This window comes from Euleptes europaea, chromosome 18 (genome assembly GCF_029931775.1).
Source record: "Euleptes europaea isolate rEulEur1 chromosome 18, rEulEur1.hap1, whole genome shotgun sequence".
Taxonomy (NCBI): domain Eukaryota; kingdom Metazoa; phylum Chordata; class Lepidosauria; order Squamata; family Sphaerodactylidae; genus Euleptes; species Euleptes europaea.
Window position 1 is genome coordinate 32640473 of NC_079329.1, and position 136609 is coordinate 32777081.

The following is a 136609-nucleotide window of genomic DNA, read 5'->3' on the forward strand; positions in this document are numbered from 1 at the left end:
TCGTTTTTGGGATGAATCTGTATCAATAATGAATCAAGTACAATCAGGATTCAGAAAGGGTAGATCAACTATTGATAATTGTTACATCCTAAGTTTCTTGTACATAAATATGTTATAGGCCATGGTGGTGTTCTACATGACTTCAACACATGGCCTTTATTGATTTCAAGGCATATGAAAAACAGTACTCCAAAAGGTTCTTAGTCATGTGTTAGGTGAATATAAATTTGAACAAGAACATCCATATAAATATCTGGGGTTATTTGTGACAATAAATTATGTTGGAAATTGCATATTCAATCTATCCTAGTCAAGGCCAAAAGGGAGATTGGAGCAATCATAAAATTCATTAAAAAGGAAGACTTATGAAGCAGGGATGACAGCAGGCAGGGATCATCATGGTAGATCTAATCCACCATGAAGAACTGAAAAGTGATTCGAAGCTTCTAACACATTCCTGAAACTATGTATCACTGCTGAGTCATTTTTTGTGTGAGGGCATGCATGTGTGAACATCCTCTGCATGTGTAGAACTGTACATGGATCCTGGTGGACCTTTCGAAGCTCTTGTACTCCCATTTCTGGGCTTCAGCAGAAACAAGTCTTCCAAGGGGGATCAGAGACAAAAGAGGCATATAGTTTCCCAGGTAAATAAATATATTGTACATCATAGTAAAGAGAAGTAGAATGGTAGCTATAACAGACAGAAAAGTGAGTGTAAGCTCCAGTCCTGGGAGCACAGATGGCCTTTCAAGGCTCTGAAATGTGTAACGTCTGTTTTGTCTACTCCAGCGCGATAACTATAATCATCCATGAGAAGCAGGCCTAGCCTGGCAACAAAGTTACTTTCTGTTTGACTGTTTGATAAAGTTATTTTCTGTTTGACTATATATTGCTCCAGCTTGCCCGCTTTCCCTCAGTAGACGCCATGAACCTTCCCTGTCAGTATTTGCTCTTCAACCTGTGTTTTTCTAAATAAACCTTTTGCTTAGGACATTTGCCTGGACTTCTGGTTTTTGGAATTTTACTGATGAACTCATACCTGACAGTGAGACGATTTCAGTTATCAATACAAAAGCAATTAGCTCTTGAAGTGTGAATAAATCATTCACTTGGATACTCCTAGTGTCCAATAGTATTGATTTCAAATGGACGATACCTTCTCAACGCTGCGCTTTTCTATTAGCTAGGGTTAACGCATTCCCATCTAGGATGCTCTTAGGCCGATACCTCCAGATCCCTAGACATGAACGCTTATGCACATGCGGTTTAAACTTGTTAGATACAATTGACCACATCCTTTTAGATTGCCCCTTCTGTGTGATTCTGCGGGATAAACTGCTATTTACTTTGCTCCAGTACAAGAGATACAGGAGTAATGAAGTGAAATGCACATTTCTTTTGAGTGACCATGATCCTAAAATTACGGCTACCGTGGCTGAATTTCTTACAGGAGTTCTTAAAAAAGTTTTATTAACCCGACTTGTAACTTATATGTATTGCCCTTTGGAGGTATATTGTTGTTGTTTTCTATTTCTGTCTTTTGGTATGCCAATGAAGGTTAATGAAATGAAAAAAGAAATGATTTCAAATGGATGCACCAAAAGATTGTATTCCTTCCATAGGGCAGCGGTCCAAATAGATGGGGGTAGGCTGAGCTCCTCAGAGCTTGGGAGCTAAGCTAGGTCGGCCATAGTAAAGATATTCTTCATGTCTGTTTCTAAATTATATCCTTTCATCATTAATAACTTTACTGGCTACCTTATATTGTATTTGTTTTTTACAAGAGAATTTGCAACATCATTGGGAAGATTTTACATTTAATTATTAGAGACTAGAATTTGTTTTCTTATCAAATGCTCTCTGTTGTTCATCTCAGGCCTTACTATTAAAATGTAGCATTTGGGCCAAAAGATGCAGCCCAATAACCCAGCACTGGAGGCCAAGATGGAGAAGATCTCCACGACCACCATGTCTTTCCCTTTTGTGCTCAAGTAAGTTGGCAGGAAGGAAAGCCAAACACTGCAGAAGACCAACATGCTGAAAGTGATGAACTTGGCTTCATTAAAACTGTCAGGCAACTTTCTCGCCAGGAAAGCCACAGTAAAGCAGACAATGGCCAGGAAGCCCATATAGCCCAAGACACAATAAAACAGGCTGACCGACCCTTCATTACACTGCATTATAATTTCTGCATTCAGTGAGTGCATGTCCAAATCTGGGAAAGGAGGAGAAACACATAACCAAAGAGCACAAAGGACCATTTGAACAGAGGAGCAGGAAATAACAATAGAATATGCCAGTCTTTTCCCCACCCACTTCCGGAAAAGGTTGCCTGGCTTGGAGGCCATGAAGGCCACCACAACTATTATGGTTTTGGCCAACACAGAAGATACAGCAGTGGTGAAGACAATGCCAAAAATTGTTTGTCGGAGGAGGCAGGTCACTGGGTTAGGCTGTCCGATGAACAGCAAAGAGCAGAGGAAGCAGAGGAAGAGAGAGACAAGAAGGACATATGTGAGGCTCCGGTTGTTGGCTTTGACTATGGGAGTGTCTTTGTACTTGATGAAGATGGCAAGCACCACAGCTGTGGTCAGAGAAAAGAACACAGCCATAAAAACTAAAATTATGCTCAATGTGTCCGCAAAAGAAAGGAAGCTTAGAATCTTGGGAATGCATTCGTCTTGGACCTTGTTTGGGTAGTGACCCTCTTGGCAAATGATGCAATAATCCATGTCTGAAAGAAGAAGATGAAACTATTTAGCAGCTTTCCTCACTCTATAAGAAAAAGCTGTCCTAATCTGAAAACACAGTTGAAAACCGAGGCTCATGAGTTCATCTCCAGGTCCAAAACCGTATTTGGTTGTTCACCACACTTGTGTTATTCATCAAATGGACTTTGCTTTAAAGCTATTAAAATGTCTCCAACGTTTTCATGAACTCACAGAAAAATAAGTACTGAAATGGATAATAAGGAAGCACCACTTTTAACCTCTTTCTTACATCTCCCAAAAGCACAGAGGTTAAAACACCCTCTTGGATACCACTCATGGTTTCTGTCACACAGCATTTCTGGATATATGATTGAATTAATCTCTCTCAACAGGACACCTCTTACCTTCTTGGTTAGACATCTTCCCTTGTGGACAAGGAGCACAATCATAACAGCAGAATTTCTCTCCCTCCTTCATTTCCTTGCTGTAACCAGGGTAGCATTTGTCATTGCACAGAGAGAAGGGAGGCTTCTGTCCTTGAACAATGGAAGAATTTGGACTTAAGAAAATACTGGTGTGCGTATGTGTGTGTTCATATATAAACATGCACTGAAATGCTTTCAGAGAAGCTTACAGCAAGAACAATTTAAAAACACTAATAACAGAAACAATTAAAATATTACTGTGCTGAGTATTGTCTCTGTGTACCATTTGGGAAGTGGAAAGACTTGCATGTTCTTAAAAAAAAATTACAGAGGGAACTTTCCAAACCTCCTCCTAATGATCACACAACAGGGTGCAATAACATGAGGGCCATCTGGCGGCAACATATGTTACACCATTCATCGCCAGGGTTGACGTGTTCCTCCCTCACAGCTCTATTTGCATCCCTCCCAAAGACATGCACTTGGTGGAAGAGGACCACCATCGCCCATTCTAAAAGCATAAGACAGAGCTACAACAGAACAGACCTGCTAAATCAAAGGAGCACTGAAACAGCCTGCTAGGCTGACCTAAGTGGCCTCATGGGTTCATATCATGACAGGCTGGAAATAAATCTGGGGGCTCCCCTCTGAAGAATCAGGATCGGGGCAGGTTGAGACAGAAGCCATACAAGTTAACCTTGCAACCCAATACGATTTGCTTACAGATCTACAGATACAGAGGAGTTACTCCCACTTGGAAGTCGCCTTCCCTCATCCAGGAGCACTTAAGAGAGCTCTTTGGTCAGCACATCAGACAGACATCAGATAGGCTGTCCTGAATGTAGATCTCAAGTCAGGAATGGTAAGAAGTAGAGCATTCAGATGTGTGCAAGGGTACCCTATATTTCTTCATTTATTTACATTTTTTATACTCCAGCTTTCTCACTGCGACTCAGTGTATTATACTGTGTGAGTCGATAACTGTTTATTGAAAGAGATCTCATAAGCACAGTGTAGGTCAATTTTATGGGTCACCAACCACAGAACAAAGAAGGGGTACTATTTCTTTCCCTTAAATCTACTATCAATGCATCACCATTTGAGAGTCAATGCACCTTCCCCTACCTGACTGAGTTCCCTGTGCCACTCGATTCTGTCCTCGTGAATGGTGAGCTCCTTCCCTGGAGGAGTCTGAGCATCCAGCTTTCCAACTTTGACTCGGATGTAAGAATAATTTGGGAAAGTGACCAAGTTGGTAACGTCGAACCCAGCGACTAATTCTCCACGATCATTGAACATAATTTCATCTCCAGCACTGTTGTTGAATGAGATTCTCTGAAGAAATGGGTGGAGCTAGATACAAAGGAACAAAGGATGATATTTTGTTGGAATATTCCTCATGGGATTTTTTAAAAATATAGAAGGATTAAGATACAGAGAATTGAAGCATTTTATGAATGAAATTATTTTGCAGTTGAAGAAAGATGGCGGTGTAGCCGACACTCTTTTAAACACCACTTATAAGAAGAGAGTATAAAGTCCCCAATTCCGGCATCTGCTTAGAGCAATACCACTAACAAACATACTGTAGGAGCAATGAGGCTTAGAAAGCTGTAGTTTTGTTGTATTCATATCTGGCAAGGAACAAAGGGAGATGCCCACTAAAAGGCAAGTGCCTATGTGCCATTGGTGATTTGAACATGTTGCAATGTATTATGGAGGTTTTTAGGAGAGGGGAGAGATTACCTGCCAGGGCTTAACAGTTAGAAAAGCCTGACTGTCCTCTTCCTCCACAGCTGTGTGCTTGGCTCTGTGTAAGAACATGGTATGCAAGGAATGTGCTATAGCATAGACAGCATTATAGATACTGTAGCTGTGGCCAGTCATGCTCATTTCAAAGATGGTAGCTGGAAGACTGTCCAGTTTCTCCTCTCCAGTACATGTTTCCTTAGAATTTGTTGGATTCATAGAATCTGGAACTTCACAGTCAAAGACTTGTTCCCAGAAGTCCTTGACAAAACCATTCTCATTGTTCCAGGAAGGTTTCTGCATCTGAAGAAATCTTTGGAATGCGATGATTGTATTTGAGTGAATTGAGAAGGAAAGAGCACCATGGAATATGCGTATATCAAAAAATAGTTGAAAATTAATTACTGCAAAATCAATCTGGGAAGTTGTAACCCACACTTTCCCTTCAGTGGTTTTCTCCATATGTTCAGCATCTGCTATGGAGATCAATTGTACTGGTGACCAGATATTTGTTGCCAACCACATAAAGGTTGTTGTTCCTCCATGTACAATAATTGCAGTTGCTTTGCTCTCCAGAATAGCTGCTGTATTACTTTCAGCATTCATCATGTCATCTATGGTATCCACATGAATCTTTCTTGGAGCCCTTTTTGTGAACGCTACACAGATGCCATTCCTAGAAACCATTGGCTCTAATCTCTGTAAGAAATGTTCTCCAGCTTCACCGTCATGAATGATAAACCCAACCCATTTCCATTTGAAATGCACAAGTAACTGAACAATTCCCACATACTGGAGGGCTCCATTGGGGACCATGCGATAAAATGAAGGAAACTCGGCTGAATCATTCATGGTTGATTGAAATGAACCATCATATGAAATCTAGAAAAAGAAAAAAAAATAGTGATTAAACTACTTTATTTTTACCAAGGGATGCTTGTTCAACCATGGGTTTCACTCACATCCTAATTGCAAGTAGCAACATTTACAGCTGAACATTTACAACACTGTACAGCTGAGTCCAAACATCTTGAATACAGTTTTAAAAAAATTAAATGTCTGTGCAGGGAGAGTTACATTCTAGCTTCATTGTCTGTCAGCCAGACCAAGGAATGGAAAGACACTTTTCTTTCTGGGTATTCACCTAGCCTTGTGCAGGATACAGCAATGACTCAAGTATATACTGAAGTCCTTCACAGAAGTTTTCCTCGCCAACTCCTACAAAACATGAAACGAACTCCTAAATATCTTGTCTTCTTGTTCTTTCATTTCTGCAAGAGTCAGCATCGTATTCTCAACAATCAATCTGGGGACCAATTGTGGCTCAGTGGAAGAGCCTCTGATTTGCCCGCAGAAGGTCCCAGTCAGATTCAGTCTTCATCATCTCCTTTTATAGCATTTATCACATGGTGTTGTGAAAGACTTCTTTCTGAGACCTTAGAGAACTGCTGCCAGTCTGAGTAGACAATACTGATAATGTTGGACCAATGGTCAATTTCAGAATAACGCACCTTCAAGTTGGATAAAACTTCTTGTCTGCAATTCCCACTCCTTTTTCACTCAGTTCTGCATTTATTCATCCCCTTCAACCAACAGGACATTGATTATTTCATTAATTAATTTCATCCACACCCTCAATCCCTGGTATTAGCCAGGCTTAGGGCAGCTAACAGCACTAAAACATAACAATTTGTTAAATAATAAAACCATACATAATAAAGTGACATTATTAAGACTTCAATAAATAGTCAATTCTAAAATTAATTACATTAAAACAAGTGGTGCCCTATAAGAAGCAGTAGCCAAGAAGTTCAGAACCACAGTCAGCATCCCCCAATAAGACCATGGCGCGATGGGAGAGGGGTAGGGAAGCCAGATCTGATAGAACTGTTGCTGCCCTCAAATTTAGACCTGGTGGAATATCTCTGTTTTGCAGGCCCTGCAGAACTCTTTAAGCTCCCACAGGGCCCTGGTCTCATTGGAAAGAGAATTCCACCAGGCCCGAGCCAGGGCTGAAAAGGTCCTGGCTCCAGCTGAGGACAGCCAGACAGTCTTAGAGCCGGGGACCACCAGTAAGTTACTGTTTTCAGATCGAAGTGCTCTCTGAGGGGCCAGTACAGGTGTTGGAGCACTGGCTGAATATGGGCCCATAGCAGAGTCCCAGTAGGGAAACTTGCTGCGGCGATTTGTACCAGTTGGAGTTTCCACATCTGTTTCAAAGGTAGCCCTCTGTAGAGTGAGTTATAGTAATCTAGTCTAGAACTGACAGTCACATGGATCACCTTGGCTTGGTCAGGATGGGAGAGGTAGGGCACCAGCTGCCAGGCCTAGTGGACATGGAAAAAGGCCGCCCTGGCCATGGCTCTGACCTGAGCCTCCATTGATAAGAAGGCATCAAGGATCACAGCAGGCTCCTGAAGGCTGGCATAGGTGTTAATTGCACGCCATCAAGAGCCAGGAGCCAGTAACCCATCCCAGGACCGCCCCAGCTGAGCCACAGGACCTCTGTCTTCAATGGATTCAGTTTCAGTCAGCTCTGTCTCAACCACCCAGTCATGGCATCCAAAAACCTGGCCAGTGTGTCCGGGGTGGAATCTGCCATCCATCAGCAGATAAAGCTGGGTGTCATTTCCATACTGGTGACAACCTAGCCCGAAATTGCAGACAAGCTGGGCAAGGGGGCATGTGTAGATGTTAAATAACAGTGGGGAGACAATCGCTCCCTGTGGAGCCCCACATACCAAAGGGTGCCACTGCAATACCTCATCCCCAAACACCACCCTCAGTTCCCAACCCTAGAGAAAGGAGCGAAGCCATCGAAGGGATAAGCCCCAAATAACAATGTCAGTGAGGCGACGGTCTAAAAAGGAAACTATGCATCGATAGCGGCCCAGTTACAAGAGCTGGCCAGTCTTTTGTCGAATGCAAAAAGGTAAGAATCCTTGGAATGGATTATTCTCCTAATGGGAAAATAAAGAGGAATCAAAGCAATGTGTACTTTTAAGATTTTATTTAAAATTAAGCAAAACAAAAAATTGCAGGATATGGAACATGGATGTTTAAGTCAGAGCAGCCTCTTTGACAACATGTCAAGCTCACAGTCTCCCTCCAGAATATAATCCATTTCCTGAGCAAGAACAAAAAGTTGCTCTGACTTCAAGCTGGCAAAACAATTTCAATCAAGAAGGTCAGTCCTCACAAAAGGGCATCCTGACCCTTCACTTTACACTGATATCTGCTCCTCCAAAAAGCAGTCATACTTCAACAGGCTGAATCAAGCTGAAAGCTGAAATGAGTCTGTCAAAGGACAATCTGGAAATATGTTGTGTCCTCAGAAGACTTGATATAACAATACAATTGGACATATTTCACCTCGGCTTTTAGTTGTTATCCTTGTCTCTTTTTCTGACCAGGAACTGGTCCCAGAAAGACAAGCAAAGATGGAATTAGGTTGGTGATGGGAAAACCATCTCATACTCCCATGCATTCAGCCTACCTGTGGGATCCTGTAAAGACTTAAGACGTCTGCCATGTATGAGGATGTTTCAGAGTTCAGTCCTCCAATGATTCCTACCACATTTTTCTGAATGCCACAGTTGAAGTTGGGGAAAAACACACCATAATGGAAGAGCAGGTCAAGAATGGTCTGGTAACTCCATCTTCTATCAGAGTAGTTGTCATAGATGTGGAATCCAAGGGTGACATTGGGCAAGATGTTAGGATTCTGATTGATCTCCTCAATTGCAAACACAAAGGCCAGGATGTGCTGGTAAAACTTTGTATTCAGGCTGCAAATAAAAACACTCTCTTTTCACTGCATAATACAACACTGCTTGCAGTCCAACAATGCACAGCCTCTTTCTTTCATAATATTTCCCCTAGTTGCTTTGCCCTCTCTTTAATGCAAGTACAATGTTGCAAATAATGAAGTGTACCCCTAATGTCTCATATAGCACAATTTGTAATGAAATACATGTCATCCAGATATTTCACTTCCCCATCACATTAACCTTTCCCACAACTATTATTTCCTCCTTCTCTTGTTTTCTTGCCAGCCCTTTGCTAACGGCGAACTTAACAACAGTAGCTCATGACAGGTAGGTTTCCCGTTAAACTGGGATGGCTCAGTAGATACATATTAGAACATTGAGAGAGCAAAAGGTTTACGATGCATTAACCTTTTTTCAGTTATGGGTGGGACACAGTCCATAGGGTTGCCATCTCTGAGTTGGGAAGTACGTGGAGATTTGGGGGGTGGAGACTGAGGGGAATGGGATTTGGGGAGGGGAGGGAATTCAGTGGGTTATAATATAATAGAAATCACCTTCCAAAGTGGCCATTTTCTCCAGGTGAACTGATCTCTGCCACCTGGAGAACAGTTGCAATAGTGGGAGATCTCCAGCCACCACCTGGAAGTTATCAACTCTAACCCTACTGGTTTTTCAACAGTTCATTTCTGTAACTACAATTCTGAGTATCCATTCATTTGGCATACTCTTTCAATTTTACCCTTCCACAAAGCAGATCAAAGCAGTTTGTATCATACAAATATAAGCAGTCCTCAAAATAAAATCAGTCATCATTCATTGTTATACAAGATCATTTCCTTACACTGGAAAGTGAAAAAAGTCCTCAGATGGGTGCTCGTGAAGGAAACTTGGTAGGACATGTAACCAATAAGATTTACAATTTCACCAATAAGGATTTCACCTGGCTGGTACCACTCATGTGGAATCTGAAGGGGATTATCCCCAGCGCACTTCAGACTACGCACTTTGCCTGCCATGTGAAGAAGCAGCATAAGCAGCAATACAGACTTCACCATCCTGATAGGAAGGCAGCTCTCTGCAAATAGACTCTTCCAGGTCACTCTACAGCATCATTACTGGTATCCAAGCGGGTAGATCTCTTGGGTTTGCTGAAAGTGTGTGGATGTGTCTTATGGTGTAATGTTATAAAACCATGATGTGAGTGCTAGCCAAGGGACATTAAACATACACAAACCACTTGCCTCTGTTTCTTTTGACATTGTTTTCATATACCTTCTGGGCACTGGTGGCACTGGATTAAAAAATTACAGTTATTTTGGTAATTACAGGGAAGACAATCATTTCTGCAGAACTTTTGAGAACCTTCCAGCATAATTCTCAGCAGAACTTTTGAGGTAAACATGTTTGCCACCATGTCACTCTGGGAAAACACAGTGCCCCTCCCCCAGAAATCCCTAGGCTAGAATCCAACAGTAGCAGATATGCTTGGAATACAGAAGGCAATGTTACAATTGTAAAATTCCTCTCTCAGGAAAAAAGCAGCAACTGCCAAAAATAAAAGTAATGATGATAAGATCATCTACCATCCAATGCCTGAATGCTCATATTTTTAAAAAGGAATGGGAGATTGATTGGGTATCCACATATTAATTTTATTCATTTTGGCAACCATCAATCTATACTTGACTCATCGATCCATGGTCATATTTTCTGTCATTTTTAAAAAATGACATAGATGGGATCATGGAGTCAGGATACCATACATGGTCATTTCCCTCATTCCCTCAGGGTCATTTCCCTCATTGATAGTGCTACCAGGAGGTGCTGTATCCACATAAGGGGACCCACGTGGTATCAGTATGGTTCTCCATGGGGAAAATTGCATTTCTGGGGAATGTGACTTCCAATACCTCTGTAAAAGGTGTGAACGTGCTGCAAAGGAGTTTCAAAGGACTGTAGTGTCATCTTTTGTGGTTTAATTGATCCCTAGTATTAGACAGCATGGGTGGAAAGGTGTGAGAGTTTAGTTTCCCTGAACCCACATGCTTGCCACCATTGTTATGTGAGGAGAACGTTTCCCTTGGCTGCTCTCAGATATAATTAAGAGGCTTAAGGGCTGTAGTTGATATTATAATAATGAAGATAATCGAAGATTATTATGTACAGAGAGGTAGATAGATTGACAGCTTTACTTCAAGAGAGGCACAAAGCTCCATTGGTTGGAACAGTTCAGATCTTTAATGGTTACAGCTTGATGTACAACGCTACGATGGTTACAAGATACAGCACAGCACCTAGTTACAACACAGACTCTTCAATCTATTCAGTATAGGTTATGCTCAGTGTGGACTTGGTTTACCCTAGCACAGGAAGGAAGACCCTACAGATCTCAATTCCCTGGAGAACAGCAAACAATGGAGGTTTATCCACAACCTCTCCCCTTGTTCCTCCCTCCTCAGATTTTCCCACGCCTTGTGGAAAACAAATATTTCCCCAAAACACTGAATTGGGAATCTTCCTATTTCAGGAGCCACCTCCCACTTTGTGACTGATACAAGACTTTTTCTCTCTACCCCATCACCTATTGTCTGATCATTTGTGGGATGAATATGTATCAATAAGGAATCAAGCACAATCAGGATTCATAAAGGGTAGATCAAGTATTGATAATTGTTACGTCTTTGGCTTTCTTAACATATTTAAGGCCATAGTGGTGTTCTACATGACTTCAACACATGGCCTTTATTGATTTCAAGGCCTCACTTGACAAGTTATCATATGAAAAACTGGGAGGAAGAAGGTAACAGGACAGAGGCAATGGGGAAAAGCCCTGGAGGTGGGGCTCAGGTGCACAGAGGCAGATAGTTTACCAGGTAGATAAATATATTATAAGCCATACTAAAGAGAAGTAAAATGGTAGCTATAACATACAGGAAAGTGGAACAAGTTAAATTATCAATACAATAGCAGTTTGCTCTTGAAGAGTGTCTCAATCATTCACTTGGATACTCCTAGTGTCCAATAGTATTTATTTTAAATGGATGCACAAAATATTGTATTCCTTCCATATGGCAGCAGCCCAGATAGCCTGGGTTAGCCTGAGCCTCTCAAAGCTCGGCAGCCAAGCTGGGCTGGCCATAGTAAAGACATTCTTAATGTCTTTAGCTCTCGAGTGCCCTGCAGAGCTTGTGAATATTGTTTCGCATCTCAGGGCTGGTGGAGTTCTCTGATAATTAATAACTTCACTGGCTTCCTTATGTTGCATTTGTTTTCACAAGAGGGTATGCTGGATCACTGGGACGATTTTACATTTAATTATTACAGACTAGAATTTGTTTTCTTATCAAATACTCCCTGTTGTTCATCTCAGGCCTTACTAGATAGATTGACAGCTTTACTTCAAGAGAGGCACAAAGCTACGTTGGTTAGGAACAGTTCAGATCTTGAATGGTTACAGCTTGATGTACAACGCTACGATGGTTACAAGATACAGCACAGCACCTAGTTACAACACAGACTCTTCAATCTATTCAGTATAGGTTATATTCAGTGTGGACTTGGTTTACCCTAGCACAGGAAGGAAGACCCTACGGATCTCAGTTCCCTGGAGAACAGCAAAGAATGGAGAATCCACAACCTCTCCTCTTGTTCCTCCCTCCTCAGATTTGCCCACACCTTGTGGAAAACAAATATTTCCCCAAAACACTGAATTGGGAGTCTTCCTATTTCAGGAGCCACCTCCCACTTTGTGACTGATACAAGACTTTTTCTCTCTACCCCATCACCTATTGTCTGATCATTTGTGGGATGAATATGTATCAATAATGAATCAAGCACAATCAGGATTCATAAAGGGTAGATCAAGTATTGATAATTGTTACGTCTTTGGCTTTCTTAACATATTTAAGGCCATAGTGGTGTTCTACATGACTTCAACACATGGCCTTTATTGATTTCAAGGCCTCACTTGACAAGTTATCATATGAAAAACTGGGGACTGCTCTCCATAAGGCTCTTAGTCGGATGATTGGTGAATATAAAATTGAATAAACACATCCATATATATATATATCTGGGGTTATTTGTGACAATAAATTATGTTGGAAATTGCATATGCAATCTATCCTAATCAAGGCCAAATGGGAGATTGGAGCAATCATAAAATTCATTAAAAAAAATAAGATTTATGAAGCAGGGATGAAAGCAGCAAAGGGGCATCAGGGTGGAGCCAATCCACCATGAAGAACTGCAAAGTGATTTGAAGGCAGAGGACACCGCCATGGCCCTGGGACAGTTGGAGAGTCTCCATCTGACATCTGACATCTGTCACCCTAACCCCACAGGGACCCCAGGGCCAACAAGGGAGAGCAAGGGAGAAGCTGAAAAAGCCTGGGAGGGGCACATCCTGCCAGAAAGGGCGACAGGGGAACAAACACTGAGGACTCCATTCTCACCTCTCTCTGCCTGGCCACAACGAGCACACACTGACCCCACCCCCACCCGCAGTCAAACCAGCAAGGACACCGGTTGCCTAGCTGGGGAGGAAACCAGAGGAATGCCATCATTCTCCTGGGTGGAATGGCAAAGAGGGAAAGGTGGAGAGACAACACAGGAAAGTAACTCACAAGGAGCATTGGGGTGAGCGGCAGAGCCAGGTCCCGCCCCAGAGGTAACTGGAAAGGAAAGGCAATGGGAAAGGGGGAACACCTGGGAGAAAGAGTGGGGACGGAAGAGGAACGAGGGTGGAGATTAGGGAAATGGGATAAATAGAGCAGGGAAGGGCCAGCCAAGGAGGAGAATGGACAGAGAGCTTGTAGCCCAGAGAGATTGCCAGGCAGATGTCCAGAGCAGAAGAGACAACAGAAGATGTATCCAGTGTTGCTGCCCAGTCTGAGGCTAACCCTGCAGAGGGAGGAAGAAGGTAACAGGACAGAGGCAATGGGGAAAAGCCCTGGAGGTGGGGCTCAGGCGCACAGAGGCAGGTAGTTTACCAGTAGATAAATATATTGTACATCATACAAAAGAGAAGTAGAATGGTAGCTATAACAGACAGGAAAGTGGGACAGCTTAAATTATCAATACAATAGCAGTTTGCTCTTGAAGAGTGTCTCAATCATTCACTTGGATAGTATTTATTTTAAATGGATGCACAAAATATTGTATTCCTTCCATATGGCAGCAGCCCAGATAGCCTGGGTTAGCCTGAGTCTCTCAAAGCTCGGCAGCTAAGCTGGGCTGGCCATAGTAAAGACATTCTTCATGTCAGTCTCTGAAGTATGGCCTTTCATCATTAATAACTTCACTGGCTTCCTTATGTTGCATTTGTTTACACAAGAGGGTATGCTGGATCACTGGGACGATTTTACATTTAATTATTAGAGACTAGAATTTGTTTTCTTATCAAGTGCTCTCTGTTGTTCATCTCAGGCCTTACTATTAAAATGTAGCATTTGGGCAAAAAGATACAGCCTAATAACCCAGCATTGGAGGTCAAGATGGAGAAGATCTCCACGACCACCATGTCTTTCCCTTTTGTGCTCAAGTAAGTTGGCAGGAAGGAAAGCCAAACACTGCAGAAGACCAACATGCTGAAAGTGATGAACTTGGCTTCATTAAAACTGTCAGGCCACTTTCTGGCCAGGAAAGCCACAGTGAAGCAGACAATGGCCAGGAAACCCATATAGCCCAAGACACAATAAAACAGGCGGACCGACCCTTCATTACACTGCATTATAATTTCTGCATTCTGTGAGTGCATGTCCAAATCTGGGAAAGGAGGAGAAACACATAACCAAAGAGCACAAAGGATGATTTGAATCGAGGAGCAGAAAATGACAATCAAATGTGCCAACCTTTTCCCCACCCACTTCCGAAAAAGGTTGCCTGGCTTGGAGGCCATGAAGGCCACCACAACTACTATGGTTTTTGCCAACATGGAAGATACAGCAACAGAGAATATGATGCTGAAAGTTGTTTGTCGGAGGAGGCAGGTCACCGTGTTTGGCTGTCCGATGAAGAGCAAAGAGCAGAGGAAGCAGAGGAAGAGAGAGACAAGAAGGACATATGTGAGGCTCCGGTTGTTGGCTTTGACTATGGGAGTGTCTTTGTACTTGATGAAGATGGCAAGCACCACAGCTGTGGTCAGAGAAAAGAACACAGCCATAAAGGCTAAAAAAACACTCAAAGGATCTGCAAAGGAAAGGAAGGTGCGAATCTTGGGGATGCATTGATCTTGGACCATGTTTGGATATTGACCCTCTTGGCAAGTGATGCAACAATCCATATCTGAAAGAAGATGAAACTATTTATCAGTTTTCCTCACACAATAAAAATAAGCTTTCCTAATCTGAAAATACAGTTGAAAACCAAGGCTCATGAGTTGCTTCATCTCCACTTCCAAAACCAGATTTTGGTTGTTCACCACAGTAGTGTTAGTCATCAAATGGACTTTGCTTTAAAGCTATTAAAATGTCTCCAAAGTTTTAATGAACTCACTGAAAAATAAGTACTGGAACAGATAATAAGGAAGCACCACTTTTAACCTCTTTTTCACATCTCCCAAAAGCACAGAGATTAAAATACCCCCCTGGTTACCACTCATGGTTTCTGTCACACAGCATTTCTGGATATATGATTGAATTAATCTCTCTCAACAGGACATCTCTTACCTTCTTGGTTCGACATCTTCCCTTGTGGACATGGAGCACAGTCATAACAGCAGAATTTCTCTCCCTCCTTCATTTCCCTGCTGTAGCCGGGGTAGCACTTGTCATTGCACAGAGAGAAGGGAGGCTTCTGTCCTTGAACAACAGAAGAATTTAGACTTAAGAAGATACTGGTATGTGCATATGTGTGTTCATACCTAAACATGCACCTCGGAAAGAAAAAATAAAAAACACTACATAATAATAGAAATAATTAAAATATTACTGTGCTGAGTATTGGTCTCTGTGTACCGTTTAGGAAGTGGAAAGACTTGCATGTTCTTCAAAAAGCAATTGCAGAGGTCACTTTCCAAATGTCCTCCTAATGATCATACAACAGGGTACTTGCTACAACATGAGGGCCATCTGGCTGCAACATCTGTCACTTCATTCATCTCCAGGGTTGGCGTGTTCCTCCCTTACAACTCTGTTAGAGCTCTCTCAGCCCCAACTCCCTCACAAGGTGTCTGTTGTGGGAAGGGGAAAAGAAGGATGATTGTAAGCCGATTTGAGTCTCCCTGACGTGGTAGAGAAAGTCGGCATATAAAAACCAACTCCTCTTCTTCTTCTACCACAGAACAGACCTGCTAAATGAAAGAATCACCAAAACAGCCTGCTAGGCTGATCTAAGCGGCACATGACTTCATATCATGACAGGCTATCCTGTATGTAGATCTCAAGTCAGGAATGGTAAGAAGTAGAGAATTCAGATGTGTGCAAGGGTACCCTATGTTAATCAATCAGTCAATCTATATTAAAAAAAAACAGTCATAGACCAGCACAGCACAATTTACCATTAAAACCCTTAGTGTTACACTCTACCCACAGGTTAATACAAATAGTAAAAAAGTTGTTTGGACTCTTTGCAAACTATATAAACTATATAAACTACCCATTAAAATTATTGAAACACCTGTGTTCTCAACAGTGTCTGGCGGATTCTACAGGCTGCTGCACAAAACTTAGCCATTCCTACTGTAACCTGTGGATTTTCGTCTATAATGGGGTGGGGGGGAATCGGTAAAATTCGGATTCGTCAAAATTTGGCCTGTTTTTATTCAGGAAATGCCGAAGTCCGAACTCCCCCGCTTTGGGTCTGTGCAATTCGACATGAGATCCGGAGTTCGTGGAACAATTCGGCTGAATAAAGCCATTAAAAACACAATCGCGCCTTTCCACGGCTCGGGGGGGGGGCATTTTGGGGGGTAGAGGTCTCAAACTTTCAGCGTAGCTTGAGGGGACCCTTCTTGCAAGAACCCCCAAGTTTTGTTAAGATTGGGTCAGGGGGGGCTGAGATATGGGCCCCGAAAGGGGTCCCCTCCTTAATGTGCATCTCTGACAATGGGGGTTTGCAATTAGCAGAGCTTGCCGCCTACTCCCAAAGCTCCCAGCCCCGACAAACAGCTGAGTTGGGGGGGAGCAAGGGCGGGGCAGGTGCGAAGAAGTTTGCAAACCATGCAAAGCAACACGTTTGCAACCATGCAAACCATGCAAACCATGCAAAGCAACATGTTTACAACCATGCAAAGCAACACGTGACGCCTGGGAGTTTCAAACCATGGAAAGGGACAGAGGCAGCTAGCTATGCATAAGGAGCAGGAGGGGGTGGAATTTCCCCTTTTGTATCGGACTCAGGACCAGGAAAATGCATTCTTTAAGTCACAATTTGAAAACCAGTTTTGAGCAAGCATCAAAATAGACCTAACCGATCTTATGAATGAGGGAAAACCTGAGGGCACACAATTGAAGCCCCCCCTCAAAACAGGGAGAGAGAGACTCGAGGGGGCACACACACACCCAGGCAGAATGGGCAAAAGCCCCCTTTGGCTTCCCCCACACCCACAGAAACTGCTCCCTCCCCACACACACAGACTCTGCTTTCCCCACACACACACACACAGGAGAAAAATTATAGAGATAAGCCCCAAAATGGGTCTTACTGTGGATGTCTTCTGTTCCATCTTCTTCGCACCTGCCCTGCCCTTGCTCCCTGCGGCTCAGCTGTTTGTCAGGGCTGGGAGCTTTGGGCGTGGGAGGCAAGCTCTGCTAATTGCAAACCCCCATTGTCAGAGATGCACATTAAGGGTGGGGGACCCCTTCCCGGCCCCATATTTCCCCCCCCGATCCAATCTTTACAAAACTTGGGGGTTCTTGCAAGAAGGGTCCTCTGAAGCTATGCTGAATGTTTGGGGGCTCTACCCCCAAAAATGCGCCCCCTGCAGCCACGGAATGGTGCGAATGTGTGCTGTAAATGGAATAAAAATGCATATTAAGGGGGGGGACTCCTTCCCTGCCCCATATTTCGACCCCCCCCCATCCAATCTTTACAAAACTTGGCAGTTCTTGCAAGAAGGGTCCTCTGAAGCAATGCTGAAAGTTTGGGGGCTCTACTCTCAAAAATGCGCCCCCTGCAGCCACGGAATGGTTCGAATGTGCACATGCACCCCCCGCAAGGGGGATCTCTCTCACACACAGATACTTTCTCTTTCTCTCCCCGGGCCGCGGAGCAGCTGGGCTCATGCACTCAATCGCGACTGATTGGCCAGAAGAAGACCCAGCTTGGCCACCGATTGGCCGCGGGAGAATGCTGCTTACTAACTGACAGTTATGCTTCTGCGCTGAACCCCGAATTTGCCGAATTTATTCACCAAACACCCCGAATTCACTGAATTCGGCTCTCCGTTTTCCTGCCTTTTTTGAGTTTGGTTCCATCCGAACTAAAAACCGCCGAATCAGGGGAAATTCGGCTGTTTTTTTGGTTCAGGATGAACCGAATTGACAGCCCTAGTCTATAAGCAACATTTTAGTTTGCTCCTGACCTGAATGGCTGGAATGCTGACTAAGCCAGGGGAGATAAACTTAGAACTAACCTCTTGGTATAATGGACAGCGTAGTAGGACATGCTCTGTTGTTTCAATTTCCTTTAAAGCACAGGGACATATCCTATTCTCCAGGGGAACCTTTCTGTATCTCCCATCCACAACCACCGAGGGAAGAGCTTGGCATCTGGCAAGGGTGAATGCTTTCCTATATCTAAAGATCTCTAATTGGGAAAGGTAGGCAGCAGGAGAGGCTACATATCTGGACTGTTCTGCTGACAGGAAAGCTGGTGCCTGCTATAGATCTTTTTGGCGCTCCATATCCAATGTCCTTTGTTTTATAGTTTGCCTCACCTGATCATATCCCATTTCCAGGGCCGATTGAGGGGAGAAGCCCATTTTGGCCAACTTGTCTCTGACTGCCATCAGCCATGTAGTCTGATAATTATCTAGAAGAACCAAGGGGATTAGGACTTTTGGTTTTAAGTTTTACTTAAGCCAGAGATAGATCGAAGCAAGACATGCCCTAGCCTCTACTTAGATCTTGCAAGTCTCCAGGCACAAAATAGCATTGGACACAAGGCAAAGGAAGTTGGAGAGCTGCTCTCAAAAACTTTATTTGCACCCATTCCAATGGGGCAAAATGAGAAGAAGGAGGACCTATCATGGTCACATATAGAAGTTCAGCCACTTGATACCTTATGTTTATTTACTATATTTCTTTATTGATTTACATTTGTTAATAGTCCAGCTTTCTCACTGTGACTCAAAGCGGATTATACTGTGGGAGTAGATAACAGTTTATTGAAAGAGAGATCTCATAAGCACAGTGTAGGTCAATTTCATGGGTCACCAACCCTCAGAACAAAGAAGGGGTTTTAATCCTTTCCCTTAAATCTACTATCAATGCATCAACATTTGAGAGTCAATGCACTTTCCCCCACCTGACTGAGTTCCCTGTGCCACTCGATTATGTCCTCATGAATGGTGAGCTCTTTCCCTGGAGGAGTCTGAGCATCCAGCTTTCCAACTTTGACTCGGACATAAGAATAATTTGGGAAAGTGATCAAGTTGGTAACGTCGAGCCCAGCAACTAATTCTCCATGATCATTGAACATAATTTCATCTCCAGCACTGTTGTTGAATGAGATTCGCTGAAGAAATGGGTGGAGCTAGATACAAAGGAACAAAGGATGATATTTTGTTGGAATATTCCTCAGGAATTTTTTAAAAATCTAGAAGGATTAAGATACAGAGAATTGAAGCATTTTATGAATAAAGTGACTTTGCAGTTGAAGAAAGATGGAAGTGTAGCTGATACTCTTTTAAACACCACTTATAAGAAGAGAGTATAAAGTCCCCAGTTCCTACATCTGCTTAGAGCAATACCAGTAAAAAACCCATAAGAGCAATGAGGCTTAGAAAGATGTTTTATTGTATTCATATCTTGCAAGGAACAAAAGGAAATGCCCACTAAAAGGCAAGTGCCTACATGCAATTGGTGATTTGAACATGTTGCAATGTATTATAGAGGTTTTTAGGAGAGATTACCTGCCAGGGCTTAACAGTTAGAAAAGCATGTCTGTCCTCTTCCTCCACGGCTGTGTGCTTGGCTCCATCTGAGAACATGTTATGCAAGGAATGTGCTATAGCATAGACGGCATTATAGATACTGTAGCTGTGGCCAGTCATGCTCATTTCAAAGATGGTAGCTGGAAGACTCTCCAGTTTCTCCTCTCCATTACATGTTTCCTTAAAATTTGTTGGATTCATAGAATCTGGAACTTCACAGTCAAATACTTGTTCCCAGAAGTCCTTGATAAATCCATTCTCATTGTTCCAGGAAGGTTTCTGCATCTGAAGAAATCTTTGGAATGTGATGATTGTATTCGAGTGAATTGAGAAGGAAAGAGCACCATGGAATATGCGTATATCAAATAATAGCTGAAAATTAATTACTGCAAAATCAATCTGGGAAGTTGTAACCCACACTTTCCCTTCAGTTGTTCTCTCCATATGTTCAGCATCTGTTATGGAGATCAATTGTACCGTTGACCAGAGATTTGTTGCCAACCACATAAAGGTTGTTGTTCCTCCATGTACAACAATAACAGTTGCTTTACTCTCCAGAATAGCTGCTGTATTACTCTCAGCATTCATCATGTCATCTATGCTATTCAGATGAAGCTTTCTGGGGGCCCTTTTTGTGAAGGCTATGCAGATGCCATTCCTAGAAAGCATTGGCTCTAATCTCTGTAAGAAATGTTCTCCAACTTCAACATCATGAATGATGAACCCAACCCATTTCCATCTGAAATGCACAAGTAGCTGAACAATTCCCACATACTGGAGGGCTTCATTGGGAACCATGCGATAAAATGAAGGGAACTGGGCTGAATCATTCACTGTTGATTGAAATGAACCATCATATGAAATCTAGAAAAAGAAAAAAATTAGTGATGAACCTACTTTATTTTTACCAAGGAATGCTTGTTCCAGGACCCCAGGACCGCCAAAGCTTAGTCACAGGACCTCCGTCTTTAATGGATTCAGTTTCAGTTGGCTCTGTCTCAACTACCCAGTCATGGCATCCAAAAACCTGTGTCCGGGGTGGAATCTGGATGGCAACCCATCAGCAGATAAAGCTGGGTGTCATCAGATTACTGGTGACAAGCAAGCCCAAACCTCCAGACAAGCTGGGTGAGGTGGTGCATGTATATGTTAAGTAACATTGGAGAGAGAATCGCTCCCTGTGGAACCCCACACACCAAAGGGTGCTGCTGCAATACCTCATCCCCAAACACCACCCTCCATCCCCAACCCTGGAGAAAAGAGCGAAGCCATCAAAGGGCTAAGCCCCGGATAACAATGTTGGTGATGTGATGGTCTAAAAAGGAAAGTATACATCGATATACCTGAATGATATGGCAACCAATTTCTCAGAGTTTTGCCACACCCCAAAGCTTGCAAGTCATCCCACCCCAATTCTACTCTGTGCTGACGATGCAGTTCTCCTGTCCCACACAAGAATTGGTTTGAAAAGGTCTCTGCAAACTTTTTCTGAGTACTGCTGTAGGGAAGGTCTTAAAATAAACCATCATAAATCTAAGATTATGATCTTCACTAAGAGGAGAAAAATGCCTCTTTTTCGCTGGGTATTAGATGGCTTTGAGGTTGACCAAGTCAAGGAGTTTGTTTACCTTGGCATTCTGTTTTCCCATAACCTAAATTGGAATGCCCATCAAAAAGCAGTGTCCACCAAAATTAAACCTGGGGTTGGTGCTATTGTCAACTTTTTTCACACCAAAGGTGGCAAATATATTCCAGGGGCTATTCAGGTTTTTAACCTGAAAATTACCCCAATTATCCTCTTTGGTGTTGCCATCTGGATAACAGTCATCAATGAATCTATAGATCATCCACTGCTTCAGTTCTTACGAAAACTCCTAAATGCCCCTCGATGTGTTGCTGGCCTTACTCTTTGTTCCGAGTTTGGCCAAATGTCACTTGAAGCTAGGGCGTGGTTGGCCGCCTTTAAACTACACCTTAAACTGTGTTTTAGCACTGAAGGGTTCCTAGCTTTTCTGAAGCATGACCCTTTTAAATCCTCATGGAAAAAAATCTTAGATGAAAAACTGTTGTTGTTGGGCTTCTCGCAGGATATGTTATTAGATCTTGGGAAAACTGGAGCTTTTACCAAAATTAAAAAGTGCATTAAAGAGCTCAATTATAACAGCACTACTTTTCGTGCTCGTCGCATCTGTTCATCCCAGTTCTTCGGAATACCCCCTCCACGTGGTCTGCCTGCCTATACATATTATCTGACAACTCCTTGTCTCTGTAGAGCTTTTTGTTTGGCTAGATTGAATGCTAACCTTTCTATGGTAATGCAGGGCAGAATTCTGAATATACCATACTCAGACAGGATCTGTCCTTGCTCTTCTGGCTCTATTGACTCATTAGCCCATGCCCTTTTGGAATGCCGCTTTTACGAGGAACTTCGATCGCACTATATTTCCCTCCTTTTAATATACAAATCCAATGCCTCTGTGACTGACATAATGCCTTTTTTACTAAGCAATAGGGACCCCAAGGCTACATTGTCAGTGGCAAGATTTTTTCAACCCTTATATCCCTCCAACACTAGATATATGCTGCTCAAGATCAATTGATCAAGGAGCTTCTAAGGGATAAAAGGAAAGGAAAGGAAAGGAAAAAAAGGAAAGGACATCGATAGTGGCCCAGTTACAAGAGCTGGCCAGTCTTTTATCAATGCAAAAAGGTAAGAATCCTTAGATTTGATTATTCGCCTAATGGGAAAACAAAGAGGAATCAAAACAATGTGTTCTTTTAAGATTTTATTTAAAATTAAGCAAAACAAAACATTGCAGGTTGTGGAACATGGGTGCTTAAGTCAGAGCAGCCTCTTTGGCAACATGTCAAGCTCACAGTTTCCCTCCAGAATATAATCCATTTCCTGAGCAAGAACAAAACGTTGCTCTGACTTCAAGCTGGCAAAACAATTTCAATCAAGAAGGTCAGTCCTCACAAAAGGGCATCCTGATCCTTCACATTACGCAGATATCTGCTCCTCCAAAATGCAGTCATAGCCCAACAGGCTGAATCAAGCTGAAGACTGAAATGAGACTGTCAAAGGACAATCTGGAAATATGTTGTGTCCTCAGAAGACTTGATATAACAATACAATTGGACATATTTCACCTTGGCTTTTAGTTGTTTTCCTTGTCTCTTTTTCTGGCCCAGGAACTGGTCCCAGAAAGACAAGCAAAGATTGAATAAGGTTGGTGATGGGAAAACCATCTCATACTCCCCATGCACTGAGCCTACCTGTGGAATCTTGTAAAGACTTATAACGTCTGCCATGTATGAGGATGCTTCAGAGTTCAGTCCTCCAATGATTCCTACCACATTTTTCAGGATGCCACAGTTGAAGTTGGGGAAAAACACACCATAATGGAAGAGCAGGTCGAGAATGGTCTGGTAACTCCATCTTCTATTAGAGTAGTTGTCATAGATGTGGAATCCAAGGGTGACATTGGGCAAGATGTTAGGATTCTGATTGATCTCCTCAATTGCAAACACAAAGGCCAGGATGTGCTGGTAAAACTTTGTATTCAGGCTGCAAATAAAAACAGTCTCTTCACTGCAGAATACAACACTGCTAGAAGACGAAACATGCACAGCATCCTTCCTTCGCAATGTTTCCCCAAGTTGCTTTGCCCTCTCTCTAATGCAAGTAAAATGTTGCACATAATGAAGTGTGCCCCATAATGTTCCAAAGGCAGAATTTGTAATGAAATTCACGTCATCCAGATATTTCACTTCCACATCACATTAACGTTTCCCACAACTATTATTTCCTCCTTCTTGTATTTTCTGGCCATCCTTTTGCTAACAGCGAACTTAACAATGGTAGCTCATGACAAGAAGGATTCCTGTTAAACTGGGAAGACTCGTTTGATACATATTAGAATATTGAGAGAACAAACGGTTTACAATTCATTAGCCTTTTTTCAGTTATGGGTGGGGCACAGTCCATAGGGTTCCAAGCTCTGAGTTGGAAAGTGGAGGTTTTGGGGGTGGAGGCTGAGTAAGGTGGGATTTTGGGAGGGGAGGGAATTCAATGGGGTATAATATCTTAGAAGTCCCTTCCAAAGTGGCCATTTTCTCCAGGTAAGCTGATCTCTGTCACTTGGACAACAGCTGTAATAGTGGGAGATCTCCAGCCACCACCTGGAGGTTATCAACTCTAACCCTACTGTTTTTTCAACAGTTCATTTCTGTAACTACAATTCTTAATAACCATTCATTTTATATATATATATATATATATATATATATATATATATATATATATATATATATATATATATATATAAATTTTACCCTTCCACAAAGTAGACATTTGTATCACATAAATATAAGCAGTTCTCAAAATAAAATCAGTCATCATTCATTGTGATGCAAGACAATTCCTTACACTGGAAAGTCAATAAAGTCCTCAGATGGGTGTCTTGTGAAGGAAACTTGGTAGGCCATGTAACCAATAAGATGTGTAATCTCACCAATAAGGATTTCACCTGGCTGGTACCACTGATGGGGAATCTGAAGGGGATTATTCCCAGTGCATTTCGGACTATGCACTTTGCCTGCCATGTGAAGAAGCAGCAGCAGCAGCAATACAGACTTCGCCATCCTGATGGGAAGGCAGTTCTCTGCACATAGACTCTTCCAGGTCATTCTACAGCATCATCACTGGCATCCAAGTGGGCACATCTCTTGGACTTGCTGAAAGTGTGTGGATGAATCTTATGGTTCCATGTTATAAAACCATGATTTGAGTGCTAGCCAAGAGACAGTGATTTACCATACACAAACATCATCCCTCTGGTTCTTTTGAAATGGTTTTCAAATACCTTCTGGGCATTGGTTGCGGCTTTGATTGGATGAACAAATAACAGATATTTTGGTAATTACAGGGGAGACAATCATTTCTGCAGAACTTTGGAGAACCTTCCAGCATAATTCTCATCAGAACTTTTGAGGCAAACATGTTTGCCACCATGTCACTCTAGGAAAACACAGTCTCCCCCCCCCCATGAAATTCCTAGGCTAGATTCCAACAGTAGCAGATATGCTTGGAATAGATAAGGCAATGTTACAATTGTGAAACTCCTCTCTCAGGAAAAAAGCAGCAACTGCCAAAAATAAAACTAATGATGATAAGATCATCTACCATCCAATGCCTGAATGTTCATATTTTTGAAAAGGAAATGGGAGATTGATTGGGCATCCACATATTAATTTTATTCATTTTTGCAACGATCAACCTGTACTTGACTCATCAATCCATGGTCAGATTTCCTGTTATTTTAAAAAATGACATAGATGGGATCATGGAGTCAGGATACCATACATGGTCATTTCCCTCATTCCCTCAGGGTCATTTCCCTCATTGATAGTGCTACCAGGAGTTGCTGTAGCCACATAAGGGGACCCACATGGTATTGCTATGGTTCTCCATAGGGAAAATTGCATTTCTGGGGAACGTGACTTCCAATACCTCTAGAAAAGGTGTGAACGTGCTGCAAAGGAGTTTCAAAGGACTGTAGTGTCATCTTTTGTGGTTGAATTGCTCACTAATATTAGACTAGAGCTGTCGATTCGGTTCCATCCAAGCTGAAAAACAGCCGAATTTCCCCCGATTCGGCGGTTTTCAGTTTGGATAGAGCTGAATTTGTTTCAGTCCTTATATCCCTCCAACACTAGATATATGCTGCTCAAGATCAATTGATCAAGGAGCTTCTAAGGGATAAAAGGAAAGGAAAAGAAAGAGCTGGATTCAAAAAAAGGTGGGAAAACGACGAGCCAAATTCGGCGAGTTCGGGTGGACGCCAAATAAATTTGGGCAAATTCAGCAACTTCTGTGGCCCCTAAACAGCAGCATAACCACCAGTTACTTAGCAGCATTCTCCCACAGCCAATGGTGGCCAAGCTGGGTCTTCTTGTAGCCAATCAGAGCAGGGATTTTCCCTTTTGAATTGGCCACGAGAAGAGTATAAAAACTCCCCCGTCCTCCCATCCCGTCACGAGTCTCTGAATTCTGGAACTCATTTGCTTCCATTTTGGTGGTGCTTCTATTCCTGACTCTCCTGACTCTGAGAGATCCGATTCCTGCTTACTGGAATAGGACTGGATTGGATTTACTTCTCGTCCCTGCTCCTGCTGGAAGACATCCACACAGTTTGATTTTGGGGGTTTTTTCTCTGTACCTTTTCTCCTGTGTGTGTGTGGGGGGGGAAAGCAGATTCTGTGTGTGTTTGGGGGGGAAGCAGTTTCTGTGGGTGGGGGGGAGCCAAAGGGGGGCTTTGCCTGTTCTGCCGGGGCTGTTGTGCCCGCTCACCTCTGCGGGAGATTGAGTTCTGGTTGCACTGGTGCCCATGGGCCTCCCTCGCCTGGAGTTGAGTGGGGCGGTGCAGCAGCGGCACCACTCGCGAGTCTTCCTCTGCTCAGCAACTGCGCCTTCTCCTCCTGCTTGGTTACTTGGTTTGGGGGTGAGCCGAGCCGGACCGGTTTCAGGGGGGACCTTTGCTGGTTCTGCCGGGGGGGGGGGCTGTGCCCGCTCGCCTCTGCATGAGTTTGCATTCTGGTTTTACTGGTGCCCATGGGTCTCTCTCTCTCTCTCCCTCGTTTTGGGCAGGGGGGCTTCAGGTGTGTGTCTAAAGGTTTTCCCACATGAACAAGATCTGTTAGGCAGTGTCTAGCCTAGGGCCCTCACATCTAAACCCTAGCTGTAGGGCCAGTCAGCTTTTCACTAACTAGGCTCAGCTAGGTCTTTAAAAGGGCAAGGGATCTTGATTTTTAAGTAGATTTCAACTAGGTCAAACAGTTTTTGGGTAGCCTCTGGCCTGTCTTGTGGACGGCTGCTGCCAGTAGATTTGCAAGGTGAGATGAGATCCGTGCAGAGAACACTCCTCGTGGTTTCTGAGGGATCCGTGTTGGAGCACAGATTCAGATAGGCTTTAAAATATCAGGCATTACTTCCCCCTTTTAAAAAGGTTTAGAAATCCATCTCCAGGGCAGTGTGAAAGGTTAAACACAAGTCTGTAGACTAGGCTCCCCAGGTAGTTCTTCAAAAGAACCAAACAAACAAACCAGAAGGTGTTCAGGTTAGGTTATGACCTCTTGTGTTGTTTGGGAGAAAATCCCATAGTTGTCTTTGGGGGAGGGTACATAAAAAGTTCTCAGCTCAGGGACTGATCCTACTCCAGAGCAACTAGCTAGCCAGTTAAACTTCCCCACATTCCAGGTAGCCAGAGTTTGGCCCAGGGGAACAATGAGCAGCAGGGGTGCAGGCAAGAGGGGCCCCGGGGGGGGAAGCGAAGCAGAAGACTAGAGGGGGGAGGGGGAGGGCTTTGGCTCACCCCCCACCTGTGCTGGGAGCAGCTCCGGAGGTTCCCTCCAAGATCCAGTGGCGGAGCCTCTTTCCTGAGGGGGCCTCTGGAGCTGCCACCCCTGCACAGGTGACAACAGGTGCTGCTGGCACTGGGCAGGGGACTGCTGCTGCTGTTCTGGCTGTCCCTCCTCCTGCTCCTCCTCCTGTTGCTGTTATTGAACCTTTCCTGCAGGAGCGGGTGGAGGAGGAGGGGGGCAGCCTGAGGAGGAACTGGGGCTGAGCTTCTTTGATGCTGGTCTGTCGGAGCTCACCCCCACTTCAAGGAGGGTGGTGGAGGAGCTAGCATGGTAGCTGGACGACCCCCCCCCCCCCCGTCGACTTTGCCTTCTTCTTCACTCCCCAGGAGCAGTTCTTCCATGGGAGCATTGGAGGAGGGGTGGAGGAGGTTCAAAAGGAAGAGATGGAATAAGTGCACCCAGAGTGTGTCAGCCATCTCAACCCCTTCCCCCACCACCACCTACCCCCACGCTCTCAAGACATGACGTGTCTACCCCGAGCACCTCTAGGCAGGCTGCTCCATGGGAGCCACTTCACAAGCTCGGCCTGGAAGTACTTCCGGGTGTCAGAGGATGATCCCCGACTCGCTGAGTGCCAGCTCTGTATGGCACAAGTCAGTCAAGGGAGAGGTGCCCATCATCTCTTGACCTCCACACTCCAAAACCATCTGCGGAAGCACCACAATGCGGTGCTTCTTCAAGGGGAGAGAGAGGCTGGTTCTTCTTTGGCCAAGGGGCCAGGAGCCAGCACACTGCCATTGCCTGGTGCTCTGCCAGCCAGAAAAGGTACACCAAGTGACTTTTTCAGAGATGTTTGGTGAGGGGCGTGGTGTCCGTAGGGCACCTAGAGGTGGGGTTAGGGCAGCGACGAGAAAGGTGTCTCATCTCCTCAGCGAGGTGATTGCCATGGATGATTTACCCTATCGTCTGGTAGAGGTTTCCTTCTGGAGGCTGATCCACTACCTGGCACCCTGGTACAGGTTCCCAGCTTGCTCCACGATGGCACAGACCATTGTGCCCTTGTTGTACAGGGCTGCCAGGGCATATGTGAAGGCACAGCTGTCCCGCGCTGCCAGGGGAACTGTGCACTTCACATCCGACCTGTGGACAAGCCAGCACACGCAGCACGGGTTCCTCTCCCTCACGGCGCACTGGTGGCAAACCGACAAGCTCGTGGGTGGGGGTGTGGGGAGCAGCGCTAGGCAGGGAGAGTGCTGCCGGCCTGGCTATCACCAGGCTATGCTCCACATACAGTTGTTCGCAGAGGCACACACATTGGCCAACATTGCCGCTTCCCTGAGGGCACAGTTAGAGGCCTGGCTAGGCAGGGATGTAGCCATGGGCTTCATGGTGACAGACGGTGGTGCAAACATCCGGGCAGCAGCAGGATCATTGGGCCTGGAGGCACGGATTTACTGTGCGGCCCACCTTCTCCATCTCGTGGTCAGGGATGCCCTGGGCCTGGGCTCTCAAGAACCCAGGCAGGATGCCGTGACTCATGAGTTCCGGCTTCTCATCATGAAATGCCAGTAGCTTGTAAGTCACTTCTCACGCAGTACGAAGGACAACTATACACTGCGTGAGATGCAGACCCGAGAAGGCATGCCAGAGCACCATGTGAAGGGCGACATCTACATGCGCTGGAACTCCACCCATGCCATGCTCAGGAGTTTGGTGGAGCAGAAGAGGGCCCTCTGGGCATTGTTCCATGAGACCAATGCCTTGGGGACTGAGAGGCAGCTCAGGGATGACAAGTGGCTGGCTGTCTCTCAGACTGTGATGGTGCTTGAGCCCTTCAAGCAGTGAACAGACATGATCTCCTCTGATGGCGACTCTGGCTCTGTTCACCCCCATGACCAACAGGCTTCATGCGAGGTTGGGCGCCTTTCTGGAGCCAGCTGAAGAACGAGCAGAGTTGGTTCCAGCCGTGAGTGCCCTGGTGCAGAGGCTGCAAGACGGTGTGGCAAACCGGCTTGCGCTTGGCACCCAGGAGACGGTCTACATGTTGGTGAGCATGTGCGACCCACGCATCAAGGACAGCATCACCGAGCGGGCCAACCAGCTGCTGCGCTGGCGAGACGAGCTCTCCCAGCATGTGTGGTCAATGCAAGCCGAAAGGGGGAGCTGTCCTGGGGAGGGGGAGGCCCAAGCAGCAGCTCCTCTGCTTCTTGTCCCCCACCTCCACCACCCTGGGCTGCCCCCCCCCCCAGGCAACCACCTCGATGACGATGGAGATGAACGTGATCGGGTGGGCAGTTGGCCCCTCCCAGGGGTCTGGCAAAAAAATAGCATAAGGCTCTATGAACAATTGTAACAAATTCTATTAACATCAAATTTAAGATAAATTAACAAAGTGCTTACCACCCAAGTGACTGCATAAATAAAAATTGACAACAACACAAACAATTATATCACACTATGTACAATGCCAAAAAAATTGTGCTTCTGTTGCACAGGATAATATAATCCAAGGAATGAAAGTTCACTTAATAATAGTATCTTTCAAACTGCCAAGAAGGCTACAGGTGAAGTTGAAATAGCTTCAAACGAAGTCTTCGCAGCCAGAAAGGGAGTTAGGAACGCTTTCTGGATTGTTATATGCGTTTCCGCCACTAGGGGCTTCATCAACATCTCAGTGGCCTGATTAGCTCTCGAGTGCCCTGCAGGGCTTGTGAATATTGTTTCGCCTCTCAGGGCTGGTGGAGTTCTCTGATCATTAATAACTTCACTGGCTTCCTTATGTTGCATTTGTTTTCACAAGAGGGTATGCTGGATCACTGGGACGATTATAAATTTAATTATTACAGACTAGAATTTGTTTTCTTATCAGATACTCCCTGTTGTTCATCTCAGGCCTTACTATTAAAATGTAGCATTTGGGCAAAAAGATGCAGCCCAATAACCATGCACTGGAGGTCAAGATGGAGAAGATCTCCACGATCACCATGTCTTTCCCTTTTGTGCTCAAGTAAGTTGGCAGGAAGGAAAGCCAAACACTGCAAAAGACCAACATGCTGAAAGTGATGAACTTGGCTTTATTAAAACTGTCAGGCAACTTTCTGGCCTGGAAAGCCACAGTGAAGCAGACAATGGCCAGGAAACCCATATATCCCAAGACACAATAAAACAGGCGGACCGACCCTTCATTACACTGCTTTATAATTTCTGCATTCAGTGAGTGCATGTCCAAATCTGGGAATGGAGGAGAATCAGCCAACCAAAGAGCACAAAGGATTATTTGAATCGAAGAGCAGGAAATGACAATCAAATGTGCCAACCTTTTCCCCTCCCACTTCCGGAAAAGGTTGCCTGGCTTGGAGGCCATGAAGGCCACCACAACTATTATGGTTTTTGCCAACACAGAAGATACAGCAATGGAAAAGATTACTCCAAAAGCTGTTTGTCGGAGGAGGCAGGTTCACTTGGTTAGGCTGTCCGATGAAGAGCAAAGAGCAGAGGAAGAAGAGGAAGAGAGAGACAAGAAGGACATATGTGCGGCTCCGATTGTTGGCTTTGACTATGGGAGTGTCTTTGTACTTGATGAAGATGGCAAGCACCACAGCAGTGGTCAGAGAAAAGAACACAGCCATAAAGGCTAAAATTATGCTCTATGTGTCCGCAAAAGAAAGGAAGCTCTGAATCTTGGGGATGCATTGATCTTGGACCATGTTTGGATAGTGACCCTACTGGCAAGTGATGCAGTAATCCATGTCTGAAAGAAGAAGATAAGCCTATTTATCGGTTTTCCTCACACAATAAAAAGAAGCTGTCCTGATCTGAAAATACAGTTGAAAACCGAGGCTCATGAATTGCTTCATCTCCACTTCCAAAACCATATTTGGTTGTTCACCACAGTCATGTTATTCATCAAATGGACTTTAAAACTAATAAAATGTCTCCAAAGTTTTAATGAACTCACTGAAAAAGAAGTACTGAAATGGATAATAAGGAAGCACCACTTTTAACGTCTTTCTTACATCTCCCAAAAGCGCAGTGTTTAAATTCCCTCTTGGATACCACTCATGGTTTCTGTCACACAGCATTTCTGGATATATGATTGAATAAATCTCTCCCAACAGGACATCTCTTACCTTCTTGGTTCGACATCTTCCCTTGTGGACAAGGAGCCCAATCATAACAGCAGAATTTCGCTCCCTCCTTCATTTCCCTGCTGTAACCGGGGTAGCACGTCATTGCACAAAGAGAAGGGAGGCTTCTGTCCTTGAATAACCAAAGTATTTAGACACAAGAAGATACTGGTGTATATGTGTGTTCATATATAAACATGCACCATGGAAAGAAAAAATAAAAAACACTATATCATAATATAAATATTTAAAATATTACTGTGCTGAGTATTGGTGTCTGTGTACCATTTGGGAAGTGGAAAGACTTGCATGTTCTTCAAAAAGCAATTACAGAGGGCACTTTCCAAACCTTCTCTTAATAATCATACAACAGGGTGGGTGCTACAACATGAGGGCCATCTGGCTGCAACATCTGCTACCGCATTCATCACCAGGGTTGGCATGTTCCTCCCTCTCAAAGACATGCACTTGATGGAAGAAGACCACCAATGCCAATTGCAGCAAGGTACCATTCTAAAAGTGTAAGCCAGCGTGACATCGTGGTTAAGAGCGTTGTTTTGGCAAGGTGAACTCTGATCTGGAGAAATGGGTTTGATTCCCCATTCCTCCACATGAGCAGCAGAGGCTGATCTGGTGAACTGGATTTGTTTCCCCACTCCTCCACATGAAGCCAGCTAGGTGACCTTGGGCAAGTTATAGCTCTGTTAGAGCTCTCTCAGCCCCACCTCCCTCACAGGATGTCTGTTGTGGGGAGGGAGAGGGAAGGTGAGTGTAAGCCGGTTTGAGTCTCCCTGAAGTGGTAGAGAAAGTTGGCATATAAAAACCAACTCTTCTTCTTCTTCTACTACTACTACTACCACAGAACAGACCTGCTAAATGAAGGAATCACCAAAACAGCCTGCTAGGCTGACCTAAGTGGCCACATGGCTTCATATCATGACAGGCTGTCCTGAATGTAGATCTCAAGTCAGGAATGTTAAGAAGTAGAGCATTAATTGTCAAAGAGCTCCAACCAGCCTCCACCAGTTGGGCTGCTTTGGTTTGGTCAAACGTTTCCCAAAACATTAAACTCCAGGCTTTAACCCCAAGTTCAATGAGTAGCTGCCACCAACTCTGGATCAAAAGGCAAGCCTCCAGGCAAGGGGTCCAGAGTAAACCCCAGCCAAGCTTCAAATTCAGTGTGACACCTTTCTTGCCAGGGTGAGACCTAGCCAGGACTGTTCACACTTCCCAAAATTGTCTTAGGTTTTTGGTAGGTGGTTTCACACTCACACACACAAGCACTTGATTTAGGCTTGGAATCCCAAAGTCACAGACACAGCCAATTTAAAAGGCTAATGATTTATTTTATAAGATTTATGTTGGTTACAGGAAAAGAAAAGTCATGAAGTTTTAAGCAAGAAAATAACAAAATGATTCAGCATAGCTAACTCATACAATATTTCAGTATTCAAGAGGTTTGGCAAGGCTTTTCAAAACAATGTTCCAATAGTTACCAGTTTCCAAAGATGCTTCCAGCAATCAAGAGTTTCACAGATTGTGTAAAGTTCCTCCAACAGGTCAGCTTGACCAGAGTTTCCCCCTCAAGGGCCAAAATCAAATGGGTTGTGATGCCACCTGCACAGCCTTCTTGCCATGCCCCCAACGAGCATAGTTTTTCTCAGGGCTGCTCTGTCCTTATATCCGTTTTCTCAAAGGGATGAGCTCATAGAAGCCAATCGAGAAAACGAAAGGAATTAGCTGTTAATTAATCACTGGGTCAGAATGCTGACTCCCTAATTGATGTGTTCAGGTGAGGAAGCCTGCAGAACTACCTACACCTGGACATCCTCATGATGGCGGACCGATTAATTACCGTGACACGCACGGCCTTGCATTCCAGAAAGGGGAGGGAAAGGTTTAACGAGAAGCAGCTGGTTGCCTATCTTGTTCCCTCCCCAGAAGCAGCTTTCAAAGTGTAACTATTTCACTGCTCCAAAATCCCAACAGCACAAAACTCATAGGCCTCCAGGCCTGAACCAAGGAAATAATAAAACCCAAGAATTTGAGGGGCCTCAACTTCTTGACATCCTTCCCCTTCTTCCAGGTGAAATTACGGGTACCTTAATTTTACCTAAAAGCTTTCCTCTACCGTGACTAAGTCAATGTTAAAACTATATATCACTCTGTTCTAAAACCTCAACCTAAAACATATTATATCAGACAGTCCTTAGGTAGAAAAAGTCTATCTCCAAATTTATTAGCCTTAACAAGATACCCAAAAACTTTAAAATCAAATACAGAAAGGAAACAAACGGTTAGAGCACACACATTGCATTCCTAAAATCCTTAAACAAAAGAATCAACAGTTAGCTCTTATACTTTAACCCATGATATGTATCTGAATTCGCACAAGCTCTCCAAAAAAATACTAATAGCTTCTTTAAAGCTCCTATGGTGGCTTATGGGACCCTGTGATCTGTAAGAGGCATTTCATTGATGTTTTCTTCATACAAACATCATCGTTTTCAAGGAAAAATTTACACATGACCACAGCCCAAGACTCTGCGCCACCCCTTGAAACCAGAAACACACTTGGGTCAGCACAGGTTTCTTTCCTTAGATGACAACAGGTATTACTTGGGAGGGGATCAGTCAGCAGGGCACCCCCTCCATTTGTTTCCTGGTTGGGCACCTCAGTCTTGCCAGGTAGGTTGGTCAGATCCTTTCCCAATTTTCCCAACCCCACACACTGTTGTTTAACACTCAAAGCTGGGCCAGGTTCCAGCATTCTCAAATCTCCCTGTTGTTGGCAAGCAGAAGACATACCAAATGGTTGCTCCTTCACCTCTGTCTCTGCTGAATCTATTCCAGGGGCAGGTTCAGTTGCCACCTCCCCAGGGTGAAATTTCCTAAACGGGCTCATTATCAAGAAACAAGTGAAGGCATCTTTCTGCAAAGCTCTTCAATTCACTGTCTGCCAAATTTTTATGACCAGTTAGATCCACATCAGTCTGATGAGCTTTTATGGACCCCTCAGAATCATTTACCAATCTCAGGGGCGGCTTTGTTCCCCTTCCCCCATCAAGCACAACATTTGTATCCATAAGGCAGACATTTAAACTGGCTGCTGTCTGTGACCCAAGTTTTACTGACAGCATTGAAATGAAATCTCCCCCACCTTCTCTGTTGTCTCTTTCTGCCTTACCCGCTCTTCCATACTTTGTTTAACTGCTAAATCCTGCTCTAAACATTCAGTGTCATAGCAGCAGGTTTGACAATAATCCATCACAGCCATTTGCACAGCCCCATGCCCCCCCTCTGTTGAGACAGGTGCAGTTTCTTGCAGCTCTCCTCCCGAGTAGTCTGGCTGCTTTTGGTCCCTCTGCCGGTTCGCTCTCGATTTCTCTGCACACTTAGCAGTGCTTGTTAAAGTCAAAGGGTTCCAATCTCTCACCAAAGCTCCAAGTTCCCCTGGCAGCAGATGGAAAAACTGTTCTAATAACAAAATGTCCTTCAGATCTTGAAAAGTCTGCACACCTTCTGCGGCCAGCCAACCATCAAAGTTCCTGGATAACCGGGCTGCTGTTGCCAGGTAACTCTCACTTTCAGAGCAGTCCACCTTCCGAAATGCTCTGCGGTAGGACTCAGCTGACAAACCAAAATGCTGTTGGGCCAGCTGTTTAAACGCCACATAGTCCCTTGTTTTACTTGGGAGCAAATTTCCCATAAGGTCCAGTAGACGTCCAGATATTTGGGCTGTCAGCACCCACATCCAGTGTCTAGTAGGGATTGAAAAGTCCAGACAAGCCCTTTCAAAAAGCACAAAATAGGCCACAATATCCATACCGTCCTGATATGAGGGCAACAGATCTTTGTTAGCTCTCCAAGTGGCAAGGAAGTCCCTCTGGAGTCTGTCTCTATATTGGGAGAAACCTTCCTCACCTTCAGACACCCGGTCCTCTCTCCATTGGACCCTCCTTGGCCTCAAACGTCTCATGGAATTATAATCCTCCTTCCAGTCTGCCCACTCATCTCTCTGTCCAGCCCTGCTCCGCTCTGCTCGGGCCCAGGCATGATATCGCTCCTCCTCTAGAGTCAGGCAGTCTCTGGACTGGGGCATTCTACTTTCGCCATAGTTGGGGGGGGGGGCTTCGCTCGCTCTCCTGTTGTCTAGCATAGTCTCTATGGCTGGGCTTTCCCCCCTCCACAAAACTCCAGTGCCATTCTCCAAGGGAAATTTCTCAGGGAATCTCCTTCTTCCCCCTCCATTTCTCACCCGTGTAGGCTTCTTGGCTGTAGTCTTGTCATCTCAGTCCTTTTGGCAGGTCATAAAATCGGTCATCCAAATCAGCAAAAGCCTCCTTTAGTATCCTCTCGGCCACTCTCTCCCGTTCCTCCGTCTCCTCCTGTTTGCATAAGAATTCCTTCGCTCGGGGAACGGCCAGGGCGGCTGGAAACAGCTGGGGCTTATCTTTTCCTCTTAGGAATTCATTCCTTTCCCTCTCAGAAACACACCAGGCATCCGGGGAGCCAGTCACATCCACCATCACAAGGCTGCTGTCGCCTCTCCATTCAAAAGACGGTCTTTCCTTTGCCATTGCCAAAGAAAGTAATCCTAGCTAGCACCTCACAAAATAACAAACACGCTTACCACTTCAAGCTGTAAACCCAGCACAAACAAAAGTGTAAAATGACTTTCAGGATTCCAGTCCAGATCACACCACTGCCCACCATGTCAGAGCTCCAACCAGCCTCCACCAGTTGGGCTGCTTTGGTTTGGTCAAACGTTTCCCAAAACATTAAACTCCAGGCTTTCACCGCAAGTTCAATGAGTAGCTGCCACCAACTCTGGATCAAAAGGCAAGCCTCCAGGCAAGGGGTCCAGAGTAAACCCCAGCCAAGCTTCAAATTCAGTGTGACACCTTTCTTGCCAGGGTGAGACCTAGCCAGGACTGTTCACACTTCCCAACACTGTCTTAGGTTTTTGGTAGGTGGTTTCACACACAGACACCCACAAGGCACTTGATTTAGGCTTGGAATCCCAAAGTCACAGACACAGCCAATTTAAAAGGCTAATGATTTATTTTATAAGATTTATGTTGGTTACAGGAAAAGAAAAGTAATGAAATATTGTCGAAGGCTTTCGCAGTCAGAGTTCATTGGTTCTTGTAGGTTATCCGGGGTGTGTGACCGTGGTCTTGGTATTTTCTTTCCTGACGTTTCGCCAGTATGCCTGCCACAGCTGCTGGCGAAACGTCAGGAAAGAAAATACCAAGACCACAGTCACACAGCCCAGATAACCTACAAGAACCAAAAGTCATGAAGTTTTAAGCAAGAAAATAACAAAATGATTTAGCATAGCTAACTCATACAATATTTCAGTATTCAAGAGGTTTGGCAAGGCTTTTCAAAACAATGTTCCAATAGTTACCAGTTTCCAAAGATGCTTCCAGCAATCAAGAGTTTCACAAATTGTGTAAAGTTCCTCCAACAGGTCAGCTTGACCAGAGTTTCCCCCTCAAGGGCCAAAATCAAATGGGTTGTGATGCCGCCTGCACAGCCTTCTTGCCATGCCCCCAATGAGCATAGTTTTTCTCAGGGCTGCTCTGTCCTTATATCCGTTTTCTCAAAGGGATGAGCTCATAGAAGCCAATCGAGAAAACGAAAGGAATTAGCTGTTAATTAATCACTGGGTCAGAATGCTGACTCCCTAATTGATGTGTTCAGGTGAGGAAGCCTGCAGAACTACCTACACCTGGACATCCTCATGATGGCGGACCGATTAATTACCGTGACACGCACGGCCTTGCATTCCAGAAAGGGGAGGGAAAGGTTTAACGAGAAGCAGCTGGTTGCCTATCTTGTTCCCTCCCCAGAAGCAGCTTTCAAAGTGTAACTATTTCACTGCTCCAAAATCCCAACAGCACAAAACTCATAGGCCTCCAGGCCTGAACCAAGGAAATAATAAAACCCAAGAATTTGAGGGGCCTCAACTTCTTGTCATTCATATGTGTGCAAGTGCACCCTATGTTAATTAATCAATCAATCTTTATTAAAAACAGTCATAGACCAGCGCAGCACAATTTACCATTAAAACCCTTAGTGTTACTCTCTACCCACAGGTTAATACAAATAGTAAAAAAGTTGTTTGGACTCTTTGCAAACTATATAAACTACCCATTAAAATTATTGACACATTGGTGTTCTCAGCAGCGTCTGGTGGATTCTACAGGCTGCTGCACAACACTTAGCTATTCCTATTGTAACCTGTGGATTTTCGTCTATAAGCAACATTTTAGTTTGCTCCTGACCTGAATGGCTGGAATGCTGACTAAGCCAGGGGAGATAAACTTAGAACTAACCTCTTGGTATAATGGACAGCGTAGTAGGACATGCTCTGTTGTTTCAATTTCCTTTAAAGCACAGGGACATATCCTATCCTCCAGGGGAACGTTTCTGTATCTCCCATCCACAACCGCCGAGGAAAGAGCTTGGCATCTGGCAAGGGTGAATGCTTTCCTATATCTAAAGATCTCTAATTGGGAAAGGTAGGCAGCAGGAGAGGCTACATATCTGGACTGTTCTGCTGACAGGAAAGTTGGTGCCTTCTATAGAACTTTTTGGTGTTCCATATGCGGTATCCTTTGTTTTATACTTTGCCTCGCCTGATCATATCCCATTACCAGGGCCAATTGAGGGGAGAAGCCCATTTCGGCCAACTTGCCTCTGACTGCCATCAGCCATGTAGACTGATAATTATCTAGAAGAACCAAGGGGGTTAGGCCTTGAGGTTTTAGGTTTAACTTAAGCCAGACATAGATCGAAGCAAGACATGCCCTAGCCTCTACTTGAAGGGGCATCCTGACCCTTCACATTACGCAGATATCTGCTCCTCCAAAATGCAGTCATAGCCCAGCAGGCTGAATCAAGCTGAAGACTGAAATGAGACTGTCAAAGGACAATCTGGAAATATGTTGTGTCCTCAGAAGACTTGATGTAACAATACAATTGGACATATTTCACCTTGGCTTTTAGTTGTTTTCCTTGTCTCTTTTTCTGACCCAGGAACTGGTCCCAGAAAGACAAGCAAAGATTGAATGAGGTTGGTGATGGGAAAACCATCTCATACTCCCAAGCATTCATCCTACCTGTGGGATCTTGTAAAGACTTAAGACATCTGCCATGTATGAGGATGTTTCAGAGTTCAGTCCTCCAATGATTCCTACCACATTTTTCGGGATGCTGCAGTTGAAGTTGGGGGAAAACACACTATAATGGAAGAGCAGGTCAAGAATGGTCTGGTACGTCCATATTTTATCTGAGTAGTTGTCATAGATGTGGAATCCAAGGGTGACATTGGGCAAGGTGTTAGGATTCTGATTGATCTCTCAATTGTAAACACAAAGGCCAGGATGTGCTGGTAAAACTTTGTATTCAGGCTGCAAATAAAAACACTCTCTTTTCACTGCAGAATACAACATTGGTAGAAGACCAACCATGCACAGCCTCTTTCCCTCACAATATTTCCCCTAGTTGCTTTGCCCTCTCTCTAATGCAAGTACAATGTTGTACATAATGGTGTCCCCTAATGTCTCACAAGGCACAATTTGTAATGAAATTCACGTCATCCAGATATTTCACTTCCTCATCACATAAACCTTTCCCACAAATATTATTTCCTCCTTGTGTTTTCTTGCTATCCGTTTGCTAACAGCTAACTTAATAACAGTAGCTCATGACAGGTAGGATTCCATTAAACTGGGAAGACTCAGTAGATACATATTAGAACATTGAGAGAACAAAAGGTTTACATTGCATTAGCCTTTTTTTCAGTTATGGGTGGGGCACAGTTCATAGGGTTGCCGGCTCTGAGTTGGGAAGTACCTGGAGATTTTGGGGGTGGAGTCAGAGGAGGGTGGGATTTGGGGAGGGAAGGGAATTCTGTGGGGTATAATATCATAGAAGTCACCTTCCAAAGGGGCCATTTTCTCCAGGTAAACTGATCTCTGTCACCTGGAGAACAGTTGCAATAGTGGGAGATCTCCAGCCACCACCTGGAGGTTATCAATTCTAACCCTACTGGTTTTTCAACAGTGCATTTCTGTAACTACAATTCTAAGTAACCATTCATTGGGCATATTCTTTCAATTTTACCCTTCCACAAAGCAGATCAAAGGAATTAGTATCATATAAATATAAGCAGTTCTCAAAATAAAATCAATCATCATTCATTGTGATGCAAGGTCAATTCCTTACACTGGAAAGTCAATAAAGTCCTCAGATGGGTGTCTCGTGAAGGAAACGGTAACCAATAAGATTTACAATTTCACCAATAAGGATTTCACCTGGCTGGTACCACTCATGTGGAATCTGAAGGGGATTATCACCAGTGCACTTCAGACTACACACTTTGCCTGCCATGTGAAGAAGCAGCAGCAGCAATACAGACTTCACCATCCTGATGGGAAGGCAGCTCTCTGCACATAGACTCTTCCAGGTCACTCTACAGCAGTGGTGGCGAACCTATGGCACGTGTGCCAGAGGGGGCACTCAGTGCCCTCTCTGTGGGCACGCACGCCGTCGCCCCAGCACAGAGTTCGCCTGAGTTCGTTACTAGAAAGCCAGAGGGGCGCGGGGCCAGGCTGCTCCCCTCCCCCTCTCCATGCGCACCTGAGGGCATTTCTTACATCACCCGCCCCTCTGCCCAGCAGCCCAATGGGAGCGCTTCCTCCCTCCCCTGTCACATGTGGCAGGGCGGCTCACATGTGGAGTGAGGGTGTGGCATGGACAGCAGCCTGTTGAGTCTGTGGCGAAGGTGATTTCCGTGGTGGGGATGGAGAGGAGATAGGTTGGAGGGGAGCATAGCTCACAGAGTGGCATAGCTGGAGGGGAGCAGAGCGCTTGGGCCACAGTGCGGGCTTTGTGACACCTCCCATCTTTCAGCATGCATACAACAGCAAAAATCACATTAATTGTTCAAAAGCATGCCAAATGCAAACTTTTACCTTTCAATAAAAAGTTGTTTGTATCATTGAAAGCTCTGTTATTGTGTTTTTCTTTTAAGACAAAAGATGTTAATATATGAGTTGCTTTTTCTAAACTAAAACCTCAGTATTCAGGTTAAATTGCCATGTTGGCACTTTGCGATAAATAAGTGGGTTTTGGGTTGCAGTTTGGGCACTTGGTCTCTAAAAGGCTCTCCATCACTGCTCTACAGCATCATCACTGGCATCGAAGCAGCAGATCTTTTGGACTTGCTGAAAGTGTGTGGATGTGTCTTATGGTGTAATGCAGGGGTGGGGAACCTTTTTCCTGCCAAGGGCCATTTGCACATTTATGACATCATTCAGGGGCCATACCAGGTGTAGATCTCCCGGTGCAAGGGGGAAGAGGCGAGGGTTGCCAGGTCTCCAGCCACCACCTGGAGGTTGGCAACCCCAGGGGAGGCCACACAGAGAAGGCCTGCGGGGTGCCCCCCTCCCCCCTCCCAGGCAGAAGGGCAGCCAGCAGTGGGCCTGAGCAAACGAGGTGCCAGGGAGGCGCAGCCCACAGTTGATCGGTAAGGGAGGAAGGAAAACAGAAAGAGGAAAAGGGAGGGAGGGAGAAAGGGAGAGAAAGGGAGAAAGAAATGGAGAGACAGGGAGAAAGAAAGAAAAGGTCGGAGGGAGACAAAGAAAAGGACGGAGGGAGACAAAGACAGAGACAGAAAAAGAGGGAGAAAGAGGGAGAGAAAGGAGAAAGAGTGACAGAAAAAGAGGAAGAAAAGAGAGAAAAGCCTTCCCCCCCACACACACACACACCTGCTGGCCCCACGCGACCGGGCCCTAGCCTCCCCTGCCCACACACACCCAGCAGCGCACAGAGCCCCACGCGACCGGGCCCCAGTCTCCATGCCCTCTCCTCCCCAGAGCCCACAAAAGGCCCCCCCCGAAGCCCAATCGGCTCCTGCATGCATGCTCTGCCGCCGGGAGCCGCCAGCCTCTTTCCCCCTCCCTCTCGCTCAACAGCCGACATTCGGCGAGAGGAGGTCCAAAGGGCGCCGCGGCACCGCTGTAAGCCGTGGTGCCAGGAACACCCTCTGGGAGGGCCAGCCTGCACCCCGCCTCTGCAGCAGGGTCCCAGAGCTCCCGAGGGCCACAAAAAATGTCCTCGGGGGCTGCATATGGCCCCCGGGCCTGAGGTTCCCCACCCCTGGATTACAACAACTTTTATAACCTTGGATTGGGGATGTTACAATTACGTCAATTCACTGCACATTGGCTGTCCAATTCATTTTAATTAGCATAGCGTGTACACATTGGCCGAAGCTGTTTCTAGGCAAGCACCAGGTCTTGTGACCACATTCCTAAGACATTGCTTTTCTCTACAGGTGCACTGCTGTGCCAGGCACGTGATGCAGTCTTTTGTTCTGGCAGCTCATAATGGTGTCTGCCAGACCTATGCTAACTTAGATGATTATACACTAGGACATCTGCTTCAAGGATCAATACTTCACCCCTTATACCTGGGGCTGCATGTCTATTACATATATGTGCTCTTCACATGGTACTGTGCCAGATGCTAAGTCTTATATTTTGGGCTTAGCATCTTTATAAGTGCCAGTATGCGAACTGGAACATAAAAGCATACATTTCCAATACATTTCCCATAGTATATAATGATTTCAGGCATTACACCACTGAGAAACCGCTCTGACTGTTAAAAAATTCTTCCTAATGTCTAGATGGAAACTGTTTTGATTTAATTTCAACCCGTTGTTTCTGGTCTGACCTTCTGGGGCAACAGGAAACAACTTGGCACCTTCCTCTATGTGACAGCCCTTCAAGTGCTTGAACATGGTTATCATATCCCCTCTCAGAGATCAACTATTGATAATTGTTACATAAAATTCATTAAAAAGGAAGACCTATGAAGCAGAGATGAAAGCTGCAACGTGATCTGAAACCTCTAAGACATTTTTGAAAGCATGTAACACTACCCAAGTCAGTTTCAGTGTCTGGGCATGCATGTGTGAACGTCCTCTACATGTGTAGAAGTGAACATGGATCCCAGAGGATCTTTTGAAGCTGTTGTACTCACAGCTCTGGGCTACAGCAGAAAGATGTCTCCCAAAGGAGATCAGAGAGAAAGGAGGCAGATAGTGTACCACGTAGATAAATATATTATATGTCATACTAAAGAGAAGTAAAATGGTAGCTATAACAGACAGGAAAGTGGGACAACTTAAATTATCAATACAATAGCAGTTTGCTCTTGAAGAGTGTCTCAATCATTCACTTGAATCCTCCTAGTGTCCAATAGTATTTATTTTAAATGGATGCACCAAAATATTGTATTCCTTCCATATGGAAGCAGCCCGAATAGCCTGGGTTAGCTTGAGTTCCTCAGAGCTTGGGAGCTAAGCTGGGTCAGCCATAGTAAAGACATTCTTCATGTGAGTCTCTGAAGTATGGCCTTTCATCTTTAATAACTTCACTGGCTTACTTATATTACATTTGCTTTTCACAAGAGAAAATGCTGGATCACTGGGATGATTTTACATTTAATTAATAGAGACTAGAATTTGTTTTCTTATCAAATACTCTCTGTTGTTCATCTCAGGCCTTACTATCAGAATGTAGCATTTGGGCAAAAAGATGCAGCCTAATAACCCTGCACTGGAGGCCAAGATGGAGAAGATCTCCACAATCACCATGTCTTTCCCTTTTGTGCTCAAGTAAGTTGGCAGGAAGGAAAGCCAAACACTGCAGAAGACCAACATGCTGAAAGTGATGAACTTGGCTTCATTAAAACTGTCAGGCAACTTTCTGGCCAGGAAAGCTACAGTGAAGCAGACAATGGCCAGGAAACCCATATAGCCCAAAACACAATAAAAGAGACTGATTGACCCTTCATTACACTGCATTATAATTTCTGCAGTCAGTGAGTGCATGTCCAAATCTGGGAAAGGAGGAGAAACAGCCAACCAAAGAGCACAAAGGATTATTTGAATCGAGGAGCAGAAAATGACAATAGAATGTGCCAACCTTTTCCCCACCCACTTCTGGAAAAGGTTGCCTGGCTTGGAGGCCATGAAGGCCACCACAACTATTATGGTTTTTGCCAATAGAGAAGATACAGCAATGGAGAAGATGATGCCAAAAGCTGTTTGTCGGAGCAGGCAAGTCAATGTGTTAGGCTGTCCGATGAAGAGCAAAGAGCAGAGGAAGCAGAGGAAGAGTGAGACAAGAAGAATATAAGTGAGGCTCCGGTTGTTGGCTTTGACTATGGGAGTATCTTTGTACTTGATGAAGATGGCAAGCACCACCGCTGTGATCAGAGAAAAGAACAGAGCCATAAAGGCTAAAAAAATGCTCAATGTATCTGCAAAGGAAAGGAAACTTGGAATCTTGGGAATGCATTGATCTTGGACCATGTTTGGATATTGACCCTCTTGGCAAGTGATGCAGTAATCCATGTCTGAAAGAAGAAGATAAAACTATTTAGAAACTTTCATCACAGAATAAGAAGAAGCTGTTCAAATCAGAAATAGGGTTGAAGTACCCAAGATCATGACGTGTTTCATCTCCTCTCCCAAAACCATATTTTTCCTTAAGGAAGAATTTAAATATTCTGCCATATTTCAAAGAATTTTTTTAAAAATTTTATTTAAATATTTTCCTACCGAAGTTATATGGATGCTGGAACATTTGATTATGCTCGGGCCCAACAGGGATGGTTTGTGCCCTTTATTATTGGAATAACAATGGTTCTCAATGTTTGACCCATTTTCACAACACTGGTGTTATTCATTCCTTTGGGGAGGGAGCTGGAGCTGCATAAGAGATGATGTGACCCCTAAGCCAACATCAGTGCCACTTGTGCCATGCAAATTGGCATGGACAATGGCACAGGGTGACTTACGCCAGCCCTGGGGCACCATGCAGCAGCATGAGCCTCCTGTATCCACGCTGCCTCCCCGGCAGTGTATGTCTGGTGTGAATGCTTGCAACGGCATCCTGGGAGTGTTCCCAGGGCATTCCTAGGGCAGGAGCTTCCCTTTCATCCTGAAAAAGTACCATTTTGCAAAAGGCAATATATGCCTGTAAAATCGTAGTGCAGCCCTTTGGAAATCTATGTGGAGTTCCATGGGGTTTTTGAATAAAAAAAAAATTTTCAACTTGCTGTGCTGGCAGCAAGTTGCTCTAGAGGCGGTACAGTGACAGCTGCAACGGAACCTTTCCCCCACTCAGAAATGGGCTCAAAATGTACTTTGTGGTGGTATATCCTTTACACCTATTAAAGTTTCTCCAAAAGATCAATTCACTCACTGAAAATAAGTGGTGAAATCAATAATATGGAAACACCATTTTTAACCTCTTTCCCACATCTCCCAAAAGCGCAGAGATTAAAATACCCTCTTGGATACCACTCATGGTTTCTGTCTTGCAGCATTGCTCAATATTTGATTGAATTAATCTCTCTTAACAGGACATCTCTTACCTTCTTGGTTCGACATCTTCCCTTGTGGACATGGAGCACAATCATAACAGCAGAATTTCTCTCCCTCCTTCATTTTTCTGCTGTAGCCGTGGTAGCACTTGTCATTGCACACAGAGAGGGGAGGCTTCTGTCCTTGAACAATGATAGAATTTAGACTTGAAGAGATACTGGTTTGTGTGTGTGTACCTGCTTGATGGTTTCAGAAAAGTTTACAACAAAACAAATTAAAAGCACGACATAATAATAGATACCCAAAAAAATACAGAAGGCACTTTCCAAACCTCCTTCAAATGATCATGCAACAGGATGGGTGCTACAACTGTAAAAGGGATGTAAGTCTCAGATTTAGGAGTCTCTCTTTAACAGTTGGGATCATCATGAACTGGCAGACACAATGATAACAGAGAAATAACATTTCTTTGCTGTTATCCCTGCATGCTTCGCAGGCCTTCCTGTGAGCACTATATCACGCTCTGTTGGATTCAGCATAAGTTTCCCCCCAGCATCTTTCTATACATCTGCCAGCCCTCTACAGATCTCCCAGATCCATGCTGAACTATTGTGTGTTCTGCCCCAACTGCAGGAGAGATCAACAAGGGGCAAACCTGATCAATAGTTTGTAGGACCTTCACCTTCCAGATTTCCACTGCAGCCTCAGCAGAACATTCATTTGGAGCCCTAGAAATTCCCAGAGCATTCTCAATGTTCTATCTCATTTTCAAGTTTCGAATGATCTCATTCAGATAACTAACACAAGGACTCAAAAGCATGAAGGAAAGGGCACAGTCTCGTGCAAATCGACTTGGGTATGTAGGGAGCAGAGATGATTCTGCCTAACTGAGCACAACGTTTTCTCAGACCAAAAGCAAGTATCTAAATCAATGGAGAGCTGGGTCTACAGTCCCTGTCCAATGCACTGAATAGTAAAGCAGAATTGGTACTAATATTTCAAGCAAATTAAATGAGGCAGAATTGGAAGAAGAAGAAGAAGAAGAAGAAGAAGAGTTGGTTTTTATATGCCAATTTTCTTTATCTTTTAAGGAGAATCAAACTGGCTTACTACCCTTCCTCTCCCCCCAACAGACACCCTGTGAGGTAGGTGGGGCTGAGAGAGTTCTGAGAGAACTGTGACTAGCCCAAGGTTACCCAGCTGGCTTCATGTGTAGGAGTGGGTAAATCAACCCAGTTCACCACATTAGAGTCTGCTGCTTATGTGGGGGACTGGGAAATCAAACCTGATTAATAGACATGACGGCAAATATCATCCACCAACTAACCAGGACTGACATTACAGTGAAATTGGTAAAGTGGATTGAGTCTCATTCAGCGATGCCTGGAAATTATCCTGACACCACACACTTGTGACACCTTGCATGAAAGCTAAATATCAGAAACTGGCATCAGATTTGTCCGAACGATCTGAGCGAAGAATGGCTGTGTTCAGAAATACTCATCTCTAGCAATACCTTGAAATTTTTTTCCTTGATTTCTCTTTGATATTCTCACCAGGTATTTCCACTGCTTCTAGCAACAGCTTTTAGACCTTACTTTAACCTGCCTTCACAACTGATGTATACATTTGCAGCAAAAGATCTGATGGTATAGGAATCTAATGTCTGAGACCTCACAGAGGGCACATTCATTGGGGGCGGGGGGTTAACCTCACTGTCTAAAGCATGGTACAGATCCATTAGATTAAACTTTCCATTCTTGGCCAGACCCATGGTGTCATTATTATATGCCCTGTAGGTGAATTTTATGGGTTAACAAACTACTGCTTGAAGAAGGGGTTCTATCTGTTTCCCTTCAACCCACTGTCAATGTATCTCCACTCGAGAGACAGTGTGGTTCTTTCACACCTGACTGAGGTCCCGGTGCCATTCAATTCTGTGTTCATGAATGGTGAGCTCTTTTCCTGGAGGAGTCTGAGAATCCAACTTTCCAACTTTGACTCGGATGTAGGAGTTATTTGGGAAAGTGGCCAAGTTAGTAATATCAAACCCAGCTATTAATTCTCCATGACCATTGAACATAATTTGATCTCCAGCGCTGTTGTTGAATGAAATCCTCTAAAGAAATGGGTGGAGCTAGATAGAAAAAGTGAAAGTGGGATGACACTTTGTTGGAATATTCGCAGTGGAATTATTCAAAAGAAAGGTTTCTAGAGGGATTCAGATTCAGAGCTTTGTGGTGGTTTAAGAAGACAACTACTTTACATTTGAAGAGAGATGGCAATGTAGCTGATACTATTGTAAATAGTGGTAGATAGTGGAAGATAATTGTGGCAACCATCCTGAAAAGTCCCGCAACTTCTCCAGGGCTCTGAACGAATCCTCATGATTTTGGCCTCATGCAAATCTCCACTGGATGGGAGGGAGTTAACCAGACTCAGGGGGTTACCGCACTTTGTATTCCCAGCAATGTATTAAGAGTTTGAAAATGTTATAAAAAACATCGCTTTAAAGGGGTTTTTGGATACCACAGCTTCTAAATGGTTGGAAGACATCTTCACAGCTAAAGGGGCCAAACAAAGTGCGAACAGCATTTTTTATAACGTTTTCAAACTCTTAATACATCAGTGGGAATACATAGAAAGTGTGAACAGTATTTTTTATAACATTTTCAAACTCTTAATACATCGCTGGGAATACAAGTGCGGTAACAGCCAATGTTTTAAAAGATTGAAGTTTTTTCCCCCTCAGACAGGGATTGGTGGATCTGGATAAGAGTGTCAGCATAGCCAAGCTTTTATTTGGCTTTCAGTGTTTGGGGTTGGCTTAGGGAAGAAAGCTTGTTTTAGTGAGGCAAATAAGCATCCTGTAAAGAGACCTACATTCCTAAACATGTACAGGTTCTGTGGAAAGGAGTTCTGTGTGGAACAGCAGTCTTGAACCCAATGAAGGAATCCGTCAGAAGAAAGGGGAAACAAATCTCTCCTCGGGGTTTCTTTATATTCACTGAGGTATGGTTACAAAGTGGTTTCTCTCATTGGGGAAAGCTTGTAATATATAAGGGTGAATTTGAGAAGCAGATCACTTTATGACACTGAAACATTTCCCCACAAGATCCTTAACTTGTTAAATACTTTATTTTCTGTTAAATAAATCTCTCTTCTTCATCTCCATCTGTGTTTTTTTCTGTCCATTCAAATATCTATGAAATTTTCCATTTACCTCATCAATATTTTCAGTCTTGGTCTAGCAGATTCCCGAATAAGATACTTTTAGGGAGCACGTAGCAGACTGGCACTCTACCTGCCATTTAAGCAAAGCTTGTGTCCCCCTTTGATTATGAGTGATTGGGGTTTAAATAATCCATAGGAGAGGCCAGTGTTGGGGAATGGACATTTTTCGGTACAGAAGACAGTTGCCTCAGAGTCACTCCAACCCATAGCTGCCAGGGTAGTGTAGAGTTCTCAATTTGTTCTTCAGCATAACAGACTTCCAGTAAGATACCCATAGGAGTAATGAGGCAAAAAATGTTGTGGTTTTGTTGTATTCATATCTGTCAAGGAAGGGAGGGTGATGCCCACTAAAAGGCAAGTGCCCATGTGCTATTGGTGATTTGAACATATTGCCATATATTATAGGGGTCTTTAGGAGAGGGGAGGGATTGATTTATAGATCAAATCAGGCCTGAACTGACCCTAGAAGCTAAAATGACTAAACTGAGGCTATCGTATTTTGGTCACGACATGAGACGACAAGAGTCACTGGAGAAGACCGTCATGATAGGAAAAGTTGAGGGCAGCAGGAAAAGAGGAAGACCCAACAAGAGGTGGATTGACTCAATAAAGGAAGCCACGGCCTTCAATTTGCAAGATCTGAGCAGGGCTGTCAAAGATAGGACATTTTGGAGGACTTTCATTCATAGGGTCACCATGAGTCGGAAGCGACTTGACGGCACTTAACACCCACACAGGGATTACCTGCCAAGGCTTAACAGTCAGAAAATCCGGTCTGTCCGCTTCCTCCACAGCAGTGTGCTTGGCTCCATCTGAGAGCATGGAATGCAGGGAATGTGCTATAGCATAGACAGCATTATAGATACTGTAGCTGTGGCCAGTCATTCTCATTTCAAAGATGGTATCTGGAACAGTCTCCAGTTTCTCCTCTCCAGTACATGTTTGATTGGAGTTTGTTGGATTCATAGAAGCTGGGAATTCACAGTCAAATACTTCTTCCCAGAAGTCCTTGATAAAACCATTGTCATTAGCCCATGAAGGTTTTTCCATCTGAAGAAATTCTCGGAATCCTAGGATTGCATTTGAGTGAATTGTGAAGGAAAGAGCTCCATGGAATATTTGTATGTCAAATTCCTTTTGAAAACTAGCTACTTCAAAATCAATCTGGGCAGTTGTAACCCACACTTTCCCTTCAGATGTTTTCTCTGTATGTTCAGAATCTGTTATGGACATTTGTGCTAGTGCCCAAAGCATATTTGCCAGCAACATAATGGTTGGGCTTTCTCCATATACAACAACAGCAGTTGCTTTGCTCCCTAGAAAAATTGCTGTATTACTGTCAGCAAACTTCAGCAGTTCTTCTATGCTATCCAGATGGACTTTTCTTACAGTCCTTTCTGTGAAGGCTACACAGATGCCCTTCCTAGAAAGCATTGGCTCTAATGTCTGCAAGAAACGTTCTCCACCATCATCATTTGGAGTGATGAACCCAACCCATTTCCATTGGAAATAGACAAGTAACTGGACAATTCCCACATACTGGAGGGCTTCATTGGGGACCATGCGATAAAATGAAGGGAGCTTTGTTGAATCATGCACAGTTGATTGAAATGAACCATATGCAATCTGGGGGGAGAAGTATGGTATAGAGAGGTGATAGCAATATGTCAGGACCTCTTTATGTATTGCTTTCTTATGTATAAAGCTACTTTAATTTTACCAAACAATGCTCGTTCACCCATGGGTTTGGCTCACATATCACTTTTATCTAGCAATCATCAGAGCTGCACAATGGTGTCCAAACAGCTAGAACCTAGTAAATTGTGGGGGAAATGACGGTGCATTCTTCCTTCAGTCTCTGTCACCTAAGATCCACTTAGGAAAGGAAAGGCAATTTTCTTACTGGGTATGTGCATACCCTGGTGTTGGATGCTATGTTTGCTCAGCAATATGTTGAAGGACATCTTGAGTAAAACAACTCAAGATAGAGATGCTCTTATTGCTCCAATCCTCACCAGCTTGAACCTCCCTCCACATGCCTGGGTGTTGCCTTTTTTGCTTGGCGACTCAACTAATGGTGCAGCCACATCGAATGTTAACCTCTTTTTTGGCCAGAGTGGCTGCAATTAAGAAGAAAGAACTCTCAACGCCTACCTCTGGCAACTTTTAGTCAGTTTGCTCCGCCCCCAGTTTATTTTAGTTAGGAATTTTACTTATTGGGCTGACACCTAGTTTTTAGCATTGTTAACTTAAGCTTGTTTTATCCTTATTATGTTTACTATGTGTTATGTTTCCTATCCTTCCTCGTGTTCCCCTCCCTTCCTTTCCTCTTCCCAAGACTGAGGTCATAGACCTAATAAATTATTATAGTAAAACAACTATAATTTATTCAGAACTAAGAAAGAAAAGTCACCAAGGCTTCCAAAGTCCTTCATAGCAGTTCGCCCAACCAGCTTACCCAGAACCATCAGGAAAAACCTGGGCTGAAATAGCTCCAGACTCTGATACCCTAAGACTAATACAAAACATGAAATGGACTTCTGAATATTTCCCCTTGCCTTCTTGTTCTTCCATTTATACAGGTGCCAGCATCATATACTCAACATCCAATAAGGAACAATTGTGCAAGAACTCATCTCTTTAACACCCACACATTTTTTTCAGTCAGTTCTCCATCTATTCATACATCATGACCCGCTTATTAAACACACATTGTCTGGAACTTTCCCCGACAACTACTTTTAGAGATCCATATCCAAACCAATATAATTGGAAATATTTCACTTCTGTTTTTCGTTGTTATCTTTGTTTCTTTTTCTGACCCAGAAATTAGTACCAGAAAGACAAGTAAAGATTGGATGAGGTTGGTGATGAGAGAACCATCTCATACTCCCATGCATTGAGCTTACCTGTGGAATCTTGTAAAGACTTAAGATGTCTGCCAAGAATGAGGATGTTTCAGAGGTAAGTCCTCCAATGATTCCTACCACATTTTTCGGGATGCCACAGTTGAAGTTGGGGGAAAACCCATTAGATTGGAATAGCAGGTCAAGAATGGTCCGGTAAGTCCACCGTTTATCGATGTAGCTGTCATAGATGTGGAATCCAAGGGTGATATTGGACAAGATGTTAGGGTTCTGATTGATGTCCTCAATAGCAAACACGAAGGCCAGGATGTGCTGGTAAAACTTTGTACTCAGACTGCAAATAAAAACATTATCTCTTTTCACCCCAGAAAACAACAGTGCTTGAAGTCAAATCATGTACAAACTCTTTCATAATATTTCCCTGAAGTTGCTTTACCCTCTCTCTTATGCAAATACAATGTTGCACATAGTGAATTATGCCCCTAAATGTCACACAAGGCAGACTTTCTACTGAAACTCATGCCATCCAGATATTTGGCTTCCTCGTTACATTAACCTTTCCCCCAAGTATTATTTCCTCCTTGCTTTCTTGCCATCCTTTTGCCACTACTGACTTTAGGAGCAGTGGCTCATGACCGGCTGTATGCCCATTAAACTGGGAAAACTTAGCAGACACATGCTATAACCTGGAGAGTGGAAATTTTTTATGATACATCAGCCCTTGTTGCTGTTATGGAGTGGGGGGGCACAATACACATTTTCTGTTTCTTAAGCAATTCATTTCTGTAACCACCAGTCTTAGTACCCATTCATTCAGTATATTCTTTTCAGTTACACATTTAAATGAAACAGATCTAAGCAATTAATAGAAAGGTAAGGAATCAGCAAAATAAATTAGATCATCATTCAATGGGGGTACAAAATTAATTCCTTACACTGGAAGGTGAATAAAGTCCTCAGATGGCGGTCTTGTGAAGGAAACTTGGTAGGACATGTAACCAATATGATTTGCAATCGCACCAATTAGGATTTCACCTGGCTGGTACCACTGATGGGGAATCTGAAGGGGATTATCCCCAGCGCACTTCAGACTACACACTTTGCCTGCCATGTGAAGAAGCAGCAGAAGCAGCAATACAGACTTCGCCATCCTGATGGGAAGGCAGCTCTCCGCACATAGACAGTTCCAGGTCACTCTACAGCATCGTCGCTGGCATCCAAGTGGGCAGATCTCTTGGGCTTGTGAAAGTGTGTGGATGGATCTTATGGTTTCATGTTACAAAGGCATGATTTGATTGCTAGTAAAGATACATTGATTACACCTTGGATCTGTTCCTTAACCTGAGATATCAATTGCATAATGAGGTTTTAATAACCAGCACTTTCAGATTTCATTTTTAAATTATTTTTCACCGCTCTCTGGAAATTAATAGGAGGTTTGATTAAATTAGTAAATAACATATATTTAGCTAATTATAGGGGAGATCTTAGGTTTATTATTTCTGCATAGCTTTTGAAAACCTTCTGGTGTAACTGGTTGCAGAACTTTTGAAGCAAACACGTTTGTCTCCTCTCATCACCATGCCAATCTGAGAAGACACATTGACCATCCCCCCAGAAATCCCTAGGGTAGAATTCAACAAGGACAGACATGCTTGGAATAGATCATGAGATCATTGTGCTCCTTCACTCCAAGGCAAAAATAGCAAATTCCAGAAACAAAATTAACAATGGTCATATGATGAGATGGCATCACCATCTGATGCCTGAATCTTAATTGCTTAACAGAAAATGGACATCAAGTACACATCCGCAAATTCATGTTTTTGGGTAGAAAAAGGTGTCTTCCACACAAGAATGAGATTTTGTGGTTTCGAGGTTATTGGTGAGACCACCAAGGAATACCAGGGTTGCTGTGCAGAAAAATGCACTGGCAAACCACCTTTGTTAATCTCTTGCCATGAAAACCCCCCAAAAGGGGTCACCATAAGTCGGCTGCAACTTGATGGCACTTTACACACACACACACACACACACACACACACACACAGGTCATTGGTGCAGCTGCAGGTTAAGCACAGCAGCAGTGGGATTTCCCCATGATTTCCCTACCCAATTCCCCATAAGTGGCCACCCCCCAGCTTGGTTTATTTTATTTTTAAAAATGGCACTGGAATTGTAATGATGGGTACAGCAGTTTCTCTAAATTGCAGGCTTCCTTTACTTTTTAAAAGTAATTCTCTATCCCCTTACCTTGTGAAAATGTGCTCTTTTCCTTGTCTCTCTGCAAGGGAAGAACCCAGAGACTTCCTTTTTAAATTGAAAGCTTGGAATTCAGAGAACCTGATTTGTTAGAACAGTATATCACTATAGCATTTTTGTATATGTCTGGCTATGTGCCATTCCAATAAATGACTGACTGATATCACTGTAGCAATATTCTAGTGCTGATTTTTTTTCAATGGCAGCCATTTTCCCTGTCCCCATGGCAGCCATTTCATCCCTCCTCCGCTGGTGGAGAAAACGGCTGCCATGTGAGCCAGAAAATCTCACCCTCCCCCCCAACATGCACATAGCAGTCATCCAAGATTTACTGCAATCTTTTCCAAAACTTAACAGAAAAGCAGAAAAATAGAAATCCCTGGAGGTGCATGAATGTACCATGATGCTGTGGAGAAGCGGGGGGGGGCTTCCCTAAATCAGTGAACTTGGGGCAGATAACCTGTGTGGAAGACACCTAAGTGTCAACCTAGATTTGGCTCAGCAATTTGCCGGACATTCCCATGATGACGTGAGAGGGCTGGGGCCAACTTTGAGGCGAGAGGGGACTCACAGCTGGGGATAGTGGCAGACAAGGCTGAAAGGGCAGGGAAAAGACGGCAAGAGAGCACTGACAGCGAAGCTGAGGAGAGCAAGCAGCTACCGCAGCTGTGGAGGAGCTAGACCTGTTCCCTGAGGGCCTGACAGCCAAGGGAAGACGACAATAAGGGAAGGGACGTGGCTAGGGTTGCCACTGCCAACTTCCAGGTGGTGATTACAGAAAAAAGGCACTAATGGCATATGACCTAGAAATGTGTGTGTGTGTGTTACGTGCTGTCAAGTCGTTTCCGACTCATGGCGACCCTATGAATGAAAGTCCTCCAAAATGTCCTATCTTTGACAGCCTTGCTCAGATCTTGCAAATTGAAGGCTGTGGCTTCCTTTATTGAGTCAATCCATCTCTTATTGGGTCTTCCTCTTTTCCTGCTGCCCTCAACTTTTCCTAGCATGACTGTCTTTTCCAGTGACTCTTGTTATCTCATGACGTGACCAAAATACGACAGCCTCAATTTAGTCATTTTAGCTTCTAGGGTCAGTTCAGGCTTGATTTGATCTATAACCCACTGATGTGTTTTTTTGGCAGTCCACGGAATCTGTAACACTCTCCTCCACATTTCAAAGGAATCTATTTTCTTCCTATCAGCTTTCTTCACTGTCCAGCTTTCACACCCATACATAGTAATAGGGAATACGATGGCATGAATTAATCTAGTCTTGGTGGCCAGTGACACATCCTTACACTTCAAAATCTTTTCTAGCTCCTTCATGGCTGCCCTTCCCAGTCTCAGTCTCCTTCTGATTTCTTGGCTGCAGTCTCCCTTTTGGTTGATGGTGGAGCCAAGGAATAGAAAGTCTTGAACAATTTCAATTTCCTCATTGTCAACCTTAAAGTTGTGTAATTCTCCTGTAGTCATTACTTTTGTTTTCTTGATGTTCAGCTGTAGTCCTGCTTTGGCACTTTCTCTTTTAACTTTCAGCAGTAGTCGTTTCAAATCTTCACTATTTTCTGCCAATAATGTAGTGTCATCAGCATATCTCAAATTATTAATGTTCCTCCCTCCAATTTTCACTCCACCTTCATCTAAATCTAACCCAGCTTTCCTAATTATATGTTCTGCATATAGATTGAAGAGATAGGGAGATAAAATACATCCTTGTCTGACATCTTTGCCAATTGGAAACCATTCCGTTTCTCCATATTCTGTTCTAACTGTGGCCTTTTGTCCAGAGTACAGGTTGCGCATTAAAACGATCAGATGTAGTGGCACACCCATTTCCTTTAAAACCAGCCATAGCTTTTCATGATCCACACAGTCAAAAGCTTTGCTGTAATCTATGAAACACAAGCTGATTTTCTTCTGAAATTCTCTCATATGCCCCAGTAACCAGCGTATATTTGCAATATGATCTCTAGTGCCTCTTCCTTTTCTGAAACCAGCTTGAACGTCAGGCATTTTTCGACTTCCGATAGGGCAGCTGGACTGAGTGCTACGTTTCCTGGGCTTCTCCCAGGGAAATCCAAGATGCGCTTGATTTGGGGTGTCAAATAGCACCCCAACCTGGTTCTAACAAGTGGACCGGGAAGCAGGAATTTTCCCTGCAGCTGACAAGAGCGGTTTGATCCCTAAACTCTCTGAGGGAGCTTTTATAAGTCCCCCAGAGGTTTAGATGCTGGTCCCGCCGGCACAGAGGGATACGCTATCGCCTCGAACGCTCCTTTGGCATTAGGCTCAGCCCTCCCCTATCTACTTCCATCAAAGATCTACTACTACTATCAAAACCTCATCTCCAGAAATCCAAGTGAGTTGTTAGTACTCTTTCGTACTTACTCGAAATAAGAAGTAACGGTGGGTGGACAAATATATTTTCAGGCTCCGCGTCTCTCCGCCCAGTGCATAAGAGGATTTTGAATGAAAAATCCATCAGATAACAAGGCAGGAACCTTTTCAAGCTGATGGGCTTATAGACTAAACAAACTGGACTTTTGGATTGGCATGGGCTCTACCAATTAGAAGCAGCGATGCTAGAAGGGGAGGGAGAACTTAACCCCCCTCCCTTACAATCAAAGACGTCTTTCCAGTTTAGGAGGGTCCTCCAACCACGTTTTGCTGGAAGCGATCTATCTTGGAACCGGAAGACGGCAAGCTACAAACCTCAATGCTCTACACGTCAGCAGAACATACTTTCAAGGAAGAAGGTCGTAAGGTCTGAAGTGCATCTCCCTAGTGTTACAGCAAAATAGTTCCTACACCCTGAAACCATTGAGAGGAGACAACAGAAGGTCCGCGTCTTCCTGTGTACTTCCTGCTTCTACTGACCTAGAGCGGCCCCTGCAACTTGTTGGTATTTGAACTTTTAAAATCCTGTTTTTAAGTTAAAAAGACAATTTTGGCATTATTTTCTGCGGCGAAAATACATCTCTTCTATTGATAAGCCATATACTACAGACTTTGGCTTTTGGATGCCTGCCAAATTTTTAAAAAATGTTTTACTGTCACTGTAAATGTCTAGAGCCCATCAAAGCTCTGGTTCTTTGCATAGTCCTGCATTTCATAAACTTAAAGAAACCGCACAAGATACAACTATGGAGAAAAAAGTGCAAGACATGCTAGCCAAACAATCTGAAGTCTTTGCAAAACAACATGAACAAATGTCCAGTCAAATAACACAGCTAACATCTATGATGACTACTCTTAGCCAATTGATTCAAGCTATAAACCAAAAACTTGATGCTGTTACAGAAGATATAAAAGATGTAAAGGCTCAAGTTACAACAATAAAAGCAGATATGAAGACAATGGATACTTCAGACAAGAAGGTGATGGAAGACCAAAAAGAAGTAAAGAAAAAGTTGGAAGGACATGACAGACAACTTGACGCAATACACTCTCAAGAGGACACAACTAAAGACCAGCTTGCTATGATGAACTTGAAGGTGAGAGAACCTAATATTCGCCTATGCAATTTACCTGAAGATCTAGGGGATAATAAAGAGACCTTGATTACAGCATTAGCTGACCTATTCCATATACAAGAACAAGAACTAGACCATGCAATAAATAGAATATATAGGATACCTTTGCCGGCAAGACTGAAAAAATCCAAACCAAGAGATGTTATGATTTCCTTCTACGACATTAGGGTTAAAGATGTCATGATGAAGACTCACTATGAAAATCCCATTGTTGTAGGAGAGACACCACTGGTGATCCTTAAAGATATTCCTCGTCACCTTTTGACACAGCGAAACAAATACAAAGATTTCATATTGATGCTGAGGAACAATGGAATAAGGTATCGCTGGATAATGCCACAAGGCCTTACTTTTACCTACAAAGAGGTCAGAATAACTATTACTTCACTGGTGGATGCTGGCAAGTTCATGAGAAGGTACAAGAGAGAATTAGTAGGTCTCACCACGGAACAAGAGTGACAACAAGATGAAGAGGAAGAGGAAGTTGAATCACAAGGAGCAGTTGGAGGATCTAAATCATAATTTAATTTGTATAATTCCAATGTCATGGCTAAAGTAATCTCATGGAATGTGAATGGACTAAATGAAAAAGTTAAAAGAGCAAGGATTTTTAAATATCTGCAAAAACAAAAATACTCATTAATTTGCCTACAGGAAACACATATTTCTATGAAAGATAGAAAATATCTGGAAAGAAAAGCCTTAGGTCAGACTTTTATTTCATCATCCAAAACAAAGACTAAAGGAGTAGTCCTACATGCTCATCCTAAATTAAATCCAGAATTGGTTTATAAAGATCAAGATGGCAGAATCTTAATAATTAGAATAACAATATTAGGACAAAAATGATGGTAGCGGGGATTTATATGCTGGTGATCAGATTCTGCTGATGGGAGATTTTAATGGAGTTAATCTGCCTATTCTGGACAAGAAAACAAGAGCTAAAGATGATAAGGAAGGATGTTTACCAAAATCTTTTTTTTTTTTTTTTGTATGATGGAGAATTTGAATTACAGGACATTTGGAGGACAATGAATACTACAGCTAAAGAATACATGTTTTATTCAGCAAGACATGGCTCACACTTCAGAATTGATATGATATGGGCAAGCAAATCTATCTTTACTCAACTACGTAAAATTCATATAATACCAAGGACTTTTTCTGATCATAATCCAATTTCATTTGAATGGAATAATAGGCAAGCATTTAGATGGAGATTAAATGATAAACTTTTGAAAGATGAAAAAATCCAGAAGGAATTAAATACCCTCATTAAGAACTTTTTTGAAATTAACTTGAATGGGGAAATGACATAAACTCTCTTAATTCGGAATTCACTTGTCTGTCTTGATTCTTAAGGTCACAGTTAATGGGCTCTGGTATAGTTGGTTGATCTTGCTATAAAAATATTAAAGTTACCGATCTGCTTAGCTAATTCCCCATTCAAACAGCATTTCGGGTAACAGTCTCTTGGGATTTTATGAAACAAGTTTTGGAAAAAATGGACTTTGGTGAATGTTTCAGGAGAGTCATTGCAGCTATATATATGACACAACAAACGAAAATCTTGGTCAATGAATCTATGTCAGATAATTGTATAATACAAAAAGAGACAAGGCAGGGATGCCCATTATCTCCATTATTGTTCATTTTGGTTTTGGAAACACTGTGTTGTAAGATAAGAGAAACAGAAGACACCCGCAGATTACAAATCAAAAAACATGAATTTAAAATGAGAGCATTTGCGGATGATCTCCTGTTAATCTTGGAAGATCAAACTCATTCAATGAATACACTGATGGAAATATTGAATGCATTTGGCCGTGTCTCGGGATTTAAGATTAACCAAAACAAAACACAAACGTTATTTAAAAATCTCTCTTTATGTGTTTTAAAATATATAAAAATAATAAAAAATATTATATAAAAAAGAACATCAGGCATTTTTTGTTCCATATATGGTAACAGCCTTTGCTGTAAGATTTTGAGCATCACTTTACTTGCATGAGAAATTAATGCGATGGTCCAATAGTTGCTGCAAACTTTAATGTCTCCTTTCTTGGGAATTGGAATGTAAATGGATCGTTTCCAGTCTGTGGGCCACTGTTTTGTTTTCCATATATGTTGGCATATCTTGTCAAGATTTTGATGGAGTCCGTTTCTGTGGCTTGGAATAGCTCTATTGATATCCCATCTGCTCCTGGTGATTTGTTTCTCCCGATTGCTCTCAATGCAGCTTTCACTTCACTTTCTAAAACTGTAGGTTCTTCTTCAAAAGATTCTTCTTGGAAAGAATCTTTTATCCTTTCATCTCTTCTATATAGTTCTTCAGTGTATTGTTCCCACCTTTTCTTTATTTTGTCCTGTTCAGTTAATGTATTTCCATGCTGATCTTTCAGCATGCCTAACCGTGCTTTAAATTTCCCTTTGATTTCTTGGATCTTGTGGAACAGATCTCTTGTTCTTCCTTTTTTGTTGTTCTTCTATTTCTTTACACTGGTTATTATAATAGGTCTCTTTGTCTCTACGTGCGAGTTGCTGGAAAGCTGCACTTAGACTTTTGATTCTGTTTCTGTCATCTTCTACTTTTGCTTCTCGTCTATCTTTGCCAATTTTAAGAGTTTCCTCAGACATCCATCGAGGTTTTTCTTTTCTTTTGGCTACAGGAATAGTATTTGCACATTCTTCCTTGATAATATCTCTAGTTTCCACCCATAGTTCTTCAGGTTTACATTCACTTGAACTCAGTAATGCAAATGTGTTCCTTACATGGTCTTTGAACTCTTCCAGAATATTGCTTAGATTGTATTTTGGTGCTATGAATGTTTTGGTGTTTTTCTTAAGCTTTATCTTGATTTTCGATATTAACAATTCATGATCTGTACCGCAATTGGCTCCTGGTCTTGTTTTGGCAGAAAGAATAGAGCTTCTCCATCTTCTGCTTCCAATTATATAATCTATTTGATTTCTATACTGTCCATCTGGTGATGTCCATGTATACAGTCGTCAATATGGTTGCCTGAAACATGTGTTTGCAATGAACAGATTGTTGTCTTCACAGAATTCTACGAGGCGTTCTCCTGCTTCATTCCGTGCTCCTAGCCCAAATCTGCCAACAACATTTGATACTGCTTTGTTTACTACTTTTGCATTCCGATCACCTATGATTATCAGCATATCTTGTTTAGGTGTCTGATCAATTTCTTCCTGAACACTGGCATAAAAACTTTTAATTTCTTCCTCATCAGCATCTGTAGTTGGGGCATAAACTTGAATGATGCTTATGTTGATAGGCTTTCCCTGAAGTCTGATTGATATTATTTGGTCAGACTTTGCATTATAGCTCCTGACTGCCTTTGCTACATCTTGCCTCACTATTAAAGCAACTCCATTTCTTCTCTTTTTGTCATTCCCTGAATAAAACACTTTGTAATTTTCTGATTGAAAATGTCCTAATCTAGTCCATTTTAATTCACTTACGCCCAGGACTGAAATGTCCCTACGTTCCATTTCTTGTTTAACTATTTCAAGCTTACCCTGATTCATGCTTCTCACATTCCATGTTCCTATTATATGTGTCGAACAACTTCAGACTTTCCTTTTGCATCTATTCATGTCAACCACTGAACATCCTGTCAGCTTTAGTCCAATTGCATCATTAAGAACAGCGCTACTTGTATTTGTCCTCTGCTCTACCCCAGTAGCAGATTGAGTGTCATCCGACCTGGGGGTCCCATCTTCCAGCACTATATCTTTTTTCATTTTGGATTGTCTCATCATAGGGTTTTCAAGGTAAAGGTTGGTCAGAAGTGGTTTACCATTGCCTTCTTCTGTGCAGTACTAACCAGGGTTAGTCGTAGTGGCACTGCCTTTGTCTATGAAAGATCCTCTGCCAGTGTCACCTTGCACTACTGCTGCTGCCCAGTAGCTAACCTTCATGGATTCCTCTGCCCCCATCCCTATTGGAACTGCCTGTTCTCTTCTGCGGATGTGGCCATTGATCCCTTAAGGGGGTGGATGCATCTTCGTCTGGTGTCTCAGCTGTGACCATTCTGTCTTGAGTGACTCTGCTAGGAGTTTAGTCTCTTGATAGAGTCTAGACCCCTTACGGTATTGCTCTCAGCTCCCCTGACACACACAAACCCCCTCACCACGTTAAGGTGTGCATCCAGAAGGGGGGACATAGAAATACCAGGCAGTAACCAATATAACAATTGCCAAACAATTTATAAGAACAATGCAAAAATGCAAGGCAATGTGTACAGTTCAAGCAATACAGAACTAATCCTTGTAGGAATCAATAATAAAGATAAGACAAATCACAATGTCAATGCTGTAATGGTACAATACTTCTTGGGTCCAAGAGAATAAAGACACTGTAAATATAGATAGTCTCTTCATAAATACAGACAAGCCAGAAAACTCTTCATGGATCCAAAAGCCAGGAAAAATGGGATTCCGGTATTAGTCCCCATTTCGCATCATGCTTCTTCAATTTCTGGCAGCTTTTTAATAGTGAGATTCGCATTCCTAAAAACATATTTTCCAGGAATTAGGTGTGTACCCTATGTAGCAAAGTGTAGCTAGTGGATGGCAATATGTGTCCAGGTGGTGGCTGGAGATCTCTTACTGTTTCAACTGATCGCCAGGCAACAGAGATCAGTTCACCTGGAGAAAATGGCCATTTTGGAAGGAGGACTCTGTGGCATTATACTCCATTGAAGTCCCATCCCTCCCCAAACCTCACCCGCCTCAGGATCAACCCCCCAAATCTCCAGGTATTTCCGAGCTCAGAACTGGCAACCATTGATGTGGGCACAGAGTTCTTGAGAATATATAAGGTGAACTGGGGTACCTTCTGAAAATAAAGCAAAGCATTGTAATCTCTGGCAGATGAGGAACCTGGGATGGAGAGCCCTGCTGGCTCATCCATAAGGGTACCCCTGGTCTGAGGCCTGTTGAACCTTAACACACAACATTTATTTATGACCAATTTGAGAGTGATCAGATTTTCTATTTTTTAATGCCTGCTGAGTAGAGAAGCATGGACGGGAATAGGAGTAAGACCTGAATAAAGTGAGCAAAAAAAAATGCTTTGTATTGTGTGGTTAGGAAGAAATATAGTGGAATAAAGGGAAGCACCCTGTTGAATGCTTATAAACAGACTGGCCAACTATCAAACCAATCATCAAAAAAATCAGGTCCCCATTTGCAACAAGTGAACAAGATACAAGTCAAAAAGTCAAGCCAGAAGGTCTTTAAAAAAGGTAAAGGTCCCCTGTGCAAGCACCAGGGCATTCCTGACCCATGGGGTGATGTCACATCCTGACACTTCCTAGGCAGACTTTGTTTATGGGGTGGTGTTGCCATTGCCTTCCCTTTACCCCCAGCAAGCTGGGTACTCATTTTACCCACCTCGGAAGGATGGAAGGATGGGTCAACCTTGAGCCAGCTGCCTGAAACAGACTTTCATCGGGATCGAACGCAGGTCATGAGCATAGCTAAGGTCTTTAGGTGTGAACAAATGTGGGGGTGTCCTTGTGTGTTGGGGGGGGGGAGAGAGGCATGGCTAGCAGTACTCCCGGCACTTCTGAATCTCCCTCCAATTCATTGCTGACATTTCTGGTAGGGAAATGAGTCCAGAACAACGGGACTGAAGATGGAATAGCAATACTGGTTTATTTTACATAGCTGTAAACTTATTAATGCAACTTATTTGCAGCAGTTTGCATGTTCGTCAATACAACAGAAATGCTATAGGACCGGAGAGGAAGAGCCAGAGAGCTGCTGGATTAGGCCACGGGCTTCTTCTTCTAGTGTACACAATAGCCATAATTTTCACTTTCAAGAAATAAAAAGAATGAATTGTTTTTTATGAAAAAGTCTTTTATTTGAATAGTTAAGCAGAGAAAGCAGCACAGGCATTCTGTGAACAATATTTAGATGTCCATTTCTAAAATCTCACAAATTATTCTTAATTTGGGAACCAGGTTTTAAAAAGCACCCTTTTTATATAAGAATGACATTCCACTAGGGTTGCCAACCTCCAGGTGGTAGCTGAAGATCTCATGCTTTTAAAACTAATTTCCAGGTGACAGAGATCAGATCACCTGGAGAAAATGGCTGCTTTGAAAGGAGAACTCTTTGGCATTAAACACCATTGAAGTCCCTTCCCTTCCCAAACCCTGCCCTCCTCAGGCTCCACCCCCCAAATCTCCAGATTTCCCAGTCCAGAGCTGGCAACCCTACATTCCACAAATAATTTCACAAACAAAATGTTGTCATTGCTTTGGTTTGGACAATAAAAAAACATAAATTGGATGTTGTAGTAACCTCACTTGGCATACATCCATGGATGCTCCTTAGACATTCCAGTGGAAACAAAGTGAGCATCAGAAGAACCAGTTTGATTATCAAATAGTTGAATGTTTTCTCCTCACCAACTGCTCTTTGCTGTTCAGCTCAGGTCTCAGTACAATGATATAGCATTTGGGGCAAAAGATGCAGTGCAATAAGCCACCAGTGGAGGCCAAGATAGAGAAGACCTCCACAGCCACCATGTATTTTCCCTTGGTGCTCAGATACGTGGGGATAAAGGACAACCACACACTGCAGAAGACCAACATGCTGAAGGTGATGAACTTGGCTTCATTGAAACTGTCAGGTAACTTCCTGGCTAGGAAAGCCACAATGAAGCTGATAATAGCCAGGAAGCCCAGATAGCCCAAAACCCAGTAAAAAGAAGTGACAGAGCCTTCATTACATTGCACTATGATTTCTTCAGTTAGTGAGAATATATCCTGCTCTGGGAATGGAGGAGAAGTTGTCAGCCACACAGCACAAATGAAAGCTTGAACAAGGGAGCAAGAAAAGACAATGGAAAGTGCCAGTCTGTCCCCCATCCATTTTCTCAGGTTAGTTCCTGGCTTGGAGGCCATGAAAGCCACCACCACTGTCATGGTTTTGGCCAACAAAGAAGAAAGAGCCACTGCGAAGATGATGCCAAATGTTATTTGTCGGAGAAGGCAGGTCACCTCTTGGGGTTTTCCAATGAAAAGCAAAGAGCAGAAGAAAGACAGAAAGAGGGAGACGAGGAGAATATAGGTGAGGCTCCGGTTGTTGGCTTTGACTATGGGCGTGTCATGGTGCTTAATGAAGGTTCCAACTACCAGAACTGTAATCAGAGAAAAGACGATAGCCACTAAAGCTAAAATGATGCCCAAAGGTTCTTGAAAAGAAAGGAATCCTGGAATCTTAGGGATACAGTGATCTTGACCCTTATTAGAATAGTGACCTTCTTGGCAAGTGATACAGTAATCCATGTCTGAAACAGAAACACAGGAGTATTTCAAACCTACTGCAGTTGTTATCAACAACTAAAAAGTACTTTCCCAAGATTTTTCTTAACACTCTTCTTACACACCTTCCAAAGGTTTTCAAACAAGTTCAAACACAAATATGTAAGAAGAAATTCCAAGCACTGAAACTGTTAGAAAATTGGCACTTCCAATATATACTGGTATGAGACAATTATGTATGTGGAACTTTGTGAGTTAGCAAAGTTGGCAGGAGGAATAAGAAAGGGACTCACGGGAAGACATATTTTGAAGGAACAGGGCATGTTTCAAGAAAGAAGCACACACACAGAGAGAATGAAAATTCAGGAGTTGTACAAGCAGAGTTCTTTAATAAAGAATTTTCCTTATTACTCCAGCTTGACTCTCAATTAATTGCTACCCCACATGAAACAAACTAAATGAGGTATTTTTAGTGGATCTGTTGGATTGCACATGGGATAATAGTGGAGCTTGTCATCCTCATCCAAAGTTCTCTTTAGTAGAGAATTTACCATTTCTTCCCCACCCTAGCCAAGGAGTTATGTTATCTTTTACATTTGAATTTCCCCTCTCTATGTTGTGTTACATCTTTACCATGTACGGTTGCTATGTCCCCCTCTGCCACCAGCAGGAGCTTCAGGGGGAGGGATTTGCGAGTGCACAGCATGCATGTGCAATAATGTCCCTTTCAAGGTAAACCCAGAAGCAACGGGGACACTCTAGCATGTCCCTCAGAAAAGTCTATGGAAACTATAGAATTTTGGAAGGAATGCGCTACAGCGACCCTGTTAAACCCAAAAACTCAATCAATCAGTCTTTTTGAGAGGGACACCGGCATGGTATAGTAGAATCATAGAATCATAGAGTTGGAAGGGACCACCAGGGCCATCAAGTCCAACCCCCTGCACAATGCAGCAAATTCACAACTACCTCCCCCCTCCACACCCCTAGTGACCAGAAGATGGCCAAGATGCCCTCCCTCTCATCATCTGCCTAAGGTCACAGAATCACATTGCTGACAGATGGACATCTAACCTCTTCTTAAAAACCTCCAGGGAAGGAGAGCTTACCACCTCCCGAGGAAGCCTGTTCCACTGAGGAACCGCTCTAACTGTTAGAAAATTCTTCCTAATGTCTAGACGGAAACTCTTTTGATTTAATTTCAACCCGTTGGTTCTGGTCAACCTTCTTGAGCAACAGAAAACAACTCGGCACCCTCCTCTATATGACAGCCCTTCAAGTACTTGAACATGGTTATCATATCCTCTCTCAGTCTTCTCCTCTTCAGGCTAAACATACCCAGCTCCTTCAACCTTTCCTCATAGGACTTGGTCTCCAGACCCCTCACCATCTTTGTTGCCCTTCTCTGGACACGTTCCAGCTTGTCTACATCTTTCTTAAATTGTGGTGCCCAAAACTGAACACAGTACTCTAGTTGAGGTCTAACCAGAGCAGAGTAAAGTGATACAATCACTTGGCGTAATCTGGACACTATACTTCTGTTGATGCAGCCCAAGACTGCATTTGCCTCTTTAGTTACAGCATCACACTGCTGACTCATGTTCAGTGTTTGGTCTATTAAGACCCCAAGATCCTTTTCACACATACTAATGCTCAAACAAGTCTCCCCCATCCTATAATTATGCATTTGATTTTTCCTACCTAAATGCAAATATTTACATTTGTCTTTGCTGAAGTGCATTTTATAAGTTCTAGCCCATTTCTCCAGCCTGTCAAGATCATCCTGCATCTTAGCTCTGTCTTCTACCGTATTTGCTACCCCTCCCAATTTAGTATCATCTGCAAATTTAATAAGCATCCCCTCTATTCCTTCATCCAAATCATTTATAAAGATGTTGAACAACACAGGGCCCAGCACAGATCTTAACAGTGGTTAAGAGCAGTGAGTTGGAGCGGTGGACTCTAAGCTGGAGAACTGGGTTTGATTCCCCACTCCTCCCTTGAGGGGCAGAGGCTAATCTGGTGAACTGGATTTGTTTCCCCACTCCTACTCATGAAGCCAGCTGCGTGACCTTGGGCTAGTCACAGCTGTGTTAGAGCTCTTTCAGCCCCACCCACCTCATCGGGTGGAGAGGGGAGGGGAAGGTGACTGTACACCAGTTTGAGTCTCCCTTAAGTGGTAGAGAAGTCGGCATATAAAACCCAACTCTTCTTCTTCTTCTTCATTAAAAACAGTCAAAGACCAACACAGCTCTTCAGTTTTCCACCAGAAAACCTTAGCATTACACTCTAACCACAGGTTTACACAAATTATAAACTATTTATTTACACAGCTACTGTAAACTAGTTATACTATACATTAAAATTTTTGGCATACTGGCATTCCCAACAGCATCTGACAAATTCTACAGGCCAGCGCACAAAACTTTGCCTTTCCTGCTGTAACCTGTGGGTTTTCATCTATGAGCAACATTTTAGTATACCCCAGACCTGAATGGCCAGGATGCCTTCTAAGCCAGGGGGAGATAAACTTAAAACAAACCTCTTGGTATAATTGACAGTGCAGTAGAGCATGCTCTGTTGTTTCGATTTCGCTTAAAACACCGGGACGTACCCTATCCACCAAAGGAATCTTTCTGTATCTCCCATCCAAAACAGCCAAAGAAGAGCTTGGCATCTAGCAAGGGTAAATGCTTTCCTATATCTGAAAATCTCTAGTTGGGAGAGTTAGGCGGCAAGAGGGGCTACATATCTAGACTGTTCTGCAGATAGTAAAGTCGGTGCCTCCTCTAAACCTTTTTGGCATTCTGTATCCAATATCCTTTGCTTTATGGTTTACCTCACCTGCATCCCAAAACTCTATGTTTTCCATAGAGGTTTTTTTCTGTAGGGATATGCTAGAGCGTCCCTGTCCCTTCCAGTTTTACCCCAGAAAATCACCCACCATTAACAGGCATCTGACAACCCTATTAGCATCTGACTATGTATGCAGTCAGAAGACAAGGAATCTCACTTTTAATGTAATGCCTTGTGGCACATTTTGCACCATTACTTTCTTGTTGTGCAGAAGACATAAATACTGTTCTGCCCTTGACATATGTTTGAATGTTTATACCACATGTTCTAAAACACCATGTTGCCACTTTTCCCTTTGCCCAAAAATACAGAAATTAAAAATATTCTCCTGAGCACTACTCCTGCCTCCAGTCCCAAATTATTTCTCGATATTTGATTAGATTCTTATTTTCTAACAATATATCTATTACCTTTCTGGTTTGATATCTTCCCTTCTGGGCATAGAGCACAATCATAGCAGCAAAATTTCTCTCCCTCCTTCTTTTTCCTGCTGTGACCTGGATAGCAGAAGTCATTGCACAGAGAGAAGGGTGGTACCTACCCTTGAACAAAAGAATTCAGAGTTGAGATATGTTTTTTAGATACTTAGTCTGAAAATACAGATACCATACTCTCTGGAATTGACAGCTGCTTACAATAAACTACATAATAAATAAGACAAATAATTAAAATAATAAATAATACCAAAAAATTGAAACAAGAAACCAGTACTACAGTGTGCACCACTATTTCTGGAACACCTCCTTCCACAAAGTCCACAAAGATCATTCCAAATGATTGGTTATGCAGTTGGGGAGGAGGGGATCTTGGTCACGCTACAACAAAATGGATCTGTCTGACTGAGGAAAGCCCAAAAATGCCTACTGATTTAATCTACGTTCATACATCTTTTCTTATCAGGAGGCATTGTTCCATAGGTAAGGAGGCCCCAAATCATGAAAGCCTCTAAAGCCGCCAAAAATGTTATCCTGTTAATGGCTTGATGCAATTGCAGAGTAACTCCTACCAATCTGTGGGCTTATGCATTTTGGACTGCAGAGAGTTGACAAAATCATACTGAGGGTATGAACAGATTGACTACATCCTGGATGCATGATAAATTATAAACCCAGTGCAGATGACAAAAAGTATTACATAACACAGTTCCGCAGGGCTTGTAAGAGAGACATGTTCCACCAGGCCTATAGTTGAGGACAGGAATGGTATATTGTCTCATAGCTGGCCTACCATTTTATTCCATCATTTCTGGTGGGGCCAGATTGCTTATTCCCCCTGGCTCACTATAGCCCCAGTGAGTTGTTATATGCGCCAAATGGTTTTATGGGTTTTATTGGATTATTGTTTAATTTTATTGGGATTTTAATTGTGTTCTGTTTTATGGTGTGTTATGAAATGATGTAATTATGAATAAGGCATGTTCTCCTTAAATTAAAAACCTAGAGGCCACTATGAATCTTGCCATTTGAGAGACTATACAGTTATCCCACCTGAGTGAGGACTTTGTGCCACTCAATTCTGTCCTCATCGATGGTAAGCTCTTTCCCTGGAGGAGCCTGAGGATCCAGCTTTCCAACTTTTACTTGGGTATAGGACTTATTTGGGAAAGTGACCAAGTTGGTAACATCAAACCCAGCTGCTAGTTCTCCATTCTCATTAAACTGCACTTTATCTCCAGCACTGTTGTTAAAAGAGATCTTCTGAAGAAATTTGTGAATCTTAATGGAAAGAGAAAGTAAGTCAAGGAGATTGTAAAATGTTGGGTTATAGTGTATAGGTTTTGATTGTCTTACAGTTAGGGTTGCCAACATCCAGATACTAGCTGGAGATCTTCTGCTTTTATTACTGGTCTCTAGCCAATAGAGATCAGTTCCCCTGGAGAAAATGGCCGCTTTGGCAATTGAACTCGATGGCATTGAAGTCCTTCCCCTCTCCAAACCCTACCCTCCTCAGGCTCCACCCCAAAACCTCTCACTGGTGGTGAAGAGGGACTTGGCAACCCTACTTACAGTGCAATCCTGTGCAGACTTACTCCAGGCTAAGCCAATTGGTTTCACTGGGCTTAGACTGGAGTAAGTCTGCATAGGAGTTCAGTGTTCATCTAGAAGAGAAGCCCATGAATGCAATTATTTTGCATTTGAAGGTCTATGTCTGTAGACATATTAAGTGGCACATAAGGGCATCATTCTCAGGTATGGCTCAGGAAACTCCTAATAATTTCCATATAGGAGCAAATGGGCTACAAACAGTGTGGTTGGGGTGTATCTGGCAAGGAAGGGAGTCAGAAGTGAGACATGACATGGGTTCCAAAAAATATTCCCCCATTGATTCATCATACAGGCCAACAGATGCATATAATACTAATACATTTTAACCAAGGTCAATGGGGAACAATTACCTGCCAGGGCTCCACATTCAGAGAAGCCAGCCTTCTCCCATCTTCCATTGTTCTGTGCTTGGTTCCTGATGAGTACTTCATATGAAAGGCATGTGCCAGAGCATAGACAGCATTATAGATACTGTAGCTGTGGCCAGTCATGCTCATGTCAAAAAAAGGGGTTGGAACCATTTCCAGCATCTCCTCTCCAGTACACATTTCATTTAAGTCAACGGTGTTAATGGAATCTGAAAATGCACAGTGGAATGTTTGTTCCCAAAAGTCTTTGATAAAGCCATTCTCATTTGCCGAGGAAGGACTGATACTCCGAAGAAATATTTGAAAACCTGGGATCTTATTTGTGTGAATGGTGAGAGAAAGAGCACCATGGAACATCTGTATATCAAAACTCACTTGATACGTATTGAATGCGAAATCAATCTGGGCAGTCATAATCCACACCTTTCCTACAAAGGTCCTCTCCAAATATTGAGATTCTGATAGTGATTCCATCATGGTAGGTATCCATATAAGTGCTGCCAGATGCATAACGGTGGCTGTTTCTCCATAGACAACAACTACCTTGGCTTTACTCACCAGTAAATCTGAACTACGGCTGTAAGCGTCTTGGAGTGTTTCTAACATACTATCCAAATATATGTCTATTCGCACCCTCATTGTGAAGGCTGCACAGATTCCATTCCTGGAAAGCATAGGCTCCAATGTCTGCAAGAAATGTTCTCCACTTTCATCATTCTTAGTGATGAGCCCAACCCATTTCCACTGAAAACGCAAAATCAGCTGGATCATTCCTGTGTATTGAAGGGCTTCATTGGGGACCATACGGTAAAAGGAAGGAAAATGACTCTGTTCCTTTACTACTGCTTCAAATGATCCATAAGAAATCTTAAAAACCAAAAGGACACCCATTAAAAAGTAAGACTAGAAGAGGAGCATTTTCCGTCATTATATATACTCCCAACAAGACAAACAGCGCATTCCTGAAAGGAATGCCTGCGCCGGGCTTGGGAGGCAACCCAGCGGCGTTGCCTCCTAAGGAGGTTTCGGCACTGCTGAAACCTCTACCTGGTGCCAAAAACCTCATAGGAGCGCCTCCTGGGGTGCTGGAATGCCTCCCGGCTTGCCACTGTGACCTGTGCTGACGGCCAGAGGCCGCCTGGAGACGGTGGCGGCTGGACCCAGTGCTGCCACGGCAGCAACCAGGGACCAGCATCTGGGCCTGCACGCCGGCACTGGGGCCACTCACGCCAGTGTGCACCATCTGGGCACCGGTGGTGCAGGCCCTTGTGCCAGCAGAGGCCTTTGTCGGCCTCCTAAAGCCTTTTGCCACAGCCGCCAGCAATTTGAGGAATGCACTGAAAGGGTTTCTGGTGGAAAATTTTGAAGAGATGTGCTGATTTTCTCCCACTTTTTAAATGTTCCTTCATAAAAGAGCAGCTCCTGGAAAAAGCAGTAGCTGCATAACATCTATCTATTGATTGATCAATCGATCTATTTGTGTATTTTTCTCTTTTTCTTTCTGTTGAATGGATTTTTATCCACTCATTCCTCCATGAGACTTAGAACTGTATATATGTTTATTCCTTCATCATTTGTTCCTCCCTCCTACACACGAAGCCAGCTGGGTAACCTTGGGCTAGTCACAGCTCTGTTAGAGCTCTCTTAGCCTCACCTACCTCACAGGGTGTCTGTTGTGGGGAGGGGAAGGGAAGGTGATTGTAAGCCAGTTTGAGTCTCCCTTAAGTGGTAGAGAAAGTCAGCATATAAAAACCAGCTCTTCTTCTTCTTTTATCAAAACAACACATTTGTGACACTCATTAGACAGAGAGACTGCTTAGTGTCCGAGGATCTCCCGGTGAGTTTCAGAGAAGAGGGGATTTAAATTGAAGTATCCCAGATCCTAATCCAGAACCCAAATACCTACACTACACTGGTAACTACTGGGAAGGAAAGCAGGAAGGCACTAACTAATCCAAAGTCAGTCTGACCACATCTCATTTGTGGATATTACAGTAACTTTTATGAATGTTTTAAACAATCATTGCACCATCAGAATTGCAGTGGGAGGGATTTTTATTAGCAACACTCCTGTTTACACTGACTGTTTGATTTATGAGTTTAGGCCTCCTTGCAAGGCCTTCCAAACAGTGCCTAGTTTCTTTACCTTTCAGTGGATTTTATAGGACACATTGTGAGTTTGGTTCAAACTTCCCACTAACGGTGTTCTAGGTATCTCCCAGCCCTATTCAAATTACTCAACTCCGTAGTGAACCATGGCTCCAGATTCCACCTAGGATGCAAGAGCGGACTTTCCTCTCCATACTTTTTCCCCCTGGAGCATCACATTCATCAACTCCTTCCCCAGACAAAATGTACCAAGTAGTTTATCAGGAACTGTACTGGTCCCTTGAATGACACACAAAATTATACCTTCTTCCCGAATTCTTGAATTCTGATAGTACTGAGATGCTGAGTTTGTTACAATATGTTACAGTATGTTACAGTTATGGTAACAAGTAGCTGAAACTAAGGAAGCATGTAGTAAGACATGATGTAGCAAAAGCAGTGCTCCACTTCCTCGTACAGCCCTTAGCATATGCTCTCAGAGGCCAAAATTTCAACCAACTGCTTAGGCAGGTTTGCCAGGGCCCTCTTTGCCAATGGCAGGAGGTTTTTGGGGTGGAGCCTGGGGAGGGCAGGGTTTGGGGAGGGGAGGGGAGGTACTTCAATGCCATAGAGTCCAGTTGCCAAAGCGGCCATTTTCTCCAGGTGAACTGATCTCTGTGGGCTGGAGATAAGTTGTAATAGCTGGAGATCTCCAGCTAGAATCTGGAGGTTGGCAATGCTATGCTTAGGTAAGCAATGGTGAATAATGCTCTGCCATAAAACTGCCAGATAAGATAAGGAACTGGTTGGCCATGCAGATTTTTGTGGGCATTTGCCTACCATTGCCTCCTTATTCAGAAAACAGTAACATACACACACACACACACACACACACACACACACACACACACATGATCACTGGAAATTTCTGGTCCGTCTTCTCAGAAACAGATTACATGTGAAATCAGGGAACATCCCTTACTCACTCATCCTACCTGTGGAATCATATAAAGACTAGAAAGGTCTGCCATGTGTGAGGAGGTGTCAGAGCTAAGTCCTCCAATGATTCCAAAGAGACCTTTCTGGACACCACATTCATAGTTGGGAATGAATGTGTGTAATTTGAAGAGTAGGTCCATAGTAGTACGGTAGGTCATCCACGCATCATTGTAGTTGTCATAGATGTGGAATCCAAGGGAGACATTGGGTAAGATTGAGGGTTCCTCATTGATCTCCTTGATAGCAAAAACCAAGGCCAGGATGTGCTGGTAGAGCTTTGTGTACAAACTGCAAATAAAATTACTGTTTGTTTCATTGGAGAAATCAGCCCTGCCTGAGACCACGTTATTATAACATTAGACTATCTATCTACTACTGCTCATACAGCCTTGAGCATACATCTACTACTGCTCATACAGCCTTGAGCAGAACACAAAGACACAAAAAATGCCTTACTTAGTCGTAAGAATGCAGGAAGAACCTAGCTGGGTCAGTCCAATGGCCCAATACTCTGCATGTTCCACAGCTTTATGTCATTGCAAACTAATGAGCCTTGAGTATTCATTTAAATACAGATACAAGGTATAAAAATAAATAAAGCAAGTTCAGTAGCTATCATTATATCCTTTGCTGGAGAATCTGCTTGTCTGTGCTAAACATATCACCAAGAAGTTCCTGATGTGACCCCAATTTCTAAATATGAAGAAAATATGTATGTAATTTGCATCCGACGACTACTGGAGGATAGTAGTCCTCCACACACTTCGAGATGTGTGGCCAAATTTTGTGTTGCTATATATAAGGCCCGAAAGGATGCAATTTATAAATAGATAAAATTGATTGATAAACGTTTTAGAAACTAGTGTATTTGCCTCCTTAGATATGGGATTTTATTGATATATTTTACTTTGTGGATTATTTGACTGATACTGTTTTTATTGTAAATTTATGTTACTCCTGATTAGATCTGTTCTTTTTTTGGTCAAATGGCCATAAAATAAATGATTGATTGATATGTGTGTATTCTCCAGCCCATGTATAACCCTTTCCATGTCTCTCCTCATGGGCCCTTTTTGCAAATTAAGGTCTTCCAGACATTTTACATCTGTTTGAGAGGAAGATGCTGCTTCAACTGATTGTGGTTTTGCAAGAGTAAGACAAATGAAAATATGACACTCAACCATATAAACTCCAGCCGTTGGTCTTGGTTAGTATGGAAGGAAGGGATTTAGACAGAAAACAGTGTGAAACATGACTCAGAAGCATAGAATAAAATACACATTTATAAAATGGATACTATAGGAAGCAAACGGAGTACCATCTTAATGTTTCATGCAATGGCATTTCAAATCGGAGAAGAAGGAATTCACCCAAAAAAAGCCACAGTGCCGACATGTGTTCTTGCGTATATTTCAGGTAACTTTCATAGTCCAGATATTTTTCATCCTCAACCTATTTTTGAGGTGTCACTTACAAAATTTTTGGGAACTTGCTAGACTCTTGCCAATATCCAAATATAGATTAGAGACTCATGACTGCCACACTGAGTGCAATTACAGATCACAGCTACTGTGACCTCCCCTCCCAATAAACCTTCTAAACAGGGAAGACTAAGCACATGTGTCCCATGACATTAGGAGTACAAACAGATCATGAACATTTCAAGCAAATAATAAGTGAATGATTCAAAAGGCCCTTAAATTACCAGTGTGGGCACAGTTAATATCTATTGAGTTTTGAAAATGTTTATTTCCTCATTATTCTATAAAGCAATTTGGGTGTAGATCGTATACCAGAAGTATTGGTAACACTGTGCAGTTGTGTTTCTATAGATAACATTGTATTGGTCATCCTAAACAATGTTAACAGAATCCTTGGAGTGGAGGTCACCATTTCCAGAGGAGCTCTCTGCCCTTCCTGGGTCATAGTCCTGTTGGGGAAAAATTGTCCCATCCAAGTGCTAAGACATTTAAATCATTCTTGGTGGAGAGAATCTTTCTAAGTCTCTAAATAAGGCATCAGACTTCTGTTGAAGAAACCTACTTTTCAGAAAGGGCTTTTGGCCAATTTGGGGCCAATTTCAAACTCGCCCTTTCTTGGCAAGAAGATAAGTGGGTGGTGAAAGACCCTCTTCAGATTCTAGGGTATGATGCCATTTTTCTTTTTCTTTTGTAACAGAGTTCATAAAAATGCACAGAAAAAGGAACTATCGATACACTGGCAGCCAGGTTAGTAATCTACGTATCTGCCTCTGATGAGTAGTTCTTCTGTAACTAAATGGATCCAGCACCTGTACCAACTTTCTCATGAAGTCTGTGAACGTTTTAAACCTTTACTGTTTGGCTAAAATGGACGGGCAGTTTGAGGTGTGATTTTTGTATCTAAGTAAATAAGTTGAATGTAAAAATCTGAGATTCTAATGAGAGGCCCTAACGTAACAAGACAAATTGAGGGTTATTCATCCCCCACCCCCATGGTGTCCCATGCAAAATCAAAAATCCCAGTGATCGGGTGCTCATTGGAACAAAACTCTAACAATGATCCCCAAGCCTTTTCCATTGTCAGCATATAACTGATACCCGCAAGCTATTCATACAGCAACAACTTGTGTATTATTAATTATGACTTGTTTTGTACGCTTTGTGCATATGGAAATTCAAATTTTGTATTGGTACAATAATGAAAAAAGTATAGAATCCATACATTCATTTGTTAATTCACCAATGCTTATATCTATCTACTTGCTGACCTACGTTACTCTCCTCTTTTTATAAATCTGCCAGAATTAATTTGCAGTTATACAAACATACAGAAGCACTGAGTTAAAATCAATAATAATTTCATTGGGGGAAATTTGATTCCTTACAGGGGTATGTTAGAAGAAGTCTCAGAAGGGTGTTTCACAAAATGAATTTTTGGGAAGACCTGGAAAATATGAGACACAATCCCACCAATGATGACTTCACCTGGCTGGTACCACTCATGTGGAATCTGAAGAGGTTCCGTCTGAGTGTACTTCAGTGTATCTACTTTGCATACCATTTGAAGAAGCAGGGAAAGTATCAGCAGCAGCATTGATTCTTTCTTGCTGTGGATTCCTGAGTTAATTTTCAGCAGCATCATTCTCATCTGCAAGTCTCAGACAAGCTGGCCGGGATTGCAGCTCTGCCAAATAGCTTCATTGAAAGTGCAGCAACCCTCATCACTATCATTAATCCCAGTATGTTTTGCATGCCAATCAAGAGACAGTAGAATTAGGAAAACTGTTTCTATCTAGTTCCTAATCCAAACGGTGAATTGCACAGTGGGGTATTTATAACATGAAGTTACAGATGTCATGTCCGAATTTCTTTCTAGTACCTTCTGGAAGGCATCTGGAGCCTGGACCGAGAAAATAAATGATAGTGATTCCAGTAATTATAAGGGTACCAATAACCTTCGTGAGTCTTTTACTAATGGCATAGTTGATATCAGAAGTGCTGAAGCAAACATATTTTTTCTGATCTCACTGCATCTTCTCTCTAGTGGGACAGCCATTGGGAGGAAGTTAACAGATTAACCGTTAGTAACCCTCACAATGGAATCCAGGTGCAGAAGGGCATGACTGGAATTGATGTGACAGTATCAGAATATGGTACCTCCTTTCCTAGTACAATGTAGTAAATGCCAAAAAAGGTCTCCATGATAGTCAAGCTCCACCCACCTTTTGCAACTGAATATTGATTTTAAAGGGTCGATTGATAAGATAGCTGCTGGACATTTGAAAGTATTTTGTTCACAGTAAGAGTCCACTTGACTTTTATAAGTGAAATGTGGTTGTTGTTGTTGTTTTAAAATTTAATGACACTGTTTAGTGTGGCTGGATTGGGGCTGTATTGCATGGCATGGATAGTTAATCCAACCCTCTCCATATCCTTGGCAATTCAAACAGTTAACAAGAAGAAGTGCTTATCCATCTTGGAGAAATAGATACTCATATTGTGTTTATATATTTCACATGTATTTGGGCAGGATAGACATTTTGGAGAGGACAACTGGCAAGGCGGAAAATCACACTTCCTGATACACATGGGAGCCTCTGTGTGTTCATGAGAGATCATCATGAGAACTTAAGCAAACAAGAAGAGCCCTGGTGGATCAGAGCAGTGGTCCAACTCATCCATCATCCTGCCTCACACTGTGGCCAACCCTTTTACTAGGGTCAGAAAGAGGGAAGAGAGTATGAGGCCTTCCCCTGGTATTGCCTCCTGGTGGTTTGCAGGTCTCCTTCTGTCACTATAGCTAGTGTCACTATGGCTAGTGGACACTGATCGACCTATCCTCCATGTGATAGGGATGTACATAACAAACATTCAGTAAAATTCAGATTTGGGTATATTGGACCTGAAATTTTTTGGGATTCATGAAAAGTCTCCAATCCCCATACTGGTATGGGTTTTTTTCGGGGGGGGGGGGGTGCGTTCAGGAATCCAAAAATGTCCATTATACCCTATGGGAAATCTTTCTGAGGCTCTGTTTTTCAAGGTAGAGGCACCAATTTTTCAGCATAGCTGCTGGTGACTCTCCTTACATGGATCTCTGAGTTTGGTAAAGGTTGGGTCAGGAGAAAAATGGAGGAAAAAATGGGGCCAATAAAATTGGATTAACTACATCTTGGTTGCTAGTGACACATCCTTATATTTAAAAATCTTTTCTAGCTCCTTCATGGCTGCCCTTTGCAGTCTCCTTCTGATTTGTTAATAGCAGTCTCCCTTTTGGTTAATGATGAAGCCAAAAAAAGCCAAATACATATTCGCCTAATTCGGCGATTGGCTATCCAGCTTCAGCTTTATTCCTAGGTTTTGGTATTCAGTAAAACTGAAGCCCGAACATTGCTGAAACGGCTAATTCTGGGTTTATTTTCAGTTCGGGTTTATCAATATGTACAATCCTAAAGGGACATTGAAGAGGTGACTTCTGGTCTGGTGGAGTTAAGGCTGAAACAACCCAGCTGAAACCACAAGATTATTCTTTGTCAGAGTGTCTAGTGCGGTGGTTTGGAGCAGTGGAGTCTGATCTGGAGAAGCGGGTTTGATTCCCCACTCCTCCACGTGAGCGGTGGAGGCTGATCTGGTGAACTGGATTTGTTTCCCCACTCCTACACATGAAGCCAGCTGGATGACCTTGGGCTAGTCACATTCTCTCAGACCCACCCACCCTACAGGAAAGGTGATTGTAAGCCAGTTTGATTCTGCCTTAAGTGGTAGAAAAAGTCGGCATATAAAAACCAACTCTATTTCTTCTTCTTCTAAGTCCAGTTCCATGCAAAGTAAAGAAGGCAGCTCAGATATTTGCGTAGCCTGTGGGAAATCTGGATGCCTCCTTGTTTTCTGCAGCCAAGAAAAGCAATGGATGAGGACAGAATGCCAAATGGTAAACTATAGAAATATTGTTGAAGGCTTTCATGGTCAGAGTTCATTGGTTCTTGTAGGTTATCCGGGCTGTGTAACCGTGGTCTTGGTATTTTCTTTCCTGACGTTTCGCCAGCAGCTGTGGCCGGCATCTTCAGAGGAGTAACACTGAAGGACAGTGTCTCTCAGTGTCAAGGGTGTAGGAAGAGTAAGATATAGTCAGAAAGGGGTTGGGTTTGAGCTGAATCATTGTCCTGCAAAAAGTAACAAAGGTAATGTGCTAACCATTGTCCTGTAAGTATCAAGATAATGTGCTAATGAGGGTGTGGTATGTTAATATGGAACCATTGTATCCTGAAGTGATCTGTTAATGTGTGAAATCCAAAGCTAATCTGCATGGCTATTGTTGACTGTAGTCTTTGTTAGTCTGGAGGTTTTCAAGACAGGAAGCCAAGCCTTATTCATTCTTAAACTCTCTTCTTTTCTGTTAAAGTTGTGCTGATGTTTATGAATTTCAATGGCTTCTCTGTGCAATCTGACAAAATAGTTGGTAGAATTGTCCAGTCTTTCAGTGTCTTGGAATAAGACCCTGTGTCCTGTTTGTGTCAGTCCATGTTCAGCCACTGCTGATTTCTCAGGTTGGCCCAGTCTGCAGTATCTTTCATGTTCTTTTATCCTTGTTTGTATGCTGCGTTTTGTTGTGCCGATGTAAACTTGTCCACAGCTGCAAGGTATACGATATACTCCTGCAGAGGCTCTGCAGCAACAGTTACCCTGGCTGTTGACAGTGTGGAACCCAAGTTTATCATGTATCATTTTAAGGTTAGTAGATTCAGAGCACAAAAGATAGGGGACACCCCTCTATGAATGCCATTTAAATTCAGGGTGCAGAACAGAAAAACATCTCCATGCTGTCTGGCTTCCTTTTCAGGCTGGTTGCTGTTGTTGCTGCTGATTCCCTGTAGCTTCTTTTGTTGGCAGAGGCTGCCCTCTAGTGCTAATAAATGCACCTTTTTTGAATCCGATTTTGTTCTCTCTGCCTTTAAAGCAATCTAAATAAACGTTCTGCCCAAAAACCTATACTTGGTTCCCTGTTGGAAAGAAGAAGAAGAGGAAGAGGAAGAGTTGGGTTTTTTTATACTCTGGTTTTCTCTACCTTCAAGGCTTCTCAAACTGGCTTACAATCTCCTTCCCTTCCTCTCTCCACAACAGACACCTTGTGAGGTAGGGGGAGCTGAGAGAGTTCAGACAGAACTGGGACTAGCCCAAGGTCACCCAGCAGGCTCATGTGGAGGAGTGAGGAAGCAAACCTGGTTCTCCAGATTAGAGTCCACAGTTCTTAACCACTACATCACGCTGGCTCACATATAGTTGCCACTAACAACTCAAAATGGAATTTAGGTGACTGGCAGAAGAAGTTTGAGCTTCTAGAAGAGTCAATTGCCCTATGGTACGGTGCAGGCTCTGTGTTGCGACCCTCTGTTCTCATACAGCACAGGAGGAACCTTTTAAATAAAGCAACTACCAACATACAGCAGTAGAAGGTATCACTTTCAGAATGGTGTCATGCTGTTTTTTTGTTGAGATGCAGAGTCAGAGTCGCAGCTTGCTGGGGAAGCGGATGCTGCTCTGTCTCTCCACTGTCCGTTCCTTCCCTAGCCAGTCAGCAGGGAGAAAAGGGGCATTCTTTGCTTTTGGAAGCAGGGAGCAAGGAAGCTAAGCCTTGCAGGCCTCTATAGACTGTGGTTGGCTATGAAGCCTTGCTAGAGATCATGGATCTCTGTGCACCCTCATCTGAAAAAATGGGATCTTATTGCAGATAAATTAATAAGGCCAGACAGGAGTACTGTGAAGGGTAATGGAAATGTCAGAAGAATTGCCTCCCTCATGAAGCGAAAGGCTAAGGTGGCCAACTTAGTAGGGTTGCCAGGTCCCTCTTTGCCACCAACAGGAGGTTTTTGGGGCAGAGCCAGAGGAGGGCACGGTTTGGGGAGGGACTTTGATGCCAGAGAGTCCAATTGCCAAAGCGGCCGCTTTCTCCAGGTGAACTGATCTCTGTCAGCTGGAGATCAGTTGTAAAACCAGGCAATCTCCAGCCAGTACCTGGAGGTTGGTAACCCTAGGTGGGTGGATTGGCCTGTTGCTTAAACTCTAAAGTTGATTGGCCTGTTGCTTAAACTCTAAAGACCGTAGCTGACCACAAGTCTGCTCTAGAGTTCTTAATCTTATATTCTTATTCTTTAGACTTATATCCCGCTCTTCCCGGCCCAAGGCCAGGCTCAGAACAGCTAACATACATTAAAATTCATACAACATCAGTACATACATCATCTATGCATACGATATAAAATAATTTCAATTCGATAAAAACCAGCCTTATCTGACATTAAAACAAACCTAATTGGCGCCATTCATCAGTACACCTGTCCACAGTCGGCCAGGGAAGAGCAGGCAGGGTCTCTAATTAATAGGGTTGCCAGCCTCCAGGTGGTTTTGGAGAATAAGAAACCTATGCTGTAACTAGTAGTAACTGTCTGAGAGGGCAGCACGTGGCTCAAAAATAATAATAATAAAATCAAAAATCAAATTGCAAGAATATGTATTGTACATACATAGATAAGGAATTCAAAACCAAACCAAAAAATGTTAATTCACACAATGCCTCGCAGGGCTTAAGATAAATTCGAACAAATTCTTATATCAGTAATAACAACCTAAATATAGCCACTCCGGCTCAAAAAATTTTAAATTCGTGAAGCAATCACAAAGAGTAGCGAAAGAATAGAGAGACCAATTACCAATACGCAAAAAAAAGGTCCGCGATAGGGTCTGTCGCAAGGACGCGACGCGTTTCGAAAGACGTCTTCTTCAGCTTACCGACCCCAGTAACTCCTAGAGAAGGAAGGTATTATCACGGGAATTTCAACGGGGTGAGGCAACCCTATGTGGTAATTCAAAATTGGAGTCCATTAGAGAGTGAAATGCCACAATGGGCTCTTTGAAGGGCACCCCGTGCGCCTCCAGGGAGCTTCCCTGGAGGTGCGCAGGGTGCCCTTTAAACAGATCTGCGCCTCCCAGCCGGCGAATGACTTATGGAAAGAGCATCCCTCCATGAATTTTATTTAACAGCGTTCTGGGATGGAGCCGGCTAAGGTTGTTGCTACTAAAGAGCCCAGGAGAGGGTAGTAATGTGCTAGTCAGCAGACCCAGAGATTTCAGAATGCTATTTGGAGTAGAGATATATTATTAGTACAGTTAATGGCTCTGTCTGCTGATGAAGAAGAGTTGGTTTTTATACTCTGCTTTTCTCTACCATAAGGAGACTCAAGGTGGCTTACAATCGCTTTCCCCCTCCCCACAACTGGCATCTTGTGAGGTAGGTGGGGCTGAGAGAGTTCTGAGAGAACTGTGACTAACACAAGGTCACCTAACAGGCTGCCTGTGGAGGAATGGAGAATCAAACCCAGTTCTCCAGATTAGAGTCACATGGAAGAGCAGGAAATCAAGCCCAGGTCTCCAGGTTAGGGTCCGCCGCTCTTAACCGCTACGCTACCCTGGCTCTCAACATGAGATGTTGGCTCCTGTTTCAAAGAGCCAGGACAGGGAGGGCCTGCCAAACTGCTCACAGAACTTGAGAAGAGGCAGACATTTTGAGCACTTGGCTTTGAGACAGTGCGGTATACTGGTTAGAGTGTTAGGCATGGATCTTGGAGATCTGTGTTCACATCCCCACTCAGCCACAGAATGTGCTGGGCGATCTTGGGACAGTCACGCACCTAAAATCAAACCTACCTTACAGGGTTGTTGTGAGGAGAAAATGAAAGAAGGGAGAACCATGTTGTGTGTGTTAAGTGCTATCAAGCCTCTTCCGACTCACGGAGACCCTAGGAATCAATGTCCTCCAAAATGTCCTATTGTTAACAGCCTTCCTCAGGCTGAGAGCTGTGGCTTCCTGGATTGATTCAATCCATATTATGTTGGGTCTTCCTCTTTTCCTGCTGCCTTCCACTTTTCCTAGCATTATTATCTTTTCCAGTGACCCTGGTCTTTGTATAATGTTCTTAGTCCAAGTATGATAGCCTCAGTTTAGTCATTGTAGCTACTAGGGACAGTTCAGGCTTGTTATACCACTCTTTACTTCTTTGATTGAAATATGATACACATGTATCATGTTTGGGGAGGGGCTGTTGCTCAGAGGTAGAGCATCTGCTTGGCATGTAGACGGTCCCAGGTTCAATCCCCGGCATCTCCAGGGGACTAGGTAAGTAGGTGATGTGAAAGACCTCTGCCTGAGACCCTGGAGAGCCGTTGCCGGTCAGAGTGGACAATACTGACTTTGATGGACCGAGGGTCTGATTCAGTATAAGGCAGCTTCATGTGTTCATGTGTTCAAGTAGACACTGGCCATTAACCCAGCAGGAATTAGGTTTTTTTTTGGGGGGGGGGACCTAATAAACTCACGAAAGCTCATACCCTGCCAGAAATTTCATTAGTCTTTAAGGTGCTACTGGACTCATGCTCTTTTTTAACACTTACTTCTACATGAGCTTTTGTGCATCACCACACATTTCTTTAGATATCTGAAGAAATGAGCTGTGACACATGAAAGCTTCATAGGATCTCCTGCTTCTGCCCCTCTCTGTCAATAGTATTCAGTCCCTGGGTCTTTCTGTGAGTTTTCTCAATCCTGCCATTCAATTAAACCAACTTTCCATCTCTCTCTGTCTGTCTCAGCAGAAATGGGGCTGTTTTGTTGAGCCATCTTTGGTGAACTATTCCTTAATTTTAATTTTCTGGGATGAGTTTCCACCCCAGTTGCACTTTTGGGGGCAGAATGCGTAAACAACTGGCCCTCTTAGTCCGTTTTTAGACCTTATCACTTGCACATTCACAAACTAAGTCTATGAAGTACAGCTACTTACCTCTTTCTGAAGACAAAAATTCACCTTGGGTATAAAACAGCTCCAGAAAAAGCAACTGATTTTGTGATTGGGGTGTTGTTGTTGATGATGATGATTGTTTATTTGGGGCCCTTGGCCATATAAAACAAGATACATAGACTAAAATGGTCTTACCGACAAAGGTTTACAGTCCGAGCCTTAAATCACTTTAAAAAATAAAAATAATAAAATAAATAACATCCAAGTTACATCTGCCATTTGGACTAAGAGACTACTCTGTGGCAATGAATTTTCATTGCTGCCGTACAAAAATTTGCTACCTGAGAGGTAATTGAGGGATTATTTCCTTGTAGGAGCTTTTCTATCTTTTCTCTTTCCCTGTCGGGTCCCATTCTCAGTATGAGGGGCTCAATAAACTTAGAACGGGGTATAGTGTAAAAGTTACAGTTCCGGAGAACATGTTCAGTGGTTTCTAAATCCCCGGATTTGCAGGGGCATAGTCTCTCTGCCCTGGGTATCTTCTTGAATTTCCCCTCTAACATAGCAGAGGGTAAGGCTGCGCACCTAGCCAAGGTAACAGCCCTCCTATATTTGTTTATCTCTAAGTAATGGAGATAGACTGCTGGTGCAAGGATCAATTTGGAGTGGGGGGGAGCCATAAATAGGGGCACTCTTGCTAAATCTACTTGTCGTTCGATATCTTTAACCCTTTGGTTTATAGTTGACTTAGCTTGATCCCACCCTAACTGAAGTAGTGCTGGGGGGGGGGGGTAAAACCCAGGTTATTTAGTTTGTTTTCAATGGCTATTATCCACTTTGACCTAAAGGTATCACAAAGAATCAGTGGAAGAAGATCCTTAGGGTTGTGTGTTGCTGTTATTTTTGCCTCACACAATGCAATGTGCTGGGGTGAACAAATACCCCATGAGTTTTGCGAGAAAACAATGCCAGAAGCATCGATAAATGCTCTGGTAAAATGCAGCCTCCACCCCTTGTTTCACATCAAGAAGAGCTGATCGCATTCCATAGACCTCATGTGAGTTGTTCGATATGCTAAAACAGGGTCGGGGGAATCTAAAGAAAAGGAACAAAGTGTATCTCAGCATTGAATGTCTTAAATAGGTTGTGGGGGGTTTTGAAACACACTGACTTTGGCCACTTAAACCAGAATATTTTTTGTGGGATTTTTTTCTACCCCATACTATGCTAGAATTCGGCTTGGGGTAGCGAATACACCACTGCGGTCCAGATGACTCAGGCTAGCCTGATCTCATCAGAAGCTCAGCAGGGTCTGCCCTGGTTAGTATTTGGATGGGAAACCAGCAAGGAATGCCAGGGTCTCTATGCAGAGGCAAACCACCTCTGTTTTCATCTCTTGCCTTGAAAACCCTGCGAGATCACCAGAAGTTGGCTGTGACTTGAAGGCACTTTCCCTCACTGCCAGTGAATACACCAGCGACATAGTACTGCCCGGTCCCTCTTCGCCACTGGTGGGAGGTTTTTGGGGTGGAGCCTGAGGAGGGTGGGGTTTGGGGAGGGGAGGGACTTCAATGCCATAGTGTCCAATTGCCAAAGCAGCCATTTTCTCCAGGGGAACCAATCTCTGGGTGAAAACGCATGGGAGGTTTTGCCTTGGATTTGCTGCTCTCTTAATGCACATTTTCCCCATCTGAATTCTCAAAACTCTGCATGGGGGCTTATTTTTGAGTTTGGATAATTTGGCTGGGGGAAATGTGCATTTAGAGAGTGGCAAATCCAAGGCAAAAACTCCCATGCGTTTTCGCCCTCTGTCAGCTGGAGATCAGTTGTAATAGCAAGTGATCTCCAGCTAGTAGAAGAAGAAGAGTTGGTTTTATATTGGCTTTATAAAAAACGTCTTCACAAACAAACATTGACCAGTACTTATAAAACCTATAAAACTTTCCTCTGGAGTTTGGCAATCCTACACTGACACAATTTTAAAAAATGTGTTCACCAGGTCCTCCTTGTTTAGGGCTGCCAACCTCCAGGTACTAGCTGGAGATCTCCTGCTATTACAGCTGATCTCCAGCCGATAGAGATCAGTTCCCCTGCCTGGAGAAAAGGGCTGTTTGGACAATTGGACCCTATGACATTGAAATCCTTCCCCTTCGCCAAACCCCGCCCCTCTTCAGGCTCCACCCCAAAAACCTCCCTCCAGTGGTGAAGACGGTCCTGGCAACCCTATCCTCGTTAAAGTCAAGGTGGGCCACTGGGATGTGGGGAAAGCATAATGACATGGGGGGGGGGGCTTGGAGTGCTATAGTGGCACAGAGCCAGGGTGCTTTGAGCAGGTTTGTAGAAACTGACTTGACTGACATTTTGCAGCACTTCTTTTTACCAAAAGGTTTGCGAGCTGCTTCCCTTTGAAGCTGGCTGGGTGGCACCCAGTCTTGGAATCCGGGATGGCTCATTAGGAGGATTCAGCAGGCCCCTGGTGTGCTGTTTCCATTGTCAGTGTCTGTGTGCATGCTTTGCTAATGAGACCTGATGCACCCTTTCAGGCTGGTGTGCTGGGTGGTGGTGGGAGGGATTGTCATGAACAATGGACGTATGGAAGAGAGAACAGTGGTGCTTGCCTTTTGATTAGGGCCTTCTGGCTGCTGGGAGCTTTGGAAAGTTGAGGTGGATAAAGTGAGAATCTGAGCCAACACCCCTGGTTAGTGTTGCCAGGCTGGGGGGAAGGGCTCCATTAATTATTTGGGCACAGGGTGGGGGAAACCCAAAGCCAGCATGGTGTCGTGGTTAATGCCTCTTTGGGATCAGGGATCGCCTCTTTGGGATCAGGAAGGAACTTTCCTCCAGGCCAAATTGGCCCAGGGATCCTGGAGGGTTTTTTTGCCTTCCTCCAAGCACAGAGCAGGAGTCACTGGGAGAGTGGGAAAGGGAGGTAGTTGTGAATTTCCTGCATTGTGCAGGGGGTTGGACTAGATGACCCTCGAGGTCCCTTCCAGCTCTATGTTTCTATGATACATCTGTTCATTTCCTGAGGCCTCCCTCCCTCCATCACGGAAAATCACTTGAGAGAGATGCTGTGTTGTCAAGGAGACACCAATTCCAGAAGGAAGTCTTCAGCCTGGTTCTTTTTTTGGGGGTGGGGGGAGAAGGATGTACCTCCTTCCCCACACTGACCTGCTCCTCTAAACACCCCATGTTCGTTTTGTTATCTAACTTCAGGGAACGTGGTTTACAGAAAGTCAAAACTCTATGGTTCTTGGAAAGTCTGTGTGTTTTGTGCTCTCTCTGTGAAAGGAATGCCTTTATGCAGATGGAATTCATGCTGTTAAATTGTTTGGACCCACTAATCAAGTTTATTTGTTTTATTTCATTTCATTTATACCCCACCTTTCTCCCCAATGAGGACACAAAGGGGCTTACTTTGGTCTCCTTTCCTCTATTTTATCCTCTCCATCACCCTGTGAGGTATGTTAGGCTGAGAGTGTGTGACTGACCCAGCAAGCTCCCATGGCAGGGTAAGGATTTGAACACAAGTCTCCCAGAACCTACTCCGATATTGTAACTGCTACACCACAATAGCTCTCCAAAACTGGATCTTTTCAAGCACAAGTTTCATTTGATGTTACTCCAAATGATTTTTTTTTAATGCAATCACAATGGTAAAATAACAGAAGAGAAATGGATGAGAACTCCAAGGAAGATTGTGGGCAGCATGGAAGCAAAAAATAATTCACATTTGGAAAAGAACAAAGATTGGGAAATTTATTAAGCCCCTGCTCACTAGAAATCCCTCCTCTTTTCCCTTTAAAGGTCTTAACTGAAGTCAGGCCTGAACCTCCAAAGTGTTCTAAGTCTCTGGTCTGCAGTGTGTGAAATAATAAGGTGAGTGCCTCTGAACGTACACAGAGAGTGTTTCTTTAGGTGGCAAGGCACGTGCTTAGCACGCAGAAGTTCCCAGGTTCAGTCCAGTTAAAAGGAGCCCAGGAAACAGGTGTTAGGAGACCTTGGGACACAGCTGCTAGTTATAGCTAATGGTCCTGGGTGTGATGGAGTCTGAGTCGGGACAAGGCAACTTCGTGTGTTCCTGTGTGAGGCACTTCATTGATAGGGTTGCCAACCTCCAAGTGGTGGCTGGAGATCTCCCGCTCTTCGAACTGATCTCCAGGCAACAGAGATCAGTTCCCCTGGAAAAAATGGTTTGGGCAATTGGACTCTATGGCATTGAAGTCCCTCCCCTCTCCAAACCCTGCCCTCCTCAGGCTCTGCCCCCAAAATCTCCAGGTATTTCCCTAGCTGGAGCTGGCAACCCTGTTCATTGAGGGGGTGGGTGCAGGGCTCAGTGGCAGCTCCAGTTCTGCTCAGCCAACACTCCCAAATAATCTCTGGCAGGTTTGCCTCAGCCTGCCCTTGAGCTGAAATACAGAAGGAATGACATTTTGCCACCTGTCAGTGCAAGAGCAAAGTCCAGTGGAGAGCAAAGAACTTGCAGCGTTATAAAGCTGCCATTTTTTTTATTTGTTTGAATACATGTGTGTCTCTGGCCCAGCTATCCGACTGGAATTTGCAGAACCATCACTGGAAGCTAAGGCCTGGATAGCAACCTTCTCCCTTAGTATTATTTCTTTATACAGCTTGTCTAATTAATACCAGCGCATTTTTGGTTTAACCTCCAGGTAGTAGCTGGAGATCTGCTATTACAACTGATCTCCAGCCAATAGAGATCAGTTCCCCTGGAGAAAATGGCTGTTTGGCAATTGGACTCTATGGCATTGAAGTCCCTCCCCTTCCCAAACCCCACCCTCCTCAGGCTCCGCCCCAAAAACCTCCCGCCAGTGGTATCTGTTTGAATCTCAAGCTTTGTCCCAGTCAGCTACCAGGCTAGCTGCATCTTTGAGCGATCTGGCCGAAGGGCAAGCCGGATTCTGCAACTGCTGTGGCATCCAAACAAAGACGAGACAGGCAGACGCCATGCGTGCCCTTGGTACAAACTGATTTATGGATCCTGCAGGAGGCTCTGCCCACTGGCCCTGACTCACCTTCCTGAATTCAGCCCCTCCTTTCCCAGCTCTGCCTTCGAGCAGAATATTTCCTTCCCAAGCACAGGCAGCCCCACAATGCCACGGTGTCCTTTTGAAACAGATGCCAAAGAAGAAGCGTGGCTTCGAGGCCAGCTGATCCCCCCTAGGGGCAAAGTGGCTCAATACACCAGCTTCCAACTGCTTCCCTGCCTCTGCCCTGGGCATTCTGCCTAAACCCAAAGGTGGTACAGTATCAGTACTGGTTAAATAACACAAGCTTTTAACTCACACTTGTCCAAAGGCAGGTATATTCAAACATTAGTAAACAAACAGCCACCAGAATATCCATAGTCATGATGCATACCTATTCTCTTCAGGATCAGAGGAGCATGCCGAATATGTTAGGTGCTTTGGAACACAGGCAGGATGGTGCTGCTTCAGTTGTCTTGTTTGGGGGCTTCGTACAGGCACCTGGTTGGCCACTGTATGAACAGACTGCTGGACTTGATGGGCCTTGGTCTGATCCAGCAGGGCTTTTCTTATAGAATCATAGAGTTGGAAGGGAGCACCAGGGTCATCTAGTCCAACCCCCTGCCCAATGCAGGAATTTCATCACTACCTCCCCCACACACACCCAGCGACCCCTACTCCATGCCCAGAAGATGGCCAAGATGCCCTCCCTCCCATGAACTGCCTAAGTTCATAGAATCAGCATTGCTGACAGATGGCCATCTAGTCTCTGCTTAAAAACCTCCAGGGAAGGAGCACTTACCACCTCCCAAGGAAGCCTGTTTCACTGAGGGACTGATGTTAGAAATTTCTTCCTAATGTCTAGATGGCAACTCTTTTGATTTAATTTAATTGATTCTGGTCAGACCTTCTGGGGCAACAGAAAAAAAAACTCGGCAGCCTCCTCTATATGGCAGCCCTTCAAGTACTTGAAGTTGATTATCATATCACCTCTCAGTCTTCTCCTCTTCAGGCTAAACATAACCAGCTCCTTCAACCTTTCCTCATAAGACCTGGTCTCCAGACCCCTCACCATCTTTGTTGCTCTCCTCTGGACACGTTCCAGCTTTCTGAAAATTGTGGTGCCCTAAACTGAATACAATACTCTAGGTGAGGTCTAACCAGAGCAGAGTAAAGTGATACCATCACTTCACGTGATCTGGACACTATAGTTCTGTTATGTTCTTAGGTTCTTAATAAACCTACACTACTCATATCCTACCCAGCATAACACAGGTCAGCAAATTCCTCCTTCGTTGCCTGCCTGAGATTGCAGAATCAGGGGGGGGGGGTCTCCTGCTATTACAACTGATCTCCAGCCGATAGAGATCATTTCATCTGGAGAAAATGGTTGCTTTGGCAATTGAACTCTATGGCATTGAGGTCCCTCCCCAAACCCTACCCTCCTCAGTTCTCCACCCCCAAAATCTCCAGATATATCCCAACCAGGAGCTGGCAACCCTATGCAGGACTAATGGAAAGAGTCCCAACCTCAGACAACCATCCTGTTCCCCAGAGGTTTTTCTGTTTGCTTGTTTTTTGATGTCCAGCAACACATAAAATGTGCCATTCCCAATGAAAATGGGTGCAGCTCGAAAATTCAAGGCATGCAAAACTGGTATCCCGTCAGTCCATTGAAAAAGTGATCAATAATTATGTGGAAAGTAAAGTAAAGTAAATCTGGGCTCTTTTCGAACCTGAATCCTGACTCAATATACAAGGCCTCCACAGGACCCACTGCGGCTCTCCACAGGGTGTTCGACGTTGTTTCAAAGACGAAAGAGCTCCTTCTAGAACACGGGGCCGCTTTCCTGATGAGTCCTGCAAAGTTGTCTTGGTTACGCCTCAAGAGAAGTCTGGGACTGCCAAAAAGTCACCAAGGAGGTAATTCTGCACTGCCAGCCTCCAGTCCTCCACATTTGGCCATACTCTCGACAACTGAGGGATGATAAATAATGCTCTTGTGACAGGGCATTTTGTCTTCCACAGAGAGCTCGGCGCTCCACTGATTTTAGAACAGATGCGGAAAGAAAGTGAGCCAACAACGTCAACGACAGTTTTGGAAGAGGACAAAAATTGAAGCTTCGATACAGCCTTATTTCATCCCTCTGCATCGTTCAGTCGCAGCAAGGAGAGGGTCCCGACTGTTTCCCCACCCACCCTTATAGAATTCCGCCCAGCCAGAGTGGGAAACAGCCACATTTTTCACCAGGGTGCTGCTGTCAACAGGTCATGCAGTTTATATTTGCAATTCCTTTTGCTGGCTGTCCAATTGCTGTGGTTCTTGGAATGGAAAGTCTCACTGGAAATAGCACCTAGTAGGCCAAATGGAATTATAATTGTGGAAGGATTGTTCTGCAGAAAGTCAGCCTGGCATCTCTTCCACAAGATGTGTGGGTCCCAGGGAGAAAGGTTCTGCTTGTACAACCAGCCTGGACATGCTTTGCATTAGCAGACCCTCTGTTGCATTAAAAAGGTAAAGGTCCCCTGTGCAAGCACTGGGTCATTCCTGACCCATGGGGTGATGTCACATCCCAACATTTACTAGGCAGACTTTGTTTACGGGGTGGTTTGCCAGTGCCTTCCCCAGTCATCTTCCCTTTACCCCCAGCAAGCTGGGTACTCATTTTACCGACCTCGGTAGGATGGAAGGCTGAGTCAGCCTTCAGCCAGCTACCTGAAACCGACTTCCATCGGGATCGAACTCAGGTCATGTTGCATTAGCAGACCCTTTTATTGCTTAATGTAGGCAAGGAGACATCGCAAGTTAGGATTATTCTTCTGTTCCTCTTATAGCTTCTCTATACTTTCTCCTCCATCTTTCTTCTTTTTTCCTTACTCTCTTTCTCTTTAGAAGAGCTTAGTCTGCCCAGCAGCAGACGACACTGTCCCTGACGGGGCACACTTTTAAAATTTCAACAATGAAATAACTTCCAAGGCAGCTATTAGAACATAAGAACATAAGAAAAGCCCTGCTGGATCAGACCAAAGCCCATCAAGTCCAGCAGTCTGTTCACACCGCAGCCAACCAGGTGCCTCTAGGAAGCCCACAAACAAGACGAGTGCAGCAGCATCCTGCCTGTGTTCCACAGCACCTAATATAATAGGCATAAAACAAATAATATAATAGGCTATTAACACACAACAGGATCACAGTGTCTTTCCCTTCATAATACAACAATCTGTCCAGCAACAGAGCTCCCAACTGCCAGGGCCTGCTCCAAATGGAGCATCTCTTCCCTCCCTTCTCTTGTCTTCTCTCCGATAGACAAGATACTGAAAACATCATTTCACAGCCAGGTAGTGGCAGATGGCGCCTGCAGAAGGAGGGAACTATATATGCACTCGTGTACATATTTATATTCTCCATGAGCAGGCACGCAACCCCAAAGAGGACCAAACCTGGTACCACATTAAAGCTGGCAACTGTATCTATGGTAACATGATCTTGGATATAACTCTGGCAAGTCACAGTTAATGAAAACCTTTGGGATGTTGGTTGCTTAATTGTCTTCCTTTTTCTCTGTGTGTGGGGTTTTTGTGTGTGTGTGTGTGTTTTTAGGGCACTTTCAAAAATCATTGGTATTTTAAGCAATGTACGGCAGCTATAATTGTATCTGCCAAAGCCCAAATCCTTACATAGGTTTCAAAGTCTTGGAGGAGGAAATCTGTACGAATCGGGGTGGGAGGAAGAGTTTCATCGAGGGAGTAAAATGATAAAAAGGCCCTTTTCACACATTGTTAAACTGGCTCATCATCAGCCCAGCAGGGACTCATTTTGTTCCATGTGAAAACCTGTCTCCTTTCATTCAATCCAGGGTAGAATTGAACCCATTTTGTGATAAGAAGGAGAATGAGGTTTGCTTGGCCTGCTAATTATGCCAGGAATAAGAACGAAATAAACTGTGAAGTTAAGACCTCTAAAAATATAAACAAATAACCACACATAAATATATGTACATATATTCATGTGACAATCACAAAAATCCAAAAGTGTGTGTCAGATATCATAAAATATGTCCCATCAACATTTCAAAATGTAATGAATGGCTAAATAATAACCATGCCATGGTTGTGACAATATCAAAAAATACCACTTAAATACATCACTTTACATGAACACATGAAGCTGCCTTATACTGAATCAGACCCTCGGTCCATCAAAGTCAGTATTGTCTACTGAGACTGGCAGTTGCTCTCCAGAGTCTCAGGCAGAGGTTTTTGACATCACCTACTTGCCTGGTTCCTTTAACTGGAGATACCAGGGATCGAACCTGGGGCTTTCTGCATGCCAAACTGATGCTCTACCACTGAGCCACAGCCCCTCACCTAAATCTGAAGGTTATATAAGTTAAATAAGATGAGCTCCCAGTTTCTACTCATTTCAAAAAGTGGTCTTCTACAGTTTGTTTAAACCTTTTCATTAATTACAGACAAAATAAGTGGTTAATGCAATGCCACATAAATCATAATTGGAATGAATATTTTGCCATTGTAGAAATAGGGTTCCCAACTGCCTGGTTGTGGCGGGCAATTGTCTGCCAGTCGACTGGGCTGCCCGCTGACAAGAAGAAGAAGAAGAAGAAGAAGAAGAAGAAGAAGAAGAAGAAGAAGAAGAAGAAGAAGAAGAAGAAGAAGAAGAAGAAGAAGAAGAAGAACCCTGATTTTCTCTACCTTTAAGGAGTCTCAAACTGGCTAGGGATCAGGATCTCTGTACACCCTCATCTGAAATAATGGGTTCTTATTGCACATAAATTAATGAAGAAGAGATGGTTTTTATATGCCGACTTTTTCTATCACTTAAGGAAGAATCAAACCAGCTTACAATCACCTTCCCTTCCCCTCCCCACAACAGACACCCTGTGAGGTAGGTGAGGCTGAGAGAGCTCTAAGATAGCAGTGACTAGCCCAAGGTCACCCAGCTGGCTTCATGCAGAGGAGTGGGGAAACAAATCCAGTTCATCAGATTAGTGTCCGCCGCTCATGTGGAGGAGTGGGGAATCAAACCCGCCGGTTCTCCAGATCAGAGTCCACCGCTCCAAACCACCGCTCTTAACCACTACACCATGCTGGCAAATTGGGGGAAAAGTCACTTTCAGATAGTCCTTTCAGATATCTTTAGAAATTAAAAATTAAGCCGTGGTTTAGTTGGATTTGCTTTGACCTTATCCTCATTTGAAAGGCACAGTTTGTATTTATGGGTCACAGTATGTGTGACAGGCAAAAGAACACCTGACCCCCCAACCTCGCATTCCTTCTCTTGTCTGTTGTTTTTCTCCAGTTGTTTCCTAGGAAATCGCTTGGTTGTCTGATTTTGTGGGATTGGAAGGATCTTTTGTACTTTGCCGTGTCGAGCTGCTTATTGGATTATATGAATCACGATTCAATTGCATTTAGGGTTCAAGACAACTGAGAGCCCAAATAAGAGACAGCTCGTCATTACTTAAACAAAATTGTGGGCGGGGGGGTAGTAACCCTGCTGTGCCATTTTCCTAACTTAAATTACACACCCACCTCCCGAAGTTTATTCTATAGGAGAAAACATTCTATTTTCCTGCAGGGAACAATGCAGCTTTGGGTGCAGGGCTGGGGGGGAAAGTGGACGGAGAAACAGTTAATCCCATTAATGGGTCCTTTCTACCCCACTCTTTTCCCCAATGGGGAGAAAACCCTTATCGCCTCCATTTTATCCCACAACAATCCTGCAAAATAGCTTAGACTGAGAGGATGTGGCTTGCCCAAGATGACTCAGCAAGCTTCCATAGTTGAGTTCCAGCCTGGCTCTCCCAGATCCTAGTCCAAGGCTGTTTATACTTGGTAATTAGCAGCGTGTTCCAGGCTGAAATGCCCCACTTTTTTTTTTATTCCCTGTCATTCCAGATGACACTGAGAAGCCGGCGCATACCTGCTTCGCATTTCTTAAGAGCCCCTTTAACATGACCTTTTGTATCTGCTCCGCCCCTGCATCGAAACATTCACTGAAGGAAGCATGGAGCATCACATAGCTTAGCTATGCAAATGAGTATTGCTAATGGCTATGCAAACAAAGGAAAGAAGGAGCAGGCGAGTGGGGGCTGGAATTTGTTTGACTTTCTCCTCTTGCATTAGGGACCATGAATAGTCATTTTAAAGGTCGGATTTAAAAAATCAGCATTGAGTGAGGAGCAGAATCGACCCTGCATAAATGGCCCAACACTCTGACTGCTATACCACACTGGAAAGTAGTGTGTGAGAGGTCGTTTATGCATGGGTACTTTCATTCACATTTACTCCCGGTCTGTCTCGGTTGTTCCTTGGAGTTATGCATGAGTTTTCTGTCCATTAGAGATGACCTCACAGCCAGCCCTCACAAATCCTGGGACTTCCCGTTCCTCTGTTAACCTGATTCTTCCATCTCCCCTGAGCTCAGCTTGGGTTAAATCCCCATGCATAAGACAAAGTGCGGGACCCAGAAGCCTGGTTTCTATCGCAGAAAGCAGTCAACCAATTACAAAGCAGAATGTAAAGAGGCGGGGATTCAAATGCTTCCTGCTTCCTCAGAGCTTTTTTAAAAATGAGGTTTGGATTTCTCCCCCTCCCCCTTTCAGGTTGCTCCATTTTTTGTTTTTTTCTTCTTAAAATGCTTTTTTATTTGGCAATTGGGTTTGGGGGGATTTTCTCTCACAGTAAGCACTACAAAGTAAGCCAATTATACAGCAGCATTTAAAGGGGCGGGGACTTGATTTGAGCTTGGAGACTGCTGGTGCATAGATTCCCGACAGGAAGGTGTGGGTCCAGCAAGCAACGAACCTCAGGCAAAACTCCCATCAGTGCCGGATTTACGCATATGCTAAACAAGCTATAGCTTAGGGCCCCACTCTTTTGGGGGCCCCCAAAAAATTTAAAGGAAAAAAACTGGATGTACATTTCCAAAATATAAGATAAAAAACAAATAAAATAAAACCTACATACAGCAACAGTGTTTTGTGTTGTGTAGGCTCCTATGATAAAAGTAATGGGCCCCGCCTGCATATTTTGTTATGTGCAAATGGCTTTAGATACCTATTAGGTCCATAAATTACCATATAGCATATATTCAACACAAAAAACAGCGACAATTTGTTGTTGACAAAGGACAGCTGGACATATAAAGGGCCCCATTACCTTCAATAGCTTAGGGCCTCATCAAACCTAAATCCGGCCCTGACTCCCATGCATAAATGACCACAGAGGGTTCTATCCCAACAGATATGTGTAAAACTGGCGCCTTAAAGTTTGTTCAGAATCTGTTCCTAGGGTTCCCAGGACCCCCCTGGCCTCCAACAGGGGATGGGTTGCCAGATCCAGGTTGGGAAATGGAGCTTGGGGAGGACAGGGACCTCAGTGGGGTACAATGCCACAGAGTCCACCCTCCAAAGCAGCCATTTTCTCCAGGGGAACTGATCTCTGTAGTCTGGAGATGAGCTGTAATTCCAGGGGATACCCAGGTCCCACCTGGAGGCTGGCATCCCTATCTCTTCCTCTCCCCTCTGTTACTATGAACTCTGAATTGGTGTCACTTGGGAGCAGCTCAATTTCTTCCAAATAGGGCTGTGCATTTTGGGGGGTACAAGTTGGGTACAGGTTTATTGGTCCCAGTTTTTTTGGGGAAAACCAAAATTATTTCTGTTCCCCCACCCCACCCCAAAAAATCAGGTCCATTTTATCCTATGGAGATTGATTTTTTTGAGGCTCTGGGTGGGGGGATTTTCGAGGTAGAATCTCCAAATTCACAGCATAGCTGCATTGGGCTATCCTCAAATGGACACTGAAGTTTGGAAACGTTTGAGTCAGGGAATCCCATTTTATGGGCCTCCAAAAGGATCACCCCTATCCTCCATAGGAAACCATTGTAAACTGGTTTCCTATGGAGGATAGGGGGCGACCCCTTTGAGGGCCCATAAAATCAGGAGCTCTCTGGGTTGGGAAATACCTGAAGATTTTGGGGTGGCGCTTGAAGAGGATGGGGTTTGAGGAGGGAGGGACTTCAATGGGGTTTAATGCCACAGAGTCCACCTTTCAAAGCAGCCATTTTCTCCGGGGGAGCTGATCTCTATCTCTTGGAGATCAGTTGTTATCCCAGGAGATCTCCAGCCACCCCCTGGAGGCTGGCAACCCTAGGAAATAGTTAAGTGGAAAACTGTCTCTCCCTAGGACGTCTTCTTAGCCTGGCAATCTGGTGACTTGTTACCTTTTCCTTCTAACTACAGTTTGCCTTCTATGGGTTTTTTTTTTCCCCTTTCTCAGAAGAGGAGAAAGAACAGAAAAGAGTCTTGGGAAAAAGGCCCTTGCTTGTATTGTTCCCTGGATCAGCTGGTCCGGGGAGGTAAATTGAGGGGAAATAGGGCATGTGCAGAGTGCCTTTCCTTGGCTCCTAACCTGCAATCAGTCCCCACGTATCTTGTAGTAAGAGGGAAAAGCTCTGGGTCTCAAAGGCCTGCGGCTCCCAGCTAGATCTGAGCTCCAGTCCCGTTCCAGTTTAGAAATTAAGCATAGAAACTGGGATGGGGTGCGGGTGGGAGCATGGAGGCACTTATGCAAAGTGAATGCAAAACATGGGAGCCCCCCCCCAACAAAGGAGGCATAGTAGGAGGCCCTCCAGCAAAATGTGACTCTAAAGAACAAAGCTGACCTCTAAGGCACCACAAAGGTGAGCTGTTTCCCCTTAAGGACTGTAGCTTATTATGAAGAATTGCCGTCTGTTGTACTGCCATTTCCAGAGTGGCGGAGCCATTAATTCCAGAGTGGCTGATGCATGCTAGTCCTTGTGGCTGAGAGGCATTTTGCTCTATGTAGATGACACCACAGGCAAAACAAGACATTATGATCCAATGTTTCAAGCTCTCTCCATCCACATCTGCAATATGTGGTGTAGAGGTTAAGAGCGGTGGTTTGGAGCGGTGGACTCTAATCTGGAGAACCGGGTTTGATTCCCTGCTCCTTCATATGATCGGCGGAGGCTAATCTGGTGAACCAGGTTGGTTTCCTCACTCCTCCACATGAAGCCAGCTGGGTGACCTTGGGCTAGTCATACACTCTTAGCCCCACCTACCTCACAGGGTGACTGTTGTGGGGAGGGGAAGGGAAGGTGATTGTAAGCCGGTTGGATTCTCCCTTAAGAGGGCTGGGAAAATTTAAGGCAATGGGCTTTTTTACAAAGCTCCTGGGGTCACATTTTTGCCAGCAGAGGTCCCAAATTTTCAGGGTAACTGGAAGAGACTCTCCATACAAGAACGCCCAGGTTTGGTGAAGATTGGGTGAGGTGTTCCAAAGTTATGGGATCTGAAAGAGGTCACCCCTTCCTCCATTGGAATGCATTGCAAAGTGTTTGCATTGCTTTGAATGGAGAAGGGGGCGACCCCTTCCAGACTCCATAAAATCAGAACCCCTCACCCAATCTTCACCAAACATGGGGGTTCTTGCAAGGAGAGTCCCTTCCAGCTACCCCAAAAAATTGGGACCTCTACCTGCAAAAATGCCCCCCCCCAGGAGATTCGCAAACAAAAAGGCTCATTGTGCAGATAGGTGAGAGAATTCTAATCTACTGTGACCTAGTTCTTAGGGTGCAGGAGGAAATGACCACCTAATTGCATTTTTCCTCCTTGCCAAGCCTCCTTGCCATGCTCCTCCTTGCCAAGCCTTCTTTAGTGCTTGAGGGGGGTGTTTCAATCCCCCAAAGACACATGGTCTATAGGTCAAGGATAGCGGCACCCCTCAAGGAGTTCCTGTCCCAGATCACGGCAAGGCACCAAGGACCCAGGCTTCTGGTCTGAGGGTTACCCTTTCATCTTCCCAACTGATGCATCAGGGTGCTCACTGGAATTGTACCATGAACCATGAAGCCACATTTTCCTGCACTGCTCTTGCCTGGTGACTTTTACACTGCAGGCCAACAGCTCGAAGTCTGGCTTCTGCAATCAACTTGGAGGGACTGTGGTTTGGGACACACCTGCTCTGGCTCTGGGGAGGATTATGTGGTTGCCCAGAATCCCAGCCTTGCCTGCACGTTGCTATAGCAGAACTGCATTTTTGGTCCATTGCTCTTGTGTTCAGCGAGGGCCTGAGTTCATATTCTCAAACATTTCACAGACAGAAATTGGGTGTTTGAGGACTGAATGACTGCTGAGGCTTCTACAGAAGAGAGGACTCAAATATTCAGTCAAAAAGATGTCAGGGAAAGGGGGGACAGAGGAAGGGATGGCAAGAAAAGAGAGGGCATTATGTGCATCATGTTTTGGACATTTTCACCCATGATCTACAGCTGTGGATCTCACAACGGGGGGCAGTTTTTTAGCCTCAAAGACTGGCGGGGGGGTCCCTTCTGTTCTTTATCCTGCTACCCAGAAACTTTTAGTAATGTTTGCAATCCAAATAAATAGTTGTGGGGGTAGTGAAAAGTAAATGCAACTCAGGCCATTTATGTAGGGCTGTTTCCATCGTGGCCACCCCGCCGACTGTTCCAGTGCTTCGTTGTGATTATGACCATCAGAGGTCGCCCCGCTCTCCCCATGCTTTTTGCCCACATTTTCCGGATGTGAATCTGGAAAACACAGGCAAAATGCATGGAAACGCGTGGGGAGAGCGAGGTGACTTCTGACGGGCAGGAAAGGCATGCATAATCGCAACGAAACAGCAGAGCAGTCGACAGGTGAGCGTGGGGAAACAGCCCTGCATAAATGGCCTCTGGTATTTTGCCTGCATATGTATCTTCATCCAGCTGCAAGATATGTTTACCTCTTTTCCTCCCAGAGCTTCCAGGTATGGGGACCACAGTCTGAAGAATGACCCCCTTAGCAACTCTGCCTTTTTAATTAATTTTGTTAGCAAGTCTGCCATGGATACAACAGAGGCAAAGATTTACTAGGAGCAGTTGTGAGAAAAGAGGGTCTTCCCCTGAAAATTATGGGCAGTATGTCGTTACATAAAAGGCACCGTATAATGCTTCCCGGTAATGTAAATAGTTTGGTTCAGCTCTTCCCGTCTCTTAGCTTACAGAAAAGGGAGCCATCTGCCTGTGCATAGGGAGGGGTACAGAAAATGGTTCCAAGATGACACATTTGAGACAAGCATTGCTATTCTTAGAATGCAACACATTGAAATGAAATTATAGCAATTTAAGTAGTGCTTTTCTGTTTCCCCCTAGCCATCACCTCTGATGGCAGGTGTGGTATATGGAGGGGAGAGAAAGAGGTTTGTGCGATTACATACAACACTTACGTCTGCAAGCCTCATGTTTCATGACCAACCAGTTCCCCAAGACCAGGATGGAAATAATTATTAGCACTTGTGCTTCTCTTTATATAACTTGCGTGTGGGGATGAACGGGTTGTGAAAGCAAATGAAGGTGGTGTGGTGCTCAGCATCTGCTGTGCATAGAGCTGCCAGATCTGGGTGGGGAAATACCTGGAGATTTGGGGGGTGGAGTCTGAAAAGGGTGGGGTTTTGGGAAAGGAGGGACCCCAACAAAGTACAAAGCCATAGTCTCCACCCTCCAAAGCAGCCATTTTCTCCAGAGGAACTGGTCTCTATTGTCTGGAGATCAGTTGTAATGGTGGGAGATCTTCATGCCCCTCCTGGAGGTTGGCAGCCCCAGCTACGTATTCAGAAGCTCCCAGGTTCAGTCCCAGGCATCTCCAGTTACATAGGATCAGGCAGTCAAGCTGGTGAATAATCTAACAGTTAGAGCGGTTCCTCAGTGGAACAGGCTTCCTCGGGAGGTGGTGAGCTCTCCTTCCCTGGAGGTTTTTAAGAAGAGGCTAGATGGCCATCTGTCAGCAATGCTGATTCTATGACCTTAGGTAGATCATGAGAGGGAGATGGCTATCTTCTGGGCATGGAGTAGGGGTCACTGGGGGTGTGGGGGGTAGTTTGGAATTTCCCTCATTGTGCAGGGGGTGGACTAGATGACCCTGGTGATCCCTTCCAACTCTATGATTCTATTATTTTATGATTCTGAGACCCTATCAAAGACTTGAGAAAGGCCCACCTCCATGACCCATTCATCTCACTTTGGGCCTCTCTGGTTAAAGGGACTTCAGATATCATGGCTGTAAAACATCTCTGTTTCAAGCTCACGATCACTTGCCAGGAGAGAAATCTGGTCTAGGTAAGAGGAGCAGGGGTCTGACCCAACAAAAGGCAGCTTTAAACCCAGGTGAGATGCTTGCTCTTAAACCCCCATGGCCCGTATCAAAAAAGTCCCAGCTGTTGAGCAAGGCACCTCCTGTTCTGCAAATATCTACACTATGTAGGCATATTGAAATTTATTATTTTTATTTACTTCATTTGTACCCTAAAGGTAAGGAATCAACATGAAATCATGGGCTAATATTAATACAAATGATTTTGTGAATAATATATATGTAATACAAACACAAAATTAATATAAATATAAACAACTTGTATGTAGCCCTGTTCTAGCCTCTATCTATCTGTGATGAACATGCCAAACAAACATAAAAACACAAAATTGCAACAGGGTGACAATATACCCAAATAATATCACAGCTCAGACCACACACCTTTCATCTGTGAAGCCTTCTTCAGTAGTCCAAATAATACAATTCTATGCCATTTTGAAAGTGCATGAATGTATAAAAAAATTCCAATCCTAAGACTGAGTAAGACGACATTTGTAAATTGTAAAGTCTAAAATTCGTTTATATATATTTCATCTAGAGTTGCCTTTATAATCGTAGGCTCCTATAGAAGTATTCCTTTCACAGTACTCAGTTATCAAGATATATTGAAAATATATATTATTTTTATTTACTTTATTTCTACCCTGCCATTCTCCTCAATGGGGACCCAAATTGACTTGCCTTGTTCTCTTCTCCTCTATTTTATCCACCCACCATCCTCATGGGGTAGGTCAGATAGAGAGTATGTGACTGGCCCAGTCCAGGAGTTCTCTTGTCACCTCCAACATGCGATTTCTTGCCTTTGCCAATTCCAGTCTGGGATTTCTTGTTACCATTTGGAGAGTTTATGCCTTTTGAACTTTGTACGCAGGCACACCCCCGCCTTTCTGAATGAACTTATTGCGCTGACAATTATTTGATTCCTTTTGAATTTGTTACAAGCAATTGTTTTCTGTTTGAATGTGTAATAAGAATGTTATAAGCACCTAAGGATTGAGTAGTTAGCATCCTGTCAAGGTATTTTAAGAAAATTATAATAAAAGTATGTAAATAGTTAGACATAGTTGCATGTGCATTAGAATTTATTGAGCCCCATGCTGGTTGTTGTTTACAGTTTCTACTATAGCAGCATAGGTTTTTTGTTTGTTAAAGAGACCACCTGGAGGAGGGCAACCCTAGCTGGGATTCAAATGTAGGTCTCCCAGATCCTAGTTCTACAATGCACTGGCTCTCCTTTAATTTTTTGTTAAAGTTTTCTTGCTGTAGGCTAAAGCAGGGTTCTCCAGCATGGCTCCCATGGGCACCATAGTGTCTGCAGACACCTTTCTTAGGGCCCACGCCCACCAAGTGTTTCTAGAAAGTAGTCAAGGCAAGGTGGGAATTTTGAGAGCCAGTGTGGTGTAGCGGTTAAGAACGGTGGACTCTAATCTGGAGAACTGGGTTTGATTCCCCACTCCTCCACATCAGTGGTGGACTCTAATCTGGTGAATCGGGTTGGTTTCCCTGCTCCTCCACATGAAGCCTGCTGGGTGACCTTAGGCCGGTCACCGTTCTCTCAGAACTCTCTCTGCCCCACCTACCTTACAAGCTGCTTGTTGTGGGGGGGGAAGGCAATTGTAAGCCGCTTTGAAACTGCTTATGGTAGAGAAAAGCGGGGTATAAAAACCAATTATTTATTTATTTATTTATCTGTATTTTGGTCCACCCTAACTATGACTGTTGTGCTGGAATAACCTTTCCTCTCCTTTATCCCTTAGAAGCTTCTTGATCCAGTGATCTTAAGCAGCATAGTTTGTGCTGAAATAACAGCATTTGGAAGCAACCAATCAAAGCACACAATTTGTTAAAAAATTACAGCAATTGAATGTGAACTTCAGGCCCCTCCAACCAATCTGCAACTTGGTCTGGATATGTTTAAAGCAACTCGCTGCTTAGAAGATCCCAACGTTGGTACGTATCACTTCTTTAAAGGTTTACTTGAGGCTCAGTTGGCTCTTTCGTATTTGGTGCTTCACCAAGTGTCTGACATTTTCGTCAGTAACGGAAGGGCAGAGGGAAAAATGTCTCTCTTGTTGTGGCTGTTGCAGAAGAATTTATTTGCGAATGGATAAAGACAGACTGTCTGATTCACGGTGAGTGATGACATCTCCAAATAAACACTCCAGGCTGCCCACCAGCCCTTAGCAAGGCAGCATCTGTGCCCATCTCCTCCTGTATTTTTCGTGGGAATGTGAGGGGGAGGTGCTGATACCCTCTCCTCATCCCTGGGCAAGGGATGCTTGTTTATTTAAGAAACTTACTGGTTGCTTTTCCAACAGAATAAATGCTCAGCTGATGAACAACCCACTTAAAACCAAAGGTTTTTTTAAAAATAATAATAATCCATAAATGATTATAGCAATACAATAAGCTGAATATGTTCAACAAAATCATTTGGGAATAAAAATCAAGGAGGAGCGTGCCTAATTTTCTGGGGGAGGGAGCTCTACAAAACTAGTGGAGCAACAGAGAAGGCCCCGATCCAGTTCGTTCAGATCTAATAAATGTAAGGGAACAAATTTGGAGTAGGGTTGCCAATTGCAGGTTGGGAAATTCCTGGAGTTTTAGGGGTGGAACTTGGGGAGGGTGGGGTTTGGGGAGGAGAATGAACTCGACAGGGTTGTAATCTAGGGTTGCCAGCTCTGTGTTGGGAAATACCTGGAGATTTTTGGGGTGGAGCCTGAGGAGAGCAGGGTTTGGAGAGGGGAGGGACTTCAATGTCATAGAGTCCAATTGCCAAAGCAGCCATTTTCTCCAGGTGAACTGATCTCTATCAGCTGAAGATCAGTTGTAATAGCAGGAATTTCTGTCTTTAAACATAAGAACAACCCAGCACCTAGATTGGGCTTGAAAGTCAATGAGATTGTCCCATTGCTGGAGTTTATGCACCCTAGTCAGCAACTGAGTAGTGAATTCTGCCCCAGCTGAAGCATCTAGCATCAGAGTATGTCTGTACAAAGCACATGGGCAAAACAAGTGGCCACCCTAGGTTACTGATGTCTGAAGAATGATAGCAAGGTCCCAACATGAGAGGAGGGGGTTGCAGCCATTATACTTAAACAAGGTGGTCAAAATCAAGTCACTGCTGCCACTAGGCTTGCCAACCTCCAGGTACTTGCTGGAGTAGGGCTGTGCATATCGATAAACCCAAACTGAAAATAAGCCCCAAAAAGCCATTTTGGTAAATTTCGGGTTCCGGTTTACTGAATTCCAAAAAGGGGGGGGGGGAGGGAGCCAACACCAAATTGCCATTCCGGGAAAAAAAACGTGAAATTTTCAAGTTTTTTAGGGTTCTCCCAAGCATTAGCCAATTAGCAAACCAACACAGAATCTGACTCTTACCTTCCTGCTTGTGTATGGAGGTGGGAGTGGTGACCTCTTCCAGACCCCATAACTTTGGACCCCCCAACCCAATCTTCACCAAACCTGGGGGTTCTTGCAAGGAGAGTCCCTGCAAGCTATCCTGAAATTTGGGGGGGCTCTGCGTCAAAAAATGCCCCCCAGAGCTGATTTCTTTCAGGAAACCTGAAAATAAACTGAATTCCCATATTTACCATTATGGGAATTCGGCTTATTTCGGGTTCCCCCCCCAAAAAAAAATTGGGCCCAATAAACCCAAACCCCAATTTTACCGGATTTTTTTTTTTGCACACCCCTATGTTTTGGCAATTGGGCTCTATGGCACTGAAGTCCCTCCCCTCCCCAAACCCCGCCCTCCTCAAGCTCCACCGCAAAAACCTCCCACCAGTGGTGAAGAGGGGCCTGGCAAACCTAGCTGCCACCTGAGAATGAAGTAGCATTGCCCAAATGCAGAATTAGGGACAGTGGGCTGCAGTCAGGCTCAAAATTCCCTTCATGGTGTCAGTGCTCTCAGTGGAAAAGAATGTTCCTGGCTCCCCTTCCCCTACTGCAGCCATGGGAACCTCTGGTGGGAGGTTTTGGGGGCAGAGCTGGGGCAGGAATCATGCGTGGCCATGCCAACATGATTACGTCACTTTCAGTTTACACCCGGAAGCGCCACATCGCCTGGAGATCAGTTGTAAAAGTGGGAGGTCTCCAGCCACCACCTGGAGGTTGGCAACCCTATCTCCCACCCCCATCAGATTTTAGATTCGGAGTTCCTCAGGGCAGGGCAATGCTGGCGTCAGCAGTGGACAGAGTGGGGCAGATGCCAAGGCCCTAGGGTTGCCAACCTCCAGGTGGTGGCTGGAGATCTCCCGCTATTACAACTGATCTCCAGGCGACAGAGATCAGTTCCCCTGGAGAAAATGGCCGCTTTGGCAATTGGACTCTATGGCATTGAAGTCCCTCCCCTCTCACAACCCTGTCATCCTCTAGGTATTTCCCAACCCAGAGCTGGCAACCTACAAGGCCCACCCCTGTTGTGAAATAATTGTTTTTTTTCTCACAATGCAAACTTCACACCACAGTAAAGTGGGAAATAGCAATTTTATTGCTTTATGGTTATGAGTGCTAAGCTCTCACCAAAGTGCTGAGGGACAGTTTGCCTACTCTAGATTGACTGACTCAATAAAGGAAGCCAAGGCCCTCCATTTGCAAGACCCGAGCAAGGCTGTTAATGATAAGACAACAGGACGTTTTGGAGGACATTGATTCATAGGATTGCTGTGACTTGGAAGCGACTTGACAGCATTTTCACAGACAATGACACACACCCTCTCTTTGTTAATAGCAAATCAGCGGACATGAAGCCTATTTTTTTAGAAGAAAAATGAATACTTTTATTTGCATGTAGCCTTAGGCCATTACAAACATGTCAACATTATCACATACACATAATAAAAGGAAAATACTAAGTTAAAAACTGCTAGATTGATAATAAATATACATAATAAAACTAGGGTAAATTGATGCATACACAACAATAATAGCTAAAAATTGCAGCGGTGTCCCAACCGGCCAATGAGACCTTGCAACCATTAAAATCAATGAAGGATCAACTCTCTTAGCAACCGTATTGGACTGCATAATTTATTTCTGTCACAGATTCAATAAGAAAAGTCTTGCAAGCATTGTGTTAGGCAGGGTGACAGAAAAGTATGGATTGTTGGTGTCTAATATTTGTGGCTAATATTGTGATATTGGCCATAATGGAAGGGGTGTAGTTGGAGCGTGTCCTGAGGAGGGTGACCAGAATGGTCAAAGGTCTGGAATCCATGCCCTATGAGGAGAGACTTAGGGAGTTGGGTTTGTTTAGTCTGGAGAAGAGAAGGTTAAGGGGTGACATGATAGCCATGTTTAAATATTTGAAGGGATGTCATGTTGATGAGGGAACTAGCTTGCTCTCTGTTGCTCCAGAGACTAGGACACGGAGTAATGGATTTAAACTAAGAGAAAAGCGATTCCACCTAAACATTAGGAAGAACTTTCTGACGAAGAAGGGCGGTTCGATGGGGGAATGCGCTGCCTCGGAGGGTGGTGGAGTCCCCGTCTTTGGAGGTCTTTAAGCAGAGGCTGGATGGCCATCTGTCTGGAGTGGTTTGATTGTGGGATCCTGCATGGCAGGGGGTTGAACTGGATGGCCCTTGTGGTCTCTTCCAGCCTTGTGAACTTGTGAACTTGGCCATACCTAAAGGGAAAGTGGGTCAATTTATACTCTATTGCCCATAGGGTTGCCAGCTCCAGGTTGGGAAATACCTGGAGATTTTGGGGGCAGAGCCTGAGCTCCTTCAACCTAAACAGCTCCTAAACAGCTCCTTCAACCTAAACAGAGCCTGAGCTCCTTCAACCTAAACAGCTCCTTCAACCTAAACATACCGAGCTTCTTCAACCTTTCCTCATAGGACTTGGTCTCCAGACCCCTCACCAACTTCATTGCACTCCTCTGGACACGTTCCAGCTTGTCTACATCCTTCTTAAATTGAGGTGCCCAAAACTGAACACAATATCTCGAGACCTCAGACTATCTCAACTGGTTTGTACCTCAGAGAGGGTCTATTTTGGAGTAAAAGTGGATGTTCAGTGGCCAACCAGTCTTGTACCTGACATTGCTATGGTTCCAAGGCCAGCTGTGCAAATAGGATTGCCAACCTCCAGGTACTATCTGGAGATCTCCTGCTATTATAACTGATCTCCAGCCGACAGAGATCAGTTCACCTGGAGAAAATGGCTGCTTTAGCAATTGGACACTATTGCATTGAAGTCCCTCCCCAAACCCCTGCCCTCCTCAGGCTCTGCCCCAAAAACCTCCTGCTGGTGGCAAAGAGGGACCTGGCAAACCTACATGCAAAGGTACAACAGGTGCCTGCTTTGAAATTCGCCCACAGTGCAATTAAGCAGCTGAGGCAAATGTGAAGGCATGCAAAGTTTTTTTTTTAATCTTTCTCCCCTTCCCTCTGCCAACCATCTGTTGAAACTTTGCTGCTGCTTCCACAAATAGAGAAGGGCTGAGGAGGGAGCATTTTTAACTCTTAGAGGAATACTTAAGTTATTTTGGGCTGCCTCCTGTTCTGTCGCTTACCATACTGTTTTTAGCTCTTTTAATTTGCCAAATTCTTTGCAATTTTTACTGTTTGCATTTAGTCATGGAAACAGCCCAATGGAAGAGGCTGAAGTTCTTCTTTCACACAAAGAGGAGCCCTGGCGGAGAAAGAGCGAGTTGTCCAAGGCCTCCCCCTTGAGGCTTTGGTGGACGGGGACCTCCCCAGCTGTGCGTTCTGTTCCCTGACCACACTAGAGAAAGATGTGTTAGCCTGTTGTTAGGGTTGCTAACCTCTACATGATGAGAGATAAAGCAAAAACCTTGTGCTTAAGTAGGAAGTTTAAACAAATGACAACAAGCACTGGTGGCACACAACTTATATAATAATATAAGTACAATCCCATACAATATGTAACAATGTACAAAAAATCCCGAAGGTCTGTAAGATTTCAACAGAATTTATAATGTTGCGCCAATTGGCAAAGAGACTCCAGTAGAAACAAAGAAAAAGCGAGCTCCAAGAGGTAAGTGGAAAACCCGGACGGGAATTGCATGGCGCGAAATACAGAACTGTGTGTCAGCGCAAACAATGAAACAAGTTCATCAATATGAGCCGCAGTTGTAAAGTAATTTACTTCATCGCTTTTTCTTTGTTTCTACTGGAGCCGCTTCGCCAATTGGCGCAACATTGTAAATTCTGTTGAAATCTTACAGACCTTCGGGATTTTTTGTACATTGTTACATATTGTATGGGATTGTACTTATATTATTATATAAATTGTGTGCCATCAATGCTTGTTGTCATTTGTTTAAACCTCTACGTGATGGCTGAAGATCTCCTGGAATTGCTACTGATCTCCAGTCTACAGAGATCAGTTCCCCTGGAGCAATGGCTGCTTTGGCGGGTGAACTCTATGGTATTATATCCTTCTGAGGTCATCCCCCCCCCCACAAACCTCACCCTTCCCAGCTCCACCCCCAAATCCCCAGGAACTTTTCAACTTGGCAACCATACCTGTTTCAGTGAACACAACAAACTAACATGTCATGTGTTATAAGCTTTCATGAGCTGGAGCCCGTTTTGTGCTACTGCCTGGATCAAGAATTTGGTAACAGGGCAATGATTGCCATCTGAGAGCCACAGCCTGACCCATTCATTTCTACATTTCTTCCTTGGTATGGTTGCCAGCCTGCCAACCTTCAGGTAGGGCCTAGAGATTTCCCGGGATTACGATTGATCGCCAGACTACAGAAATCAGTTCCCCTGGAGAAACTGGTGCTTTGGATGATGGACTTTATAGCATTATACCCTGCTCAAGGTTGACTCAACCTTCCATCCTCCCGAGGTCGATAAAATGAGTACCCAGCTTACTGGGGGTAAAGTGTAGATGACTGGGAAGGCAATGGCAAACCAGCCTGTAAACACAGTCTGCCTTAGGGATGAGTAGCCTAACGGGTTGCCAATCTCCTGGACTGGTCATGGCAACCCTGGCAGATGTGTGCAGCAGCCTCTCCAGACCAAGCGGCAAGCCTGTGCCACCATGGAAAGGACTCCTCTTCATCCTGCAAAACCGGCAGTCAAAGAGCAGCAGCCAAAGTAGTCCCTCCAGCGAACCAGAGGGCATCCATGTTCCTCTGTATCCTGCTCCAGTGAAAGCCATATTGCAGGGAATACATCCAGGCATGTAGCCTGCACCAACACCCCCCCCCCTTGCAACATTGGACTAGTTCAGCAAAGCCATTCAGCAGACATTGAGATAACAATGACTCGCTCTTCAGCAACGATCTCGCACCTTTTGTTTCAAGCCATTAAGCCAATCAGTGAGACTCCTGACTTCTCCTGGGGTTGCACAAGCCATTGGAATCAGAATAGATTTCCAAATTCTCCTCACCCCACCCAGGTAGCAGACCATTAAGGTCTTTTGTCACCCTTTTGTCACCTGGGAACCTAGCAGGGTTAATCCAATCATCCTGCCCCCAGAGAAACAGTATAACTGGGGTAGCCCATACCCATAACCTGACCTTAGGGCTTCCCATTTCATACAGCCTGCCACTCTGCCGGAGTGAGCAGCCATGCTAGAGTACGCAGGGGGGCTACCCCTGCCCTCTATTTATTCCCCATGGCCCCCCCCCCATTTATTCATCTTGATCCTATGGAACTCTGGACTACAGGAAGGTATCGTATATTCCCGTAAAAATATTCCTACCTGCCTTACGGCACATGTCTCTGTACTCCTCTCTCTTATTTCTTAGATTTCTCTGTATGTGTGTATGCATCATTGATTTGAATGAAAAAGACATAAACACTATTTAATTCGGAATCCTTTGTCTCTGTCTTTATTCAAGGTCTCATTAAATGGATTCTGGTATAGCTGAGTGCATCCCGCTTTATAAATACATAGTTACAAATTGCTCAAGCTAATTTCCCCATATTTGGCAAGCAATAAAATACTGGTACCCTAGGATGCAGGTTGATAAGAAAATCAGCAAGTTTTTTAGTAATAAACTCTTGAGCCAATGCACCATGTATAACGGTGCATATAACCTGCATAATCTCTCCTGTTGGATCTCTTGACAGTCTTCTATAGGAGGTATTGTCCCCTAACAATCGTTCCACCTCACTCACATACATTTCCTGGTCCATTATAACCGTTGCCCTGCCCTTACCTGTGAAGGAGTTTACTTGTAAACAGACAGGCTTCCATTTCACCTTGAAGTCTTTTACTAATTGTTCTTCAAAAAGGGTCATTTACATTATCAAATGTGCATGTAATTTAATCTATATAGGAAAGACATCACGGTCCCTTAAATATAGGATTGGGGAGAATCGCTCCCGCATATGGAACCAGAATTTAGAGGCGCCCATGGTCTCACATTTCATTGAAAAGGGACATAAAGACACAGATTTGCAGTTTTTTGCCATATGGCAATTACACAATGATGTCTATACAGATGTAGAGAGGGTGATCTGCCAACAGGAGGCGCGATTTATCCATATGTTCAACTCGGTTCAGCCTTTTGGATTAAACTCTTCCCTGGACCTTACCTGTTGTTTATAATTTGGAATAGATCATGAGTTATTGCTGTATCTGAAATAAAAGATACCAAACATTAGCTGTATTGCACAAGAACACTAGGATTGTATAAATTATTAGGAGCCCTTTATAGTAAGAGTGATAAGTTTTTCAGAATACTTACCTGATATTGAAAAACTGAATGTAGGCACTTGATGCTTACTCTGTGATCCTTATAATAAGGGATAAGCTTGTTAGTAGTCATAGGTCTTCTCTAGACCTTATCTGTTTTATAATTTGGTATAGATTATAAGTAATTGCTGTATCTGAGAAAAAATATATCAAACATTAACTGTATTGCACAAAAACACTAGGATTGTATAAATGTTTAGGAGCCTTATATAGTAAGAGTGATAAGTTTTTCAGAATACTTACCTGATATTGAAAAAACTGAATGTAAGCACCTGGTACTTACTCTGTGATCCTTATAATAAGGTATATGCTTGTTAGCAGTTATAGGTGCCTACAAGGCTGACAGATTTGGATGTGTGAACCACAAAATGGAGGTCGGGTAAGATTAATGAGGAATTATAATATGAAATTAAATTTTAATGTTTAGAAATATTTTCATAACTGTGATGTTGTATAATTGTAATGTTGTGTTTTAGATGTAGAAATTATTAATCTGATGAAGCAATCACCAGCGAAACAAAGCTTAAACCGGTGGCTTGTCATATTGTTGACATAACTTCTGGCTGTGATTTTTACCACGGTGCTTGCTGCACACGGACAACGATACAGCCTTGAGAAAGAGAGAAAGAGACATTATTGGTCAGCCGCCATCAGCTGACTACGGAGGAGCCCAGTGCTTATACAACACAGAGGATCGCAGCAAGTGAATGTGTTGCTGTAGAGACTTGTGTGACTCTGATGAACAGTAATTCGATCCTGTCTCTTTATAGTTATTTGATAAGCTTGTGTTAGTTGTAATATTACAAGGTTACTTTGTTTATAATGATGATTCTGTGAACTGGAAGTACTTGTCTATGTGAGCATAAGAAAAATATTTATAAAAATAACAAAAAAAATTTTTGTGGCTGGGTGTTGAATCACCTGGAGGTTGGCAGCCTTAGTCAGTAATGACCTGGTGCTTGCACAGGGGACCACCTTTACCTATCTAACAGTATAGTGGCTGGGCTTTGAACCAACCACAAAAGCAGCAGAATCAAGCCAGCCACAGGCAAAGGGAAGGACCATGATGTACTCAGGTCTCTACATATGCAGAGAAATAATACAATGAAAATTAATTGAAAGAACCCTCCCCCCTCATAAGATGGGCTGAATATGCTCAAGGAGCACCACATCTTGAGAGCAGCTAATAGTCAATGTATAAAAAAGGAAGAGGGGGGAATGAGCCTATTAAAAACTCTGAGAGCTTACTGAATTGTGGAGGGGAGAAGGTGAGAACTTTCTCCCCCTCCCATAATTCCACATGAACCCTTCGTTTATCAATACATCTAGTATAAAAGGGGGAGCTCATGCCAAGCATGAAGGTAGAAAAACCAGGCCATCTATAGATAAGGTAAGTTTCTACATACTCAGGAGACTCCATGCGTATGCAGGAAAATATGGCTACTCAAATGAACCAAAGTGAAATTGCAATGTTGTACAGTGGTTAGAGCAGCAGATTAAGATCTGGGAGATCCAGGTTCAAGTCTCTACTTGGCCATGGAAATCTTATGGGTGACCTTGGGCTTAATCATTCTCTCAGCCTAACCTATCTCACAAAGTTGTTGTAAGTATTAAAATGAGAAGGGAGACTCATGTATGTTGCCCTGAGCTCCTTGAAGGAAGGAGAGGAGGAAAACCTAATAGATAGGGAAAAATAGAGGGTGATGGGGAAATTGAACTGTTCAAGCCCTTAAGAATTTATAGAATTCCTGGAGGATTCTAGGAAGAACCTTCTTCAACAGTCTGATGTATCGTGAATACGCTCACTGCACCGACAAGACTGAGAACAGTCATGAGCCAGCTAAATGGCTATGGTTTCTATTGCTTCATCAAATGCTGGGTTCTTTGGGGAGCAGTGCCTGGGAAGGGTTGAATTTGGGGAGGATGTCATGTGACTTCCAGGTGATGATCTAGGCTGCCTTCCCTAGTCTCTATGGTCTTTATCACAGAGACCAGGGGAAATTCCTAGAGCATCACTATGTGGAGGCAATTTTTTCTCCCACTCCTCAGTTACTCAGGGGTAGGAAATTGGAGCTGGGGGTGGTAATTCCTCACTCCAGGCTGGTAAATGGGAGACCACTATAAGGGAAGGTTGAGGTTTATGGTGAAACTGGCCAGTACAAGACCATGTGAGTTTATAGTATTGTAGTCAGGAGAATTTCCTGGTAATTTATCCACCGCCATCCTGTGATTCCTTGTCACTCCTCAACTTCTTATTTAACATATGTCAAAATGCTGGTGTTATTCAAATCCCACCCCATCATCCAATGTCTTGTGATCTTATTTTGCAATTCAGGGAACCATCTCTGTTGCATAAATCTGGTCCACAAAAGAAACAATAACAAAAAATGTAGATGGGGTAACAGAATTAGAAGGAGGAAAATTATATGCTCCGTATAAAATATTTATATCCAAATACAAACCTTAAAAAAGTCACAGTTACCATAGCAACTCAACTTGGTTCATCATTACCATGGTAATTAATTCTGAGGCTTTTTTATAAAGAACCCCAATGGTAACTTTAACCTAGAGAAAGATGAGAAAAATATTTAAAATGTTGTAAGACTCCCAGTCTGGTCCATAAAATCCTGCCCTACACATGGTGGGATAAATATTGTTCGTATCAACAATACCACTTCTTAAAACGCATTATATTTAAATACATTTGACATTCATGTCCTCACCATATAAGTAAAATTTTGAGACAATTAGCTTAAGATAAATTTACCATCCATCAAACAGAAGCTGGGGGGGGGGGTTTGGGTTGCCCATGCCCAGATTGACAACTAGCGGTGGACGACTGGCTGTCAGGGTGCCAGGCAGGCAAAGCCCACTGGGAACAGGACATCTCCCACCCCCGGTGGGCACATGGCAATCCTGCTAGGGATTCAAAGAAGCAGGGATGGCTTTGGTCTCCTCCTCCTCTTCCTCCAGCTCCCACAGCAACCTGCGCAGGCATTCCGCTCAGGAATGCACTGTTAGACTTAAGAATCTTTTCTATCTCCTTCATGGCTGCCCTTCCCAGTCTCAATTTCCTTCAGATTTCTTGTTTCAGTCTCCCTTTTGGTTGATGATGGAGCCAAGGAATAGAAAATATTGAACAAAATAGCAATGGTAACATGGACATATGAGTCCTTTAGTATAGGAGCCAGTCAAGATCGCGGTCCAATATATAACTAAAGATTATGTCTATCTGAAGAAGGTTGAGCGAAACAAGTAGGGTTGTCGATTCGGTTTGTCCCGAACCGAAAAGCAGCTGAATTTCCCCCGATTCGGCGGTTTTCAGTTCAGATGGAACCGAATTCAGAAAAAGGCGGGAAAACAACGAGCCGAATTCGGGGCGCACCAAATAAATTCGGCAAATTCAGGGGCTCAGAATCAGCAGCATAACCGTCAGTTAGTAAGCAGCATTCTCCCGCGGCCAATGGTGGCCAAGCTGGGTCTTCTCCTGGCCAATCAGAGCAGGGATTCTCACTTTTGAAATGGCCAGGAGTAGAGTTTAAAAACTCCCATCCCTCCCCTCCTGTCCCGACTGTATTCATTGTCTTCCAATTTGGTGGCGGTACTGCTGAGAGATCTGATTCCCAACTGGGCCGAGCTGCTGGTGCTCACCGGAATAGGACTGGATTTACTTCTCCTCAGTGCTCCTGCTGGAAGACATCCACACAGTTTGATTTTGGGGGTTTTTCTCTATACCTTTTCTCCTGTGTGTGTGGGGGGGGGAGCAGAGTCTGTGGGTGTGGGGGAGCAGTTTCTGTGGGTGGGGGGGAAGCCAAAGGGGGCTTTCGCCAGTTCTGCCAAGGGGTGTGTGCCCACATACCTCTGCGGGAGTGTGTTCTGCTTTTAAAGTTTTTAAGTTTAAAGTTGAATCTGTGCAGCTGCTAGCGAGTCTCTCTCCGCTTGGCACCCAGGCCGCGCCTCCTCCTCCTTGGTTTTTTTCCCGTTTGGGGTTGAGCCAAGCAGTACTGGTTTGAGGGGGTCTTCGCCCATTCTGCAGAGGGTGTGTGCCCACTCGCCTCTGCAAGTGTGCTGTGCTGTGCTTTTGTTTTTTGTCCCTAGCCTGGGGTTGAGTGTGACGGTGCGGCTTGCTTGAGTCTCTCCTCAGCGCCGCTTGGCACCCGCGCCTCCTCCTCCTTGGTTTTTTCCCCATTTGGGGCCAAGCCGTACTGGTTTGAGAGGGGGGTTCGCCTGATCTGCCTGGGGGTGTGTGCCCGCTCGTGTCTCTCTCTCCCTGGTTTAAGGGGGGGTTCAGTTGTGTGTCCTCAGGTTTTCCCTCATTCATAAGATCAGTTAGGTGGCGTCTGGCCTAGGGCCCTCACATTTAAACCCTCACTGTAGGGCCGGTCAGCTTCTCAAAAACTAGGCTCAGCTAGGTCTTTAAAAGGACAAGGGATCTTTACTTTTAAGTAGATTACAACTAGGTAAAATGGTTGTTGGGTAGCCCCTAGCCTGTCTTGTGGACGGCTGCTGCCAGTAGATGTAGTCAAAGGTGAGGGAAGAGTGTCCATCTTTGCAGAGAGAACACTTCTCCTGGTTGCTGAGGGAACCATTGTTGGAGTGCAGAATTAGATAGGGTTTAACTTATCCCAGGCTCCCAGCCATTACTTCACCCTTTTAAAAAGATTTGGAAATCCATCTCCAGGGTTAAACCCAGACAGGTCTGTAGACTAGGTTCCCCAGGTACCGAACCAAACAAATCAGCAGGTGTTTAAGTTAGGTTAGGTTAGGGGCGGGCCTATTGTTAACAGTTAGTTATCTTGGGGGAGGGTACGTAAAAAGTTCTCAGCTCAGGGACTGATCCTACTCCAGGACAGCTAGCTAGTCAGTTAAACTTCCCCACAGTATGGGTAGCCAGAGTTTGGCCCAGGGGAACAATGAGTGGCAGGGGTGCAGGTAAGAGGGGCCCCGTGGGGAAAGCGAAGCAGAAAACTAGAGGGGGGAGGGGAGGGGGAGGGCTTTGACTCACCCCCAACCTGGGCAGGAAGTAGCTCCAGAGGCGCCCTCCAAGATCTAGCAGCGGATGCTCTTTCCCGAGGGGGCCAGTCGAGGAAAAGACCTCCATCATCTCTTGACCTCCGCACTCCAGAACCATCTGCAGAAACACCACAACGCAGTGCTTCTTCAGGGGGAGAGACAGGCTGGTTCTTCATTGGCCAAGGGGCCAGGAGCCAGCACACCGCCATCGCCTGGTGCTCCCCATGCAGCGGCTCTGGTAGAAAAGGGATGCCAAACTACTCTTACCGAGATGTTTGGTGAGGGTGGCGTCTGTAGGGCACCAAGAGGTGGGGTTAGGGCAGCGACGAGAATGGTGACTCGTTTCATCGGCGAGGTGATTGCCATGGACGGTGAACCCTATCGTCTAGTGGAGAAGGTTGCCTTCCGGAGGCTGATCCACTACCTGCCGCCCTGGTGCAAGTTCCCAGCTCGCTCCACGATGGCACAATCCATTGTGCCCTCGTTGTACAGGGCTGCCAGGGCATATGTGAAGGCACAGCTGTCCTGCGCTGCCGGGAGGACTGTGCACTTCACATCTGACCTGTGGACCAGCCAGCATGTGCAGCACGGGTTCCTCTCCCTCACCGTGCACTGATGGCAAACCGACAACCTCGTGGGTGGGGGTGGGGGAGCAGTGCTAGGCAGGCTATGCTCCACGAGCAGGAGTTCGCAGAGGTGCACACGGCAACCAACATCGCCACCGCCCTGAGGGCACAGTTAGAGTCCTGGGTAGGCAGGGATGTCACCAAGGGCTTCATGGTGATGGGCGGCGGCACAAACATCAGGGCGGCAGCAGCTGCATTGAGCCTGGAGGAATGGATTTACTGTGCGGCCCACCTTCTCCACCTCGTGGTCAAGGATGCCCTGGGGCTGGGCTCCCAAGTAGAGTCCAGGCTGGATGCCGAGACCCGTGAGTTCTGGTATCTCATCATGAAATGCCGGCAGCTTGCGAGTCACTTCTCTCGCAGTTCGAAGGGCAACTACGCACTGCATGAGAGGCAGGCCCGAGAAGGAGTGCCCGAGCACCGTGTGAAGGGAGACGTCAACATGCGCTGGAACTCTGTCACCATGAAGCCCTTGGTAACATCCCTCCTGTGGCCACAGGCTTCGAGGCCAGGGCAATCTCCCTAAAAGTATGCAGGACAAAACTCCTGGGGTACCTCAGCACCCTGAATGCCAGCCCACGCACCTCGAGGTAGCAGAGGAGGAGGTGCATTTCCTCTTTGCACCACCTTCTTCTCAAGGCCATTTTCCCTGAGTGAGCTCTCTTAAATGCCCGGGGGCTCATGGGAGCAGGAGGACGGGGGCACGGGGTGTCAGAATCACGCATGACTGTGTTTTTAAATGGCTTTATTCCAATGGGCAGGTGGGGCGAACCCCTTCCGGGCCCCATAACTTCAGACCCCCTGACCCAATCTGCACAAAGCTTGAGGGTTCTTGCAAGAAGGGTCCCCTCAAGCTACTCTGAAAGTGTGGGACCTCCACCTCCAAAAATGCCCACCCCGGAGCAGGCGCGCATGGCCTCTTGGGAGCAGGAGGACGGGACGCGACGGGAGCTTGGGGGAGCTCGGGGGAGCTTGGGGGCAGGGGCAAGGTCCTAATCAGCTCTCTTACCAGTTGCTTCCATTGGAGCTGACACAAGAAAATCAGTCCGAGGGGGCGTGGGAGCGATTTGCATGGGCTGGCAAAGCATGATGGTTATAATACAGAGGCTCATGGTTCATAAAACCTTTGGTTATAATTTCTTTTTATTTCTAGGTGCTTATATGGCCGTCCTTATTTTAGTTCCCAAGAACATACAACACACGTGCTAGAAAGAAAACAGTTTGAGGGTGACTTTTAGTTGGAAGTTGGCCGGTGCTCAGGGCTATGCTGGTTCCACTAGGGTTCAAGATGGAGGGAGCGCTCCCGGGTGGCGTATCCGTACAGCCACCCGAGGACGTGTGCCTATCAGCAGGTTCTCTCAATCTGCTGACTGCCCTAGGCTTGCCCAGGTTTCGGGTGTGCCATCCCGTTAGGGATAAAATATGGGGAGGAGCCCTGTGCTCCGGAGGGGGATCCATCTCAAGGTCCCCTTCCTTTTAACCTGAGGTCTCCCCGCCAATGGGGGGACCTCTCCCTTATTTGTACAAAGATAGAACACCCTTAAACATCAGAAAATAAATACATGGACATGTTTGCATGGAGGGTCTCATTTTTAAAGAGACAGAGCTGATTTCTAAGTCTCCTGGCTCTGCCACAGAGGGGTTGGTGTATGCAAACTGCCGGTTCCTAAGCATGCTGGGATAATTGTACCTTTAAGCGTTCTGAGCGGTGCTCAGAGCACGGCTTTGCGACTTGACAGGTAGGAGAGATAAGAGAGACAGGGTTTTTTTTAACCTGCTGTGGAGCAGGATGTTTGGGGGAGATGAAGGGGCAACCATATTATGCAAAAGGGTCCTGCCGAAGGCTCCAGTGTCTGCAAGCTCCACGCTACATTCTGACCCAGCCAACTGGCATGGGTCCAAGGGAGCAGGATGACTGTCTGAAACCTCAGCGATCCAAGGGCAGTGGAGTCCCACCTTCGCACAAATGCCACAAGGCTGTCCTGATGGCCCATGTTCTCTCAGGCTGTACAAAAGCCTGCTGAAATCTCCCACCCTAATTTTTCCCAGGGGGTTGGCCAATAACAACCCCTCCTATGAAGGTTAAAGAATAGAAACATTAAAATGATAAATGCATATAAAGAGAAGCATCAGAAATAATCACACACACACACACAGGGGTCATTTGCGTAAGGGGGGCTTCCCTCCACCATGACAAAAGGAGCAGGGCAGAAAATACTCTGGGGCCATTTTTGCATGGTCTATTTTGATGCTCGCTCAAAACTGTTTTTTGAATTGTGACTTAAACAATGCATTTGGCCGGTCCTGAGACTTCTGACTCCCGAGTCCGATGCAAAAGGGGAAATTCCACCCCCCTGCTCCTTATGCATAGCTAGCACACCTCTGTCCCTTTCCATGGTTTGCAAACTCCCAAGGTCACGTCAAGTGTTGCTTTGCATGGTTTTGCAAACTCCGAGTCCAAACGGTCTATTTATTTCTATTCATTCCAATGGGCGGAGGGGGGACCCCTTCCGGGCCCCATAACTTGGGACCCCCTGCCCCAATCATCACCAAACGTGGGGTTTCTTGCAAGAAGGGTACCCTCAAGCTACACTGAAAGTTTGGGGCCTCTACCTCCAAAAAGCACCCCCCCCCGAAGCCACGGAAAGCCATGAATGTGTTTGTAATGGCTTTATTGAAATTGGCAGATTGGGGGAACCCCTTCCGGGCCCCATATCTCAGGGGCCCCTGACCCAATCTTAACAAAACTTGGGGGTTCTTGCAAGAAGGGTCCCCTCAAGCTACTCTGAAAGTTTGGGACCTCTACCTCCAAACATGCCCCCCCTGGAGCCGCGGAAAGGCCCAAATGTGTTTTTAATGGCTTTAAACGGCTGAATTTCCCCCCGAATTCCGAATCTCGTGCCGAATTGCACAGATCCGAATTGGGGGAGTTTGGACTTCGGCATTTCCCAAATCAAAATGGGCTGAATTTTGCCGAATCCGAATTTTACCGAATTTTTTTCAACAGCCCTAGAAACAAGATATACTGGAATCTTGTCAATTTCAATAGCTTGGATTGGGACCTTCGACTGCAGTTTTCTACATGCCAAGCATCCCCGCCATTATTCCTTAGTGATCTTAACTTCAATCACTTGGATTGGGACCTCCGGCTGCAGTTTTCATGAGCCATAAATCCCCTCCATTATTCTGTTGTGATCCAAGACATCTTCACTTTAAGCCATGGTTAGGAACGGACTGAAAGAATCTATCTGTTGCTATTTTGAGTCCTTTGCATCAGAAGCCCCCACGGCATAATTTACATCTGTTAACATTGGGCACTTCGGTTCTCAGCAATCCTCTGGAACGGAACTTTCATCAGCGTTTTACAGTTACCAACACTAAGCTTATTCCTACCTCCAGCAAAACTGGTTTCTTACCTTCCAGGGGACACTCTTGTTAATATTTTGCAATAATTTTGGCATGTATTGTGTTTGCTTACCATTTTCTGCCAGCCTCCACCTTTTATAAGATCAGGCATTGCACACTTATTTCGAATGCTCATACTGTTTTGTATTGGATTGCATTAGTGTATTGGATTGCATTAGTGTATGTTACATTTTGTGATTTGCATGTAATCTTTATTTGTCATTTTGAATATAAGTGTATAGATATAGTGGTCCACATTGCTGACACCTTGGAGGTTGGCAACCCTTTCAGAGTTTGAAGCTGGCAGCTCTGACCCCAGCCAGCCCATGGTTGTGGTGAGGGCAGGGTTAAATCCAGCCCCTACTGTCTGGCCAAGATCCCAGAAGTATCCTGTTCGTGGAGGTTCTTTCCATCGCCTCTCCCACCTCCCCGAGTCCCAAATTGCAGGCCTAATGGGTTGAGACAGCTGATGTAGCAGGAGGGATGTAATTAGACCCTCAATTAGCCATGCTCATTCTTCCAGATAATTGGAAAAAATCAGACTAGACACGCTCACAAAAAATCAGACTAGAGACATGCTCCAGCCAGCCTAGCCCAGCCCGGACCCTGCTCCACCACTTGATGCTGCCATCCATCAGTCTGCCTAAACAGTAAAGTTACCAGCCTCCAGGTACTAGCTGGAGATCTCATAGAATCACAGAATCATAGAGTTGGAAGGGGCCATACAGTCCATCTAGTCCAACCTCCTGCTCAATGCAGGATCAGCTTAGCACATCCCTGACACCAGAAGAAGAAGAAGAGCTGGTTTTTATATGCTGACTTTCTCTAGCACTTAAGCAGAATCAAACTGGCTCACCACTTCCCTAGGTAGCTGATTCCACTGTCAAACAACTCTCAATGTAAAAAATGTTTTTACTAATATCCAGCCGGTACCTTTCCACCCACAAATTAAACCCATTATTGTGAGTCCTATCCTCTGCTGCCAGCAGGAACAGCTCCCTGTCCTCCTCTAAGTGACAGCCCTTCAAATACTTAAAGAGAGCAATCATGTCCCTTCTCAACCTCCTCTTCTCCAGACTAAACATTCCCAATTCCTTCAGCCTTTCTTCATAGGGCTTGGTCTCCAGGCACCTGATCATCCTCGTTGCTCTCCTCTACACCCGCTTGATTCTGTCCAAGTGAGGCCTCCAGAATTGTACACAATACTCCAGGTGCAACCTGACCAATGCAGTGTACAGCGGGACTATGACATCTTGTAATTTGGATGTTATGCCTCTGTTGATACATCCCAAGATCGCTTTAGCCTTTTTTGTGGCTGAATCACACTGGCTGCTCATATTTAACTTACGGTCCGCCCATACCCCAAGATCTTGTTCACACACACTGCTGCTCAGAAGTGTATCCCCCATCCAGTATACATGTCCCTCATTTCTGTTATCCAGATGTAGAACTTGGCACTTATCCTTGTTGAATTGCACCCTGTTCACATCTGCCCACTTTTCCAGTGTGTTCAAACCTTGTTGAGTTCTATCTCTATCTTCTGGTGTGTTCGCTGCTCCTCCCAATTTGGTGTCATCTGCAAATTTAATGAGTAGTCCCTCCACACCCTTATCCAGATCATTTATAAACACATTGCAAAGTACTGGGCCCAGAACTGAACCTTCTGGCACCCCACTGGACACCTCTCTCCATTCAGATGAAATGCCACTGCCAACTACTCTTTGAGTGCGGTTCTTCAACCAGTTCTTCATCCACCTAACTATCCTAGGGTCCAGTCCACAGTCCTCTAGTTTACCCATCAGAAGATCATGGGGAACCTTGTCAAAAGCCTTACTGAAATCCAGGTAAACAACATCAGCTTCATTCCCTTGATCCAGTAAGCTCGTCTCTCGATCAAAGAAGGAAACAAGATTGGTCTGGCAGGACCTGTTGGGGACAAAGCCATGCTGACTTCCCCGGATCACCAAGTTGTCCTTGAGATGCTTGCCTATTGATTTCTTTAATATCTGCTCCAGTATCTTTGTTTCATGGGTCATACTTTCTCACTTTTTTGAAAATTGGGATAATGTTTGCCCTCCTCCAATCTTGTGGCACATCTCCTGTCCTCCAAGAGGTCTGGAAGATGATGAACCAAGGCTCTGCAAGCACTCTACAAAGTTCTTTGAGCACTCTTGGGTGCATACCATCTAGCCCAAGGGATTTATACTCATCATTTTGGATCTGATCTTAACCAATAATGATGACTTGGTTTATGGGGTAGAAGGAGTGGGATGTTTAGGTGGGAGTGACCATGTTCTCCTGGAGTTTGTTATACAGCAGAAAGGAGAAGCAAGAAATAGTTAAACATGTACTCTAGACTTTAAGAAAGATGATTTCAATAAATTTAGGGAACTACTGGGTGTGATCCCATGGATGAGAATATTGAATGAGAAGGGAGTGCATGAAGGATGGGAAATTCTTAAAAGGGAGATATTGAAGGTGCAATTTCAATCAATTCCCATGAGGAGAAAAAAAGGTAGAGGTTTGATGAAACCAGGGTGGATGACTAAAGAACTTTTGGTTGAGATAGGATTTAAGAAGGGCATGTACAAGAAATGGAAAAAGGGAGAAATCAGCAAAGAGGAATTCAAACAAGTAGCCAGCACATGTAGGGAGAAAGTCAGGAAGGCTAAAGCACAAAATGAGATCTGGCTAGCCAGGGAAGTTTAAAAAAGGGTTTTTTGGTTATGTCCATAACAAAAGGAAGATCAAGGTAACGATCGGGTCATTGCGTGGAGAGGATGGTGAGTTATTATTAGGGGAGGCAGAAAAGGCAGAATTACTTAACTCCTTTTTTGCATCAGTCTTCTCCCAAAAGGGGAATAGTGCTCAACCTGGGGATAATGGAGCAGAGTATGCAATAGGGGAATTACAGCATAGTATAGACACTGAGATAGTACAGGAATACCTGGCTATTCTTAATGAATTCAAGTCTCCGGGGCTGGACAAACTGCATTCAAGGGTGTTAAAAGAACTGGCTGAAGTGATTTCAGAACCACTGGCAATAATCTTTGAGAATTCATTGGACAACAGCAGAAGTTCCAGCAGACTGGAGGAGGGCAAATGTGGTCCCCATCTTTAAAAGGGGGGGAAAAGAAATCCCAAACAATTATCGCCCAGTCAGCCTGACATCAATACCAGGTAAAATACTAGAGCAGATAATTAAACAGACGGTTTGTAAGCACTTAGAAAGAAATGCCGTGCTCACTGACAGTCAACATGGGTTTCTCAAAAACAGGTCATGCCAAACTAATCTCATATCTTTTTTTGAAAGAGTGACAAGTATGGTAGATGAAGGGAATGCTGTAGATGTAGTGTACCTTGATTTCAGTAAAGCCTTTGATAAAGTCCCCCATGATCTTCTTGAAACAAAGCTACTAAAATGTGGGCTAGACACTGCTACTGTTAGTTGGATTGGGAATTGGTTGACCAACCGAACCCAAAGGGTGCTCATTAATGGCACAACTTCATCCTGGAGAGGAGTGACCAGGGTGGTACCACAGGGGTCTGTCCTGGGACCAGTACTATTTAATATTTTTATAAATGACTTGGATGATGGAATAGAGAGCATGCTAATCAGATTTGCAGATGACACCAAGTTAGGAGGGGTAGTTAATACCCCGGAGGGTAGGGACAAAGTTCAGAATGACCTCAATAGACTGGAGAGTTGGGCCATAAGCAATAAAATGGATTTCAATAGGGAGAAGTGAAAAGTACTTCCCCCAGGCAGAAACAACATAAAGCACAGATACAGGATGGGAGATAGTTGGCTTGACAACAGTACATGTGAAAGAGATCTGCGAGTCTTAGTGGACCACAAACTGAACATGAATCAACAGTGTAATATGGTGGCTAAGAAGGCCAATGCAATTCTGGGCTGCATCAATAGGAGTATTGAGTCTAGATCAAGGGAAGTAATACTACCACTGCATTGGTCAGACCTCATTTGGAATACTGTGCCAATTTTGGGCTCCACAATTTAAGAAGGATGTTGACAAGTTGCAGCGTGTCCAGAGGAGGGCGACCAGAATGGTTAAAGGTCTGCAATCCATGCCCTATGAGGAGAAACTTAGGGAGTTGGGTTCGTTTTGTTTGGAGAAGAGAAGATTGAGGGGAGACATGATAGCCATGTTTAAATATTTGAAGGGATGTCATGTTGATGAGGGAACTAGCTTGTTCTCTGTTGCTCCAGAGACTAGGACACGGAGTAATGGATTTAAACTAATAGAAAAGCGATTCCTCTTAAACATTAGGAAGAACTTTCTGACGGTGAGGGCTGTTTGACGGTGGAATGTGCTGCCTTGGAGGGTGGTGGAGTCCCTGTCCTTGGAGGTCTTTAAGCAGAGGCTAGATGGCCATTTGTCGGGAGTGCTTTGATTGTGGGATCCTGCATGGTGGGGGGAGGGTTGGGTTCACTGGGGATGTCGGGGAAGTTAGTTGTTAATTTCCTGCATTGTGCAGGGGGTTGGACTAGATGACCCTGGTGATCCCTTCCAACTCTATGATTCTATGATTCTATCTCCCGCTATTACAACTGACCTCTAGTTGATAGAGATCAGTTCACCTGGAGAAAATGGCTGCTTTGGCAATTGGGCTCTATGGCATTGAAGTCCCTCCCCAAACCCCGCCCTTCTCAGGCTCCACTCTTAAAACCTTCCGCTGGTATTGAGGAGGGACCTGGCAGCCCTATCTAAGCCCCTGGAAAAGCACAGAGCCAGCTTAAAGCAAAGCTAGCTCATTGTTATGGAAGGAATAGCTTCTCTGAAGCACGACCCTTTTAAATCCTCATGGCAAAAAATCCTAGATGAGAAACTGTCATTGTTGGGCTTCTCGCAGGATATGTTATTAGATCTTGGTAAAACTGAGGCTTTCACCAAAATTAAAAAGCACATTAAAGAGCTTGATTATAACAGCACTACTTTTCGTGCTCGCCATGTTTGTTCATCCCAGTTCTTCGGAATACCACCACCACGTGGTTTGCCTTCTTATACATATTATTTGACAACTCCTCGTCTTTCTAGAGCTTTTTGTTTAGCTAGATTGAATGCTAACCCCTCTATGGTTATGCAGGGCAGAATTTTGAATATACCATATTCAGACAGGACCTGTCCTTGCTCTTCTGGCTCTATCGATTCACTAGTTCAGGCCCTTTTGGAATGCCACTTTTACAAGGAACTTCGATCACATTATATTTCCCCCTTTTAACATACAAATCTAATGCCTCTGTGTCTGACATAATGCCTTTTTTACTAAGCGATAGGGATCCCAAGGCTACATTGTCAGTGGCAAGATTTGCTTCAGTCCTTATATCCCTCAAACACTAGATATATGCTGCTCAAGAGCAATGGATCAAGGAACTTCTAAAGGATAAAAGGAAGGAAGGAAAGGAAAGGTTATGGAAGGAAAGGGAAGATCACTTTCCTTGCTTGGGGAAACTCTCTTTGACCAACTGCTCCATGGACAGCACCCTCATAACCAGCCACCACCACTCAGGGATCTCCTGAGAACATTTAGACTGATCCACTGAGAAGGTTTCCTTCTAGCATAGTGTTAGACCAATAATGAGTTAACAGGTTAGAAAATGAAAAAATACCTTATAACAAAATATGTACCACTGATGCTATCTAGTACAAAGGAAAGAGATTAAGAGGCATGCCCCAGAGAAATATCAATCAGAACATTATTAAAAAATCCCTCAAGCATCTGGTAATGGCCCTGAACTGCCGTGACAAATAGGTGGTCTGGTTCAAACCAGGCTTGTTCTTTGACCAAAATGATTACATTTCACAGGGTGGCTCAATGTGGAATGGAAATGAATGGGTTGCTCTAATGTAAATACTAGGGGTCCAAGGTCCCATATGCTCTAGGTGGTACTCTTCTTGAGCCCTAGTAAGGTTTTAGGGTTTCAGTCACACTCATGGAATTTATAACTCCAAGATGGATTCTTTTTAGAAATAATTGGACAGACATGGAGGAAGGGTCTGTTGATGGTAGCTAGTTTCAGAGGCTGTATAACTGAAGACTGAGGTCCCTCCTGCTATTACAATTGATCTCCAGCCGATAGAGATCAGTTCACCTGGAGAAAATGGCCGCTTTGACAATTGGACTCTGTGGCATTGAAGTCCCTCCCTTCCCCAAACCCCGCCCTCCTCAGGTTCCACCCCAAAAATCTCCTGCCGGTGGCGAAGAGGGACCTGGCAACCCTACCCTCAAAACTCCAGGAATTTCCCCACCCAGCGATGGCAACCCTAGAATATCCAAAACTCTTCAAATAAATAGAGCACATTTTTATCACACCCTTTCTTCAAAGTGCTCAGGGTAGTGTATGCTGCTCTCTGCTCCATTTTATCCTCACAACAAATAAAAAGAATCCCACAGCATTGACCATCTTTGTTTTCTCAACATGCTTAGCGGCTTTGAATAAATGGGGAGGGGCCGTGGCTCAGTGGTAGAGCATCTGCTTGACATGAAGAAGGTCCCAGGTTCAATCCCCAGCATCTCCAGGCAAGTAGGTGATGTGAAAGACCCCTGCCTAAGACCCTGGAGAGCTGCTGCCGGTCAGAGTAGACAATACTGACTTTGATGGACCGAGGGTCTGATTCAGTAGAAGGCAGCTTCACGTGTTCATGTGTTCAAATGGCAGTGCAAGGGTGGGCTCCCTTGGGGAGGATGCCTGTGCCAGGCCTCTTCTCATTTCCCTCTGGGAATGTCCCAGGTATGCCTCTTTGCCAGGGACAGTCCCTGTTTGTTTGTTTTTGTTTTTGTTTTGTCCCCAGGCCTGACAAATGTCTATCCTTATTGTGACTCTATTCTCCATTTAAGGGACAGTTGAGATGCTTTTTTTAAAAAGTCCATGCTAGCTGATGGAGCTGCGAATCATCAGACTTTAGCACCCTCCCCATACAGGTGAGCAATGGAAGTGGATATCTCTTGTCCTTACAGCTAACATGTGCCTTTATCTTGCAATTATACTTGTGGGGATCATTCTGAATAATTGGGTCTGATATTACAGGGAATGTGTTCTTGTCTGGGTGCACCTTTCACCTAGGATTGCCAGGTCCCTCTTCACCACTCTTCACCAGTGGGAGGGTTTGGGGAGGAGCCTGAGGAGGGAGGGGTTTGGGGAAGGGAGGGACTTTAGTGCCTTAGAGTTCAATTGCCAAAGCAGCCATTTTCTCCAGGTGAACTGATCTCTATCGGCTGGAGATCAGTTGTCATAGCAGGAGATCTCCAGCTAGTACCTGGTGGTTGGCAACCCTATTTCACCAAAACAACAAAACCTGTTTTCAAAGCAGAGCCAGCACATTAATATGGAATGTAATTGCGCATTACAGTTTGCATCTGTAAAATTGGGGGGGGGTGAGATAAAATCTGCACACCTGTAAGCCATCTTGCTCTCCTATAGTCTCTCTCTCTCTCCTGCAGAGGGGGAGTTTTCCTTTTTCTTCAGATGCCCTGGCCATGCCAGCCTCCAGTTTGCTTCAAACCTGCTCTGCTCAAAATAACTCTAATCTGAAGGAGGTATTTAATCTTTCATTAAATCTCACCCATTCTTTGTCTGCATCTGTGCTTTAAATCTGCCAAGCGGCGCATAATAAATCTGCCAAGCGGTAGCCTTTGAGAATGAGGTGGAAGAGAAAGGAAAGCTGGAAACTGCATGAAACGGCCTTCCCCTCACATTCAATTCAAGCAACTGCTGTCAGTAACCAAGAATATTTAAGCACATTAAAAAAAGTGAGCTCACAATCACAACTTCTCAACACTCCTAGGCCAAACCCAGTCCTCATTTGGCATTTCTCCCCTTTCTTTTTGCAAATGTACAAAACAAAGTTTGTTTTTTGGTTTTTTGCTTGCATACCTAGAGGTTTATAGAAACCACGATCCCCTGACCTCTGCACAACTCAGATCTCTATATGGCCCATTACGTATTTTAACCGAATTAAAGCTAGGGCTGAACTGAACATGGCAAGGGGGTGCCTCCAACATAATGATACTTCCATGTTTGTCAACTTTTATTTTGGGGAGGGCTGAGTATACTCTTGTCCATTCAGGAAGAGTTTTGCCTCCAATACCTTCTGACTAGAATGAAAGGACTCAGAGATCTCCATTTCTTACTCGTGTCTAATGAAGAGAGCTTTGACTCTTGAAAGCTTATACCCTGAAACTCTTGTTGGCCACTAAGTGTGAGAGTTCCCCCTCTCTGAGTCCAATTCTCCAAATCAATTGCTCAGGCGTTGATACAGAAACAAAGGATTTATTGAAGACATCAGGAGATGAGACAGGCACAGGTAGAAAGTTGCAAGTGAGGGGCTTATCGGGTTTACAGAATATATTGACTCCAGGGCACTGGGGCACTGGGGTTCACACTTATTGTTATGGGAAGTTACAAGCTTGGCATAATACAAAACATCAAACGAGTCCCAGGAAGTCTGCTGAAGCTATCACACTTCCAAGGCCGCATCGGCCTGAGGGAGTACTGACAGGAAGAACAGCGGGGGGGGGAGATACTTGGGGCAATCAGGCCAGGCGCCTGGGACCAGAAGGTGTGAACTGCTTTTATGAGTTCACTGATAACAAAGCAGGTGATGGAAAGCAGAGACACCGAGTCAGAGACACAGAGACCCTCACATTCTGCCCCCCTTAAGGCCCCCCTCCCGCGTCCTCGAGAGGACGAGGCTTATCGGGATAAGCGAGGTGGAATTCTCGGATCAAGCGAGGGGCCGCCATGTGGGGTGCGGCCACCCACTCGTCGTGCGCGGACCCAAGGTTTTTCCAACGAACAAAGTAATACAGTTTTCCCTTCTTCCATTTGGAATCTAAAACCTTGGACACTTCCAAATGGGTATCCCCTCCCACCACGGTAGGAATCTCGTGTTCGGGAGGGGGGTGGAACTGGGGAGCTGCCACATAGGGTTTGAGGAGGCTTATATGAAAGACGGGATGGACTCCCTTGAGGGTCTTTGGGAGGTCTAGTTCCACGGTAACCTCGTTGATCACCCTGGTGATGGGGAAAGGTCCCACATAACGGTCGCTGAGTTTTTTGCAGGGACGAAGAGAGCGGAGGTTTTTGGTGGACAGATAAACTTGCTCCCCCACCTTAAGTTCCCATCCCGGAGACCGGTGTTTGTCCGCCTGTTCCTTGTACTTGCTTTTTGCCCTCTCAAGGTTTTTGAGCAGCCACGGCCAGGTAGATTTAACTACCTGAATCCACTCCTGTAGATCGGGGGTGGACTGGAGATCTGGCGTGACGGGGGCGGAACCGAAAGGACCAAATTCCGTCCCGTATACTACTTGGAAGGGACTAAAGCCGGTAGAGGAATGGGGCGCATTGTTGTACGCATATTCGGCAAATGGCAGCAGGTCGACCCAGTCGTCTTGGTGGAAATTCACATAGCAACGCAAATAACATTCTACCACCGCGTTTACACGTTCAGTTTGACCATCAGTCTGGGGGTGATAGGCGGAAGAAAGGCCCTGTTCCTCCACCCCCATCAATTTTAAGAAGGCTCGCCAGAATTTGGCTACAAACTGGACCCCCCGGTCGGAGAGGACCTTCCTAGGGACCGAGTGTAGCCTGAGGACGTGCGTGACAAATAGTTTAGCCAAGCCCTGGGCCGAAGGAAGACCCGCACATGGAACGAAGTGGACCTGTTTGGAAAAAAGGTCCGTGATAACCCAGAGAACCGTCTTTCCCCGACTGGGAGGTAGGTCGGTGATAAAATCCATGGCTATGACTTCCCAGGGACGGGAGAGGTTCTCAAGCGGTTTGAGAAGCCCGGGGGGTTTTCCCATCCGTTTCTTAGCTGTGGCGCAAGTGGGGCAGCTGCGCACATACAGTTCCACATCGGACCTCATACCGGGCCACCAGAATTGCCTCCTAACCAGGTGAAGGGTCTTTATGTAGCCGAAATGACCCGCCAACTTGGCACCATGTACAAGTCCCAATACCTCTTTGCGAAGGGAAGATGGGACATATAGCTTTCCCCCCTGTACCCACCAGGTGTTCGTACGTTCCATGCCAGTGGGGAGGAGATGGTGCTCCTCCTCCTGTAAGGAGGCGTTCCGGAGCCGCTGTTGGAAGGCTTCCGGGATACCCTTGAGCGTAGGGGGGGTCCCTGGTTGATGGGCCTGGGACCGGGTTGTGACGGCTAAGCTTGGGACCTCCCCTCGCTGCTCGGGAGTGAACAGGGAGTCGACCGGGCGATCGAAATCATTGCGTTACTGGGGAAGTCGTGACAGAGCATCGGCTAGGGCATTTTCTTTGCCAGGAACATGTTTGAGGGTGAACCGGAATTTGGTGAAAAATTGGGCCCACCGAATCTGTTTGGCGTTGAGCTTTCTAGCTCCCTTGAGAGCCTCAAGATTTTTGTGATCGGTACACACCTCAAATGGCAGTTCGGCCCCTTCTAAGAAGTGCCGCCATATGGTGAGGGCATGTTTGACCGCTGCCGCCTCCTTCTCCCAAATAGCCCAGTTGATTTCGGACTGGGAAAACTTTTTGGAGAAGTAGGCACACGGCCGCAACCGCCCCCCTTCATCCCTTTGCAATAGGGCCCCGCCCATGGCCACATCCGAGGCATCCACTTGTACCACAAAAGGCTTGGTGCAATCAGGGTGAGCTAAAACGGGTTCGGACGAAAAAAGTAGCTTTAAACGTTCAAAAGCCTGCTGGCACTGGGGGGACCACTGCAAACGGGCTGAGGGAAGCGCGGCGCTAGCCCCCTTGTCTTTGGTACGCAACAGGGCAGTGAGGGGAAGCGCAACTTGGGCAAAGTTAGGAATGAAGTTGCGGTAAAAGTTGGCGAACCCCAAAAACTGCTGAAGTTGGCGGCGGGTAGTGGGGGTTTCCCAATCCCGCACCGCTTGGACCTTAGCGGGGTCCATTTCCAAACCCTGGTGGGAAATCACGTACCCAAGGAAAGTAATGGAAGGTTGGTGGAATTCACATTTGGACACTTTAGCATACAGTTTGTGCTCCCGCAGCCGCTGGAGCACGTCTCGAACTAGATGCACATGTTCTTCCATGGTTTCAGAGTAAATAAGGATGTCATCGAGAAATACCACCACCCCCCGAAACAGCAAATCATGTAAAACTTCATTAATCAACTGCATAAAAACACTGGGAGCCCCCGAAAGTCCGAACGGCATGACTAGGTATTCAAACATTCCAAAACAGCTGGAAAAGGCCGTTTTGGGTTCGTCTCCCTCTTTAATGCGAATGCGGTGGTATGCTTCCACCAAGTCCAGTTTGGTGAAGATTCGGCCCTCCTTTAATTGTGCTAGAAGGTCGGGAATAAGAGGGAGAGGGTAAGCGTTAGACTGGGTGACTGCGTTTAGCCTACGAAAGTCAATACACAGTCTTAGATCTCCCGTCTTTTTCTTCACAAAGAAGGCTGGGGCCGAATAAGGAGCCTTGGAAGGGCGTATGAAACCCCTCGCCAAGTTGGCATCCAGATAGTCCCGTAACACCGCCTTCTCACTGGGGCTCATGGGATAGACCTTCCCTTTAGACAGCTTGCCTTCCCCCACAATTTCGATGGCACAGTCCGTTTCTCTGTGGGGAGGTAGTTCGTCACATTCTCTAACATCAAAGACATCCGCAAACTGCGAGTATTCGGTGGGCAGTTGAGGAGGAACGGGGGCTGGGGTGGGGGACCCTACCAATGCGGCGGCCGGAGTCCTGAGTACCCGTTCCTTGTCATGTAACCCACAGGGACTTTCGGGAAACGAGAGTACCCGTTTAACCCAGTCGATGGAGGGGTTGTGTCCCCGTAGCCAGTTCATCCCTAACACCACAGGGGTTACAATAGGGGCGATGGTAAAATACAAGCGTTCCCAATGTTCCCCCACAGACATAATCACGGCTGCCGTTCTGTGGGTCACTGGGCCCCGTTTAAAATCGCTCCCGTCCATTTGGGAAAAGCGGAGGGGTCCCGGGAGCCGCTTGCGCCGGACTCCCAGTTTCTTGGCAGCTTCCTCACTAATCATGGTGCGGGCACACCCCGAGTCAACCAAAGCGGGGAATTCTAAACTGGGACCCCCTTTGGGTAGGGACAGGTGAACACGCACATACACATTGTCCTCTTGGGCGCTTACCATCGGTGGAGCTCCTTGCACAACGACAGGGGCGGTCTGCTGCGGAGCCCCCTCTACAGCAGACCGACGGCGTTTTTTGCCGGCTGTTCCCACTCTTCCTCCTCGCTGGAAGAGGGGGATGGAGTGGTGGCGTTCGGGGACCCGTCCGAATCAAAAGTAGTACTTGTAATCCGGGACCCCGTTGGGCCTGTAGAGGTGGAGACCACATCCTGGGGGCGCGCATGGAGAGCGGAGGGTGCGCCGGAACGTCGGCCCGGTGGTCCACTCCTGCGGCGGGGCTGGTCCTCGGCAGCCGTCTTCTGTGGTTCGGTCGGGGCTTGGCGAGGGGGGTTGGGACGACCCGAACGAGAGGGGCATTGCGACGCAAAGTGTCCCTTTCCCCCGCAGGTCAGACAGACACCGGTCTCAAAACGCTTGCGGCGTTCAGCGGCCGAGGGGCCCCCGCTCCCTCCCAGTCGGAAGTCTCGGCCCCGGTCACTCCGGGGTCTCGGGTCTCGTCCGATGCGCTGCTTAGACAAATTCAGGAGTTGTTTACGATTCTCAATGTCCGCGGCGTGGCGAACCCAACCTTCCACATCCGGGGGGTTCCCTTGCATGAAGGCCCAATGTTGGAGGTCCGGGTTGAGACCCTCCCTGAAACACTGTACCAGAGTGGCCTCACTCCAGTCCAGAATTCGGCTAGCCAGTGACTGGAACTCACTTGCATACTGCGCCACTGACTTGGTCCCTTGGCGCAGTTGCATCAGGGAGGCTTTAGCCCGCTCACCCAGAGTCGGGTCCTCAAAGCGGTTTCGGAGTGCTACCATAAACTCGTCCAGGGTTCGCAGCACCGGCGAGCGGAGTTCATACTGCAACACCATCCAGGCGGCCGCCTCCCCTTGCAGTAAGGAAGCCACGTACTGCACCCGGGACTCCTCGGAGGTGAAGGTCCGACCCTGTTCCCGCATAAAAATGTCCACTTGGACCATAAAAAAGGTCAACTGGTCCCCTGAACCGTCATACGTGACTTTCAGGTCCCGACGGGACGGGAGGCTGGGAGGTGCGGGAGGAGCTGCCGGCGCCCCGTCCGGGGGATTGCCGGCGGGCGGTTGCACTTTCAGTGCATCGAGGGCCGCTGCCATCTCACCCATCACACGCTGCATGGTCTCCATCTGCTCCTGCATAGCTTGGCGGTCCTCCTGCCACTGCCGCCGTTCCTCCTCCATTACGGCCTCCTTGCGTGCCGGATCCCCCTCGAGTCCCGTACTGGGCAAGGCCAACCGGCGCTCCTTCGCCGCAGTCCGTGAGAGAGACCAACCTTTGGGAGAGTCCGGCCAGTTGTTGAAGAATCCCCGAGGGCGTCCTTCCCGGCCCTGGTCGGGGATGGGACCCCTAGGTATCTTTGGCTTGGCGCCCTCCTCCTTGGGGTCCGGTTTCTCCGGCACCTCTGGTTCCTCCGGTACCTCTGGGGTAGGGGTGGTTTCCTCGTCGGCTGACATTCTGTCCCAACAGGTACAGCTGCAGTCCGAGAGGCAATGACTTGCAACTTAATGTGAGAGTTCCCCCTCTCTGAGTCCAATTCTCCAAATCAATTGCTCAGGCGTTGATACAGAAACAAAGGATTTATTGAAGACATCAGGAGATGAGACAGGCACAGGTAGAAAGTTGCAAGTGAGGGGCTTATCGGGTTTACAGAATATATTGACTCCAGGGCACTGGGGCACTGGGGTTCACACTTATTGTTATGGGAAGTTACAAGCTTGGCATAATACAAAACATCAAACGAGTCCCAGGAAGTCTGCTGAAGCTATCACACTTCCAAGGCCGCATCGGCCTGAGGGAGTACTGACAGGAAGAACAGCGGGGGGGGGAGATACTTGGGGCAATCAGGCCAGGCGCCTGGGACCAGAAGGTGTGAACTGCTTTTATGAGTTCACTGATAACAAAGCAGGTGATGGAAAGCAGAGACACCGAGTCAGAGACACAGAGACCCTCACACTAAGGTGTTACTGGACGAATCGAACTGCCTCTATTATTACAGATAGTGTATCCCTTATCTGGACATCCCATATCTGAACTGATCCTAAAACTGGACCCTTCAAGCTGGCATGCAGGCAGATCCGTGCTGCCTGCTTTCAATGTTTCCTCTCACTTAAAAAAATAAAATACAGGGTATGTCGGTGGAGACTGAAAGCCTGCCGTTGTTTATTTGTTGTTTCTCTTGTTTAACAGCTGATACAGGTATTCTGGTGAGACAGTTACACCTTTGCTTTTTGATGGTGCAATGTTCACACAATTATTAAAAATATTGCTTCAAATTACATTCAGGCTATGTGTATAAAGTGTATATAAAACATAAATGAATTTGGGTCCCATCCCCAAGATATCTCATTACGTATAGGCAAAAATTCCAAAATATTCCAATATATGGAAAGATCTGAAATCGGAGCACTTCTGATCCCAAGCAGTCCGGATAAGGGATACGCAACCTGCATTTGCCTTCATGACACCATCATATAGCCGAACAAGATTGGCTGGGACTGCCACAAGAAGATGTCCACGTTGTGTTTTGTGAAGCTGCAGGCTGTGGAAAGAAGTAGCCGTGGAAAGGCAACAAACTGGGTATGAAAAAGTATGTTGTGTGAATCTGTGTGAGAGTGAAATCCCCACCTTTTGGCCCTGGGATGTTCAGGGGTGACATTTTGGCACTGACGTAATGACAGTTGCCTTTACTGTAAGAGAGATGCTTAGCTTGTCATGGCAAAGAGACCTAACCCTAAGAATGCTACCACTCCAAGGGACAGGTTCTATGTTGATTCTCAGCATTTTCCATTCACATTATGGTTGCGTTCACATATCACAAAAAACAGCCATGACTTGTTTGTGTTGTGAATGGGCTTGAAATCTTTTCCCTCTTTCCTAGGGTTGTCAGGTCCCTCTTTGTCACTGGCAGGAGGGAGGGCGGGCACTCAAAAGCTTCTTGTTTTGCACTTGGAGACTGCAGGTGCATAGTTTCACAAGAAGAAAGGGTCTAGTGAGCAGTGAACCTCAGGTAAAACTCCCATGCATAAGTGACCTAGAAGAGCCCATCCTCCAACTGATCAACTGGAAGTTGGCTCCTGATTCTATCCCACCCCTAAAAAAACTCTGCTGTGTTCACTGCAAACTTCCCCCAGCGGGAGATCAGAAGCCAACTCCCAGATATGTCTGTCTGTATATCTGTCTGTTCCTCCTTTCTCCCAGGGACTCAAGGCAGATTACAATACAGTAAATGCATCTAGGGCTGTTGAATTAAAAAACATTCGGTATAGTTCGGATTCGGCTGAATTCGGCCCGTTTAGATTCGGGATATGCCGAAGTCCGAACTCCCCCGCTTCGGGTCCGTGCAATTCGGCGGGAATTCAAAGTTCGGGGGGAAAAAATCGGCCGAATAAAGCCATTAAAAACACAATCGCACCTTTCCGTGGCTCTGGGGGGGCATTTTGGGGGATAGAGGTCCCAAACTTTCAGCAGAGCTTCAAAGGACATTTCTTGAAAGACCCCCCCAAGTTTTGTAAAGATTGGATCGGGGGGGCTGAGATATGGGCCCCGAAAGGGGTCCCCCCCACCCTTAATGTGCATCTCTGATGTGCCGCCACACACAATGTGCCGCCCACACACAAAGCTCCCAGCCCCGACAAACAGCTGAGAAGTTTGCAAAGCATTGCAACACAACTGCAAAGCAACACGACAGCAACACCTTTGCAACTGTGCAAAGCAACACCTGACACCTGGGGGTTTGCAAACCATGGAAAGGGACAGAGGCAGCTAGCTATGCATATTGAGCAGGAGGGGTGGAATTTCCCCTTTTTAATGGGACTCTAAATGCATTCTTTAAGTCACCATTTGAAAACCAGTTTTGAGCAAGCATCCAAATAGACCTAACCGCTCTTATGAATGAGGGAAAACCTGAAGACACACAACTGAAACCCCCCCCTCAAACCAGGGAGAGAGAGACTCGAGGGGGAACACACACCCCAGGCAGAACGGGCAAAAGCCCCCTTTGGCTCTCCCCCCACCCACAGAAACTGCTCCCTCCCCACACACACACAGACTCTGCTTCCCCCACACACACAGGAGAAAAATTATAGATTAAAGCCCCCAAAGGGGTCTTACTGTGGCTGTCTTTTGTTCCATCAGGAGGGGCTGGGGAGGACTGGGTAATCCAAGATGATTCCATTTAGGCACGGGACGTTTTGCTCTGGAGATGCATACAGGATCCCATTCATCCCAATAGGGAAAAGGGGAAAGGGGAAAGCCCATATCTCGGGACCCCCTGACCCAATGTTTACAAAACTTGGGTGGTCTCTTAAGAAGGCTTGTCTGAAGCTCCGCTCAAAGTTTGGGATCTGCACCCCCAAAAATGCGCTCCCTGCAGCCACGGAAAGAGAAAAGGGGGGAACCAATATTTCTGCCCCCACTGAACCCATCTTTACAAAACTTGGGTGGTATCTTAAGAAGGATGGTCTGAAGCTATGCTGAAAGTTTGGGGACTGTATCCCCAAAAAAGCGCCCCCTGCAGCCACGGAAATGGAAAAGGGGGGAGGGAAAAGGGGTGGAGCCCATATCTCGAGACCCCCTGACCCAATGTTTACAAAACTTGGGGGTATCTTAATAAGGCTCATCTGAAGCTCCACTGAAAGTTTGGGGTCTGTACCCCCAAAAATGCACCCCCTGCAGCCATGGAAAGAAAAAAGGGGGGAGCCCATATCTCGGGACCCCCTGACCCAATGTTTACAAAACTTGGGTGGTCTCTTAAGAAGGCTTGTCTGAATCTCTGCTGAAAGTTTTGTGTCTGTACCCCAAAAAATACGCCCCCTGCAGCCACAGAAAGGAGTGAATGTGCACAAGCACCCCCCCCCCCACATACACGAGGATTTCCCTCTCTCTCTCTCTCCCCCCCCCCCGGCCGGGCCGCACATCAGCTGATTCCTCCAGTACTCAATCCTGACTGATTGGCCAGAAGAAGACCCAGCTTGGCCACCGATTTGCCGGGGGAGGAGAATGCTGCTTACTGACGGTTATGCTGCTTACTGACGCCCTGAATTGGCCGGATTTATTCGTGAACTCCCGAACACACTGAATTCGGCTCCCCCGGTTGCCCGCCATTTTTGAGTTTGGTTCGTTCCGAACTAAAAACCATCGAATCAGGGGAAATTCGGCTGTTTTTCAGTTCGGGCCGAACCGAATCAACAGCCCTAAATGCATCAGCATGGACCACAATCTGAATCATTTGTTCAAGTAAGTTTGTGAACCATCTTGTACAGTACAGCCCTATTATCTGTGCAGAAAAGCCCTCTTGAATAGTTCGGTTTTGCATAGTTTGCAGATAGCCAGGAGAGTGGAAGCTTTCCTGACCTTCTCTGGCAGTTCCGTTCCACAAGGTGGGAGCCACAATGAAGGAACCACATGTGTAGGGGAGTTGTTGATTTTGCCCATTTGCAGGTTGGCACCTGCAGAAGCCCCTGCTGACTTGAGCGAAGTTGTCATGGGGGAGTGTAGCGGCAGTCATGCAAATAAGAGGGGCCAGGGCCATGAAGGACCTTATATGTGATAGGCAGTACTTTAAACTGAGCTCAGTAACAAATGGGCAGCCAATGGAGTGTCTGCAGAATGGGAGTAATATGCATGCCCCATCTAGCTCCCACTAATAGCCGAGCTACAGCATTCTGGACAAGCTGGAGTTTCTGTTGATTTTGAGGGGTATCAAGGCATGGGGCCACCTTATAAGCTAGGCTGTGTTTGTGGAAAGCCTTTATTTTGCAGCTGCATTAACTTGCTTCTCCAGTAATAAAGCTGGATCCAGTATGACTCCAAGGCTTTTAACTGAATCAGCAAGGGTCAGCTGAACTCCATCAAAAGGAGAGAACACAGTGTCCTTCAATGCTCCGGCTTCCCAACCAGCATTACCCCTGTCTTTTCAGGGTTTAGTTTCAATATGTCCACTTTTAGCCAGTTAGCCGCAGCAGCCAGGCAGCAATTCAGGACCTCTACGCATCGCCAGGAGAGTTAAACAAGGATATATAGAGCTGAGTATTGTCAGCATATTGAGGACAACCAACCCC

The 136609-nt window shown here is 44.8% G+C and overlaps 4 protein-coding genes across 4 annotated transcripts; all 4 read right to left on the reverse strand.

Annotated features, from left to right (window-relative positions):
- Positions 1–1820: 1820 nt before the first annotated feature.
- On the reverse strand, positions 1821–9713 carry LOC130490874 (vomeronasal type-2 receptor 26-like). The gene is made up of 6 exons (XM_056864677.1): positions 9484–9713; positions 8385–8676; positions 4886–5770; positions 4265–4492; positions 3119–3242; positions 1821–2737 (listed from the first exon to the last, which is right to left on the reverse strand). Exons 1-6 carry the CDS (start codon positions 9711–9713, stop codon positions 1821–1823), a joined length of 2676 nt encoding a protein of 891 aa, XP_056720655.1.
- Positions 9714–14026: 4313 nt separating this feature from the next.
- Positions 14027–20038, reverse strand: LOC130490875 (vomeronasal type-2 receptor 26-like). The gene is made up of 4 exons (XM_056864678.1): positions 19733–20038; positions 19131–19353; positions 15327–15458; positions 14027–14943 (listed from the first exon to the last, which is right to left on the reverse strand). The coding sequence occupies exons 1-4, from the start codon at positions 20036–20038 to the stop codon at positions 14027–14029; spliced, it is 1578 nt and encodes a 525-aa protein (XP_056720656.1).
- Positions 20039–35528: 15490 nt separating this feature from the next.
- Positions 35529–46430, reverse strand: LOC130490876 (vomeronasal type-2 receptor 26-like). Its single transcript, XM_056864680.1, has 5 exons — positions 46373–46430; positions 44707–44838; positions 42807–43533; positions 38373–38493; positions 35529–35726 (listed from the first exon to the last, which is right to left on the reverse strand). The coding sequence occupies exons 1-5, from the start codon at positions 46428–46430 to the stop codon at positions 35529–35531; spliced, it is 1236 nt and encodes a 411-aa protein (XP_056720658.1).
- Positions 46431–62967: 16537 nt separating this feature from the next.
- Positions 62968–114569, reverse strand: LOC130490877 (vomeronasal type-2 receptor 26-like). The gene is made up of 5 exons (XM_056864681.1): positions 114564–114569; positions 114353–114478; positions 68196–68423; positions 67119–67245; positions 62968–63878 (listed from the first exon to the last, which is right to left on the reverse strand). Exons 1-5 carry the CDS (start codon positions 114567–114569, stop codon positions 62968–62970), a joined length of 1398 nt encoding a protein of 465 aa, XP_056720659.1.
- Between the last annotated feature and the right edge of the window lie 22040 nt (positions 114570–136609).

Excerpts from the sequence above, each read along its gene's own strand:
- LOC130490875 (XM_056864678.1), bottom strand. The coding sequence starts at position 20,038 with ATGCAGAAACCTTCCTGGAACAATGAGAATGGATTTATCAAGGACTTC. Across the intron at positions 19,354-19,732 it reads TAACTGTTAAGCCCTGGCAG|CTCCACCCATTTCTTCAGCG; the intron begins GTAATCTCTCCT and ends CTTTGTATCTAG. Across the intron at positions 14,944-15,326 it reads GAAGATGTCGAACCAAGAAG|ATATGGATTGTTGCATCACT; the intron begins GTAAGAGATGTC and ends ATCTTCTTTCAG.
- LOC130490876 (XM_056864680.1), bottom strand. The coding sequence starts at position 46,430 with ATGGGTCTGGCCAAGAATGGAAAGTTTAATCTAATGGATCTGTACCAT. Across the intron at positions 43,534-44,706 it reads GAAGATGTCGAACCAAGAAG|CGGTGGTGCTTGCCATCTTC; the intron begins GTAAGAGATGTC and ends CTCTGATCACAG. Across the intron at positions 38,494-42,806 it reads CCTGAGATGAACAACAGAGA|TGTGTTTTCCCCCAACTTCA; the intron begins GTATTTGATAAG and ends CTTCCATTATAG.
- LOC130490877 (XM_056864681.1), bottom strand. Across the intron at positions 68,424-114,352 it reads ACTTCCTGCCCAGGTTGGGG|ATTCACAAATTTCTTCAGAA; the intron begins GTGAGTCAAAGC and ends CTTTCCATTAAG. Across the intron at positions 67,246-68,195 it reads GGCACAAAGTCCTCACTCAG|GTACCACCCTTCTCTCTGTG; the intron begins GTGGGATAACTG and ends GTTCAAGGGTAG.
- LOC130490874 (XM_056864677.1), bottom strand. The coding sequence starts at position 9,713 with ATGGTGAAGTCTGTATTGCTGCTTATGCTGCTTCTTCACATGGCAGGC. Across the intron at positions 3,243-4,264 it reads GGCACAGGGAACTCAGTCAG|CCTCCCTTCTCTCTGTGCAA; the intron begins GTAGGGGAAGGT and ends CAAGGACAGAAG. Across the intron at positions 2,738-3,118 it reads GAAGATGTCTAACCAAGAAG|ACATGGATTATTGCATCATT; the intron begins GTAAGAGGTGTC and ends TTCTTCTTTCAG.